This window comes from Plectropomus leopardus, chromosome 5, assembly GCF_008729295.1.
Source record: "Plectropomus leopardus isolate mb chromosome 5, YSFRI_Pleo_2.0, whole genome shotgun sequence".
In the NCBI taxonomy this organism is placed as follows: Eukaryota; Metazoa; Chordata; class Actinopteri; order Perciformes; family Serranidae; genus Plectropomus; species Plectropomus leopardus.
Window position 1 is genome coordinate 28,404,391 of NC_056467.1, and position 144,179 is coordinate 28,548,569.

Here is a 144,179-nt window from a genome sequence, read left to right on the forward strand (position 1 = left end):
CATGTTAGCCACAGTCGTGAGCAGCCCCTCCAGGATGAGCTTAACAGCAATGAAAAAAAACAGCCTCATTCCGAAGACTTCAAATACCACCACTTTGTCAGTTCAGTGTGACATACCAACACCAAAAGTCATCTTTCATGGTGTCATGTCACAGTGCTGGTACCTGGTGCGGCAGTATGATACGCAGATGGGTGGCGTCAGTTGATAACACAGATGAACAGAGCCTGCCGTGGCCCCATGATACGCCACTGGACAGCATCAGGTTAATACGCTGCTGGAAATAACATAATGTAAAGAGCACGAAGGTCCCTATAGGGTGGGAGGGGTCCAACAAACCCTGGACTCTGATTACGTGCTTTAGTTGCCTAGATCTAGCCATCCTTGCCTCTGTTGCAGTATCCCATAACGTCAACAGCAGACCCAGGAGGATACCTAGAGCGTAACATGTAGACTCAAAAGTCCACTAACCAAGTGGTGATATGTGACGAAACACAGGTTTTTAACATCAAACTGTTTTATTCAGTGTTTTTCCAGGTTTTACTCAGCGGGTCTGGTTGTTTTGGTGAGGAAGAGACCTCTGCAGATAATTTGGCTCATGTTAAAAACTGAACATCTGGACTAGAAAAATAGTTCATAGTTAAATTAGCTGGTTCTGGGCTGAAGGCCCATGTGCAACAAGCAGAACAGTGCAGAAGAAGCACTGATTTGTAATGTGAAACTGCTTTATTCAGTTTCTTCAGCTATTTAAGTCACCTGGTCTGATTGTTTTGAAGAAGAAGGAGCTCTGTGGGTATTTCAGCCCCTGGTAAAAACCTCCTGAACAAGGAACACTGGAGGAATCCTAACTGGAAGTTCATGCTTGGTACACGGGAGAAGTTACAGCTGTTTGCAATCTGCACTCTAGACCCCTGCGCGGTACTGTTTTCATAATCCTGCTCCTGCCCGCTCCCGCAGAGTGTTATCTGTTTCAGCCCATTCCCGCAGGGTGTGTGTCAGTTTTCACCCACACCTTGAAACACTCTGACCATACATGCTTGCACAATAGATTGATTATCAATACACTGATAACTCTTCTGTCTCGCACGAAAAACACGTTAAGAAATATATGCATACCTGTCAATAATAAGTAGCACAATTACATTATAGTGGATGATTACACTTATGATTACAGCTATTCTTCTGGTGTCTCTGGAATTCAGTGTTATTATTATCTGTAAAATTACTTAGAAATTCCTTGAAATGTCTAACTGGATTTGATTTTCTTTATAATGTCCTGCCTTTATCTTCTTTTTTGTTGACTTGCTGGCGTCTCTATCCTTCATATTAATTATTTTCAAGGACCCGTACATTTCTTATATAATTGCCTTCTCCCACCTGGGCCAAGGATAAAACCGACTGTTCCCTCAAGATTTGTGTTGGGTCCCACGGGGCCCCAATCCCAATGCAGTCCTCTGCTGCAGTCCTCATGGCTAGATTCCACGAAATCATACACTGCTCCTTTAACCCTTTGAAACCTGATCAAATTAGTTTGACTTCTATTAAAAACATGGGAAGAAGCCAATGAGCAAATTAAAAAGAAATTAATGAAAATTAGCATGAAATTAGTAAAATTACAAAAAATACATGAATATTAGCAACAAAAAAAAACAGAAAAAAGAAAGTAAAACAACAAAACAAAAAGACAAGTAAATGACCTGAGAAAGAGTTCATTAAAAAATCTAATAATTCTGTAACATTATTTATATGTATATATAAATATGCTGTATGTAATTATGTATATATGTATAAATTATATATGTAATTATGTAGCTTTCCTTAGCGTTTTCACCTTTCTTCCATGTTTTTGAAAGAAATAGAATCAAATTGTTCACGGTTCAAAGGTTTATTTACTTGTGAAACTTTTCTAAAAGTAGCACAAGAAAAGTGATGTCAGATCTCAAAGGGTTTAAGTTACATTTTACTTTAACTTATTTCACTTCATTAAAACATGCATCCCATATAGGTCTCTTCAAAGGATTCCTTCAATTGTACAACATTAAACATTTCACAGTCCAGATGTTCCCATTTGCATATTTGTCTTATTGAAGAGCAGAACGTGGCCAGAGGTCAGCTGTGAAATGTATATATGTATATTTAAAATACCACACCATTGTCCACTGCTAGAAACCTCATAAAGCATTCATCGTTGGCCACAGAGGTATTTTCCCTTCAATTTGTCCGCCACCGAGGCACCATAGGTGAGAGGAGTGTGAATGACTTGTCATGTAATGTTTTTCCTGGCTCTCCTCGGGACCCGCTGAGAGTTAAACTCTCTAAGACTTCCTCTTTTCCTCTTCCAGTGATTTTGGAGCACATGCTGCTAATGCCAGAGAGCCAATTTCTGTCCCTTTGATTGGTATTTGAAGAAAAAAGATAATGCTCTGTCAGTGAAAACACTGTAAAAGGTTGATAAGACCTTTCCGTTCCTTCGAAAGCAGATTAGCTGCCTCATACAGTGCGGTGTTGCCTTTTTATCTGTTATGCCGTGTTTGTGTGTTTTGGGAAACATGTTACTAAAGATCTTCATGGTATATCCAGCATATATTAAGTCTCCTACAGTCAGCTGTTTGTTTGGTATGTCTTTCATGTTTAAAGCAGTATTTCACCAGTATAAAAAGACTGCTAATTTAAAACTAAGCTGTCTCCGCAGTAGAAAGATGCATACACTTTTGAAATTGGTGCTACATGACCAGAGAAAAAAGAGAAAAAGGGACTGTGGCATTTACTTTTTCTCAGAAGGTAGAAAACCTTCAACTACCTAAATGAATTATACCAATAAATGCTACCGCTGGTGGGTGACATAGTGCAACCTCGTCCGTTTTACACAATGGTGTGGGACCAGATCTGCTATTAAAGTGGTAAGCTAAAACATGTTTCGGAAAACATTTGAAGCGAGAAATATGTCAGTAACAGAATCTTGGTTTATATATTTGGTCAACACTGGTTAGTTTTACCGTTTGATTACATTTTCACTGTGCAAAAAGCAGCATGGCTCTCACTTCCTGTTCACAAACTTTCACCATTACGGGAAAATGACACATTAGAATACATTTCTGAAAACATTGCAGGCAAGAAATAGGCGCTGCAGTGACGCAGTCTTGATTCATGTTTGATCAGTGCGGCCTGATTTCACCTTTTGATTGGATTTTAGTCTGAGTTTGAGAGATAGAGTGGTGGATTAGTCTCTTGATCAGCTGTGTACTGTTCGTTTCCATGGTGGTGCCGGCAATGGTTGCAGGCAGTACGAAAATGTGGAAGTACAGCCTGGAGTTTGAGCAGCAGCCCCGAGAGCTAGCAATGCTTCGCTGTGGGGGGAGGAGGGATATCAAGTAACTGGTTAAATGTAGGAAAGGTTATTACAGTTATTCTCCACATACTGCCCACGCTGTTTTGATACAAAGCTGGTTGAAAATCTGTGACATATCCCTTTAAGCTCCACATGGCTCTGTTGGTTACCTTTGTCCAGTTAAGGTGGGAGCTGCAGGTTATTACAGTGTTAGTCCCTTAACATAATGTAAGGGACATTTATAATACATTACATTTATATATAAATGGTCCGTAGTCATCTGTGTACACGTTTATCAACTGCTGGGAGATTGAACAGCACTTTGAAAATGAATCATTCAGTAGTTCAAGTTGTTGTTTCTTCAGGACTGAAGACATTGCCAGTCGAAGCAATCACCAGTGAGTGAACATATAATCATAACAGCCCTCCACCCCAGTATCCCAGAGTAAACTGACAAACGTACAAAAAAAGTGTATCATGTTTATATAGATATATACATATACTTACACACAAACATACATACACATACAAAGGCAGCAAACAGATTGTATTATCATGCAGTATGTTCCTAATTACTGGTGTGCCTGTATTCATAAGAATTTATGGACATAAATTGTCAGTCTGTTGTCTGTCTAATTGTTGTAACTGTTGTTTTTCGAGCAAGAAAATAATTGAAAAATTAAGTATTATCATCATTGTTAATATACTATTAAAAAAAACTAGAACTAGGGGTTTACTCTGTTAATTCTTCGGTATTATTATCCCTGTAGTTTCAAAATGGAAGCAAAGTTTCACAATATTGGATTTGTCCAATCCAGTGTCCAAACTACAATAAATGTATGAGCAATAGAATGTCCCAAGCAAGTGTTTTTAACATATTTTGTACTTGACCTTGACCTAAAAGCTTTTTCTTGAATTCTGGTGATCTCAAAAGTGTCACCAAGTGAACAAGCATCCTCAGTTAAATTGATAATTTTGTTTTTCTACAGTGTTTGGTTCCAAAATTAATCATGTTTGAACATCAGATGGTGAGGCCTGCCGACCATCTTGGATTGTACCTTTCACAGTCCCCAGAGGATAATTTACAATAATTGCCTTTTTAAGTTTAAGTTTAATAAATAGAAACTGAATGTCCTGAAAAATATAACCACAATCGTGTTTTTCTAAAGTTAGTCTATCTCAAGGTACGAATTGTGGTAGTTCGTCTAAGAACGGCTTAAAAGTTGGGGGAGATTCATTTTTCTGTAGAGGTAATATGCATTTCTTTGCAAAATATGTTAGAGAACAAATACAGTTTCTATAGGACATAGATTCCTCCATCCCATATTTTTTCATGCCAGGGAAACTAACAGTTTTGGATCAAAAGAGTTGTCTGCTCTCCAGGGAGGCAGACTTGGTTTAGGCCCAATGCAGATTTCATGCTACTCTGGACTGCGACTGCTAAAAACCTGGATCATCATCAGCACTTTGCCAAACTTCTGCCATTATTTTTTTTGTGTGCTCATAATTGCAAGTTGATGATAGCTTAGATTAGGTCACCAATAAGACAGATGCCGTGTTCTATAAATCACTGTTTGCATCAGTGACAGAGGTGATGACAGAGTGTGGGACTGAAACAGAGTAGACTCACAACCCATGTCACAGTTATTGATATATGACATAATGTAACTATTATTGATTGAACTGTGAAGACATAATGATGATTGCATGTTAAATAGAGAACGGCAAGACAACATAATGGCGTAATATTCCCTCCTTGAACAAGCAGTCTAAAAGGAGCTTCAGATTCATGCTTCATGCTTTTTGTAACAATGCCACTGTCTTTTAAAGTTCTAGTGTGTAGAATCTAGGGGCATCTACCAGCCGAACATGATATTCATAACAATGTTTTCATTTGTTTATAATCACCTGAAAATAAGAATCATTGTGTTTCCGCGACCCTAGAAAGAGCCGTTTTTATCTACATATAGAGCAGATCCTCTCCAATCAAGTCTATTGTGTTTTTCTACAGTAACCTAGAATCAACAAATCAAACACTGAGTTAAAGGGGAACACCAGCTAAACTAACAATTCCATTATGTTATTTCCATCTGCCTTGGAAAGTTCAATTAATATTTGTGAATATTTGAATATTTGTGAATATGAGCTACTCTCTCTGAAAGCCAGAAACCAATAAAAGTATGTTTCAAAGTTGATATATCGTAGGGTATGAAGTCTGGAGCTGTGTCATAGACAATAAATGGGAGCCTGATTGTATGGATCCACAAAATGTTTGTTTCCTTTTTTATACACATATGAGCGTTATTCTGTTCTTATGTACTCAGTGCTTAAACAGATGAAACCATATACCCCTGGGTGCTCTCAGTGTCATCCATAACATCTTTCCCAATTCATTGTCTATGGAGCAGCTCCAAGCCTTGTAATATATGACATCACAAATCTAAGTTTTAGCTCTCTGGCTTTTTGGTTTGTTAGGGATTTTTTAATGTTTACTAATATTTACTCATATTTTTGGACTGTCTTAGACCATAGGGGGTCTTTATGAATTTTGAAAATTGGCACAGTTCCCCTTTAGGATAGGGCCATTTGCCTTTTTTTTCGCGTGTGCTCCCATATTTCTTCCCCACGCTTGACTGACAGGAGACGTTTCAGATCTGCAACCTCACCACTAGATGCCACTAAATCCTCTACACTAGACCTTTAAATAAATCAATTAGTAATCTTGTCATCAGCAAAATTTCAGTTACTCTCCCTTTGCAGTGAAATGCGTCATCACGATTCATTTGACAAGGATGTATTAATCAAAAAAAACCTTAGTCTGTTACCTATATTGGGCTTAACCCAAGATTTAGCCATCACTACTTTTTCTCCTGCATCCTCAAATATTTTTTTATGTAGAACAGATCCTATATCTCTACAGTGGCTCAGGCCCAGCCGTGAGCTCTGGCACAAGCTGCAGTTCAGAAAGACTGTATCAGATTTCATCAGCTCGCCTGTAAATCAATCATAACCTCGGCCGCTCAATGAAGGGGGCCTCTGAGTTAATGCCTCAAAGGCAAGGGTCAAACCTGGAGTTTTTTTAGCCACTATATGCCACAGGAAGTTTGGCAGAGCGTAGAAGCTTTTTGCCTGGGTATTTGGACTCCACTTCACACACTCTGTGTTTGAAACCACTGTGAGCTCCTGTCACTGAAGCAGCTATGTTAAGTGCCTTGCTCAAGGGCACATTTAAGATGATTGTCCTTGAAGGAGAACATTTTATGCTTCCATCCCCTCCAAATTTTCCAAGTCTATCGGTTTGAGACTGCTACCCATCTCTCAATACCCCCAGGCTGCTGCTGCACTGACCTTTCAAGGTTTATGGAGTAAAGTGATTATCTTGTGAATGGTAAAACGTAGTGTAAAATTGACATTGTTAATTCATAGTGTATACTTTATTCATAAGGCTGGAAATACTCCTGCTATCTTGCATGGTACCCATGAATTTTCCCTTGCCATGTGTGCCTTGTCAATATACAGTAATACATTTCAGCTGAGAACTACATAGTACATCAGTTGACGTGATTCCATTTAGCTCACTACTTTGGGATAAGCATGCAGAATTTCAAGCAGCAGCTGCTTCGTTTTTCATTGCAGCTTCTATTTGACAAAAACAAAATGTCAGGTCTTACAGAGTTTATCTGTATGTTCCCAGTACCAATGCACTAGTCTGGTTTTATTGCATTTAACAGGACTGTAGACATGTTTATTAACTGCACATCCTTCACTTAGAAAGGATGGTATGTGTCCCACGTGGTTTTCCGCTTTGCACTGCATGATTTATGTTGCCATACCCCAAACACTACACTGACCCCTAACAACCAATTGGCCCGGTGCTGTTTTGTCATGCCAGGTAATTTCTCTTGCTGTTCAGCAGATAATTCTGCAGCGCTGATAGTGACTCATGACCAAAGATGGGATTTTGACCACGTGCAAACTCCAAAAAACACAACAGACTCTGCAATATGAAGTATTAGGTCCATTGTAATTATCTGAAGAACTACTGTCCACAAGAGGGAAGTGTTATCACATTCATCCTCTCATTCATTTACAGGCTGTGCCTCACAGGCCCGATCCTGTTTGGTTGCCTCCAGAGAGAAGGATGAACTGACCTAGGAGTGACGAGGAAGGAAGGAAGGAAAAGGGGGCAGGGTACGGCTAGCAAGCTCTCACAGCTGCATCATGAGGTAATATAGATCCCCCCTCACATGCAGTAAGGAACATCTCTCAGTTGAGTCATTTTTTTTTTACCTCTAAGATCATTATCCAGTGTTGCAGCCCCTATTTTTAATTAAAAAAACACTACCTCATTGTGAGAATATTTGAGGATGACTGTTTGGATCATATTTTAGCTTTCACTGCTCCACCCTGACATGTTTGTCATTAAACTTGTGGTTCGCTTGAGGTCTGGGGTGAAGCAGGGGTCATTGAGGGGATCCCTGGTAGCGCTTGCATATGAAAAACACTACTTTTTCGCTTATTTACCCAAATTGAAGCAATTGTTAAGAGACTATTTTTAATTGATGAGGAGGAAGGTGTGGTGAAAAATGGGGGAGGCATGTCAAGTAATTTTTTAAGCACTTGGGAGGAACCTATGTTTTTTTTTTTAAAAAAAATTGACTTAGGGTAAGGAAATGCAATTTTAAATGGCTGTATTTAGTATTTATTTTATATACCCTTTGTCATGCAATAATTTTCTACTGAATTGCACACACAACTTGTGTAATGACGATGCAATTTGTAAGGAGAATTTGCATTTTATCTAAGAAATGAGCTGTTTTTTTTGGGAGATAACTCTCACTCCTGTGCTGTTTGTTTGTTGCATTGGCTCCCATACATATGTTTGGTGTAAATATACTAAAATATGGTTGTTTATGGTCAAGGAAGGGTCATGCATTTTCCTGCACAGTCACTCATACCGCTTCTCCACCACATTAGCTCTGGTTCTTGAACCAGTTCCGTTCAGGATTCTTGGATGAGGGATGCACATCAACGCTTTGCACAGTGCACAACAGAAGTAAACAGTATAGCAAGACGGAGGATCTGAGTGATAAATATTGAGCTGTTATAGTTATAAATATTTGTTTTTGTCAATACAAAACAAGCATGGACCAACTATTTCTGATAAGAAGATGTAGAGGACTATTATGTGCAAAACTAATGTGCTCTCTTTCCAATTTGTGGAATATGACACCTGCTAATGCTGTCACAGTTCACACTTCAGAACAAGGAAAACCTGTAATTTTACTGGTTCCAGCTTTTTGGCTTCAGAACCAATTTACTTTGGGTCAGAATGCTCCAAATGTTTCAACATTAGGTGTGCATACTGGAATGAAACTTGCTCTTTTTTGGTGGAAAAGGGGAATCAGAGTGACTCAAGGAAAAGTAACTGTAGCGTCAAGATTAAAAAACAAACAAACACAAAAAAAAGAACAAAAATGAAGCAACCCCCCCCCAGCCACCCCCTTCCTTTAATAAATAAAGAACAATCCTTTAATGCAGTTGTTTTATTTTTGGGTTCCTGGACTCATGGTTGTGGTTGCACTTTGTCACTCAGGGAGGTGCAAAGAAAAATTATACATGTATATACAGGCTATATAATATGATCTGCCTATTTGTGTTTGTTTTGGGGGGGTACCAGTGTCAAAATGTGCAATGCTGCTCCTCGGGTCATTAGAGAGATGAGATTAATTTAATTCCGTCATTACTTTATTTTATTCTATTCTATTTTGAGCATTTTTGTTGGGGGAGGGGCGAAAACAATTCAAATATATAAATTATTTGTCCTTCATTTTGCTGACTGCTTCTTCGGTCAGTAACTGTTCAAATGAGGCTTAGGCAGCTTCTTCAAAATACTGGTTTTGAGTATAACCATTTCTTTAAGTTACCGCGATGTCAGTTTTGGTTTTGAGTCTCAGTTCCCCTCACTCTCAAAGGTTTCGGTGGCTCCGTGGGGCCCTGTGAGGTGTATTAGTCTCAACATATGACTGGTATTTCACAATGCAATATCTCACTTCAGCATGACTGAACATGCCGTTATTGTCCTCGTCCCACACCCACACCCTGCCTCTCTGACGGATCTATCTCAATCCTCCAAAAATTGTTTTTCCTTTGCGCGCTGTCTTATCGCCATCTGCTCCAAACGAGTCATTTCAAAGACCCTTGACGTGCTAGAAAAGTTTGAGAGTCACTTCTTTGGGGCTTCCAGGCTGCTGTAGTTTTTTTGTTTCGAGGCGATGCCTTTGCTTTTTGCAGGACAATCCAGGCTCCTCCCTTTGCCAAACGTCACTCGATCCCGATCTCTCCCAAAGCGTCAGCGATAGTCAGCAGCACACTGTGGTGGCAGATCAGCGGGGCGGTGCGCACAGCGGGATACAGCTTCACTGAATTTCATCCACAAAAAAGAGGAACGGGGGACGCATTTCACCATTTTCTAGAGTTAAAACAACTTCACCTGCGTGCCGTGTTGGTCTCCGGCCGCTCGTGGCTGCAGACAGGGAGAACCGGGAACTTATACGGAACTAAAAACCGGGACGGTGCCAGCAACATATCTGTTAGGTGCTGTGTCAATATTTCGGCGACATTTCCCCCGCGGAACTCTCCAAGTGTTGGAAACTTCCCAACGCATCATCGATCGAGGACCTCCCGCCCACTTTACCTCTGCTCCACAATCCTGGAAGAAGGAGGGAGAGAGTTTTTCGGCCGCTGCGGTGGATGGAGCAACAAAAGGCTGAATGGTTCAACTAGAAGCTCTGAGAACGCTCCTTCTCTCCTCGCCTCAGATCAGCTGAAACGGCACATCTGCAGTCGCTTGGATCTCATTTTTTTGGGGGGGGGATCCGGTCAAACTCTCCGCCGTCCAAAGAATCGCCCGCGGACGTGAAATTGATGCTTTGGCACGGAGAAGCGCAACCTCTAGTTTTGCCAAAGTCTCCCACCGCTCAGTGAGGGAGGAAGACTAGTTCTGGCCGAAGTGGGATTTGCAGAAGTTGCATGCTTGGTCTTTGTCGTCGTGAGTGAGCCTCCTGATCATCCACTCTCAGGTTATCAGACGAGATCCGGATAGTTGAGGTGCCATGGCGATGTGCGTGGGGATATGGATACTCCTGCTAGCGCTGCACGTCCGAGGTAAGACCAATCATAGGGGACACATGTGCCTTATTTAACATCACACCCCCATTTTACTGCTTCTCAGTGTGTGTTTGTGTGTGCTGCGTGATGTTTTGCAAGACTTGATTAATGCATGAATGGGTGGATGGATTTGATGCTTTGTGTTTTGCAACAAGATGTGCAAATGAGTGAGAGAAAACTGTAAAGTGTTTTCAGTCTTAGATTCAAGCCCCCTCTCTGCAAACGGCTGCAGAATACTTATTTGGTTGCAAAGTAATGAAGTTACCCGAGCAGCAGGCAGATGGCGATATGTGCGAACCGTGCAGGGCCAGCAGTCTGCTAAGTTTTCCAATATCTCATTGTAATGGCAACTCGGAGCCTCAGAGTGCTCCTGCATGATAATTGAAACCTGTGGCCTGTTCTGCTCAGCTCCTGTGTGTAGATATTGTAAAACTGATGAGAATTTAAGCACTCATGATGTCCAAAGCCTTCATTTTAAGGTGCGTAGTAAATCCAGAGGCCTTTTCTGCTTTTCATCTTCAGTCATTTCTGAGGAAGAGTGACTAAGGATGACATTCGGCTCTGGTTTGAGACACTGTCCTGAATACATAATAGACGATAGACTGAGAGAGATGGGGTGTGTTTTGGGTGGAGGATGAGCTGTTGAGGGAAACACTGGTGGTTTATAAATGGGGTGATAATTTGACATTGATCATCCTGGCATTAAAGCTTCCTCAAGTGGGCCTAATTATTTAAATACATGCTTAATAAGTGTGTTTGACTCTTATCGGAAGCAGCATCATCACTCTGGTTATATTGACAAGCTTCTAATTGGGGAACAAAACAAGCCAGCAGCAAACCATCATGTATAAAGGCTACGCCTGTGTGTGTGTGTGTGTGTGTGTGTGTGTGAGATCCATTATCCAGAATGGGTTTTAAGCTGAAAGTTTACTGGTTTGTTTACATCTCAGAAAAGTAGATTCTGTCTGGCGCCCTATTTTAAGGAAGGAATGGACGAGGGTCAAGTCTGGTTAAGGAATGTCAGATGATGTTTTGAATGATATCCTCGTTTCCTCGGACACACTACAGCTTGTGCACTCTAACCTTGGTGGTCCTTTTCCAGGCGAATATTTTATGTCACGTCTGGGTTGTTTTTTTCACCCACTTAGTTTGATCTCGAGAACAACCGGGATGTTGACCTTGTTCGCGGCGAGGGCTCTTTGTGGCGTCATGTGTTTAAGACTGATTGAATACTTTGATCAAAAGCCCCTGTCTGATTTACATTGAGATGATCCCTTTGCTTGTGGAGAAGATCAGGATTAACTGGTTCCCTTGGGATTCACGGGGGGAAATCTTTTGAAGCTGTTCAATCAAGGGGAGTGGAAAAATGTCTCAAAAATTGCTCTTAAAGCGTCCTGGAAATGTCTTATTTGAGTAAAGCGGGAGGTGTTTTCTAAGCCTAATTAGACATCGTATGAATAACTTTCCTCTCTTTTTTTATTGCAGCAGTTAATTTAAAACCAAAGTGACTGCACAATTCATGCCCTCAGACATCACCGTGAAGGGAAGAGCTTGGAAAATGTCTAATTCCAGCAGTTGTTTGGAGCCATTTCTTTTGACATGCAAAAACAAGAATCTGGTCTTTCACCCCGAGGTTAAAGGGCGTCGCCATAAATGCCCACTGTCTTTTGAAGACTTAATTGATATAGAACATGTTCCAGGCTTTTCCCTCATTACTGAAGCACAAACAAGTGGGGAATGGCCTCTAACAAATGCATGTAGCAGCAAACCCTGTTGCAGTTATCCATCAGGGAAAGCCATTTGTGCTTGTCATGGTAATAACCATTTGTAGAAAACACAAGAGTGCCAAATTCATAAACAGAAAATATTCCGAGCTGCCCGCCAAATAGATTATCAAAGAAAAGGAACATTGAGAATAATGGATCTGTGAATAAAAACAGCAGCTCTGTTCCTGCTTTCTTATGTTAGCACTCAGTCTGATATTTAATTGAGTGTGGATTGAGTTTGCAACCAGGTGGTTGTTAATGGCTCGGCTCCATCCTCGGGTCCTGGTGCTGTTCGAGCCCATATAGATGTCACTCTCAGTGGTGGGATAAAGAGATTTTCTGGCTCTCATTCCTCATCTTAGCTGGATTAAACATCTGGGAAATGAATGCAGAATGGTGGACGAGCATCAACTTTGAATGTAGCATTATTCAGGAAGGAAAATTGTGCAGTTGTGAATTCTAATCTTTGTAATGATTTGGCAGCATGCGGGCGGATCAATCTGCAGGAGACCCCTGTTGTTCACTCCTGTCAATCATATAATGGCATAGGAGTCTCACTTGATGTTAAAGTTTCCCACAGTTGCATTTTTTTGGTGTCACAGCCCTTAAACTGTGTTTATATGCTGTTTGATGATGTGAACCGCGGCTGAATCTTGTTTTCCTTTTGACAGACAGCTCTATTGTCTGACTTTAAGGGTTAATTGCACAGCTAACTGCCTGATTTCTGTGCACAAGCTTGTCACTTACGCCTGACTCGCAGCAGCTCATTTTGACTCATGACAAGTGGTCACATGCTGTGCTGCTGGAGTGTGTATTTATTTTCCAGAGGAAGAATGTTGAAGTCTATCTTTGTGTGTAAAATGTCACGTACTTCAGTTGGATTGATTGATTGAACAGTTGGGGGGTCCGGGGACCATTGCAGGCATGTTCATAAAGTGCGTTGAAGTAGATGTTTGATGTCGAGCATGGAAACAGGCAGGAGAATGTTTCCTCAGATGGGTCATGGAACAAATACTGCTGGAACATTGTAATTAGCACTTTGACTTTCCCTCTTTTGAAGAAAAACGGTAATTGCCAGTCGCTGGCATTTTACATTTCATTTGGATGACAGTTGTGATATAGTGAAATGGAGAGAGCCACTATGGGATTGTTGAGTCTTGATGGTTTGAATGTGAATGCAAATTGCTCTGATCCTCATTCCTTTGGGGAGTCTCCCTTTGGTCCCTGCTGAGGTGATGGATGGGAGAGAGAGCTCTGAGTCCTGGGAGACTAGCTTGAGGGGAGCTGACAGGAGATTAAGCCTCACTTTTGCCATAGAAACTAATGGAGGTACTTGGCCACTTAAACTTCATCTCTTTCAAGCATTTAGCTCATTGTAGTTCTGCTGTCAGCTCTTTAGCAAATCCTTCTCCAAACACTGCGTGAAATGTCTCTCTAAAGCATAGTTTCTCTTTTTGGTCCGCTACATTAATTTCAGTGAGTTCTCTTTTCTTTGGTATAATATTTGAATTAGCTAAGTTTTGTTCCATACACCACAACAGTTAATCTAAGAAGCACACGCTCATTTTTTTTTTATAAGTTCACGATACACATTACCAGCCCCCTTGGTCTCTGCATAAAGGCTGCGTATCACTAAATAGGTTAATAAAACATGACAATAAGCACTGAACGTAAATAATGGAAAGGTTATGGCAAAATGGAGTGTTCTCTGCGTGGAGAAGACTGCACAAATAGTATTAACGTCTGAATGTATTAGGGCTGCAACTAACAGTTATTTTCATAATTGATTAACCTGCCCATTATTGTCTCAGTTAATCATTTTGTCAATAAAATGTCAGAAAAAAACATGCCCTGCATCATTTTCAAGGTGATGTCTTCGAATGGTATACCTTATCTGACCAGCAGCCCCAAAATAAAAACCTTTTCACTTTATTATGAGCCCAGTCATTAGCAGAAAAAAATGCTGTTATTGACGTCTGCATGCCACATTTGTAGTTTTCATTTATATCATATCAGTTTCTAAAGTGATGTAGTTTTGACTACATGTTTATGGGGTGGAGAGGATGCAAAGCTGTGTTTGAGTCCAACAAACAACAGAACGGGTTGTTTTTGCGAGATATTGGCGGCATTTCCAGCAGCAATTGTGCCAAAATATGATATTTTTGAAATTTCATATATTAAGTGTTTTTTGTGCCCAAACAGAAATACATATTTACCAGCCCAATGGAGACGTAAAGAAATTTAGTTAAGTTTCAACATATCTTCTACTTCATGTAGAAATATTACATATCTGTTGTTTGCAGAAATGAACAATGTTGATGTGGGAATTAGTTACTAATAAATTTGTTTGTAAATAATTGTACCAGAGGGAAAAAAGCATCAAATTCTCACACTGAAGTAGCTTGACGCTAGTGAATGTTTGGATTTTTTGTTTAAAAAATTACTGAATTGATTATTCCATTATTAAAGTGGTCACCAGCTGTGGAATGAATGAGTGGTCATTTTCTCATTTTCCCTCTGAATCATGTGCAGAAAATCAGGTCGTCCAGAGTTTACCTTTCACACATGTAGCACACAACGGGAAATCGTCAGTGTCAGAAGTGTTCTCACCTGCTGGAAATACTCTGTTGGGTTTGTGTGAGGGCTAGCGCCTGGGTAGAGCGTGCTGGAGGCAGAACATGACCATAATTGACATGACATGATAACACTAAAACTATTTGATTATAAACAAAAAAGCCTCTTGCTGCTCCTTAAACTTGCCTGTTGATTTTGGCTTCAACTCTTAATGACAGAAATTCCTGAACCTCGTCATGTCTCCAGTTCGACATTTCTGTCTTTGGGAAGTGATCTCTCTTCTTTGCCCTTGGGTGTTTGTTTTTTTCAGTTTTCTTTCATGAGACGCACGCATAGAAACATAATCAACATGCCAACACGGGCAATTAGCTTCTCCAGTGTTCACACATGGGCTCAATGACACATGCACAGGCATCATAAGAGGGAGCTGGCAAGATAAAGTCATTTCAGAGTCTGATCCAACACATTCAAACATTTGGGTTCTCACATACCACTTATTTGAGTGATGTCTAAATAATGTGAGGTTTGCAGTCCATGTGTGAAAGGGGCTTTAAATCAAGTCCACCTCACTGATTGTTCGGAGTCTGTAGTTTACTTGCAGGATTTTAGTCATGATAAGGAATAAATACGTGAGTCAAGGCCCAGAATGAGGCTCTTACAGCTGCATGTCTCTGTGATGATGAAATGTTTGGATCACTGGATGAAGCTATTTTGGGGAATATAAAGGGATAGTCAAATATCACAAGTAATGTTTGTCCCAGACACCGGCTGTCTAAGGTTACCAGACAGCTTGTTTTATCAGAACCTGCAGTTCGGTATCATATGCTGTGTTTTTCTTTGGGTTGTTATTTTGGTGTACAGTGTCTGTTAGGCATCCTCTGCAGCTCCTGTGCTTTCTTCACACCAGACAGTCACCGTGTTGGATCGGGATGGAAAACACGTTTATCAGGAAGCTGCAGCTGCAATTTTCTGCTTTAAATCCTTGAAATTTGTCTCTGTTTCAACTCAAATCGCAGAATCAGCAAAGTAAGGAAAAAGGAAATCAATAAAAGGGATCAAATCTCGCCCTGAGCTTTTCTGATTTGGCATTAATCTGTCGAGTCGTTTTCTTTGTATTTAGCCGATCCTTGTCAAGGGATTAAATGGTTAAATTCCTGTTCTACTCTTGAGAATGAGAATGGCATAGACTGACTACACTTGTTCCATATTTTCTTTGCAGTTTGTCAGATTGCTGTTCCAGCATTGGAGGATAGGCTTATTATGGTTCCTGAGTTGATGTAAATCTTCTCTGAAGAAAAAGTAAATAACCTCCCATGTTGGATGGATTCTGACAGTCTGCACTTTTTATGTGCCTGCGACTTGGCTCACCAATAGCTCGCAGAGTTTCTTTTTGGTTTCTCCCTTCGAGCTCAGTTACTAAAGTTACTACCTGTAATCAGTCCTTCCAGTTAAAGGCAAATTTATTTCTTCACAGGAACTGCATCCATTGCTGTGTTTTTCCAAGCCGCTGTGCAATGGGAGCACTGCCTTTTTACTGCATCATTTAATTTTTTTATGCAGTCGTCTTGTATTTTCTGCTTCACCGATTAAAAAACAACAAATCATAAGGGAATGCCATGCTCTGCTCATTGTGTCCGGGGTTACAACTAGGGCATTTAGTCACAGGCTGATCTGGGATTTAGAGAGTGGATAATTCCTGGTCTTCCCATTAAGGCCTTGTGCCTTTAAAATAAAGCAGATCTGATCAGCCCCCCCCCCCGTGTAACTGACTCAATAAGTCAATTTACAACAGGCAGCTGGGCTGCTGTACCTTCATTAAGGAGCAGAGAAGTCCTGGTAACCAGTAAGTGAACAGCCTGCTGAGTTGGGGAATGATGAAGAACCAGAGACCACCAGTGCTATAAAAAAAACATTAACCCTAGTCACAGTAAAATGCGTTGTATTTTCTGATTGGCTTGATTATCTTCCATTGGCTGTGTGCTCGTCTTCATTCACACTTGTGTTTTTTCACTCGCAGCTCTTCTTTGAATCAGTTGAGGTGGACTGGGATTCATTTTTAAACTTGATAGACTAGTTGTTGCTGTTGCCATGTTTTCTGCTGTTTGACTCAGTTGAATTTTGTGCTGACTTGTGCAGTCTGTTGACAGGAGCTGGCCTGCAGCTCTGCCTCTTACTGTCCTGGGTCAGACTGATGTATCAGCTGGCTGATGTATTGAGCCAATAAAGGCCTTAAATTAGGTATTTAATTGAAGTTTCTCCCTGACAACGGTGTCGATCTGATGTTGTTCTTTGCCACGGATTTACAGTTCCACTGTTAAAATCAAATATTTTAAGGTTAAGTGTGAAAGATCTCAATTGTAGATTGCCATCAGCTAAAAATTATATTAAATAGATTTCCTTCAGTGTTCAGTGTTCAGGAGGTTTTTTACCTGGAGGTGAATTATCAGGGGTCTCCTCCTCTCCAAAACAAACAGACACAATGAAACATGGAGGTGCAATGTGGTGATCTACGTGCATGAGGACCAGCTTCCTATGTAGATATAAAAGGCTCATTCTAAGGTAACAAAAACACAAAGAATTCTGATTTCTGGTCATGACATTCTAAAGAAAATATACTTATTATATTATATTCCATTTGATTAATGGATGGAAGGAGCAGCTGCTGCAAACTTTTAAACCCATCACAATAAACAGTTTCACTTTCACTGCACCTGGCATTCTTCTGCTCCATCTTTGCCCAGAGTATGCTCTGCACTCCGAGAGTGTGGAGAAATCAGTAACCAAAAAGCATATATATTTGTTAGTAGTCAAGGTCAACTTTATTGTCAGTTCTTTTATCTGTATAGGACATAGATGGGATTGAAATGCTGTAGAGCCTTTCCAGATGAATTGCATGTCTATATTTGAAAATGTATTCTTTATGGCTTCATTTGTTGCTTGTTTACCATGAGGAAATAACATCAGCAAGCATTTCTGCAAGGTTACATCGATTTCAGGGTGAATATGCAATTACACAAACAAAAGAAAAGTAAAAGTATAAAAAGTAGTTAAGTACTGAAAAAGGTAATTACATTTCAGTTAAAGGAAGTTAAAGGAAGGGACACATGCACTCTTCAAAAACATCTTGCTTGGAAAATATAAAAAGCATTATGTGGCAGCAGATGTTTCAATTATGGAGGGCCACCACAAATAAATGAATGGTGTGGGGTTAAGCATTTTCGAATGAAAAATCCATTTTCCCACGCTCCTGTCACGGAGCAGCTGCTAACTACAGTAGCTGAAGTGAAAATGCAAAAATCCCTATCTAGAGTCAGTGTTTTGTTTGTACATTCTGGGCTACTGTAAAAACATGGTGGTGGAATCTGTGGATGAGGACCGGCTCCCATATAGATATAAACAGCTTATTCTAAGGTAACGAAAACATGATTCTTTATTTTCAGGTGAAAACATACTTATTATATTATATTCAGTTTCTGCTAATATATCCCCTAAATCAGGGGTCGGCAACTAAGTTTGGCCTCGGGCCAAATTTTTTCTGACTAACTCAATGGTGGGCCAAAATTACATTTTCATCAGGCAAACCTGTCTTTTCCACAAAAAAAAATTCTCTCATTTTTCTACATAAACATGATTTAATAAAGTTATTTATATTAAATCAATTGAATTTGTTATCCAAGCAACAAGTAAAACATTCAATCCATCATTTGTATACTGAGCACACTTCAGTTTTTCACACTATAAAGGCTCTGAGCTGATCTATCTCCTGACCCATAAACTATGTTACAAAATTTTCTTTTTTACTATTTTCTCCTAACCTATTCTTTTTTTTTATTGCCTTTTGCAAAACATTTTTTTTCACCTTCCTTTCCCCCTTCTTTTTCCTCTAAGATACACCCTTTTTTCTTTTCCAAGAAAAAAAATTTTTTCCTTCCTCGGTCGACGATTTTTTTTTTTTTTTTCCCTCCTACTTCTTCCTAAAAAACCTTTTCCCTTCCCTTATCTCTCATCTTCATATCCCCTTTTCTATTTATCTCGCTTTTTTTTTTTTTTCCTCTAATCTTTTCTTTTTTTTCCCCTCCCAATAAACTTCTACCATCATCACTTCTTAACCTTTTTTTTTTTTTTTTTTTTTTTTTATTTTTTATTCTCATTTTTTTTTTTTTTTTAATTTTTTTTTTTTTTTTTTTTTTTTTTTTTTTTTTTTTTTTCACTTTTTTTTTTTTTTTTTTTTTTTTTTCTTTCTTTTTTTTTTTTCTCTTTTTATTTTTTTTCCTTCTTTTTTTTTTTCTTTTTCAATTCCTTTTCTATTTTTAATTTTTTTTTTTTTTTTTTTTTTTCTTTTTTTTTTTTTTTTTCCTTTTTTTTTCTTTTTTTTTTTCTTTTTTTTTTTTTTTTTTCTTTATTTTTCTTTTTCTTTATTTTTTTCTTTTTTTTTACTTTTTTTTCTTTTTTCTTTCTTTTTTTTCTTCTTTTCTTTTTTAATTTTTTCTTTTTTTTTTTTTTTTTCATTTTTTTTTTTTTTTTTTTTTTTTTTTTCTTTTCATCTTTTTTTCTTTTTTATTTTTTTTTCTTTTTTTTTTTTATTTTTCTTTTTTTCTTTTTTTTTTTTTTATCTTTTTTTTTTTTTTTTATTTTTTCTTTTTTTTTATTTTTTTTTTTTTTTTTTTTTTTTTTTTATTTTTTTTTTTTTTTTTTTTAACTTTTTTTTTTTTTTTTTTTTTTTATTATTTCTTTTTTTTTTTTTAATTTTTTTCTTTTTTTTTCTTTTCTTTTTTTTTTATTATTTTTTTTTCTTTTATTTCTTTTTTTTTTTTTTGTCTTTATTTTTTTTTATATATGTGTGTGTGTGTGTGTGTGTGTGTATATATAGATATATATGTATAGTATTTTTTTATCATTGTCATCTGGTGGGCCAGATATTATTGGCGGTGGGCCAAATTTGGCCCGCGGGCCGCCAGTTGCCGACCACTGCCCTAAATCCTACACACTAGTCTTTTAATTGTTAAATAATTTAAAGTATAATACATATTTCACAGTCAATAATGCCTTGTTTGAATTACCTTCTTCCCTAAGTATTTGAAAGAGCCATTTTCTTCTCAGTTTCATTTCATTTCTTGTGCTTTTGACATTAAACTACTGAATAAGTGGCTTACCCAGCCTGCACAAGCAAATTTTGCAGAAAATTCCAACCATTTTTCTGAATTTGTGACCTCAAGAAGGTCAGCTTTATAAGACACTGAATATTTACACAAACTGCCTCCAACTTCTGGCTGCAAACATCTGTACCGCCTTCAAAAACCATATCTGTCAATCCCATTACAAGCCTTCCAGCTCACCCACTGCACATGCCATCCGCTGATAAATACCCTCCAGGGGTGAAGCTGAAATGGAATATTAGCTTGCAGAACACATCCCGAATGAAGATATCGAGCATTTCTGAAAATTTAACAGCGGTTTGAATCTTTTCGTTGCGGAAATGATCTGAATCAAAGCAACATGTAAAAATTCCATCATTGTTACAGAGCACCCAGGGTTTCACAAGGCTCTGAGCTGATCTCCTGCCAGAACTTTACAATTTTTCTTTTACTTTCTACAAACTTGGGTTCACCCCCTCCTCAAAACCCCTCTCTATCTCTCTTCTCTCCTTTTCCCTCTCTCCTGTCTCCTTGCTCTGCCTTTGAGGACGGTGCTTGCTGAGAGTCGGCTTGGTTAGTACTTGATACAAAAGGGGGTTTGTTTCATGAAATGTTTCCCTTTTTAATGAGTGATGGTGTTCGCTCATTTAATATTCCGCACTGATATCTCTCCGGGAGCTGTCTGTGCTTCAAAGCAACTGCATGGTTGTAAATGGGGGTGGGTGGGGGGCTGCATAGAAAACACAAACACAGGTTTATTTATTCTCCCTGACATATAGCTAAGCTTTCCGTGTGCTGCAGCTTGGTGCAAAGCTCCTTAGTGCCCTCGTCCTGTGCAGACAGACGAGCAAAGTATGACTGATAACGGGTCAGCTCCGTGTCTGTCATATATCTCTCATGTGTGCATCTTTCCCTGCTGTGATCGACTCTCAAGATCATTTCTCGATTCAAATTGACTTCAATTGCCTATATGTTTCTGAGAATATTTCAGCTGGTATTCTTCGCTCCACCCTCACCACAGCTGACACAATAAACTTTCCCAGTGCTCGTCATTATACTGGGATTGAGGTCAACCTGCACGAGTGGTAAAAAAATCTTCTTTTTGTAAGTGCACATGGTTCAACTTTGCAGTGCAGGAGATAAAGATAAACACAGAGACGGCCTGCAGTTTGGCATCGATCCTTCCGTTTTGTTAGTAGGGTCTGTTCCAAAGCAACTAATGTAGTCTGTTATTGATTCCCCAGTTTCAAGCCTGGCTGAATTTGACTTCAGTGTTGCATTGTTTTCAGAAACTCAGGTGTGCCAAATGGCCTCCTTCCTGCATTCCAAAAAAACTGTCATTGCATTGGATGTGGCTATCAGTAGATTGCATGTAAATATGTAAAAAAGATATGGGTGAGTGAGTAATGGAACCACTAGTCCTACCTCTAAACAGGGAAAGGGTTTGTGTTTATCCCTTTATCCCGAACTGTAACAGAATCTGTGTCAGCACTGCACCTACTGAAACTATCGACTTGTATGCATCAAAGCAAAGCTGTAGGGTATAGCTTTGTTGTACTTTACCTATATTTCGTCCTCTAAAGGCGCTACACAAGATGTCACAAAAAGAGGACTTCATATGCTGTAAGAGGAAAAAAAGAAGCTGAATATTCATTGGGCCCTATTTAGACGATCTTTTGTGCATGGCGCAAATGCGTTTGGGGCATGCCAAAGTCCAATTTGCCAGTTAAACGGTGGATAATCTGGGTGGCAGGTGCGGCGCACGGCGCAGAGGGGTTGTATTTAGACTCTGAATTAGTCATGGGTGTGTTTGGCCGGAACATGAATTAACCAATCCGTGCGTCAGCTCCCATTCCCAGGTGAGCCAGGAAATGGCGGATTGCGATCTAAACGACGGATTTGGCGATTGACAGATTTGAAGTGTTCTGCTGAAGACACTGATCTGCGTGCGCCCGAGTTGAAGGCGTGCTAGCAGATAGTTAATGGAAGCACCAGATATCCACCAAAAGAAGCAGAGGTGGAGCAGGCATGAGAGGATGTGGCGGTGCAGGTTCAATCATCTTTTGGAGCCTCGAGAACGGCTTTAAAATGCAGAAAAGTGAAAAATGATGTGAGGAGGGGTAAACAAAGCTCGCAGCTCAGCATAAAAAGCAAGCGGAAACGGGAGGAGCTGATCTCTCACTGCACCTGTTGGTGCTGGCATATTTAAGTTAACTGGCATCAGCACGCACAGGTCAGCCTCACGCCTTCCTGCGTCCTGTAAAGTGCCCTCATTTATGTCCAAGAGACATCCATGACATACATACATGCCACAATGAACGCTGGGACCTTGAGGGCTGTATTGTGAGGTTCCACCTGACTTATCTAAACACCCGAACCGTGACTGCCTTGTGCAGAGCGTAAGATAAAGCCCATTATGTTCTTTACATCTGTTAGAGGACAGTTATATAAATTAAAAATGGACAAATGAACAAATAACATCATTAAGACATGTTTTTAAAAAATTACCTGTCTTAGAGATGTCTAAGCCACGAGATTTAGATTTGGAGATTTAGAAAGTAGCTGTGAATAGTTAGCTAACTTCAAGAAGAAGAACAACGCAAATTTCAGCAAATTGGAAAAACAATGAGGTCCAGGTAAAGATTGTGATTGCCATGTTATGCCATTGCTGTCGCCGCGTTACATATCACACTTACTTGAAGCCGACACTGTTGAGCTACATGTCACGCCCATCACTTTCCTTCTGATTGCGCCTTGTTGTGACAGCCTGTGGACTGGAGCAGACTGATGCCACCATTGTTTGGTGTTGTGTAAAAATGCAAAGGAGACATAAAGAAGGTACTTCATAGTGGCCCTTCAGTGCAGGGATACTCAACTAAACCATCCTGAGGATTTTAAGACAATTCTTGTATTTAAAGACATGTCTTTGATTTAAGGACATTACTGGGAAGTTTCTAAGATTTTAGGACATCAATGGTCTAATTAGACCTCTGTCTAGGTTGAGTGTCGCTGCTATATTGTTATCTCTGTGTAAAAAGGGCTAATGTTTTTCGGTTGATATTATTCCTGTTATAGCAGTTCATATCATCTAAAATTTGTTTAGTATTTCTCTGATATTGATATTCTGTCCTCTGTATATTACAGTCTTTGGCAGCTGCTTTGTATCAATTTATCTTGATATTTCAGGAGAGAAAAGTCTCCTGGTCAGAATTGTTCTTTAAAGTATCACATTTTCAATGATTGTATTCAGTTGATATTTCTGTTAGAGCGGCTAATGGCAAATAAAAAACATGGTGAGAAAAAGACTACAATTGCATCCAAAGTGAGGTTCAGCCTGGTTAAATTTAGGGAAGCCTTTGCGTGAGGTTATAGAAACATCCAGATCTGACTGCTAGTCTGCACTGACTTATTGTTATGTTACTTTTCACTATCTCCCCTGAAGGTAATCTTTTCTAATGGAGAACAGTTGCACATAAAAATGCCTGCCGTACCCCCAAAGTGCCTCTCCTCCTCCTGCTCACTTCCTCTTGACTCTTCCAGCTGAATAACTTTGCCAGGGGTTTCCACATGGGAGCCTCCACTCTGGCAGCACACGTCTTGCTTGGCTACAGGTTTGCAAGTGGAATTAACCAGTCAGGAATCTGGAGAGGGCTTTGATACCAGTGAAGGAATCACGCGGGGGCATGTTGTAGTTCGCAGCAATTGTCAGCTGTGGCATGAAGATGCCAAATGTCACTTCGGGCCAGAGAAACAGAAGGTTTGGGGGTCAAGGGTCCCCCACCCGTCTCCCGCCCACGTGCCAAACATATGAGTTATAACATTTATATGATGATAAGTTATGCAGATAGAAGTGGCCACAAGAACACCCACTCTCTGACCCAACACCCACGTTGCTCACAGACTGGCAGAGTGAGAGTGAGCAGTGGCGCTTCCTGCTTTTATTGATGCTAATGAGTTTTTCTCCCACTTTAACCATATGTTGTGTTCACAGTGGTCACGAGCATCATAAATATTTGTCTGAGAGGGGCTTGTAATTGTTCCATTGCACTGTGTAACTTTTTTCGTAAGCATTATGAAACTGAAAATAGACGCTAAAGAGGAGCAAATGTTGCAATGAGAAACTTGATATAGCAATAATAAAGTGTGTGAATGTGGGGCATGGACAGATTGATGATTCAAGGAATTGTTTTCCAGCATTTGTTTCTTCCTGCAGAGGACATTATGGCACATTAGTTGCCTTCTGGTCACTGAAATCTGCAACTCTGCCCCTAAACATGCAGGACGAAAGCCTTTTACACCAGGAAGTGGATGATAAAATCTCTATACAATACTGGTCACATGACAGAAGTTGGCTCTCCAGAATACAAATGGTGCCAAAAAGTTACATGAAAGAAATCTTCAAAACTTATATTAGCTGTCAAAACAACACAAAGCCAGTCGACATTCTTGTATTTAAGAGGCTGTAACAGGCTGAGTTTTAAAGCTAGCTAGCTAGCTTTTCAGGAAGGGGGCGGAATAATGATCCAAAGTTAAGCTAAATTCTGGCAATGGAAAAACGGCATGACCGTTTCACAGGGGTCCCCTGACCAGGTTTACAGGTGTACCGACTCTATGCTAGTCCCATGCAGTTTTTTTTTTTTTATTGCATTTGATTCCTAATCAAGACAAACTAGTTAGAATTGCTTTATATTGTCAATATGGACGACAAAACAGTTTTCTAATGCAAAACTAATGGAATTAAAAAACTGATTCAATTAATCATGAGTTAAAACAATCATTCGACAGCACTGAATTATAGTTTAGATACACGAATTGATGAAATACACTTTAAACTTGACAGAGGCAGCTAAATACTGCAATAAAACCCTGAAAATGCCTCCCCCCTTCTGGCCTGCAGACCTCTAAGGATGCCAGGTTTGAAATTGTTCTGCAGAATGGGTTGAAGGATTGTACCTTTTCCTTCCTAAGTTGTGGAAGAAAATTTGCAAGGGAAAATAGGCCCCAAATGTAAAGAGGAAAAGGGGAAATGGGGATTTACATGTAGAGCCTGCGGGGGATGGGAGTGTGCAGAGGGTCGTGTTGTTCCTGAATGAGGCTACGTTCCAGGGATGATTCTAGTTTGCCTTGAAATAGTGTTCTTGGCTGAGGTTGTATCTGGGCACTTTGGTGGCTGCTCGCTAGAAGAAAAGACTTGTGCAAATAAAAGTTCATTCAATTTTTTCCAGCTCATTAGGCCTTTTTTCTTTCCATATGCGGGAAGCCAATGGACCCCCCCACATCAACTCATATTATGCATTAAAGCTATCTTCAAACAAATGCCTGTTGCATAAATGTAAGAATATTATGACACATAAAACAGTTAATTAAATTAAAAGCCCCATGATGTGCTAAAGATCATATTGTCTGCTAAATTAGTTTAATTAAAGCCTTTCTTAATTTGAGTAATGAGCGATTCAGAAGCTCAACCGGATCTTTGAGAACAAGTGGGTTCAAGTTGAGATTAAATTGAAGTTCTGTGTTTCATTAGACCGCTCTATATGCTATGAAAGTATTCATGGGATGAAACTGATTGTATTTGCCCCACATCACCCAGGGTGTGTTTCATCCCTGCGGTTTGGGAAATTTCATTGCAAAATAACAACTACTTCCTGTCGGAGTGTGTGGCGCTCCAGTGGAAGTAATCCAAATAACAGGCGGCTGATTCTGTGTTTCGTTGTGTGGGATTTATAGGGTTAATCCTATTGATTGGGTTGTAGGATTTGCCTGTGTAATTCTGGTGGAAGTTTTTCTGACTTGTCACCGTTGGAGAGATTCAGTGTGGGAGATTCAGCCCCCCCGGTGCTCTAACCCCTCTTTTCACACCGCCGATGCTTCCTGACTGGCGTGGGGTGGGTATTTGTTTTTCCTGGGAAGACCCGGGAAGGGGTTCACCGAAGCATGAACGCGCGCGTACGTGTGTGCGTTTGTGTGCCGGCCTGCGGCACAGGCAGCTTCACGTTGCCGGCCCTGCTCCCCCCTGATCCTGACCCACTTTCTTTTCCCTGCTCGGCGCTCCCTGTTTAATTGCCGCGCGGCACACTGAGGCCATCTGCTCGACTGAGGCCCGTCGCCATGGAGATGCTGGGAGGCTTTTCGGATTTGCTGTGGACTGACCAACAGGGAAAATAGAGGTCAGGGAATGGGGGTAGGGTGTTGGACTGTCATAGGGGCACCACAACTGTGTTATACTGACACTACAACAGTACACCTGTGTGATACATCTAAAACACGTGTCACATGCTGTCACTGTGCTTTTTTTAAAAAAAAATATGCGTTGTCAAGCAAAATCAGCTTTTCAGGTTGTTTGATCCAGTGGATTCAGTGGCGCCTGAGAGGCTCTCTTAAATCTGAGGGGCATTTTAATCCTTTAATTTAGCCTGAAACATGAAAATAATGACATTTTGAATAAGAGATTTGATCCGACACCAATAGTAAGCCAGAATGTCCCAAACAGAATTTTTTTTTTTAAATTTATCTGGAACTTTTTCACATACATTTGTATTTCTTGAGTCCAGAGGGGGGAAAAAAATCCTGAATATAACAAATTACACATTACACTTTTGCTACGAGGGCATTTTTCCAACAAAGGGCTATTCGTCTGTGTTAAGATTACCGCGTTGCCCCAGTCAGAGGTGTATTTAACGTCGTCTCAGACGCCTGCTCTGATCATATTGAGCTATGTTCCTTCATCCTCATGAGTGTCTTTGTATATTTTGCTGCTCCTGCTTATTTCCTTTCCAATGACACGCCTCAGTGAGGAAGCAGTTGTGCTGTGTTTCCAATTAACAGTCAGGCGTATTTCAGAGCCGTGGTCGGCACGGCTAGCTCGCCTCTCGCTCCTCAGTCTGTCAGCAGCACTTGCATATGCACTTGCCGGCCCCGTCTGTTGTTTAAACATTCAGATATTCCACACCGGTTCCACAGGATCATTTGGCCAAATAGCCGGGCATTTTATTCTATGAGAATGTTTTACTTAAATGGCTCTAATGGAGTCGTGGTATTGACCTCTGGCACATGCACAAGGCTGAGCGTTTGGAGACACTCTTTATATTTACTCCTCTTTTAAAGGTCAATATTGGTAGCTGTCATTTCTGAGGTGCCATTTATAGGTCAATACCTCATTAGTAATCAGGGGGAGTTTGGATCAAATGCAGCTGCTGTCTTGTCTGCAACCAGTTCAGAGCAAAGGGGATTCTGTCGCAATGATGCAGAAACCAACATTTTAAAAATAATTAACTTAAGATATCTGGGATCATTTCACTCTGGAGCTGTCACAATTATTTGGCCTATTTTCCTTATCACTTAATGTGTTGATTATTTTTGGATACATAAAATGAATGAAAGGAATGAGAAAGTGGAAACAAAATCTTTTTTAGTATTTTTTAGTAATGAATTGATTTAATTAGAAATGTACCGATTGGGAAATTCTGGGCCTAAGTATCTGTGTTACAAATAACATTTTGACCAATAACTGATACTGATGTTTTTGTTATTGTTGTTGTTCACTTTGTTTTGTTGTTATTCCTTCCCCCTTTTGTGCCACTGAAACAAAGAAATCTTTATTGTAGGCAAACTGTTTCAGGTAATTCAGCCTTTAATCAGGCCTACACTGTCTCTGAATGAGCACAGATTCAACCATACACATTATTGAAAAAACCTTCAATTAAACCTTATTTCACTCAAAAATGTGTTTTTTAATAACTGTTTCAGAAGCCTTTTTACTAAATAAAATATAATTCTCTCTTTGAAAGCTATTTTACATTGCTGTGAAAAAATAAAATTCTCATTTAAACCACTGTGTTTATTCAAGTTTTGGTGGTGCATTACTAACTTAATAAATCTCAGATGATTTCCAGTATTTTGGATTCACTGACACATTGCTTTTGTGCTATCACATCCATTAGGTTGCAGTAATGCTGGTGCTGCAGGATAGCGCAGCTTCAGTAGGTGTTTATGTGACCAGTACTGTGTCTTCTGTCTGTAGTCAGCATGACATGTCAGACAGACTTTCCTATGGAGGCAAGTGTACACCTCCTCCATGAAATCCTACCACATTGCTGTGTCTGAGCTGCAGTGTGTTTCTTCCAGATTGCTTAACAAGAGTCAGACCTCCTACGAATGCTGTCAGCATCCACCGTCTTTGAAGTCGTCACTATCTGCATAGATGCCTCAGACAGCTTATTTTGCTCCTCCATCACCTGCCAGTGACAGAGTAACACAGGAGGCTGTGACAGCAGAAAAGGTAGCTCTGTCAATTTAAACTCCAGCAAGTACTTGATCTCTGAGCTGCCCAAATGTACAGTCGGAGCTGGAGTTAACAAGACAATGTACCCAGTGCCTGTAATTGGACTGGGGCCCTTTTTCAGAACTGTGAAAAAGACAGAAAGACCGTCAGTCAGCCTGCTCTCAAGTCAAGGTCGAGATGTCGAGCGCTGGATGTGTTGTATTCGCTACCGTGCCCTTCGTCCTATCGCAGCTTATCCAGCTGCTGCTGTGTGGAGGTGGGGTGAGAACTGCTGTGCTCTGCGGGCAGCACCCTAGATTATGTGCTCGGAGAGATTAATCAAATCGTATGATGTTATGCTATGAGAGAGAGACCAAGTAAAGTTCCGTCCAGCCGGTTTTAGACACATTTGCCCCTTAAGCCGCGTCAAATGTTGTTTTGTTTGTCCGTCCTGTCTTTGCCAAAGGGGCCATACATTTATAGCTTGACATGAACCGGTGCAGTGATGAGAAATAAACTGTCTTTCCAAAGGATTATGTCAGGGCCATGCACTGTGGATGGACCTAGTTAGCTGGAGTGATTTTCATAGTCCTTGTTGTGCCAAACTCCTGATTGCAGTTTGAATGGGGGCCACGCTAAAGGAGAACTCTAATTACCCCTCCTCAAGTGTACATGCTGCCTGCGCAGTGGTGCCTTTTTGATTTGTTTAACAAGGGCTGCCTGCCTCCTCTCTCCTCATGTGAACTGAGCTTTATTGCTACTTTTAGTGGCATCCAACTCCGGACTCGGCTCTGCAACCGTGTCCATGGCTGTTTATGCTCAGAAGCTTATACTAAAAAGAATCTTATTCCCTTTTTTTATGGACAGCAGGGGGAAGAAAGGTTGTTCACGATTCAACAGAATGCAATCCACTCCACCACTCAGCAGAATATTTATTTATTTACCCTGCTGATGCCATTTTGGTCGGCAGAATCCCTGGAGAGGAAAATGCATTAAGCCACTCACTGTATTTACTTGTGTTGGATTGATGCTGATGTGTGAGGGCAGGCCAGAGGATGGAGGATGGGAAATTGATCATCGGTGAATGAGTGTCAGGGGAATCTTGACATCCACAACTGCTTTTCACGCTTTGAGCTTGGAGAATCCATCAGGCAGAAACTTTGCGCCATCTGAGAATACATCTACTTACCCGTGTAGATTAAGACATTGGTGTTTGTTGAGGCGTACGCACTTTAGTGATGCGCTTTATTTGATTGTATGAGATAATTGACTTACCCTGCTTGTTTGTACACTCCAGGTTGTTATAGTAAACCCAAATACACACACATACACACGTCATGCTACTGAGTCATGGTACTTTTGTTAATGTGTTTTCCTCTCTCTTGTGAGTACTAATGATTTGCTCATAAAGTGTGAGAATATGGCTATTTCCCCAAGTTACACCTTCTCTCCAAAAGTATGAATAATGAGGCAAATCACAGACTTACAGGTTCCTCTAGGAGTTAATGGCATTGATTTTGAATCACAAATAAAAAAAATCCTGATAATCAGCAATATTTCAGGGTTCGTATAGTGATAAAATACCTGGTTAAGTTATGGAATTTGAGATAGCAATTCCCAAGCCTTGAAAAGTTTTGGAAAACAAAATATAAATTTATTTATATTTTTACAGTTTCTGGCTGTGATAAATGGTATATTTGAAGAAAAAACATCCCTTATGTAGAAAAGAAGACGTTTTCTTTAAAAATCACCAACGTTTTTTGATGAAAAAACAAAACCCCCAGAATCTTTTCTTTAAAAGAAAACGAAAAATATCTGTTGTTGATTTCTTTAAAATTGGCGGTAAAAACAAAAAAAACAACAGCCATTTTAAGTTGGATGTCCCTCCCCTAAGCCAAAATAAAAATGGTAAGAGCCTCCCCTGTGAATGAAAAAAATATTTGGCATGCTTCCCCCTTTTTTGCACAACCCCCTATCCTCTCAAAAAAACAAACAGTCCCTAACTTTTACTTAAATATTCAGTCCTAATCCTGTACAGAATGTATAGTCTTTAGAATATGCATTAAAGTCAAGAGAAATCATGTAAATGTTTTGGGTAAAATGTGTATGAACACTGATATTTGCACCAGCCCTTTAAACATCCCAGTGGTTTGCAGCAGCAGCAGCATTTGCCTGCATCGAGGCTGTCATCTCTGAATCATGAAAATACTGACCTTTGACTTGCTGTCAGTTCCTGCTCTTTTGCTGAGGATAAACGCAGAAAATGTCTTGATAGAACAATCTGCAGCACAATTAATTTCTTCAATCACAATCACCACAAGATCAAAACAGTCTCAGCAGGCAGAGCTGTTTAAGTACAGCCGGCTGTGAAGATGGTCACAGTAGTGGAAAGAGAGTTGTTTGAAGGAGAGTGGGCTGTTAGATAACTAAAGCCTTGTGGCATTACGTTAGAAAAAATAAAATAAAATTGGAGAAGTGATGGGTGGATTAGCAGCTTTTTGCACTCAAATCGAAGAACGCCGCACGAAATACTGTGTAATAGTTTGGGCCTTTTGTGGAGGTATCTCTATTGAGTATGGGAATGACAGTCGTGCATTTGAAAGGTAATCCCTGGAGCAAAGGTCTGGTTTATTTAACATTTACACAAAGAGCGTCTCCAAAACTAAGCGCAGCTAAGAGTCTGTATTCTGCAAATACAGTTTGAATAATGAATGATATCCTTTTAAAATTCCCTGCGAGATAAACAAAAGCCAGGAATGAAAGGCTTATCTATGTGCCTTTGAGGTTTGCCTTCCCACACACCTTGAACAGAGTTCTCATCTGACAAATCTTTTTTTTTTTTTTTTTTTTTAATTTGAAAGGCCTGCAGAAATTTAAGAGGGGGAACCAGTGAAAACTACCATTAAAGGCTGTGTTATATTTTGAATTAAAGGCATTTCAAGGATGGGTAGGAGGATCTCCCAGGCATGAATAAGCCCTTTGTACTGCATGTTAGACTCATTTGTTTAGCTCTTCTCGATGTAGACAGTAGTGATTTTCATGCGGTGGATGAAAAATTAGACTTTATGAATAATGGGAGGATTACAGGCATTACTGTTTCATGATAATGCAAGTTCACTTGAATCCACATAATTGTTGATTATTTCCCGATCTTTGCAGGAGAGCAAAATTTGGTCCCACAGGTTTTTTCACGCCTGAGTATATTCAGATGCCAAAATTACCAAGTCAGTATTGTAAATCAGATTTTGTTCTGAGCTGATTTCCCTGGTTAAACAAAGGTTTAATTAAAAACTCAAAGCTGCACCCTGAATTAATGTACATATTGTGATGCAGTTACTTTCACGCAGCTTTTGAAGTTGGTGCAGAAACATCACTGCACCTGTTTTCTCACTCAGGTGATGCAGGCATGAGAGAACTTCCTGTACTAGTTTATTCAGAGGATTAATTAAATTTAGTCAATTAATATTCTCGACTGGTTATGTCTTTCAGATTATTCACCACCATGACTTGAACCTTAGATTTATGATTAATATTTATAAGGGACTGTCAGGATCTGTAAACCTCTTATGAATCAACAAGGCTTCAAAACTCAAGAGCCAGTTCATGTGCGATAAATCAAAGCATGTGCGCCGCAAAATCCCACCAAGATGAATAAAAAGGATCCATTTAGAAATGTGTAACCTTTCTGCAGTGAGACTTACTCTCTGATTTATTAGTCCAAAGCTGTTTGCTCCTCCTCCTTCTATTATATGTTTTAAGTACTAGAGGAAATGAATATGTCCGAGAGGCTCAATGAGCTCCGGCAGCAGGACTGCAGCTCATGCATTACAATGGGGTATGAGCAGGATTCTCTTAAATGTAGAATCGCCTCACACACAGCGGTGAGGTACTACTATACTATCCAATCCCCCAGAGCGTGCTTGCATGTGTATAAGTATTTTTAGCAGCACACATGCACACGCAGCGGTCTGTGTTTCCAACGCGATGTGTCAGGGCGGCATCATGTTAAGGATTCAGTCAGATGGTCCTTAACGCTTCGCCCAGAGCTCTGCAGAAGGGATGTGTTTGTACCCAGCACTTGAGGGGGGGTCACGTGCTGACCTCATTGTGTGCACGAGTAAGTGCACTCTGCAGCATCAGTGTGCAGCCCCCCTCCACGTAATGAGAAAGCGACTTATTCCAGCACTTATAACAAATAGATTGATTTCCTTGGCACAAATATCCCACACAGAAACATTTTTTACCTTCTCAAGCTGGTGAGAGAGGCAAAGGCAGCAGTGAGGAATAAAAATGGACCCCCTTCTCTGAAAAACGGAAAGATTTAATATTTTTATCCCTAGAAAGGAACTGACACGCTTTATTACTCTTTGCCTGTCCACCCCCCGCCCATCTCTCACAGGGAGCTGTGTGCTACAGTGGTGCTGCACCGCTATGGAAAAGCACTTTGCAATGAAAAAAACACATTGCCCCTTTCGTAAACACAGGGGTTAATGTCTTATTTACAAGCTGCAGCCCCCATGGTTGACGTGTTGGCACAAATGTCTCGGTGTCTCATTGAAACAGTGCAGGCAAAGGTGATCCGAGACAGACAGATCCATCTTCCGCAGTCCTCCTCTTGGTGTCTTGGCCTCTCGGAAGTCTCATATCCCCCTTCCTGGACCTTCAAAGATTGCAGCTGGCCGGCTTTCTTCACCGGTACATTAACTCCTGCAGCCTGCGTTGCTTCACTGGAGCAGATGCAGCCAAAAGAAAACAAAGCGAGCAGGCCAGGGGGTTAATCACACTCATCTAGAGGTCTGTCGCGCTGTTGCCAGGTGTGTCACAGTCAAAGTACTCTTGGCTTCCTTTTGTTGCTGCTCTCTGACCTCTGCCTTTCACACCAAGTGCAGGATGTGTTTGTGAGCACATAAAAAAACAGGATCTATTAAGGATCCTGAGCCCAATGGATTTTGTTACAGCCTATATGTCAAGTTTACATGCAGGAACGGGCGGGAGCTGGGGTAAGAGACAATGCCAGAAGTTCTTAGTGGTGTTGTGTGTTTGTAAAAAAGTGAAAAACTTGCAGTGTGCAGTGTTTAAAAAAAAATAGTAGTACACCTGGTATTTTTTTCTGTGGTTTTCACTGAAGGTCATCAAATGGCTCCTAAATTGTGTGCAGTGCCTTGAGAACCATGTCATGCAAGTTGACAAAATTAGGGTTTGGTACCATTACAATTTGAGCCCATACTCGTTCCAGTAATTGATATTCAGTAGAAACAGTGTTTTTTTTTTAATACTTTACATTCTCTGTAACAACAGAAATGTAGTTTTTGAACAAGCTGCAGGGATGAGGTAGCGACTGCGAAGCTCCATGGCTTCAGGATGCTTCCCTTCCTGATGTTAAACCAGTTGGCTCCTTGGAGCTCTGTGGCTGGCCTCCAGGTTTCAGGGTGATTTGCTGTAATTTAGCTACTTGTCTAATCTTTTTGACACATTGAAATGTGCTATATAAATCCAAGTTATTATTATTATTATTATCATTATTATTGTCATTATTATTTTTTTCATTTTTATTTTTATTTTTATTGATGATGATCTCAGTTTTCGGACCTAGATGTGCTCTCAGGTAACATAATTTCGCACAGATTTAATGCAGGGTCTCCCACACATTCATTTATTTGTGACGGCCTGCCATGATTAAATTGTGCTGCCACTAAAAGATTTTCTATTTCTGGAGCTGGACCGTTAATGTGTTCATGCACTTTTGAAATATTATAATACACTGTCAGAGCACAGAGCACACTCTGGGCACAGATGGAGCAGCAGATCAACTGGTGCAGTAAAGGTGAAACTTAATTGTTCGTTTTGACCTGATCAGCTGAGTGGATGGATAGATCAATTATCTACCCCATGATTTACAAACTGCTGCTGAGGAAAAAAAGAAGTAATGAAGAGCTCCGCCTTTGCTGCATTCATGGACTTACAAAAACCTCCAAATTTATAGAGGGAACACAGAAAGATACAAAGGGACACAAACACACACATTTAAAACAAAATGCCCCCCCAGTCGGCAGCTAACGCCACATACATACTCTGTATGTAGGAAACACTAATTCACTAATGTAAGTTGATACCACTGTAACCATGGAAGAATTACAAAACCCCTTGAATTTTTTTCAGATATCTGCATTATCACTTTATGACATTTGATTTCACATGGTGTTCCTGCACGTCTTCATTCTTTCTTCTGTAGATTGTTATTCAATACACCAGGGTGGCCTGCATAAAATTGTTATTTCTTCTCCTTCACTGATTTGTGACATTCACATTGTAACTCAGACGGCATTGCTTGTGACAGATTGTATTTGAGTAAGGCCAGAGTTGGATATCAATATGCCAGTGAGATTTTCTATTATGTTGGCTCTTGGAAGCACAGTAACTTTGTTTGCAATTGTAACCAGCAGACTTTCTCTTTTCTTAAAACTCTAAAGGTCTGGTTTTGGCAAATTCAACTCGTGAGAATGAGGTTGATACCTAGTAGAACATCAAGGTTGTCTCTTGGCCTTGTATTGTTAGAAAACATAATGTGGAATTTTCCGAGCTGGTGTAGCCACAGTTAAATTCTTGTCAAGTCTGTTACATGCTTATCGTTTCTCTCAGTTCCCAGTGATGCATTTGTGTGGTAAAATGCCAATTCCCTCTTTTGAATGCCTCTCCTAAGACACAGCTGCCTACTTAGATAGCTAATGGCTGTGTTTTGTGCTGCAGCGCTGTGAGCCGAGTGTGGCGTGATGGCATTTGTTCTGTCTGCCTGAGGCCTGGTCTGTCATGGTGTATCAGGCCGGCCAGTGGCCATGACTCACACATGAACCCTCTGGGTGCTGAGGCTCACCAAGAAGACACAGGAGGTTAATGTTCAGCACCTAGAAATACATTTGTCGGTGTTTGGGGAGGGGAGAGGAGAGGGTGTGCTGATGAGGAGGCGTTAGTGAATATTTTATCATCATAACAGCTGTGCCTGCAGAGGTATTTTTACAGCTAAAGGTGTTTCTTTTTTTCTCTGCATCTTGATCTCAACAAAACCATCAGGATTTTGCTCTGCATTTGCCAGAGTTCTCTCTGCAAGCAAGCAGCGTGTCCAGCTCTGTGGCATCTGCCTCCTTGGATTTTCTGTTTTGCTTTAGTTGGTTTGTTTAGGTATTGGCCTTTTCTTTGTCTGCTCAGTCACAGTGCTGCTCATGATAACACCCCCCCCCCCGGCCCCCGGCCCTCCTGTTTATTCTCAACAAACCATTGTTTTCTTTTTTTGCCAGCTTAAACCTCATCACTTTCTGCCTGCGTCCCAGGACTGACGCGGCATTTAGCTCAGCAAATGTGAAATATTTCACAACCTGGAATAGCTTTTTCATGAACTAATGATAGAGAACAGCAAAACAAACATTTAAATAGATGTAAAATGTCACACATAATTACTTTAACCCAAGTTCCTGAGATGTTTGCTGATATCGCCAGGTTTCTGTTTCCCTTCGCCTGCCTCTCTGCTTCCTCTGATGGCTTCATCTCGCACGCTGATGCATTTTCAGAATCATATCCATCAAAGGGTGTCAGCGAGCGGCCCCCCGATCACTAACAAAAACAGTGGCCGTTGTATAACATCATCTATCATCCCGGGGCTTTTGTTCAGCATCCTGTCTCATACGGGGGCTAGCAGCCAGTGCGAGGGTGGCATTCTATTTGACAGGCTGGTGCAGATGCTAAATGACAGTGACACAAAGAGGGGGCCCACCACGCAGGTCCTGACAGGGCTGTTTTCCATAGAGAAGAGGCTTGACTTGACTTAATGGCCCAACCCAGAATCAGATTACAGCACCGCTCTTGACACCTCTTTGGCCCGGTTTTTGATGTTTGTAATTTTCCTCGATAGGAAACACTTTTCATGTGACTGCTGCACGTTAGATTAAAATTTACTTTGAAGCTCTCGGCTGTTCCTTTGCCTTTGTGCCACTTAAAAATTATATTCATCAAGTGTCTTTTGTGTACACTTAAGATTGAAATGGGTCAATAGAAATGTCATCTCAGATCTGAAGAATTAACTTTTGTTTCAAAATTTGGAGTTTCTTTGCAGTGTACTTTCAGGACGTTTTGTTCCCCAGATTTTACTGCGGAGCAAGTGCTCTTGACTTACATGTTACTCTTTGCAGCTGCAGACATGCTGCAGTGGCACGGAGGTGTAGAGAGACTGCACTGTCATGAAGAAAGGGTGAATTTACAACTGTATGGTTCACTGTATGGTGAATACCATACAGTCTCCGTCTTTTTTTATATTTAGTGTCGGCCAGTGTTGCACATTTTTGATCTGTTTTTAGTCCAGTTAGCTTGTATATATGATGTGAATGCCGCTGTCATACTGAACGTCCCACTGAGCCTGTTCAAACATTAAACGTTTATTTGGGGAAGAAAAATAAATTATTGAAAATATAAATTGAGCAGCCTAATCCAATTTTACTGGCATAATTTTGAGTCTGGTACAGCCCTAGATTGGAACCATTAAATTGACACAATACTACTGCAGCTTATCCAATGTATAACATCAACTGTGTGTCCTGTTGAAGTGTCCTAAAGCAAGAAACTGAACCATTGTCAATTCTCTTATTGTAGTGGATTAGAGCATTTGGCAAATGCCTCAAGAGGAAATGTAATGATAATATTCATTATGGTGTTTCAGTTTACCTTGTATCAATTTTCTCAGATGCCCTGCAGGAGAACTGCTTTTGTTCAAATGCAGAATAAAAAGTGCATCTGTATCTGCAGTCATATCTTTTGCAGGGATATGGATACAGACAACTGTTGTCAGATTACACAGTCCTGTCATTTGCAAAGTTGTCTTTCTTGCTTAGGTGTGTCGAGGCCAGTCTTGAATTTGCATCAGTTTTGTTACTGTATCATCTGAAGGCTGTATTCTTCGAGGATTAGTGTCTTGTAAAAGATTTATTGTCTCCTAAAATGCCATTTTCACTGTCATTTGATGCTGGTTCCCATATGTAGAAAATGTCTTAAAAAATAAACCAAGTTTACTTCTTGTACATGAAAGGTACATATCTGCAGAGCGCTAATGAAGGACAGGTTCTTTTGGATAATCGAAAATGTACAAATTTACCATCAGAATGTGTTGCAAATATATACCCAGCACCAGAAAGAGCATAATTATATCAACGGCTTCATTTTCAAAGCACTCTCTATGCAACTTTGATGTCCAGTCAGTCTCATTGTGCAGGGTCCATTAGAGAGAAGGAAAGATTGCCTTGATTTGCCTTTAGTGAAATAAATGAAATATAAATGCAGGGTATTTATAGATCTGAGGTGGCTCAGCGAGGATGTGCCTCTTTGAACCCCACGGTGATGAGAATGCAGATAAAAGCAAAGGACAGGCTGTGCTACATGCTCGCAGGTGACTGATTGTCCACCTGGAACCAACACTTTGATACACGCATTAAGACTCACAGTCAGCTGTTCCTTATGTTTGTGATCTGCGGTTGTTCTCGGCATTCGGCAGAGCTGAAGTCACCGTGTTTGTCAGCAGGACACATTTCAAATGTAGCTTTTAGTTAGGTCATAGGCTAAGAACTAATTGTTAGTTTTGGGTGCTGATCTGAATCCTTTGAATACAAGGATTTAAAAAAAAGATGTTTAAAGAGGACCTATTATGCTTGTTTTTAGGTTCAAGCTTGTATTTCAGGTTTCTGCTAAAACATGTTTAAATGCTTTAATGTAAACCCCCCCCCACACACCTGTTTTCACCCCTTTCTGAGACACGACCTTTCGAGGGGAAACTAAATACATTAGATTGCAGTTTTCACGGATGTGAGCAATATAAAGAATTTGTGACAGTCTGATGTCGGCTTGTAGCCAAAGTACAAAAAAAATGTTGGAAACAGTCTTAAGTCTGCGGTTTTGGCTCAAAAGAGGTTCCTTTAAGATATGTTTACCTCATTATTTGTAACATTGACCACATCTAATATAAACATGCATCATTGTGGCCAGCGGCCTCAGGTTCGACTCCCGCCTGAGGCCCTTTGCTGCATGTCGTCCCCACTCTCTCTCCCCCTTTCACACTGTTGGTCTGTTGATAGCTCTTGAAAGGCATCTGAATGCAGCACAAGAAAACTGAAAGTTTTAAAGTGTTAAACATGACAAGATGGTCTATTTTTAACATTTGTGCTATTTTCTCAAGAACTTTGAAAGAACCTGTCCTCGCTTGAATGGAGATACTGTATCAGTAAAGAACTGTGCAGCCTTAGAGGAGGTATGCACTCTGTGATTGCTCTTAAAGCATAAGGTAATCTGCACTTTAATCAAGTTCCAAAGACATGTGTTACATCTGACCTTGTGTTTTCTGTAAGTATCTTAAGCAGGTAACCTGATGAAGGTCTAACAACCTAAACGTTGTTTCTTAAATTGAGTTTATTGCGAGTAAAAAGACACAGTGAGGACTTGTTTCTTCTCTTGACTATGAATATTTCCTCCTACACGACTGCCTGTAAGAAACTAAAGGTATGCATGAGCCGTTGAAGTAAAAAATTCTGGAATTGTAACTGCACCTTGATTTTTTTCAAAAACTTGAGAAGAAGGCAATGCGCAACAAAAGAAGAAATGATCTAAAAATTTTAAGTACAGTGTACAATGTACAATAAAATTACATATAAATTAGTTTAGTTTTTAAAGCAATAGTAATTTAAAGAAAGAAAGAAAAAAATGACTTGTAATTGTACATTTTTTCCCTTGCTTTTTCAAGAAAAGAAAAAGAAAAAAATAATAATTTTCTAAACCTGCTATTTTAAGAACATTTTGGCCTTCAAGTAACACAAGTGTTGTTCTGCTCTACCAAAAAATTGACCTAGCTTTGAATTAAGGGGGGTTAAAATGATTTAAATGGATTGTCCACCTTTTTAGACTGTAAGTGACCAATTCTATAACGCACAGTTCCCAAAAACCATTTGCAGGAGAGTGGCACTGAGCTTTTGAAGCAGGCACCATAGAGACACTGATGGCTTGTAAAGCTGGGGGTTAAAGGGTTAAAGGGACACCATGAGAAGGGGAGGGGGCAGCCTTCACAAAACATTTTGTTTTAACTCTAGCACTGATAGGACGACGCCTACTAGCAGTTTTGAATGGTTGTCCATGTCTTGAAAGGCAGACTCAGTCGTGGGTTCGTGGAATATCAGACAGCATTGTCTGACTGTCTTCTTTCCATTAAAAAAAAGCAGCTTTCCAGCCTATTTAACTGCAGCATTTCAGACACCATCTTTGGTATGATACAGCTACATTTCTTTTCAAAAGGGTACTTCACACTTGCCATTAGAAAAAGATATGGATTTAGTGTGCAGCCTAGCGATTCACTATCTAGTAAAATGCCTGGGTATCTCCAGAGAAGTGCAGGAATGCAAGTGTCAGCTTTAGCTTTTAGTAGCCTAAATGCCTGACATTTGCTCCAGCATTAGCCCCTTCTGTGTAGCTGTATGGACTATAGGGATGAAGCACCGGAGAGTTGAATGCTACAGGTCCTGCCATGATGTGAACTTGCTATAGAAATGCTGAGAAACCAAACACCATTCATATCCTGCTCACCACGGGGGGAAGGCTGACTCATCGAAAGAGGGCTCAGTTTTCTCCTTGGGGTAGAAGTTTACAATTTTGTTCGTCCGGCCTTCTGTCGTTTATTTATAGTAATAACCTGGGGAGACTTTGTAGTCTAGCTTTTTGTCAGTGTGCATCACCTGATCCGAAAGCTGTAACAGCATCCCTTTCTACAGCTTGCCATTCTCTGCTGCAGAGCTGAAATTCCACCCTGCTTTCTTCCAGAGAGCTCTCTGCTGCGACCGGTTCTTTATACGTCACTGCATGCTTCTGCTTTTGCATAAATAACACATTGAGGAAGAGCAAAACCATAGGTGATCACTAGGTTAGGGTGGTATCTTGTTTTTCATACCTTCATACCTTCCGAAATTTCACTTGGGTATACGATATGTGATTGTATTAGTGTGTGGCACTAACACACACACCCTGTACCACCGACCAGCAAGTTTGCCACACAGAGAAGAGATGTCAGCAAAAGGTGATATTCTTACACCCAATTTTCCTATTAAAAGAAAAAAAAGATAAACATACACTGTCTGAATTCATGTTTCTCTCTTTTACTGAAACTAAGACTTCCACATCACAGAGCCTGTTGTTGTTTCGTTTTTTTTCTAGTGAAACAGAGTCTCGCTGGTTTTATTCTGCATGATTTGCACAGTGGCAGTTGGCGTAGTCGTTAGCACTGACGCTTCACAGCAAGAGGATCCCTGGTTCGAATCGGGGGTGGGGTGAGGTTTGAGCCTTGGGCCTTGGGTGGGAGGACCCTTGTGTGTGGACTTCCACGGTGTCAGCATGGGTTTTCTCTGAGTTTTCCAGCTTTCTCCCACAATCCGGAGACATGCAGGTTATTTGGTGATTCTAAATTGCCCATAGGTGTGCATGTTAATGGTATGGTTGCCTGTCTTTATGTGACAGGTGACCTGTCCAGGGTGCACCCTGCTGCTCGCTCACTGACAGATGGGTTATGCTCCAGCCGCAACTTGACCCTTGAGAAGATAAGCAGTTAGGGCCAATGAATGAATGAATGAATGATGCGTGTTTTTTTTTTTTTTTTGCAAAAATAGACAGTGAAAATGGCCTTTTGGTTATTATATTGACTCTATACCACCACTACAGTTTCAATGTCTGCCACAGATATGAGTAAATGCAAATTTATCTGTTTTACTCAACCTTTTTCTGTTTCTCTTTCAAATTAAAGCCCTCTGACAGCATTTCTGTTGACAGGGAATTTTACTGTGACACATTTGCTGGACCGTGTTGTTGGTAATGCAGTAGCTTGCATGGCGTCGTAAATTAGTGCAGTATGTGCTTTCAATTATGGAAATACAGTAGTTATAACAGTAGGTAGCTCTGCAGCAGCACTGCAACAACAAATGCTACCATTGTGGACACACACTGCTCATGCATATAGTGTGGTCCAGGTATAACCTCCAGGTCAGGTGATGCACATTGCATCCTTAATACAGCCTCTCCTGTATGAAGTTAATAGAAATTTAAGGGTCCATATTTTGACAGGATTTAAAATCACACAGTTGGGATCTCTAAATACCCTGTAATAGTAAATCATTTTTTATACGTCACCACACACTTCTTCTTTGGCATAAATAAGACACTGAGCAAGAGCAGAAATATAGGTGGTTCCCCCGGCATCTTTAGATATAACGCTAACAAGCTAGCCTTTTTTATTTCAGGAAATGAGGATTTTGCAAAATCCTGTCACAAAGCTCTAATAGGCGACAGGCGAGAAGCGTCTGAAAAGCCTGCTGCCGAATGCAAGCTGTTTCCTGTGACAGCTTCATCTGTGAAACCATATTCTCCAAGGGCTCAAAGCCTGCCCAGGGATCACTGCGACCGTTTAAGATTACATGTCTGCTGGCAGAGAGCAGCAGATAGGTGAAAATAATTGGCTTTGTCACCACCCGGCCCTCCACCTCCCCTCCCCTTTTACTCCTGGCGATGACGGCAAACAGAGTGACACGGCGAGGTAAGATGAGCCCAGCCTCACCAACACCCACCTGAGATGCTCTTCTACTGTGCACTGATGCTGTTACCCGCTTCCTGTGGCATATAATCAAGAGAGGGAACCCTCCTGCCCCGCACTGATTGGGTGTAAAAGAGGTTGCAGACCTACTTTCATGCAATTAGTGGAGGAATGCCAGACACTAATGGAACACAGAAGTGTTGGCAAAGCATTATGATGGGATTGTTGGGGCCACGGGAAGTAAAAAAAAGAGGACATTTGCCCAGAGGAAGAGTAGTACAGTATGTGAAACAATAAACTGGAAGGGACGGGGGGGGGGGGGATTATCCACACACAGCATGCTTTTGGTTCCAGGCTTATTAAGGAGGGGCATTGTGGGATAGCGAGGCTCCTCAGTATAACATGATAAATATTATTGAAGTAATGCAGATGGTTAGGCGCAGGGGAGCGCTCTTGAGGGAAACAATAGTGAATGGGTATTTCTGTAGTAATTAAGCTCTAATTTGTGTTGACGGCGGATGTTGATTCTTTCGCAAGACTCTCGGCCAAATCTGATTGGTGACAGCGGAGGGGAGGAGACCTTTTGTGTTGACACAAAGCACCAACGGAGGGGAAAGACGAGGAGCATCACAACTTGGGGATTTATTATGGTCGCTTTAAATGTCACGTTTTGTATGTGCATCATAAAAATAGTAATGCTTAGGATAGTATGCAAATGCTCTGCTTCAGAGTCTTAACAAGCCTGGGCAGGTTTCCACATTGTGCAAAATTAGTGCACAGGAAATATTCAGGTGCAAGTAATTTGGCTTGTTTATGTACTTTAGCATTAACGAGGCACCCTATTGAGTCAGCCAGGCAATCATTTTGTTCTATGTTAGAGGTAACTTTTTGGTTGAATTTGAAAAGGATAAAAACAAGGGCTGCAATAAAGAGTCATTTTTATTATTGATTAATCTGTCAGGCATTTTTACGATGAGTGGAGTAATCTTTTAGTCCATAAAATGTCAGACAAAAGTGAAAATAACCATTACAGAGCATTTAAAATGGCTAGTTTTGTACAACCAACAGTCCAAAACCCAAATAAATTCATTTTACAGTGATATAAAACATGAAAAGCAGTAGAACCTGTCTGAAACTGTCACTACATTCTTACAGCAATATAATCTGTGGGGGAAAAAAAATCATATTCCTCTGCCTGCTCAATGGGCTTCAGATGGCCTTTCAACACCTGAAGGAAATCAACCAGTCAGAGCGGAGGAGTCTCTAATGCAGCTGTCAATCATGTCAATCACTGATCGTGAACCGCGGTCAAACCACTGACATAAGGTAGTTACAACAGGCCCCAGTGCACACTATTATGATGGACGCTTGTGCACGCTACACACTAGTTATGTGCCCAAACTTCCTACTGTATAATCTTATCATGTTATTGGATAACACCAACGTTACCTAGAATTCATCACTCTATTTTTAAATGACAAAAATAACAAAGAAAATAAGGAATCATTCATTTAATTGAATCATTTTGTATAGTTTACTTGAAGTTTACTTAGAAAGAGCATATATTTTTCAATGTTTCCCAACTGGTCCAGTCATAGGGTCCAAATTTCTCCTTAGTCATTAGCTTTAGGTCTACACATTGTAAATTACCACATATTCAATTTTATTTCACAAAATGTAAACAAGTTGGCAAAAAAACACAAAGAAATAAAACAAATTGTGAGAATAAACATAAACAGCACTTCAAAATAAATAACTAGGTGTGTGTGTATTTCAAATCAAAGTGCGTTGTTTTAGGGTTTTTTTGTTTGTTTTGTTTTTTTTACATATTTGACACATTAACAAGTCACCTGCAGTCCATTCAGATTGGACCCACAAGTCACTTTTAGACCATGACCCACCAGTTGGGAACCACTATTTTACAATATATTTTGTTACAAATTGATATTATTTAAATAACAAAGGAAAAGAAAACCATGATGAAGATGGGTTTGCTTTTTCAATGGCATGTATAGCAAGTGGAGACATTGTCATTCTAATGTGAGTTCTATTTCGAACACAAGCCTAAGGTGGTAATCGTGAAATACTCACAAGGGACAATTGTCTGCCCAACATATTATTCGAGGGCACACTCTCTCAGTGGGCCACCTCATCCCAGGGGCCCCACTGTAATCGCCCTGTCTGCACTGAATATATATTTATGGCCCTAGGTCGAACTATCAAACAAGGCAATGCTGATTAAATATTTTTTAAAGATTCTGTTACTGCATTACCCATTTCCTGCCTTAAATGTTTTTTAAATGTATTTTAGTGTACTGTTTAGCTGTAAAATGAGAAAGTTGTTCCAGCCTAAAATATGTTTCTGAAAACATTTTAGGCGAGGAATAATCAATGCAGAATCTTGATTCAAATTTGGAATTTTGCTACCGAGTTTGACCATCAGTTCATTGATGAACAGTGATTGACAGTGGCATAACAGTCTCCTCTGCTCTGATTGGTTGTTTTTGGTGCACTGCGGTTGATTCTAGAGAATACCGTTTGTAGCAGTAGAAGGAGAATGAGGGACAGGATTTTTTCTCCACAGACTAGCTGTCTCATACCTTTCAGAATATGGTTCAGGTTTTTTATAAAAGGTACCATCTGTAGTTTTAGATGCTAAATTGATTATCAGAAATGTTGGTGATACATTTTCTCATAAATGACCAATATAAACCAGATACAGGGTGGGGATTTCAGATAAGAACAGATAGCATACGGAGAACCACATTTTAGTTTGATTGTGCGAAGTGTTTCTCATGTATAAGGTTGATACATTCTTAAACCTCCAAATGTTTTATTCAGGTCATGTCTATCAACACGAAGTCATGCAATGAGCAGGCGTTGCAGAAATAAAGATGCACCCTGGGACAAAAGTGGAGCAGTGCTAGTTCAGCAGTAGTCGGGTCGAGGAATGCATCTCGGTTGGCTCGATGGCATCCCTGTTAGCGAACCAATTAGAAGACACAAACCATGACGGATCACATGAAAGCAGCACAGATAAATTGGGAGATTTCTGTAAGTGCAGCAGATGCTCTGAGTTAGAGGGGATTGTAATGTCACCACCCTTGAGTCAGTTTGCAGCTATGGGGAGATCTGTACAATTTCTACGGCAGTCTCTCAGGTTTTCTTCCACTTTTTTTTCTTTGTTTGCCCTTCCCCCTTTAAGAAATGCTGCGCTGCCAAAGTGTCACTGGGGGTTTTTAAATAAATAATCACAATATGCACTTATCAGATGACAGCTCTGCATTCTGTGCACCAGCCGTACTCATCTCCTGGAAGTTCAGGTTTGAGCTGTGACAGGAAGGACAAGTCCCTGCCTGCACCTACAATGCCAAACCAACTGTCTCTGTTGAAACAATTACTCATAATACCAGGGGCTCAGCCCACTGAATAGGGCTGTTGTTTAGCTGTTGCCATGTGAACATTCCTCACATGAATCATTCTTGATATGCAAAAACCTGAACAGTTTACACAGACATTGACATTGTGTCAGCTTGTGGGTACATGAGTAAAAAGGTTGGATCCAAAAAAGCTGTCACCTCATGGCGGCTCTAAGAAAAACCAACAATAAAACCATTTGCGTGAAAGAAAAGGAGCAAACAGATGGGCGAGTGAGAAAGGAGGAAGGTGCTTCCCCCCCACTCTGTTATTGCTCACACTGGTTTCCTCAAGAGGCTCAGTGTCCTTGGTACAGATGTTGGGGATTTCATGTGTGGTTAGATCGTTTTCATAGCCTTTCAGACACACTGCTCCGTATGGACAATGGCACGGGACGGGCATAGAGTGGCTGTCAAACCTTGAAGCCTGTTTGCACAAAGCACAGAGTGAGGCGTGTTTTGGCTGGCAGCGGCGATCGCTGGGGTTTCAAGCGTCTCATATTGGCCATGTCGTGGTTGGTAAAATGTGTAGAAATTATATGTGACTCTGGCCAGAGAGTAAGCTGCGGCGGCAGAGGCGGCCACACCCGACTCGCCCACACGTCTGAGCCTAACCGAAAAAAAAGAAAAAAAAAGAAGCAGGAGACTGGGTGACATCAGCTGTGGACTGAGCTGTTTAACCGGTCTCTGGATGGGAGTCATAACCCAGAAAAGCCGTTAAACTCACCCTCAGGTGGTTTGGGCTGGGGTGCGTATGTGTACGTTTGCTAAAGAGGGAGTGTTTGTATAGTGTGTATTTCCATTAGGGATTTGTTTGAGTTCGGGAGAAGTGTATTGAGTGTGTTATTTAGACACTGTGAAAGCTGCGGATTAGTATGGTCGAGTTTGCACAAGTGGACCCTGCCATTGCTAAATAGGGTCACATACATACAGAGGGGAGGTGTTATCTGTGTTTATGATTCACCGTCATGCATGCAAGCAGGAGATGCTCTGAATAGTAATTCCACTCTTTGTTGTTGAGATCATCCCAGGTGCAGAATATTTAAGAGGAAAAGGAGATATTAGTACACAGCTACCCACAAGTGTGGGCTTGAGTCACATGACTGAGTCACAAATTTGATGACTGTAGACTCCACTTGACAAAAGTTAAAAAAGAACGCAACTTGACTTGGACTTTATTGAAACCTTTATTTAATCTGCTTCAGTCAAGTCCCAATCTCATTTTTTATTCAAAAGTAAAAGAAACAATTTAAAATGTATAATAGAAAATGTGATAAATAATATAAAATATATTATAAATCATAAAAATGATTCAGCAGTTTAATACAAAAATGCATCAATTAAAACAAGTCAAAAACATTTACAGTTCAAATCAGTCAGGTTTTTAATTTCTAATTTAAGTATTATGTGTATCAAGTGTACAGTGCAAAGACTGTAGAAGCAGTCTTTCCCAAGTCGGCGTTCGTTTGAGGAACTTGCAGCACTAACCAGTCTTTTGAGCCTGTGTTCTGTTTTCAAACTCTCCTGCCAATAAGTGACGCCAAATATGAGGACATTTTTTTAAAGTCTTTTATATATCAAGACTTCAATTGGATTTGAGCCTTTTTATTTCAAAATTCTTGATCCCTACCCCCAAGCTCAAAGTTTAAAAATTAAGATATCTTAAAAGTTTGTCACCAATTAATTTCTTTCCTGAGTCAACGAACATTAATGGTATTCATTCCCAGCAAGTTGACACTAAATGATCACGCTATGCAACCAATATGAAGTCCTTTCTTTATGCCTCCTTTGCATTTTTACACAGAACCAAACAACAGCGGTATCACGCCATCCCATGTGTGATTTTAGACAGCATGCTGACATCAATGAAGCAAAAAAGGTGTGACAAGCGTTATGTGTGCATGGCAGTAACAATCATTTTCATCTCTGCTATGTGGTGGCTAATCTCGTCCTCTGCTTGGAGGGTAAGGAGCTCCGGAATTTAATTACTTTCCCAGTTTTTGGACATTTATGGCTTCCTTTTTGAGTTAGCTGCCAACTGCTGCTAGATGCTTTGTAAATCTCCCGTGGTACATATCTTGCACACATAACACACTGTCAAAACATCACAACCGTCCTGCTGGCTGTCCCTTTTACACATAGTTACACACAGACACCGTTTGAGCGCTGTGACTCCCTTCAGTGCAGGTGTAAAGGCAAAACAAGTTTATTTATATAGCACCCTTCAGACACAAGGCAATTCAAAGTGCTTTACAGGGGCACAGAAATTCATGAAATACAATAATAAAAAGAGACAAAAATTACATTCAAACATTTAAAGACAATCAAGGAGCAATAGAGAGAGAGGGAAAAAAACAAAAAAGGTAGTGTGCATCATGACTTGTTTACGATTCTAAACTCCAAGTATAAAATTTGGGGATTGTCAGTCTTGACTTGGGACTTCAGCACAAAGACTTGATAGTTACTTGTGACTTGCAAAACAATGACTTGGTCCCACCTCTGTAACTGCTTGAATGAGCCAATCTTTCTTAAAGATTTGACTGACAAGTGCAAATTTAAGTGCCTACATTCTGCGTGGTTAAAATCTGCCTCACATTGCATATAGGCAGTGAAATGCTGTAGAAGTGACAGTTATATGTACCCCAGAGGTCTAAAAATCACTCACTTTCATCCAAATTTAGCCCAGTTTTAACCTAGACACCCAGACATCTTTTGACCTGCCAATCATCCCGGATTTCTGGGTTTCCTCTGACTCCCATTTGAATCCTGCCGACTTACAAAGCTGCGTTGTGAGGCTTTGATTATACAAGAAACATTACCCATTTACCCCCATTTAAGAAGAAGTAAAATTATTATTTTATACGTCTTACATGCTGTGTGACACCAATAATGATCTTTCTTTTTTTCTTGAGCTTGCAGCACTGTTTCAGAGCCAGACTGACTGCTGTGAACAAATATGTCTTAATATGGGAGCAAGAGGATCAGGGACGAAAGACTGAATTTTAATAGAACCGTTGAAGTAGAGCCAAAGGCAGCATGGACACATTCATTCACTTCATTATTTCCAGTCATACTGCAGATATGTTTACCAGCAAAAAATGATTTGGTAAACATGAGAAGAAAACACAATGAATTTCAGCTTTTAAGGATATTCATGTCATTTATTTTTTTTCTGAGTAATATTTCTGTTATTATTAATCATATCACCTGCTTTAAACCTGAGAGACACAGATGCTTCCTCTTCAAAGATCTGAAATACTCACAAAACTCAAATTTTGTGCTTAATGGCAATTTCACTACAAAATTGCGCGGCTTTTGAAAGTGAGATCAGTTCCGACACAATTACCTTCCCGTTCTGAAATATCAGAATTTCACACTACAGACCATGAAACAGCCTTATCACACAAGCCAGCTCTCTCGTCTGCTGCTGTTAGGTGTGCGCCACTCTCCTGTCTCATCCATAGTCCAAGTGTTTTTTTTTCTCCTTCAAATTTATTGATCTTAATAGAATCTATTTACATTTGATGTATTAAGCTTTCTATATTGTATGTTCTGAGTGCTTGCTCTAAAGCGTCTTTGTCAGGAAGCCCTCAGTGTATTGCTTTATTGACCTACACTGAACCAAAGGCGGCCTCGTCTCTGAGTTATTGAACAAGTAGGGACGCGGGACAGGAAAGGAGTGGACGTGCCTCCTTGTTGTTTTTGCATCGACACTGCTTGTTCACACATTTTATTGGACAAAACCATTAAGCAGCCTGTCTGCAATTTAATAAACTTGTTTTATGTTGGTGAATGTTGTAATCTTGTGGGCTTCTTTTTACACCCACATTACAGAGCGCTATTCCTTTTCAATGGCACATCTGCTAACTGCATCTGTGAAGTGGGCGCCAAGGCTGGAAACCAGGTGTGCTGCTGAACGAGACCCGAGTATTACACAGAGACTCCTCATTTCTCAAGCAGAGCACTTATCCCTCCCTCACTGTAGTCTCTGTCAGACGTGTGCTGCAATCTGGAAATGCTCTGCCAGGTTAACATGTTGGCCTTGTTTTTGAAAAGGACTCTGATGCATATATTTTGTAGGATCCATGTTTCAATGCTTTTTTTTTCTGACAAGGCTCTCTTTATCAAACTGTGGCAAAGACAGCAAACACTGACAAAAGCTTGTCAATTGTCAGTTTAGCCTTCTACCTATTTGTTTTTTTTCAGATATGTTACGAGTGTGCTCCTTTCACCAGGTACATTTTTGCATTGCTCGTTTTTTTCCCCCCAATTTGAAAAGGACAATTTCTACATACCTCAAGTGTTAATAAACACATCCACAATGCCAGGAAAAGTAGGCTAACAAGGTTGTTGGTAGATATGACTCAGAAGAAAGCCTTTTGTGAAAACCAAACAAGCTGCACTGCAATTCTAAAAGAGACTGAAGCTTATCTCACCTTGCATTACACAGAACATGATGTTTCCCAGTGTGCGATGACTTAATACCATGCGAGCATCGTGGCTCAATCTGTAGCAGTGACCCGTGTGTGAAAAGCAAAAGCTATTCTTATTGAAGTTAAAGAGGTGTGTTTCCACCATACTTATCTGTCATGAACATTAGAGCTGCAACAATTAATCAATTAGTTGTCATTTATTAAAGAAATTGCCAGTTAGTTTAATATTTAATGGATTGATTTAGTGGTTTGAGTATTTTTTTAAGAAAAAAAGTGCAAATTTTCTGAGTCCAGCTTCTAAATGCTCCATTCCCACAGTGTTTTTGTACACAGGACTTTTTCATTTATTTATTAATTCATTTGTGTGTGCTTTTGTCCTGTTTTTATCATTCTGTGTCCCCTCTCTGAATTGAGGCGTTTTTGCGGGTCTGTGAACACAGCTTAGGTGGAGTCCTTCATGAGGTCTTTTTAACCTCAGCAGTGAGGAGTTTGAGTCAGGTCAGATCAATGGATGATAGGAGCAGCTGAAACAGAGGTGAGGAAATGCAAACTTTAAGACCCAGCGCAATCAGTGATTAAGTTTCACTTTCACTGCTTCTGGCATTCTGCTGCTCCGTCTGTGCCCAGAGTATGCTCAATGCTAGGGAGGTGATAAATTGGATATGTTACTGGTGGAGGGCAGGACGGTGAAAACGGCTGTTCAGAGTTAAAGTATTTTAACTTTTTGCCATTCTCCACAACATTGCAGCCGTATGTCCCACAGGGATCAAAATGGTTAACTAAATAATAATAATAATAATGATAATGATAATAATAGTAATAATAATAATAATAATACTATCCTCCTCAACAGAATTTACAACATCATGATGTATAGCTTCTTCACTCAGGGCACAAATTGGGGTGATCTGGACAATTGGACATTGCTAGAACATTTAATAAAATAGTTTTGTGTTTGTTATTTTATTTGTTGTTTTCTTACATTCTTTTTGTAAAAAACTCAGCATCAGCATCGCAACTTATCATCATGCATTTTCGTTTTTTTGTCCTGTCATTCCGTCGAGGGTGTTGTCCACCTGCCATCTACTGTCTGCCTTATCCCATGTGATCGTAGCATAAAAGCGAAGATTTTCTGATGTCTTCACTCGTATACAACAGTAAAATGGAAATCATTTGGTTTTGGATGAGTAAGATATTTTAGGACATCATCTTAGACTTTTAAATAATTTTCTAACATTTTATTGACCAAACAAATAATCTATTGATTTGGAAAAATAATTCATGGATTAACTGTATTATTGACTATGAAAATAGTTGTTGTCCTGATAAGCACTGAAAACACCCTCAGAATTTTTTTTTCTGAGCATATTCAGGACCACACATACACGGCTGTGAATACAGGCCTTGTTTACAGTCAACACCTCCAGTCCTGACATGTTGGTTTGTGTGAGCATTTTGGCAATGATTTCCGTGGAGAAATTCTAGCACATGTTTACTCAATGAAGAAGTATAAACAACACATAACACTGGAATAACACTCACTAAAGTGAGCTTGGGCATATTGATTTGTCCTTCACTCAGTAATTGTTAATATGGTATATATAATCTATATAGGTATAGATTGAAATGTAATGTGGCACATTCCAGAATAATTGCATGCATATTACTACATAAATACATATTTTGCTTGATGGCCCTTCGCTGTCCTTTAATTAGCTGAATTAAATCATTCAACTGTGTTCTCATCATGGTCTATAAATAAGCCACATTTTTATTCAGCTGTTCCTCAAGGATATTTTCTGCTGCTTTGGTTCCATAATGCAGTTCTAAGCTGTGCACTGATGCTCGTATGAAAATTTGATGCACTACACGCTTGGTTCTCCCTCATCGCTGCACAGGGGCAAAACAAGCCTCTCCCTCTCACATCCCCATTTGATCTGGCACCCCAGCTGTTTCTCTGCTCTCTGTCCTCTCCATCCACCTCCTGGTTTTCCTTCCTTTTTCATTCTCCTCGTCTCTTCAAATGTGCAAAAATCGGAAATTTCAGGCTCTTTTGTGACGGTGCAGTACTGCCGGATTTCAAAAAGGAACTGGTGAGAAGCTTCTGTGTCCTCTTCATGAAAAATTCACCCTTGGCTGACCTTTTAGGTGTCAGGAATCATAGAAGCCCAGGAACATGGCTGCTGGGTGCTTTTAAGAAACTACCCAGGGAAAACTGCAGCGCTGTCCTGGAATGCACTTAGTGTGGTCATGTCGGTCACTTTGTTTGGGTATTTTTAACATGAATAGTTGATTTCAGAAGCAGAATTGAAATAAAAATAGAATGAGATAAATGCATTGCTTTCTAAAAGTTTTTTTTGTTTGTTTTTTTTTAAGTGGGCTTGTATGAGATACTTACCTATTGTCAGTGTATTACTTGCATTAGATGTCAGTTGGCACACTCCCAGTTTGGAGAAGCAGGCAGTTCAACAGGGAAGCTAAGCAATGTAGTGTTGTGGATGGGGGTCAACAATAAAATATATTTTAGCTACCTCAAGTCCCACCTAAAGTAAAATCAGTATCAGTTCAAGTGTATGCTCAATCAAGAGTATTTTCACTGCTTTACCTATTAGTCAGGCAGCCTGTTGCAATGAAGAAGCTGTTGCAGCTTCAGTTCTCCATCTATGCTCTCGTCAAAGCCATTAGAGTTCATCGACAAAAACAGTAATTTTGGCTCGCTGATTATGAGAACTGCTGGTCTTCCGCTGCTTCTATCAGTTAATTAGTTTGTGTTTTTGTGTAACTCTGGTGGATTCAGCTGTGTAAAATCTCTGTTTTTCTCAGTGGAGTCTGGCTGTGAAGAGAGCGACATAACAACTCCATTTTCCCTTTGGAAATCACTGTCTAACGTTAAGGTGAAGCAGTAAAAATGCTTTCAATACAGCCTACACTTAAACTAATATTGATTTTTTTTTTTTTTAAGCGGCTAAAATACGTTTTGTTGCTGACCCCTCCTCAGCAGATTTCTGTCATGTTGGACTCAAGCCTACCTCTCTGAACAGGGGGTGCACCAACTGACACCTACTCTTAGTAAAACCTCGTTCCCACTGCATAAAAAAAAACGACCCAGGTCAAATGCCTCTGCAGTAGTCACGGGTATTTATCGCTGCTGGCTCCGATCGGCATTGATGGAAACACATGCTAATTTCATCTCCTGCCAGATGCAATTATGCGCCATCACAAAACACCATTCACCTCTGTCCAAGAAGGGTTCAAACATTGATCTAAAATAATTTGCACTGAGTTTGAAAGAGAGACTGAATGAGTAAGAGATCTATAAAAGAAAAGTAACCACCATAAAGTTTTTACAGACCTCTGTCCATGCTGCTTTCTTCTGTTCACACATTCTCTGCTCTGTCTGTGACGTCAAATGGACCACCAAAAAACCCACATACGCACAGAGAAAGGCATACTCGTCTGCTGAAGCTCTGTGGACACAGCTCTGCTCTACTGGCTATGGAAAAGCAGTCCATAGCCTATTTTTAGACAGCTAGACACACTAAAATTTGGGTGGAAAAGGGGTATAATAAACTGTCTATGGATAACTATCCAACGCAACCCCATTTCAAAAAAATTGAACTAGTCCTTTAATGATGTAAAACACACTCCTAATTTCGCAATTTAAATGTCAGTGAAGTGTCTTGTTCCTGCAATACTCCCTCCTCCTTTCCCCTTTCCAAACACCAATGCCTCATCAGGAACTTCACTGTTTGCAGTGTGGGCGTTGCACGTTCTCAAGGTGGAGTGCAGAATCTCGCTAAACACATAAAAGGAGACAAAGGAGCAAATGGAAGCGCTGTCTGATAAATTGAATCTCTGAGGAATGAAAGCGCTCATCTCCTTTTTCCCTCTCTCATCCCGCTGTTTGTCTATTTTTGTGTCTTCCCCTGCCTTTCTTATAACGCTTTCCTGCCTTCTTTCATTGGAACAGCACTCTAATAGTTGTAGGTTACTCTTACTCTTGGATGTGACAGTGTCTTGGACGTGCGAATGAAAATTAAAACAAAGATCTTCTCTGTCAGTTATTTGGAAAGAAAACAGGAGGGCTTTCTCTGCTTTTTTGTTTCTATTTTTCTGCTTCTGGGTTCTCTCGCTCTCCTGTCAGCGGCCCCTCTGAGGAGCTGCTATGACTCCGTGAGCCATACAAAGCGGGCCATATAGTCAGTGTAAACATGTCAGAGACGAGTCTCAGGGTGATCGCCTCAACAAGGTCAGTCAAGGGCGCTGCTGTCTCAAGGAGAGGACACACGAACACACAGCGCGATAATGCTGAAGTGCTATTTTATTCATGCTCTCACAGGGTTGAACATATTGAATATTTAGACAAGTGATATTTAAATGTGTCCCCGCCATTGCTTTTATTCATTAGGGGCTCAAGGTTTAGAAGCAGGCCATTTCAGGTCAATGAATTCTAAATAGAGTAGAGCCTTATTTTCCCGACTCTAATCCTGACTGTAGGTGTTTGAATCTAAATGACTCTTTCACTGAATCATGAACTGCATGTCAAAAATTCAACTAATTTCTGAATTTAGTGCAGTTAATCTGCAACAGCGCTGAGTGAGTGTTCCTCCTGAAATCTGAGCACTCTGTTCTTGAAAAGTCAGGATTAATGTGTTTTTTTTTTTAGATAGCGGCTTCTTCAAGGGCATCTCTGTTAGATCTTCAAAGACGTATTGCAACAACTCTCCAAGAAAGAATAGAAATGATAATCACTTCTCAGTTTGTGGCATACTCTCATGATAAAGCAAGAGTTAACGTGTCAAGCAAGTGACAGCAACATGTCTGATTACTTTAACCGTCAGCGTGGCTAAAATAGAAATGTCAGCTCAGTCTGTGTCAAATTGTTGCCTCAGATGCGGGGTGAGTGCCGAACACTGCTTTATACAATTCATGTCACAGTTTTAGAATTGTTATCACCTATAGTGACATGTATTGAGCTAAACAGAGCTCATTGCTGCAACTACATGTCCAGCATTTCGCTTGTTAAACCGCCCTTGTTCACGTACTAGAAAACTCTTCAGACATGGCTCACTAACTCAGGATTCCCAGCACTTAAGGACAGACAAAGGCCAATTTTGGCTTTGTAATCATTAGTGCAGCATTCAATATGGAGAACTTTCATATTTTATGAGGTAGAAATTATATTCTTTGTGATTTAATTTATCTCTCTGGCATTTGGAGACTGTAGAAAACTTAGATCCCATACATTGCAGTAATAGGTGTTTTTTCAAAAAAGACGCAGCCACTTTTTTATTTTCAAATTATTTTCATGCACCTGTATCCTCAAAAACATCATCGTTTCTATGTGTATTTTAATTTTGTACTGATGCATTTGAATTTTTAGTTGGTGGTGCTCCCTTTGTAATTGTAGCTACACAGTTCTAGTGTTCATCAGGGGTTTAAATCACACCATGATGCAGTATGCAGGCTGTTCTCATGCACTGTTCATACGTATACCTATGAAAAGTAATGCGCCACATTTCATATATAGCCCAGTTAATCATGAGGCAGTCATTTGTGTATAACCAGTGTAATTGGCAAGGCTGCAATCATATATCTAATGTGTTGACTGGAGCAAAGAAGAAAGTAGTATACAGAGCAAAGGTTCACATAAGGAGGCAGGTTGGTGGTTTCCGGCTGAAGATTGGTGATCAGGACCACGTGAAACCTAGTAAACTTTGAGGTATTTTAGGGTGTGTTGTCTCTGTGTTTCTTTTCCTAAACCGACAAAACTTTACGTTAAATTCATCATGACAATACCCAACCGTCTTTCTTTTCCTGAACCTAATCTATGTAACTTTACATTAACGACGTAATATTACTTTAAGTATGTAATGTGATTATGCCATTTGTGGGGCACTAATTTGTAAGATATCACACAAACTGTAGTATAACGATACATTGCAAGTTTATATCAGTTGTTTGGATAATTCAAAGACATTTGCTGATTCCACGATGTCATGATACAATTTTAATTACAATTCAGGGGGTTGTGATCAATATGAGTCGAAATTAGTAACCTCCTTGTCTTTTTCTTAGCTGCTTGCCATTGTCTGAGGCTAGACTGCTAGCATTGTTTGAATGTTTCGGAAGGAGTTATACCTGGACGAAAATGGTGACACAGACACGCCTTTGGAATTTCAAAATAAAGGCAGATTTTAAAAAAGACAATATGCATTGACATTTTCACTTTGCATTAATAACATTGGATTGTTGATCACTCATCCAGATGGATGTCCCAACACCCTTACTGTTTGCAAATTTGCAAATCTAAAGCAGAATAGGATGAGTCAAATCGACACTATCCTAGGATTCTCAAAGTTTCCTTTTGTTTATCACACCCATTTGCAGCCAAAACTCTGCAAACTCCAAGTCAAAGCTTTCACATTGACTTTCACCTGATGTCCTTAGACGACCTGCCACTCTGTCACAGTCTGGACTGTATTTGGCAAGTCACATCAGCGCAGTGCAACACTCACGAAAAAGGAAAAAGAGGACACAGTTGTGTTTTCCAGCCACAAGCAACTCAGAGCAGCTGAGATTTACAGGGCGGCATGGAAAGTGTGATATTTTTAGATTTCAAATGAAGTCAAATAGAGTTAGTGTTTTCCCTTACGCTTAGTAAGGCTTTCCAGCCACAGACATGTGCACCTACATTTGATACAAACTGCGTGTGCAAGTCCTGGTTATAAAATATGTTGACGCCTATGTACTTCAGGAGTTTTGTCCAGGAAGGTACTATTCAATGCACAGTGTAAAACTATGTAACTCTAGCTGAGTCATGGACACTGCCACCATGAGTGACAATTACAATTGTAATTGATAATGGTAAAAAGTAAAATGGAATATACCAGTAGTACAAGTAGAAAAGGAGTGATAAAGTCAATGAACTGACTCAAAAACATCAGCTGCACAGCAGTATAAAGATTGCCCACATTAGCTGTCATAAAGCACCGGTCATAGCAGACCAAATGAGACTGTAGCACCTTTCTATCATTAGACAATTCCACTTTAACCTGCTCAAGAGCAGTTTTCTTAGATGGGCTTAAAGGTTATTGATTTTTATTTTCATCTTACCAGTCAGTCAAAAAATAATCTGAATGTATTTATCTCAACATTTCACAGATTTACTTGAATCACAGCCTCTTTACCACTGTCAAACACTTGTACAGTTGCACAGATGAATAGGCTCCTTTCTGTACACAGATAGCAGCCGTCCAACTGTTATCCGATCCAATTATACCGCTATCCACCCTACGGCTAATCAAACTTTTAATTCTCTCATGGTGCCTCATTCTGTAATTGGTTTACGTAGTGAAACCAACAAACAGTGCACATCTCGACTAGTAATCCCCTGACAGCCACACATGCTGAGTCCGCTAAATGAGCTTTTAACAAATAAACAACAACAAAAAAACTTCAGAAAAGTTTAAGGAAATCCGACCCTTGTTCATTGGGTGTGGAGGGCCAGCGGAGACCTGTCATGGAATATTTGGAGAGGGGTTAACGGTAACTCCGAGGGATGAAGTACTAAGCCCAAAGAACGATTATACAGTAAAATTGTAGATTGCAGCATAATTACTCGACTTGGTGCTTTTCTTACAGTCTGTCTGCCTGGTTTGATTTTAACAACCTACCATCACAGAGGAATTAGTCATTTTCTGTGTTTTGAAGTGAAGAAGCGGCCTTGTGCAGTTTACCTGTTAGATTGCAGTAATAACACAGTGGGTGTGAACAAATTCTTGGATGTAACTGCTAGGTCTGCTATTCATATAAAAAGTTAAAAGCAAGCACAACAAGGGATTTGTTTGCATGAATTTCACTCTTCAAGAGACAGCTCCTGAAAAAAAATGTTGAACATAGACAGAAATATGTTCTCCGTGCTGCAACATGAGCAAGAAGTCATCTTGTGGGAATTCATCTCCCCCGTTTTCAGAGGGCTCTTTGTATAATAAGCATGCAGAGGTTTTGACTGCCTCTCCCACTTTGGGATTTTGTCAAGCTCCCCTGCAGAAATGTACAATGGCCTCGCCGATTGCTTTTGGAGCAGCCCCCTTCATGACCCCCGGCATGCTGTGCTTAGCGCTTATGGAGCTGCTGGATTCTGTTTCAGCGAACGTGAAGGAGATGTTGAAGTTTAGTGACAGGAGGTACTGTATATTTTGGATTTTCAGAGTTGAAAGAACTGAACAAAATAACAACCTCCCAGCACACGGGGTCCTTTTGTAACACCTTTTTAGTTGTGAGGGGAGAATTATCACAGAAGTAGCAGCGTAAAGCTCCACAGTGCGCTTTGAGACCCCTAAATTATGGTGATAGGCTCTTGAGCTGAGGTAGAAATGGCCTGTAGAGCTGATCCGAATAATAATTTTTAAAGAATCACTTCACAGTCACTCCGCTGTTTAGACTTGTGAAGAAAGTTTCCTGGAGTCTGAGTGTGTGATCACAGGACTGACTCATTTGAAGGTGTGCAAGGTAAATCATGTCTGGGCAGGTTTGTGCCGTTGTTTATGCTCTTCTTCACGTATCGAAACATAAGCAGCTGGTTGTACAGCCCGCAACTCTTACATCCTGACGGTGGGGATCCTTCAGGTGTTCACTGGAGTGTGTCACGGGTGCAGCCGAGCCAGCTGATACGAAGGTTGAGAGCCATCAGCAGAGTTCAACAATGCTTCACACTCTTGCTCTGGCTGGCGAAAAAAAAAAGCAGCACAAACAACCTTGGAGTTGTGTCCTGTCACAGTTCATCAGCCAAGCAAAGTCAAGCTGGCTGAGCTGTGGGAAAGAAGGAGCGTCACCTCAGCCTGTCCAGGCCTGCTCACCCTGCAGGGGAGTGGCAGCACATTAACAAAGCACCTCAGCCTCCTGCAACGAGGAGCCGGAGCAGCCGGAGTCTGTCCTTCACCCACCTAATCAGCCAAGGAGTAGGACACAGACCTGACTGCCCCACGTCCCGCTAACAAACCGTTGATAAGGATTCCCGTGCAAAATATCATGCTCAATGTGGCCATTTCTGCATGGCTAGTCTCACGGATAGAGGGCGAGCACGGCTTTGTCATGTGGCGTTCTTCTAACTAGGTCACAACAAGTTTCATTTTAGTGCAGCCAAGCGAGATCTGCTCGTAGCTAGAAAATGGATATATAAATATTAAACAGTTTTTTTTATTCATGTTTTTTTTCTCTCCCCACAATAACAGGATTAAAAAAAGGGGGACGAGACATTTGTATTCATAAAGTAAATTCCATTTCAAAACTATAGCAAAAATTATGGTGTGCATGATAATTGCTAAATAACTAACTGTTAGGGGAATAGGAATACAATGCAGTTAATTGCTTCGCACCATCGCCATTCCCACCTCCCTGGAAACTAATGTCTTTGATCACTGCTGAAATAAAAAAAAGATATGCAGTTAAATGTAAATGCATCTGCTATTAATGCTGGTTTGTTGGTTAATCCACTTTCATTAGGAACAATAAGCTGACATATTAATTAGCTGCTACTGTTCTGAAGACTCACAGTGGCTCAAATGGGAAGTCAAGCTGTATAGATATGCATTTTTGGGATATTTTTTTCCATTTTTCTTGCATCAGTTGTTCAGAAATTAAAGCTTTCCATCAGTTAAAATGGTTTTTTTTTTTTTTTTTTTTTCATAAATTTACATTATTAAATGAGATCATTAAAACCAGTCAGATACAGCATCAGTAATCACTTCAAATGTTAGCCGATGCAAAATGGCGTGGTCCGACACCACACTAGCATGATAAATGTAAAAAGCGTCACAGAAGAAGCTGCTGATTAGTAGAAAACATTCAGGCCTGATAGAACACTTGGAAAAAAAAACCTCTCATTGTCTCTGCCATGCATCAACCCTTAGCCTCTAGCTTCTGCAGCTCCATGGACACCAGAGCATCTATTATGTATGAAGGGTGGACTGTGTCACTGTACAGCATGTGAGCACACATTGCAGCCAAGCTGGAGCAGATAAAAGCAGCTTTAAGAGCTGTAGGAATCCTTCAGCCTACCACTAGCCTTCATCAGTCAGCGATTTATTGGATTTTATTCCAAGACAGTGACAGTGTGTGACGGGTTAGCATACATTTTGCGGCTGTAAAAGGTTTTTTATTGCAATCCTCTGTGTAAAATCTAGCTGTATTTGTATTAACAGTGTTCCATTGCTATTTTAGCTTGGATTAGCAGAGCTACACCTCAGCTGTTTTATTGTCTCCTAGTAGCCTCTGCAGCTGTTATATTGTATCTGCATAGCTGTCATAAATAGCTCAAAGATGAAATGATTAATGTGATTATTTGCCCTGTTTTCTTTTCTTATCCTAAACATATCCATCATTCTGAAATTAATACCAGCTGTAATTACCACCCTAGTATGCATGACAGATTAATGCACAACACAATCTAAAATTATAAATAACTTTAAACAAGATTAAACACAAGATTATGCCCACAAGGAATACCCCTGTCACAGCTCACTGCCCTTTATTTCACTCTGGCCCACATTAGCCCATATGTCGAGTCTTGTTCCAGCATCCATTTTCAACACTTAGGTGTGTGTTACAGTTTGAGCATCTCCGACTTTTTATGCACAAATGCAGCTTTGTAAATTGTCAAGACACTCGGCTCATTTCTGCTCAAATATTTTGTACCGTCTCTGCGGGGCTGGGGTAGCAGGTGAGTGAGTGTGGGAGCGGAGGGTACACATGCAATCTGTGAAGGGCACAGAGAAGATGAGACATTTTCACCCGAGACACTGTCATTTGTAGGCAACTGATATGTGCACTATCTAATGCACTGTGGCTGAAAACAGTGGCATCTGTAATCCAGGTAGCAGCAAGTTTTTCCAAAGTGTCTATAAAAATACCTAAAATACCTAAGCTGCAAAGCAAAGTGTAATCCATAACTAATGACAAACTACATCAAGCTCATTCTTCTAATTATCACCTGAGTCAATAAATAGACTGAATGCTGCAAGAAACAGTAAAAAGAAGATGCATCGCTACACAGTGTGATTAGTCAAAAATAACAGAGCAAAAATTATTTTACATCTGCAGTGTGTTCTTGTAAACATTCCCTTTTTTTCTTCATGCATTATGGGCAATGTCAAAATTGCAGGACAGCAAATCACTATCTTTGGTGGCAAAATGATTGTGAAAAATGTTGCTTTAAGTCCAAAGTTGTATATAATTTGAATGTCAATGCATGTGAATTCGATATCTGCATCCCATTACTAACAAATGTATATTTTGTTTTTAGGACTACAAATGTGTTTTTCTTCAAAAGCTTTTCATTTGGCAAAAAAGTAGATCAAATTGTGATTTGAATCCATACCAGGCATTCAGTGCCATTTCTCAATCATAGATGCTACACATCCAGGACCAAAAAGAAGTAAGGCTCAATGCCCAGTCGTAAATAAACCAGCTTTTCCTACAATGTCTTTAAATCCACATAAGTCCATAAGGTAACCTGATCTCAATTCAGTGATACTACATTTCTTTAGTCTACATAATTTGATCCCTTTGAAACCTGAGCAAATAGGCTTGATTTTTTTCAAAAACATGGGAGATGGTGGCAATGAGCAACAAAAGAAAAAATGACCCCCCAAAATTAGCAAGAAATTAGTGAAAAGTACAAGACCATTACCTGCAAATTAGTTTTAAAAAATGAAAAGAAAAAAACAAGTTCAAAAAGGCAAACAAGACTTTTTAAAAAATATTTTAATAATTCTACAGCATGAATTTAAATATGGTTGAAAGGGTTAAATATTTGTATAAGGGATCTGAACGCAGAACAAGAAAAGTGATATGGCTTGAGGTTGTCAGAGGCTTAACTCAGTTTTACTTGAATTTCTTAGTTATGTAAACTAAGGATTTCAGTAAAACTACTGAGATCAAGTTTATTTGACCAGAAATGTTTTTTTCGAATCATAACAACTTTACCTCAATTTGTCCTCTAACGTGCATTAAACTTAAATTTTTAAGGCAGCATGGAAACTAAGTTTTTAAGTTAAAACAACTAGTTTCATTTCACAGTGTAGATTTTACAAGTCTGTCTTCCCATTGTAGCTTCTGGACATTGCACATCTCGCCTCCTGTCTGTCTGACCTTGTCTAAAACCAGCTCCTAAAAATAAAAGTAAAATTGCATACATGAGAAAGGGCCAAAGTGCAGCTGCAAATGGTGATGTGACCTCACACTTCACCAACACCTTCGCCCTCTCCTCCTGTAAACCCAGTTTCACACCTACTTGGAAACACCACCGAAGTAGTGTGAACTCTTTCACCTTGTGCTACATCTTCATTAAATATCTAAATGCAGAAACACAGAGTGGTGAAGTGTGTTTCCCAAGATTAATGGTCTATTGTAACTGCTAATGTGGTGTAAAACGTCATTTGGCAATTGATAAGTAACTCCCAAAAAAGAGCGTCGTCTTTGTAGTCCACCTTTGTGCGCTAACGTTGGAGTATTTGCATTTAATCTATTTTAATCAAGTTAAGCGTTTCTTATCTTTTGCACTCATTAGTGAAATGATAAAGATGAAATTATGACATTAAAGGCTGAAGTAATGATTCCCAACAGAGGGACAGATGAGAAAATGAGCACGCTTTGATAATGCTTGTTTGGTGGTGTCTTAAAACTTCTCTTTGTTATGCAAGTCAGCTGCTTTATTTTCTCACGGCAAACAGGAACACAATTACAAACCGTATTAATGCAATTAAAAAAAAAAAAAAAAAGATGCAGCTCAATGCACCTCTGTGTTCAGCCAGTGAATCATATCAAGAAAGACCAGCTCAGTCAGTATGTGGGGGGAGGGATCCAGAAACCTGGGAAACTAGAAGTACTCTGGAGATGAATGCAGTGATGAGTGGAGTGTGGGGCACGCTTAGAGATGTCTTTTGGTGAAAGTCACCCATCCCTTGAAGTCTTATCCTATGGCTAAAGCTATGGTATTAGGTTTCATTTCATAGATTATTGTGAGATACAATGTCAAAAGAAGAACATTTTCTCTTCTGTGGGTGGAAAGCCTACCAGAGGGGATGAAACCGCTCAGGTATCCGCAGGAGCAGGTATCTTAATTCACTATCATCCAAACTCAGGCTCAAGTAAATTGAAATGTCCATTTCTGGATTATGACTCCAGAGAGCATGACCACGCTGTTGCAGTGTGTGAAATACTTTTTTTTTTTTAAAAAAAACGGTTACAGCGAGAGAATGAAAACGTGGCTAAGACACAATAAACTGTGTGATTCGAGTAACTTATTTGGAGGGACTTCAAGCGAACTTCAAACATCTCTTTAATGATCTATAATCCTTTGGCAAATCTTCAGTGGGCAGCCGTGCCTTCAGAGTTATTTTTACCAGGATGTGGAAATCCATGATGAAATTAAGTCTGAAGCTGGGAAAAGTAAATACATTAAAGTGTGTGCTTGTCGCTCTCCATTTTATTCTGGTTCTTTTTAAGCTAAGGCAAAGGCTAGCTGATCTCCTTGGTTGTACAAAAATATCATTTCCTAATGAAACAAAAAAATCCTTTCCTTTTTCTTTTTTTTTCTTAATGTTTTATTGTGGTTTTTCAATCATAACGGATGTTTCATATCTTGACAGGGTCCCCTTTGCTGCATGTCATTCCCTCTCTCTCCCCTGTGGCACTCTAGTGCTGTCCTGTCAAATAAAGTGAAAAGCTCCTCCAAAGATTCTTTAAAAAGGTCTTAGCAGCAAATATGCTATAACATAAAATGAAAAAAAAGAAAGAAAACCAAACAAAAATGGATGGATAAACAGATGTTAACATAATTCTAATGCACAGAAATCTTGAAAATGTCATGGGCTACAACACTTTATATTATTTTTCCGAATGCCCTCACCCCACTCCCACCTTTGGTTTTATTGATCTTTATCAACATGTTCATGAAGCTCCCCCAGATATTTTCAAAATCTGACAGCTTTCCTTTTGTATTATATGTCATTTTTTTCCAAAGCAACACATGTTGATAAATATTTAATATATTGCTTTAAACTTGGTTTGATCACATCTTTCCATCCTATAGCTACTCCTCTCTTAGTTTGTAAAAGACTCAAGTCTATTAGCGCATGGTCACTCTTCCTGGTAATAAAATCACATGGATAAATACCCAAGATGCTCAACTTTGACCAACAAGGGATTTTCAGTGTTGTTATCTGGCTAACCATTTCAAGAACTCCCTCCGAAAACTTTTGACCATATTTCATTCCCACAAGCACTCAAAAAGTGTGCCTTTGTTGCATTTGATGCATGTGTCTGGTATATTGGCATTAAAGTGTTGAGGTTTTGATGGTGTTATATATGTTGTTTAAAATGAATTGTATTGAAGCAATTAAAACCATGCGCTAACGTGTTCAGATCCCCGTCTATTCCAGTGGACATTACTGTTCTAGGGTTAGAGTTAAGTGCATAGACATATTTGACTGGATGTCTATAAGCCAATCACAGTGTTCCAGATCATCCAAAGTGGACTTCAGCTGAGCCGCCCGCCCTTTATAACAAGCATAGCTAACAGTAAGGATAGCACAAGATATGTTATAGTCTATTAATCATATTGTTAAAGAACATATTTTGTGTTAAAACAGCTTTTAAAATAAACACGAGATGTTAAATTACTGATACATATTAAAAAATCACAGGAAAGGTTTACAGCTCTAACTTTAACTTTTTAACTTTAGTTTAATATCTATCCACTGGAATGAACATCATCGGAAAATGAATAGAGGAAATACAGTTTATATAAGAAAATACTGTTCATATTGGATTTTCTAATGACACAATCAGCCCCTTATGCATCTAACTGATAATGTTCACAGAACATTCATCTGTGGAGGTTTTACACATGCTATTTTTGGGAAATACTCGTTCAAACAAGTCCCGATGACAAAAACAATTAAAAAAAAAAAATACATGTATTGTGTTTTAAAACATCACTTTATATATTGATATGAGTTAATAATTCATTAAATCTTACATGTAAAACAAAAAAAAATGTCTTTTCAAACAATAAGATTCTCTGTCCATTGGAATGGACAGAAAGAAATTACATAAATAAGTATCCTAATTTTTAAAAAATGCTAATGATTTATTACTGCATGTAGAGTAGAAATCTATATTTGCCATATTTTTTGTGTTTTGAAAATAATTGGGTTCTGCACGGGTGAATTGTTTGTGTGGGAAACACTTTCCCTTTTGATACAAAGCAGAGGGAAGTAAAAGGAGGAAGAGCAGGTGAAAGGTTCTTTGCAAGCCAAAGTAGCGCTGTCAGAAAAAAACAGAAATCTTAATGGAGTCATTGATCCTGCGCCAACGGAGGACACACCCAGCAGGGGACTGGCTCACAGCGAGCAGACAGGTGTTCGCTCGATATCTGTCCCACTTCTCTGACCTTAAAGCTTTTAATCAGCTCTGCCAGGGAGCTTGTCAATCCTGTCAAACAATGAGCAGCCCACAGTATAGACACAGTAAGGGGAGGGCAACGCGGAGGTAAGAGCTCCAAATAATACTCCTGCCGCCCAGAGGAAAAAGCCTGTGCATGCAGTGTATAGCTATTTCATCCGGGCTCCCACTGGACGGGCCCCGGTGTCTTTGAGCCAGCTACAGCGGCAGTCTAAACGGTGTCAGCACATTTCAAAGGCTGTTAATGTCAAAGCAGGCGTTCATGTGAGTGATTTCATCTGGGATGAAGTTTGTTTGTGGCTACAAAAAGCTTTATGTTCTGAACCGTCGATGAGAGAGAAACTGGCATCACGGGAGACGGCTCATGAGCCTACACTCTCCGAAATAAATGCTCCGTTTCGAATCGCATACTTTTTCTTTTTACTTTTAGTACGCACTACAGCTGCCCATACAATGTACATACTATTTCATGCAGTATGCATGCAATTGGGACATACTAAGCCATTCTGAGGTAACGTTTGTTCAAATATTTGTTGACGTTTCTTCACTTATTTATCCATTTAGCTTTGTGCAGCGATAGTATATTACAAAATTACTTGAGTACACATGAGTCACAAAACATTATTAGTACTTACACTTGAATGCACTGTCATCTGCCATTGAGGTGTCTGTCATTCTGCAAACCAACTCTCATCTGTCAGTGAGCTGCCAAATGTTTGTGCTCTCTTGGCTTTGTTTATATTTGCGCGACACACCGTGACGTATGTGACGTACATCTACTGCGCAGGGGATCGTGGGTCAGAATAGCCAGAAAAGCACGCTGGCTTCCATACTGCAAAATGCAGCTAGATGTAGTTGGACAGCCTCATATTTTTGGCATACTACATTTCGCATACTTCGTATTGGGACATACTAAATCTTTTTCTGGCATACTAAATAGTATTTTATTATGGGTATTTGAACGCAAGGATAGGTGCTAATTAGAACCATAGGGTTCTTTTTCCTGCAAGAGAATCCTTCGTGGTTTCCACTTAGATTCTGTTATTAGGATTCCAACTGGAACACTTTGAGAGGGATTTAGCCAGAACCCAACATAAAGGGTAATACCCAGAAGCAGCAGGCAGTACATGATGTTAGAAAAAGTCGAATTATTGTGTTAGTCTGCCTAAAACTGGACTTTTGAAATGCATGTATACATGTTAGTCTAACTGAAATCAGACTAAACTGAATTTCCTGAAGCTGGACTAACACACCCATATAATGTGATTTGAATTTGATTTCCTCCGTCATGTACTCACCTTAGTTGGACTGTAACTGGACTTGTTGTTCTGCGCATGCTCCTAGTTGCCGCGCTGGGCTCCCTTTGGTGGTCAGAGATAGGGACTGTTTGTTATTTATAAGGGAGGGTGGGATGGTGCAAAATCTTTTTTTTTAAAAATGAAGACTTAGAAGGGACTTCAATTTTGGCTTAGGTGAAGGACATAAAACTTAAAAAGGTGATATTTTATAGTTATTTTACAATAAAATAGTCACACCCCATCCATCACCCTCAAAATAAAGTATAAATAAAGTACAATCTCACAACATTGGAAGCTTAGCGATGTACTGCTGTGGACGGGGTCGCTGCAAAACATATTTTAGCCACCTATAAAACATCAATATCAGTTAAAGTCTATGTTATACTTATTGTTTGGTCCTTTTTACCTTGTACAACAGCTGATGTAAGCAGCAGTAGACCAACAACTCTGCTGTTAGGTGTAAAAGGTACCAGCAAGGTAAAGTGGTAAAAATATTCTTAATATAGCATAGGCTACACTTAAACTTATATCAATTATTAGGTGGCTTAAAAGTAATCAGTAAAGGCAGAGTTTGCTATTAAATTAAGGTTCAATTGAGAACACATCTGGTGCACTTTGGTCAATATTTGTTGTCTTTAAATGTGCTCTGTAAATAAATGTGACTTGACTTAGAACCCACAGAGTGGGGCTTTTTCTAAAAAAGGTTCTGGGTAGAACCTCAGCCCTTCAGGATTAACCCATTTAGAACCTTTATTTCTAAGAGTGTAGCATGCTAACCAGGCTTATTTCATTCCTCGCAGAAAACATTTGGTTGCTCCATTGGTTGAGTGAGTGACAGCGATTTCAATTGGGCCTAATTGAGTTGTTGAATCTCCCCGTGGCTGCCTGCTTCACTTTCCCTGCTTCTGATCAATAGTAATACACTATCAGGATTTGTCAGCGATACTTTTTTCTTCGTTTCATCAACGAGCCAGAAGCCGTTCCGTTCTCCCGGGCTCATTTCACTGCATCCCTCTGCATTTCGAGTTCGAATTGGCACGCTGTGAAGTTTAACTACAGAATATTTTTTAACACAGAGGGTAATTATTGTGCCAGTTTGATTGCAGTTAATAGCACAAGCTGTCAGCAGAGCAGTCACACAGCAGTCACACAGTTACAATTTGGCCACACTGAAATTGCATTGAACCGCGCAATTATCTGCAGTCACCGTCAGCTCTCTTCACAATTGTTCATTTTATCTGGATGCTTCTTAGTATCAGGTTTTAAATGTTGAGATCAGTAGCGAGTGATTGTTGAACCCAGTATACGTTCAGTTTTATTCAACGCTCTCTGGGGTGTCGGAATCCAACTCCTTCACTGTAAAATCTGAAATCTAGGAAAAACGTTTGCCTTGAAAATGTAGGTATATATAAAGGTTTACTTAAATCAATCTTTCTAAGTTTTAGTAACTTTAGTAAGCCAAGTTTACTGAGCTATATATCTGTATTCTGCTGACTGCAAATTAGTCAGACATATTTGTATTTTCTTGAACATGTAAACAAAACAGAACTGGCAGATCTCCTAACTTTATCATCAGCAAAATCCTCTTTGTGATGATCAGGTTAAGTCAGACTAACTTGACTTCACAAAAATAAGTAACTAGAGCTAAAATTTTAAGTTAGCTCAACAATTAGATATAAAGTAAACATAAGTTAAGATTAACAGTTATGTTTACTTTCCTTTTTCAAGGCAATCGATTTCCAAGATTATTTAAAGTGAGATCAAATCGTCAGATTTTACAGTGTTCATTTTCAACAGCAGCAGTCACACTTAAAAAAAAAAAGCTCATTTCCTGTCTTTTTTTTAAATGCCCACAGCCCACCCACTGCGGCGTTTTCAGAGTGTCATTGTGTGATTTTTTTGATTCCTTAGATTGATTACTGCTCCTTTCTCTTTCCAGTCACATTTTAAAAGTGCCTATTCTCTTTTTCAAACTGTGTACTTCTTTGAGACTACACCAAATGTTTTTTTTGTGTACCCCAGGTCTCTATGTCAATACACATTGTTAGACATCCAACGACCAGTGGAGACTGGAGTAACTCATACCACCCGACTCAGCTTTCAGGCTGTTCCTTTCCCCTTGCTGTGGCTTTGTGGTTCCTTGCTTATGTCTCCGAGCCAGTTGCTTTTCTCTTGAAAGGCCAGTTGCGAAATGTGCAGACATTTAAGCGTTGTTATTTCATGTGTTCTTTAAAAGCGCTCCATCAAAAATACTGTCACAGTTATGTAGAATGAAATAAAAATAAAGGTCCAGAAAATTGCATGTCCTGATATTATAAGTCTTGAAAAGTAGCTCAATTTACCAATATTGTGTTTTCTGTCCTTGTTGACAAGGTCAGAGAAATGGCTACAGTGTCAGAATGATGTATAAGCAGAGATATTTCACAGCAGTGTAGAGCCTGATGTAGTGAAAGACGGCGTATGGAAACATACGGAGCTGTGAGGGAGTAATGTATATGGTGAGGCGGGGGCACGGGTGGGAAAGACAATACTCGATCACAGCTGGAAAGCACATGCAGCAGAATATGAACATGGTCCTGCGATGTGGCGAGCATTCCAACCGTTGTATGTATGTGGAACATGGGGCCTTTACTCGCCTTGGAAAGATAGCCTGTGGTCGTGGTTTAGGAAATGGTTCAGTCCCGGTCTCGGAGTTCTGCCGAGAACCGCTGGATTTCGACGAGGTTTTATGATCAAAACACACATGAAAAAAGGGGAATTTGGCGACGGCTGGGAGCCAACATTTATGCTGAAACACTGTGTGTTCCCATGTAGCCATCTCTGCCACATGTTAGCATCAATCTTGTCACTTTGTTTACATGTCATACTTGCTGTTGATGCTTCTACTGTAATTTTTTGTGTCAGTTTTCTCACAAGGAGTCAAGGTTACAGAGGATTCAGGCCAGAAAGATGCTGAACAGAAAGCCCGGCGACCGTGCTGCGAAACTAGAGCATGAATGCCTGATAAAAATGTAGATGCATTGTGAAAAATTTGGAAAAGTCACTTTTGCTTCAATGCCCTCTGTAAGGATATAATAGCCTTTCTAGCCTTTCTGAACTTTTCTTTCACATAAGGTCAGTGGATAAAATATGAGAATAAACCTGCTTTTCACTGAAAATTGCAGAGGATAATCCTATAATAAATGACTGCAACTTGCTGAGGGAAGGTGAGATGTAGATCAAAATTCATTTGGAAGTCCGAAACATCTAACAATAACTTTCTAAAAGAAAAAAAAGAAAACTTCATGAAGTTCTCTCTGTTTTTATAGTAAAAATTAAAAGAAAACACCAAATTTTACTGGTGTTTCTTAAAATTTCTGTTGAATTCATCAAGTATCAGACAAAGCAAGTGTGAAATTGTGACTCCAAATGAGCCAGTTTGGGATTTTTGAAGTGAGGCTTTATAAGATAATAATGTAAAGTCAGTGTATAACAGTAGCTGGAGTTCGGGGCCCTCCCAGGTTGCACACCCCGCAGCTCAGCATTATCATGCTGTATGGAGGGGCTGATATCAAATTATGTTTTTTTAGGTAGGCTTTTATCAAAGTGGCTAAAATATGTTTTAATATCAACTTTGGGGCTGATAAACAAACAAACAATTCAGACACATACTAAGTGTGTTTATGCAAAGCTGGCCAACTGCCAGCTACTGTATGTAATACTTGAATGTACATAAGTATCTCATACAGTTTTACTTCAATCCCAAACTATCACTTTGAGATTGTCCTAAATCCAATGATACACATGATGCCGACTGCTAGAATGGGGGAGATAATAAAAACAAATACAGGAGAGTCAGGCGCCCCCCCAAGCTGCTCTAGGTCTTTAAGGGTTAAATAACAAGATAAGATAACATGTTCAGGGGTGGAATAAGTGTAGCATATCTAAATTTATCAGCTTAAGTGTGCACATTCATTCCTCCAGTGGTGAAAACAGGATACTAATCCATGCCTAAATGATGTGACTGCAGGGCAAAATTCATAATCGTGTTTATTTGTACTTAATTCCTTCTACACGTGTACAGAGACGGCTGGCTCGTTACAGTATTAGGTCGATGCTACTGGTGATTTTATTGCTTTCAGTTTGCATGAGATGTTGCTGTGATGGCTGATAATCAGCTAAAGATTTGCTATTGTGAAAACACTTGTTTAGAGCAAATGCAGGGCATTCGTCAGCATCCCATAGTGATTGTGACTCAGACACATACTAAGTGTGCTTGTTAATTGATAGCAGACTGGGGCTCCAGCCCACTGCCCACTCCAGCTGGAGTGTGAATTCCCTCTCCTATATGTTAATGGATCTGCTGTATAAATGGCCTGCGCCAGCAATGCAGGAGAAAAATAGCTCTGTGCGACACACCAACAAGCTGTGTGCACATTGCCCCTGCTGTCCTGTTTATGTCCCTACGACAATTAGAGATGCACTTTGATGACAGCCGCTTCTTCTGTGTTTTTCCACATGTCTTTAAAAATGTATGATATGCACCACATTAATTAATTTCAAGAAATCTTTGGAGGCTGCTCTGATGTTACAAAGAGTGAAAATGTCTGGGGAAAAAAAAAAAGAAAACCTCTAATCAAATATTGATTGTATGTTCTCTTTTCTTGGCTTAATAAGCTACTGGTCACGCAACAGTGAATCTGGCTGTTTACCCCCTGCAGGCTTCCTCCCTCCTGCATGCCTGTAAGATATCAGCTGGCCTTTCTCAAAAAAGCCGGCAAAAACTCCACTTATAAAGGTCGACACAGGTCAGATGCCAAAAATGATATTCCATGAGTATTTCTAAAGGTCACCCATCTCATGTGTTTTTTTCCCAGCAGAGGGTCTCCACATCATTAGCTTTTTGCGTGTACAACAATTGATCATCCAGTTTCAGCTGAATAGCTGTTTGATTTTTTTTGAAATCTTAATGTTTTGTAATGTATCCAACACAAGTGCTTGGCATTATCACATGGAAGTCTTCAGTGTTTGTGCTCTGTGCAAGACTTATCTTTACTTGTGGACAATGGAGCAGATGGTGTGAGAGAAGGATTTGTCATGCATGGTTGTCCAGGGCCAGACTCTTTCTCAGCACTTTTTGGCAAGACTTTGTATGCGTTTCATGCTGTATTTGCTGAGTACTTAACAGAGGTATAGGGTACTGCTTTGACGTTGGCTCACACTGAGCCACCCCCATCCTATACGTCCCACTCCGAAACCATTCTTATACATAATCCTGAGCGCTTTATTGTCCAACGCATATTCAGTGAAGATGTTTGTGGTTCATAGTTTGATAAACAGCATTAACACAGACTCATGCCAGCAAAAAGAGCAGCAGGGATTAGAGCTGCAAAATATTCAATACCAATTATTCTGTCATATATTCTTTTCAAATTTGTGGTCTATTGTCATTAAATAGTAAAAAAAAAAAAAAAAAAAAAAATCCAGTACACAGGCCCATTAGGATGTCTTCAAACTGCTTGTTTTATCCAACCAGCAGTCCAAAACCCAAAGACATCACATGATATAGAAAAGCAACAAACAGGATCACAGGGGGGGTAGACTGGCAAATGTTTGGCATTTTTGCTTCATGAGTGTCTTAAACACACTGATGTGTTTTTGTTTTGAAACACACAACTTTTGTCACGTTAAGCCTTGTATTCACATGACTGTGGCGTTTCCGAGACCCTAAAATGGAGACCTTTGAAAGCACTGCTGACCCCGTTTTAGTTTCTAAAGTCTGAGTTTGCATTTTAGTCTGGACTGGCGGAAACAGAGACTTTTGAAAATAAAGACACAGACGCCCATGTTCATTTCAACTGGAAATTTAATCTTAGATTAGTCGACCAGAAAGACTAATCTAAGAAAGACAGAGATTGTGCACAATTGATTCTACAAGGTTAAACATTGTCCAAAAAATACATGTATTATAAGACTCATTTAAATATGTTAATCACATTTTTCAAAATCTTAAATGAAATTGAAATGTGTGACACTTTGCACTGTGCATTATGAACATTGCACACGATCCTGTAAAACATGACAACAACTCAGTGAATTAAAGTTAACAAATAACTATTAACTAAAAAAAAATTATTTAGGAAAATAAATCTTTAGGGAAACATGCCTGATAATAACAACAGTATTTTCAGGAAAAATATTTGCATATAATAATGATAATAATAAATTTTAACTCACTTTTTTCTGGTGCTGACAAGGGTACAAATGTTTAATCAAGTAGTCGACTAATCAGGCACATCCCTGATAGCTTGGTCTACATACCTTTTGTTAAAACCATTTTTTGATTTATTTTGACTGAGTAGGCATAAACAGCCAGAGTGTCTGTAGGTCCTTAAAAAGTCTAAAAAAGTCTTAATTTTGAATTTATGAGGCCCTAATTGCCTCAAAGAATTTTATCCTACTTCATTCGCCCATCTTTCTTTAGTTCCTCTTTGTCAAAATAAGTCAAGCTCTTCTGCATGAAAGTCCAAATTTATGATGTAACAAATCTGCCACTGAACTTAATATTTCACTTCAGACTTGCACTTACCTGTTGGCAAAATGTAGTTTAACCTTAATCACTCTCGTAACCAGATTCCCACAGAAAACCTGCCTTTGCGTGGGTGCATATATACTTACTTTATACATGCCTGCAATGCTTTAATTAAAAAACATTATTTATCCAAAAATCAGTCTTAAATTTGAGTAGGAAATATCTCAAAAAGGTCTGAGTGTAGCTGCTAGAAAAGCAATTACAAGGAAATGGCTTCAGCCAGACGCCCCAAATAGTATCATAGCCGCTCTCCACAGATGGGGAGAGCTGCTATGATACCATTTATGAAATCTTTGTAATGGAAAGAATAGCTTTTTCAGTCAGGCTTTAAGAAACTAAATTTGAAGAAGTCTGGAAGAAATGGAAAATGTATATTTCTCCGAAACGCCCGTCTTTTGTTTAAATATGTTTATTCAACTCTATTTTTTTATTTTTATTTATTCACCTTAAATGCTGAACGTCCCATGCTTTAAATTTGGATTTTTTGTTTGTTTTTGTTTTCTTTGTTATTGTTTCTATAGTATAAAAAAAAACAACTTAAAAAAGGTAAAAGTACTGAATTAAAGATGACTGTATGGCTGCTGCAAAGAAGTGAAACCAAATACACAAAAGGAAAGAAAGAAAAGGTCTTAAAAAGCATTAAATGTAAGCGTCTGATACCTGAGTGCAGCAGACTCATAGGTTTGACTGTATATGTTAAATAAGGGACCCTAAATCCACCTTTAAGTCAAATTACTGTAGATCTAAATTAATCTTCCACGCGATATTCCATTAAGAAGAATTTCAGTCTAATCCTCTCCGACCTTTCCCACAAGGGTTGCATCCTGACCTCAGGCTACGAGGAGCAGCGTGCTCCTGCAGCAGTTGTGTTGTTGTAGCTTTATGTCGACTGTGTCAAAAGAAATGTGCACACAGCCCCCGTGTCACCCCGTGCTAATACTGAGATTTCCACAGGAGGTGTGTAGCCTGCAGCATCGTCTCTCCGCCACTTTAATATCCTGAGTGCTATAATCTGCTCACCGAGTCTGACCCACTGCGTGTCACTCTCACTGCTCACCCTCCCCCATAACTCCCCAAAATCCTCTACATCACATTTACGTAACCCACCCCCCCCGTCACTCTTCTGTGCTTTGAGCCCATACCTGGGCCCCGTCCTGTCTCAGACCATAATGCATCACTCTACAGCATGGCCCCCTTTTTATTTATTGATCAGCTTTTTCCTATTACGGCGTGCAACAGCTGCACCCTGTTTGAAAGCCCAGGAAAACTTTTGCATTATTGAAAAACAACCATCATGCGCGCTGAGCCCATTCTGTGGATGTGATGCTTTGTTGACTAATTGTCTGGTCCGTGTAAAGTGCTCCGCAGTGTCTCGGCGTGAGATCCGTCTCATAAAGCATATTATTATCTCGCTGTTATTGCTCTCACACCACAGCGTTTCATTTCTGAGCCCCGCACTCGCAGCACCTGGATCTGTGCCCTGCTTTCCCCCCTGAGTTTCACTCAGACAAGCTCAACTGTAACATGTACAGTCATTCATTTACCAGGTGGGGGGGGTGTACCCGGCCTTTTGTTTACTGACAGTTGCTTGTTATCTGGTATCAGTAGGTGATGTCATCATGCCATTTGGTCAGGTAACATCAGGGTTGTTTATTTTGTGTCGTGGAACCGAAACCGTGGTGGCCTTGTTTAGTTAAGCTGCAGGGGGAAGGGAGGAGGGTCAGAGCTCCCTGATGCTGTGTTTACACTCAATATGTGCTATACTCTACATTTTCTCTCCCTCTCTCTCTCTCTCTCTAGGGTAAAAGCCTTATTTTATTTTTGGCCCAGCTTTATTTGTCATTGCCGCGGTCAAAGACAACTAAAATCCCAGATTACTTCCAGCATATTCCTATTAGACCAGACTTAAAAAAGGCATTAATTACAGGAAATCCACTGGTACTCGCTGTATATATTAAAGTCAGAGATCATAGTAAGAGGTCCCCAAAAAAGGCATTATACACTCCAGTGTGTCATCTGTGTTTGCTTCTTTGAAACGTAACAAAATGGAGTAGCAGCGTTTTCCAGTGTTTCATTCATGGATGAATCATCATCGCTAAGATGAGAAGCTCCGTTGCAGGCAAACTGATGCATCCCCTTGACATTTAAACGCCTTAAAGCTGCTCGAGGGGCGTGTGTGTGTGTGTGTGTGTGTGTGTGTGTGTGTGTGTGTGTGTGTGTGTGTGTGTGTGTGTGTGTCTGTGTGTCTGTGTGTGTCTGTATGTGTGTGTGTGCATGCGTGGGCTCATGCTCTGAACCGTGTATTGCCTCTGAAACGACAGATACAGCTGCATTAGGTGAGAATCGGTGCGTACAGTTGACCGGCCGATGCAGCGCGCCGTCAACCTGAAAGTTGTAATTTTACAACCCATGTGGAAAACACACGACTACTGTGCTGCGGCGCTTGGTCATTACGCCTCTCTCTCTTTCTCGCCCAAACAAACGACTGTTGGGAATAGTTCAAATGAAATGCACAGCGCCTTTCATGGAGCAATCCCAGATTGGGAAGTTGCCTAACATAATAAATATTTCCGATAATCATTAACATTTACAGCGCAGCAGATGTTATATTGTCCTCAATGAACGAGTGTGTTGTACAAAAGACTATTTCAAATTTGAAGCAGATAGTGGAAAATTAGGAACAGGTCTGCTAACCATCTGCTCCAGCGAGGTTTCGCTTGCCTCTGCAGTCGAATGTTTGCTTGGGGAGACAGAGGGTAAAGAGAGCTGGTTTGGCAGGTACACCAGTGTTTACCCAGGAGGCCCAGCTGATGCACCATCAAATAATGTCTGAATGAAGATTAAAACAAATTGTCTGACAGATACTGCTCCATCTGAAAACGCTGAACGGCCACGCTCGACAAAAAGCAACATTAAATATGGGATATGACTGCTCCTGCTAAATGAAGTGCTCTATCTGGATGTATTAAAGCCTCCATGAGTGGGGAAGCTCCCAGTGATCCATCAGACTAATGTGGTAATTTATTCCATAAAGCATTTTGAAAGCACTTGTATGTGTTTATAGCAAAATGCTCCAAAACACTGACTGAAAAATGTTCCACAAAGGGAATAAACAAGCAGCTAATGGGTGGCTGTTGTTTTGTGTGTGAGAGACAGAAGATTTGGACTCCCCCCTTTGAACACCCCCTGTGTGGTCATGAATAGGGGAGCGCAGAGGCCTGTGCCATTGCCGTGGGAACTGGGACTACATTAAACAGTCATTATCCCGAGTGGCTCAAGCCGTGTTTTATCTAGCAGCATCCCACTCAAGGAACAATAGAGCAACCAAAGCTTATCAAGCATGAGGAGATGATGTGTCATAAAGCTGCATTTGGCCAAAAGTCTACCAAAATATGCTGCTTGAATCAGCTGAAGCTGACATTACATCTCTACAAGGATTGCAACGATATGAGAGTTTAACGTCAGAAAATCTCACAGTTTAACATTTTAACTGTATCACAGCTGTTCTTAAGCAAATTTTGTTGATTTCTTTTAAAAACATGAGAAGAAGGCGATGAGCAATGAAAGAAGAAATGACCTAAAAATTAGCAAGGCATTTGTGAAAAATACAAGAAAATTACGGAAAAGTTATAAAAAGTCAAAGGGTGAAAAGAACCAAAAAGAGGATGACAAGAAGTGCTTAAAAAGTTACAATATTTCTACAATATAAAAGTAATATATATTTTTGATAAGTATAAATGTGCTTTTCCCCAAGCTTTTTTTCCTTTTTAAAATAATTTTCTAAATCTACAAATTTCTTGCAATTTGTGTAACATTTGTTAACTTAACAAGAAATGGCCCCAAAATAGCAAGGAATCATTAAAAAGACACAAATGATTACCTGACATTACGCACAAGAAAGGCAAATTTAGAGAAAATGCCCTAAAGAAAGTGCTAAATGTTTTTATTATATATTTTTTCTTTTTTTGTAACCTAATTTTAAATATATAATTTAATCATATCTAATAATCTTCCCAGCAAATTTTCAGATAATTTTTTCATTTTTCCTGCCAAGTTGTTCATTATAGTTTTTCCTGTGTTTTCTTTTTTTTTTTTTTAATTAGAAATCATGTCAATTTGCTTAGGTTTTTTTTTTTTGTTGAACTACTGTTTTTTTTACTATAATTGAAACTTTAAACCATTTTTATGGAAGTTACTGCAAAAAGTATCCTTTTAAAAATGAGATTCTCTGTCCAGTTGCATTTTTTTCAGTACCCTGTAAATGTATGTGGTTTGATAACCATCAGCTTTCATACCAAAGTATACCTAGTTACTGGTATGCTGCTGTAGACCTCACCTCTATAAACTGAGATGTCACAGATTTCATGTATTTGCCCACATTAGATTTCAGTGTCAGTGTTAGGCAGAAGCAGAAGCTCTCCTTTTTTTACCGGAAGAACCAAGAAAGCGTTCGGCCCAGTAAAAACGCAACGCTTCATTTTCTCCTCCCCTAAAAGCCGCCAAGAGGACGACATTAAGGTCCAAGAAAGGGTGCCGTTTAATGACATCACATTACACATTTTTCTGGGTTTTGAAGTTTTTGAACTTCAAACGGCGACATATCAGTGCCGTTTGGGACTGACAGTGTGCCAAGTTGCCTTGTGCAGCTTTAAATAGAAGACATTAATGAGCGCCTCTTCTAAAATATGCATTGAGTCCTATTTAATCTTTGCCTTCCTCACTTTGCAGCAGCGAGAGGTGAATTATTCTGAACTTTATTTGACTCAGGCACAAATGGATTTCTCTTGGATGAGCTTGGCCCAAGCGGTGGTGAATAAGCCAATAATTGTCTTTTGAAATATTGTTGGTTGTGGGCCAGTTCAGCTAAGAAAAAAAAGACAATAGTGTTACATATCCATTGTGATATTTGCTGCCAAGTAACCGTTGTTTTATGGAAAAGAAGCTTCCTTGGCTTTTAGGGAGGCGCCCTGGTTTTCAATTTAGGGTTTATAGTGTTGTTATTGTTTTATATGTGGAGCAAGGTCTGGTTTTAGATTGTACTCTAGAATATCTGGGATTAAACAGAGGGAAGAGTGAAGTATATCTGGTGTCAAAACTTTAAGTTTATTTTTTTTTATCTCTCTCCAGCAGAGACAAAAAGCAAATATTAAATGTTAATGTCATGTTTCTCATTCATTTTTGATTTGGCATAGAAAGGAATCGAGCTTGTTCTTTTTATTCCTATTTGTGCTTGCTTTGCCACGTGTGTAATAAAACGTCTAAACACATTCAACCCTCCGCTTTTGTGATCTTTGCAGGGAAGATTGCCTTGCAGGTTTTTGTATTTTCTTGGATATTGTCCACACACACCAGAGAAAGCCCATTTGACTGACGGCTGTTATTTGTTGCAGCGTGCCCTGTGCATTGTCCAAAGCGCCATATGCAAACAGCACAAAGCACATGCTTTTCCTTGCTGCCTGACGGACCAGATCTTATTACAGTTGAATGTTGTGTGCACAGCTCTGCGCCGCGGTCTTGGGAGTCTCTTGCTATCAGCGCGGGGCCAGACGGTACAGCAGCTGTTTTAATAGAGCCCCTTATGTCCCCCTTGATCCAAGTCAGCTCACCTGGTGTGAATCTAACCACTCTTTTTTCATATTTTGCCAGCTTGGACATACTTTGTTTGTTTGTCCTATTGCTTTTCTGTCCAGAAATAGGACTCTTCTCTCTGCTCTGGCAGCTCTCAAGGCACAGTGTCTAGCCTCAGGTGTATTAGAGCATGACCCCCCCCAACTCACCCTCTTGTCAGTGAGAACAAAGCAGCAGGAAGTGACGGCCAGCTTCAAACCTTCAGCTCACCTACAAATCTCTCCAAAGCTCCGCCTTCCTCTTTGTCTCCCTTACCACTTCTGCATCTCCACTACTTTGCCGATTTTTCTCCCTCCTCTTGTTTCTGCACCACCAGCTCTCACAACCCTTACAAAATCCACCTTCTTAATGCCTCTTGCATGTATGTGCTTCTGCTCTTCTATGGCTTTGCCACTCCGTGGTGTAGTCTGTAATTACAGCTCGACTGTGAGCTCAGCCAAGGACTCCTCTAGTCCTTGAGTGAAAGGGGTCCCCGTGGGCGCCCCCGGTCCTTCACGGAGGGGATTTGGGCTCTGTGGCTGTGTAATTATGCCTATTCCTCTGGTTTCCATTTGCGTGAGCTGCTGTTTATTTGGTTCAATGTGAGCATCGGGCTCAAAAGAGGAAGGGCATAGTGGGGGAGGGAGGGGCTGCAGTTTTGCACGCAGCCCGCCCCTGCCACTATTGTTTAAGCATTCATGTTGGTGAGGTCTGGCCAGGTTCATATTTATGAGATTTTACAGTCCTCCTGCACACACACAACCCTTCCCCCCGCCCCCCCCCGCCTTCCCCCCAACTTAAGATTAAACTTTAACTAATGTTGTCACACAGTAAATTGTGTTTGCCATTTGAAAAAATATCATACTATAGCTGCCACGACTGGTAATCTAAGCTGTGATAAAATGGAGTTAAGCATTGCCCCGAGGTGCACAAGGACACAGGTGTTTCTCAAGGTACAGATGACAAGGTTGCCAGTCCTCCCTGTCAAACTGTATTAGTAAATCAATCTGTCATCGTCAAATCCCCCAAGTTTAAATCTCTATAGAGAGGGTCTTGCTGATGTGGTCCGGAGGAAATGAAAGATGATGTGCACTCAGTAACTTCAAAAGGTTGTCACTTTGTTTTTTTATATGATTTGATGTAGGCGGCAGGGGGCTGTACCGGAGTGAAAGTATATAACAATGGGTAGAAATTGCCTTTCTCTAGTAATGCACTGCTTTCCAGCATAAGGCATTCAACCTGAGAGTTGTGCGGCCACTGTGAAAAATGGAAAGGAATACATTGTACAGCTTAATGGTTTTCTAGGCCGCGTGCGCCAAAAATTTTATCTGTCTTTGTGCTTGATTTTATGCTTCGGTGTCCATCGGCTAACTACCTACATGTTTTAAAAGAAAAATCTAAATAACGGTGGCTGTCGCTGCTTAGACAGTTTGACAGTCTTGAGGCCCCAGCTCCCCCTCCTCTCTGCTTCACATTCATGTACAGTTGAAGATAGACTGCATCAGATATATTCTATTCAGTGGGTGTATACATAAATGGATCTCTCTCCCATATTCTTACACATTTTAAAGCCCCCTGTGGAAACTTTATCTCTGAGCACGGCGATTATCCATCATTTTCATGCAGTTACTCAGCGCTAAAGAGCTGCTCTGTTTGTGGGGCATGCGTGTAGGCCCCAGTCCTCCACTTGAGGCCACAACATATTTTCTCTTTGTTTATGACTTTATTCACTAGTGGCTTTATGAGTCCAGCGTGATTAACGGAGGAATTTCACTCTTTCTTCCTGTGGGTCCTTATCTATCCATAGGAGATAATTATAGCCGTGGCTGGTTGTAAATACAAGCCCCAGCCAGGGGTTGCCGGTCCAGGAAATGGGACATCATCAGACATCACCTGGAAAGGAACATAAATCAGAGCAGGAGATAACAAAGATGTGTCGAAGACAACAGGGTGCTGGATCCCTGCGGCACTTCAATGACACATCTGTTCAGTCTGCAGTTATTTTCCGAGCTCAGATCAGATGTAATGAAAGTTGTTTTTCTGCACCTAAGACAAGGGCTGCACTATTATGGCCAAAATCACAAAAACAACTATTTTGAGCAATATGAAGAACAAGTTTGTGTACCAGATTATCAATTGATTTCTAGGGGCAAAATATTTGTATTTGCACTTCACATTTAGATAAACAGAGCAATTTTTTCACTTCCATGTTGTGCTTCATTCCTGCTAATGCACAAATCGTACAGTTCTTCCAGGATTACTCAGGCTGCTTTTGTGATTGTTGCAGCCTGAAAGCTTTTCTGAAAAAAAGCGTTTTAAGATGCCATATTTTGAGGCTTTTTTTTTTTTTTTATCATAAGATGCTTTTTTTATCATGAGAGATGCAGTATTTTTAGGCATTTTCAGGAGTTTGTATTTTTTGTTAAGTTACATTTACGTATGATGCGTATTATGATATAATGTATTTTCAGAGCCAATACTGGTGTAAAACAAAACAAATGTAGCAAAATTGTAGCTGCTATTGTCCAGAAACTTCAAGTTCACAGCAAAAATACAAATACCTTAGGCCCAAGACGAGCGATGTGCTTCAAAATAAAAGCACCAGTGGTTCTACTTTGATTTATTTAATTAAAACTACACTTTATTATGACAGTTGCTACCTTATTTGATTTTATTTAACTGTAGCTAATATGATAACCTTGTTTTTTTAGTAGTTGACGGTAGTTTAGATGAGATTCTAAACTTTCAGGATATATATTGTAAATTGCAATATATATCCTGATAGATCTATATTATTTTTAAGCCATGTCACCCAGTCATAACTGGTTATTTCAGTCTGTCTTTGGGAGCTGGATTGATATGGTATCATGCTGGCCTTCATGCATTCATTTGTGCTGCAGATTTTGGTGGGTTTTGTTTTGGTTTAACAAGTTAAAGTTTGGTGTTGCCTTACGCTGCAGTCACAAGTATCATGAACTCTTTGCATATGATTTGTTCTTGCTTACATCCCTCGTCCTGAATGAGAAACACTTCCAAACAATGGATGATCATCTGTTTCAAGGGACTAGCTCTTTGCCCCTCTTCTCCACACATTTGATTTTCATTTTGCCTGTCTCCAGCCGCAACTCTTTTGGAAGTTTTTCACAGGCTGCCACTGCTGGGTGCACATACAGCAGCATGACGGCTCCCCAAAGGCGGAGCTTGCATTTTATTATTGCAGTCGATCATTTTTATTTAACTGTGGGAAGCCAAACTCCTGACTGTGATAAATATTTGACTTATTGTGCAGCTCCACATTAGGACTCGGATTGAAGCAACAGTGAAGGTTCAGAGCCAAAAGAGGAGCTACAACAATATTTTTCAATAATGAGTCATACACTGATCTGTTTTAGATTAATCAATTAATTAATTAACATGTCATAAAATAGACAAATTTCAGTTTTCAGTGATAAAAAGGAAGCAAATTCTCTCTTTTGAGAGGCTACAACCAGCAAATGTTTGGCATATTTGCTTAATAAAAGACTTCATTAAGTAATCAGTAAAATTGTTAGTTGATTTTGTGTCAGTTAATTGTTCCTGCACGAGTGCCAGGTTGTACACATATGATGCATGTAGTAAAAAGCTGGTGGGCATTAGAAAGAGGGGAGTTTAGTAAGAGCACAACATATGCATGAAAGATTAAACCACAGGCAAGTTTACACAAGGTCCGTCCTTGCTAATTGACCTTTTTTTTCTGCTACCAAATTCCCCACAGGCTCAGATAGTAGGGGAAGGGACATAATTGCTGGGTTTTTATATAGCTTATGTGTGTGTTTTCATTGTTTTAAGTGCTTAAACAGGACACCACATTGTTCCTTTTAATAGGAGCTACAGGCAGTCATTGAAGTATTTGTGAGTAAAAAGTAATTAAAATTACAATGGGCTAGCCAGTATGTTGCCGAGGAGGTGGACGGGGAGCGCAGCAGACGATGACTTGGCTCCAACTCGCTGCCCTTGTACTCATTCATTAGTGATGCATTGGTTCTCGCTCGGCCTTTCCATCTCATCAGAAACAGTACCCTTGTGCACAAAGACAGGGGTGTATAGATCTGCCCATTATGTTAATAACTCTCCTGGCTTTTCCACACAACCACCATGTACCAACTCTTTGCACGGATGTACACGGAGCTTCTGTAACATGAGGGAAGTGCACGGCTGAATCCGTGAGTTTGACTGCGAGTGTTGTGCGTGCGTGTACTACCTAGGAGCTGAATGAACTCCTTGACTTTCAGTGCATGTACTTGCTATTGACTAGAGTGCTTTGCTTGGCCTTGGACACTTGTTAATCGTAATTAAATGTTTGTTTTTTTCCTCTCTCTCTTTCTCTCTGTTACTTCTAGCTGGCAATGGGCAGATGGTGCAGATGGACTCCAGTAAGTCTGGCTATGTGGGTTCACAGGTGGAACTGCGCTGCATTTTCATCAACAGTAACCCACCAGTCAAGATCTCTCAGGTCACCTGGCAGAAGCTCCTCAACGGCACCAAACAGAATGTGGCCATAGCCAACCCGGCCCTTGGTGTGTCCGTCCTGCCGCCATTTAAAGAGCGCGTCAGCTTCAAGCAGGCAGCAGTTCGTCATCGTACGCCCTCGCTGGAGGACACCACCATCGTGTTCTCCAATCTGCAGCTGTCTGATGAAGCTGCCTACATCTGCGAGTATACAACATTTCCAGCAGGAAACCGGGAGAACATGGTCAACCTCACTGTATTTGGTAAGAACGTGTACAGAACAGATGTTACATTTTTGGAGATTATTACTAAACACTTGTGTCTCAGCATAAACAAAGGCCCCACTTTATTGATGTAAATCTTAATAATCTCGGCTTTGTTCTGCTTAGTAGTCATGTCATTTGTTTCCTTCTTTATCTTCATCTGATTTACCTCAGTTGAAACAGTAGTTGCACATACAGCAGGGGGTTTGAATGTTTAAACACACATTTCTGCCATGCCACTTCTGGAGGTTACAAACTTTAAGGGCTTGACCCTTTACACGTTGCATCAGCATTTTTAATAATTTGACTGATATATTGCTTAAATTTTGCTTATCTGTAAAAAGCTCCAAAACGTCAACTGTTAATGAACTAAGAAACGGCCCAACACCCTAATTTAGCTTTGTGAATTTTTCATAATTAAATTGTTTCTTAAGCTTAAGAAGTGGGAGAAGTTTCTCAATCCATTGGTTAATCATTGATCCTTCAGTTTGTTTTAAAATTCAAAGTCACTGAATTTGGAGATGGCGTATGGTAAATTTGAAAATGCAATAACATTCAATTCCACAAACTTATTACTTTAGCCCTTTTTACACATAGATTGCACTATAGGGCCACTATGAAGTCCCTTCTTAATGTCTGCTTTGCATTTTTATATAAAACCAAACAGCTGCATCACTCTGCTCCAGTGTGAGATTTTAGACAGCATCCCGGCATCGTGGAAGCAAAAGAGGATCAATGTGACATTTAACACAACAGCATTTAGTATCACATATAACATACAGGTTTGCAGCGCTTTACAACAATAATAGCTTTGAATAGGCAGTGTAAAAAGGGTTGTTGATGACCAGGTTTGCATGTGCAATAGAGCCAGTTATTACATTTTCTAAGCGTTGGCCTCTTTTTTCAGTTATTCCCAATGGGGAGAAAACATATGTGTTCACCTAAAGAAAAAGCATTGTGCCCAACATCTTTTTTCAGAGCCCTCTGGCTTTTTGTGAGAACACTCCAAGTGTTTCTAGCTGAGCTTTTCAGAAAGGTGCTGGTGATGTCATTTTCACTTCTGTCTATCCTTAGCTGCACGATGTGTGTCAGAAACTGTTATTACAAAGACAGAAAAGCCCATTTGTGGAAGCCAATCTGCAAGATACTGAATGTTGCCAATGAGTAATGGTAACTGTGTAGTGTTAAGTTAGGTTCCTAGCTAATGATAATGTCAAGATACAGTTTCCATAGAAACAAAACTCCCACACAGTGCTTCATTTAAAAAAAAAAGAAAAAAGTCAGTGCACACACAGCCTTAGTCAGCAACTAATAATTTTCAAGCTTCAACATGTAGCAGAACAAAGATGGATTGTACCATATAATCATATCATTGTTCCAGTGAGTTAAATACAGTATATATCAAAATGTTTTGAGCCAAAAAAAGCAGAACAAAACTCAGGTTGTAAACTTAAGCCTCAGCTGAGGAGTCATTTCCTGGAACATGTTATTACTGGCCTGAAGAGAAGTCAAAGGGATCTAATACCTGTCACCTAAATTTGGTTTCTCTTCCACTTCAGGCAGATATAGAACATCTTTCTAAATCAGATAACACACAGGGTCAAACTGACACCTCCTGTTTAGAAAAAGGCTAAAAGAAAACACTTTTACAGCTCGGCTCCTCACTGTTACATTGCCACAGGCTTTGTTGTAAAGTAAAGTATCTTTGGAACACCTCAAACCAGATGCTGTTTCTCTGTTTGCTGCGATAATCGCATTGTTTACAGTTAATCTCCCAGTCTGTGATGGTGAGTGCCAAACTGGGTTGAGTCTATGAAGCTCTCATTCCATTTAGGACATTGTCGCTCATACATATTTTTCTTTTCATTTTCAGGGTGTTGCATACAATGAAATGAAATGGCCTTTTCTTTTGCTGTTGATCACAGAAAGTAATAGTACACTCTTGGTACGACTGAAAATGTTTTAAACCAGCATTACATCCTTTTTTTGTTGTTGTTTTTCTCTTTAAAAACCAGAAAATATATTTGAAAAAGTAAATAAAATAATATAAAGTCATATAGAATAAATAAATAAATATTTATTTGTGTGTGTGTGTGTGTGTGTGTGTGTGTGTGTGTGTGTTCAGTGTTAAAGTAGAAATACATTTTGACAAACTCATGATGTGATGATTGGGGTGACTTGTTTAACTCTCAGATCAGACCATGTGGCCTTTTCAAAAATAGGAAACGGCTGCAGAGCAGTCAATAAAAATGGCAGGTGAGACGTAAATCAATAAGGCCACTTCAGAGTGTGTAATTTGGCTTGAATAATCTCATTTTGTGGAAAAAAGGAGCTCTTGAGACGCAGTTTATTTTGGCAAGAGGCAGCATTGAAGAGGTTGTGTGCAGACTCTGATTAGATATCTAATTAGAAATTAAGTGTTGGTGTGTTTTCCATTAAGTCCCAGTAAAAGAAAAAAAAGCACTTGGCTTAAGTACTCCCTGGTGCCAGAGCTTCTTGTCAGCTCAGAGTCCCCATTTTGTGTCACTGAGCCTCCCAGGTCTTTTTAGGCTTCTGGGGCTCAGTGAGCGTCAGGAACCTGTGCGCAGATAACCAACCGGCGGCGTTCAAAGGCGCCTCTTCATGGCCCATCTCTTTCAGCTGCGCATTCGCTCAAGCTCAAGCTTTTGATGTACTAAGAGTAGATTGCTAATTGGCAACTCACAAAGGATTCAAATTGGATGACTGTGCATTTGGGTAAGCAAGTGGGTTCTACATCTGTGAGAGCTTTGACAACTGCTTTGGGTTTGAGGAGGGAGAGAAGCAAAACTTCGCCTGATTTGAGTTGCAACGCTGTTTTCATCTCTTGTCCCTTTTAGTTTAATGTACTCCGAATAGCTGATTGTAGGGGAAGTCGACAGAATTAGACTCTGTAATGAGATGGAAACTGAAAGAAAAACACAAAATCTCAGTTTAATGAGCATTAATTCCATTTGCTTTATCCTCTCTTCTCCACAGCTCGGCCTATGACACGTATGACCTTGACAACACCCACGATCGTGGCCAGGGCTCAGAAACGCAAGATGACTGTTGCTACTTGTGTGTCAGCCAATGGGAAGCCCCCAAGTGTAATCAAATGGGACACCAGGTTGAAGGGCGAAGCCACTTTCCAGGAGACTCGCAACCAAAACGGAACAGTGACGGTACGGAGCAACTACGTGGTGGTGCCGAGCCGCGAGACCCACAAACAGAAGCTCACATGTATCGTGACATACCGGAATGAAAACATCAAGGACAGCGTGGTGCTCAATGTTCAATGTAAGAATCTCTTAAAGCTCCTGTATTAAGGCTTTTCTTTTTTTTAAAGTACTGTAGTATCTCTGCAGAAAAATAGTTGATCGTTGAGTCTCATTACCAGGTCGTCAAATACTAAGACTTTAGGTTTTGGGTTCAATCCAACTACATTGTAAAATCTGACTAGTTGATCTTACTTTAAAAAGAAAATGGAAACAAATTATTCTAAAAACGGAATATTGATATGGCTATTAATCTTAATTCGTAATGTTTCTTTATATCTAATTTGTAGTGATTACTTTATGTCTAATTTGTAATGTTTACTTTATATCTATGATAAAGTTACTTAAAATTCAGCTGCATTTACTTAATTTTGTGGACTTGCTACAATTTAAAAATGAAAAGTGGAATTATGTTGTTTTAACAACTTCAGTAAACTAAATTAGTCTGACTAAACTTGATCATGAAAAAGAGGATTTTGCTGAAGTTAGGAGATCTGTGAGTTCTGTTTTGTTTACATGTTTAGGGATATTCAAATATGACTGACTTGTTTGCAACCTACAGAATACAGATAAACAGCACAGAAAAATTGGTTTACTGAAGTTAGAAAGATTGATTTAAGTAAGTTTGTCATTTTTAATTTGCGACAACAAAAGTGAGTAAAAATTTTAAATTTTAAAAGTGAACTTTACAATTAGATATTAGAAATTAATAACACTTTTTAGAATAATACAAAAATTGTTGGAACAACTTATTTTTATATATATATATTAAGTCAATTTAAAACGTGTATCTAAGTACATTACACCTCAGAATTGCTTTTAGAGAATTTGGAACTTTTTGAACAAATTCAAAGTTCATTAATATGGTAAGTAAGCTTTTAACAACCATATTTAAGAACAGACATTTGAAGTTGATTCCTCATAAAAATTAAGTTTTTCACATCATTTAAAGGGAATTTCAAAGTGTTAAGCACTGTTACTAGAATTATTAACACATGCTTTTAAGTTGATTACTAGCAAAATTAAATTGGTCCAACAAATTTTGCCATATTTTAAGAGAATTTTAATGTGTTGATAGCTCAGTTTCCTTGTTGATTTTATGTAAAATCAACTTTTCCAGTGTACTAACCCCAAGCCTCTGTATTTGACTACCTAGGAATGAGACAATCAACTATGCTTTTCCAGAGATACCTACAGTATTTCAGAAACTCTTTTTAAATGAGCAGTTGGTTTAAACTTAATTGTACCAGGATTTCATGTTCTCATGCACCAGCATGTTGTTTATTGCTGCCAGAGTAAACTGATCACCATCGTTTACAGTCAACATGATCCTCCTGCAAACACAGCTCAGAAACTTTCCCAGTTGCACAAAATCAAGAGATAAAGAGGCAAATGAGCTGCTGAGTGTGCACCAGACTCCCACTGAGAAAATGATATTTTAACAAAATGTTAAAAAAAATTTCCTGATTTGTTTATTTTTTTTATTTATAAAAAAGATTCATTTGGAAAAAAAGTAACCATTGCCTCGTTAATCACTTACGTGTTCAGAATATGAAGCAGTTTGCTGCCTTTTTCTTCTACTCCCTACACACCCATCTTACAGCTGTGTTATCATTCTGTTAGGGCATGGTCACACATGAACAAAATTAACACCAGCAAATATTTGCCCCCACATTCAATTTCATTCAGTTCGCTTCTGACTGGCAGTCTAAACTCAAAGTTGCACCCTCAGCGTATAGCACAGGAGTATGCGTGAAGGAGACCAGCTGACATCGTTTGATGTTGATCATGAAAAATATAAACTGATCCATATGTAAGATGCTGCCTGGCTGGCAGTGAGTTGGGAGCATAGACTGTAAATAAAAATGGACAACGCATCTCCACTAACCCCAACTGTACAAAAAAATGGCCAAAATGTTCCAGGAACAGCCCCTGCTATCAAGTTCCCGCCCATACACCCATCCAGCCAATCATGAGCAGCACCATAGATAGCAAGCACACCGATTGGCACACACAGCTGTCAATCATGTTGTCAAATCTCCTTTTTTTAAGCATCAAATAACTAATTAAACCAAATTTTATCAGAGAAAGGAACACTGAAACATATTTCAAGGTGATGAGAACTACCTAAAATGACAGAAAATGTATTTCATGTGTACTTTGAGTTTTTTAGTTTGGCCCATGTCCCTTTCACTAACATGTAGGGGGCGGGATTTATGACCTATAGTGCAGCCAGCCACCATAGGGCAACTAAGAGGTTTTGGCTTTGCTTTTGGGGAGCTGTCATGTAGTCCGGAAATGAGTCAGCATTTCAGCGCATCCGGTTTCCCCATTTTAAAGTCAGTGGGATTTTTGACAGGGTTTTTGGTTTGATGTATAAAATCAGGCCTGTGGTTAACACAAAACTGAGAGACTTTTACATTTTGTTCTATGACATAAAATACACCAGCAACCCCACTTGTGAACTTTGAAGCTTTTATGTGTCTTTGGAAAAGCAGTGTTAACAAGTAACTAAATGGAACTACAGAAAGTCATCCCCAAGCCATGCTGCAAGTGGCTTTACAGTCTGGTTTGTCATGGCAACGTCAAGTCATGAGACTGTGATGTAGTGCATGTATAGTCTTTAACTTTAGCTTTTTACCTCTGGTGATTGCATTTAGGCTTCAAAAATCCGAAAAGTGGTGCTCATTTGTGAAGATTATCTTACTGAACAAAATGTGTCAGTATCATAAATGTTTGTATGCCACAGAGCTTATTTTTGGGAATAATCCAAAATCCAAAGGAAAAATCCTATAGGCTTTTTGACGAGGGAACCAGGTCATTTCCATGTAAACCCACAAAAAAGCGTCATCCCTGGGGAACTCTATATACATCTATGGTCAGGAGACAGGCATGAAATATAGGAAAATGTAACCATAACATCATATTTTCTTGGTATTTATTAACAAGCTAGCTTTCCATGTTCGTCACATGTGGCACTGCACACATTCAGCACGAATATCAGGCAGGCGATTGTAGCTCGCATGCATTCGCTCATGTGTGACCGTGCCCTTATACTTTCCCTTTTTCTTCACATGCAAACAGTATTAACCTCTAACAACTGTAATGTCAACAGTGTTAAGAGTGTGAATAAATGTTCAGCAGTTTTTAGCAATAGTGAAGTTGCCTCGGCAGAGCTCCAGAAATACAACAGAGTTTCTGGATAATGTTGTGACAGGATGGACTGACTTCAGTGTGCCTTCCTTGCAGACGAACCTGAGGTGAAGATCGAGGGCTTTGATGGGAACTGGTACCTGAAACGTCCAAATGTTCAGCTGACCTGCAGGGCCGATGCTAACCCCCCTGTCACGATCTACCAGTGGAAACTGTGAGTCTGACTAAACCCTTACAAAAACCCCTTAAGGTTCTTAAGACAGCATTGCTATGTGTTATTTCTCTCACGTTAGGTTTCTGAGTATGGGGAAAAAAAAAAAAGAATTGTCTTTGTGGAGGGCTTACTAAAGAAAGCAATATTACAGAATGGCTCAGTCGAACGGAGTTTGCTCTTTTCCAAAATGTGTTTCAAGGCATATACGCTATATATATATATTTATATACTAGAAAGTAATCTTCAAAGATAAAAAACACACCAATCCCCTTCATCCTTTCCAGAAATGTGTCTCCGCTTATTTGTCTGTTTATAAAACGTGTAATGAAGATAAGGTTTGGACCTGAGGCGCAGCACAATGGTCCTATTACGGCTGCAAACACACACCCCTATCTGCCTGATGGTCGCAGATACTGCCAGATAAATGCAAACAGAAACATGCTTTGCTTTGCTTCTGGGGGTTTCGCTTTGAAGTCTGAGGACCTGCATACAGGTAGTGGGGGGAAGAAAGCGTCATTGTTAGTGCTGTTGTGTTGTGCAGAGGGCAGCAGTTCGTCTCTAACACACGAGGCTGAGACTGAAAGCTGGAGTAGGAGCTGTGGATTAGGGACCAACATACCGCTGGGCTGACATCAGTGTTTTTGCAGATGATCACTCCAAATACATGAGCAAGACGAGATACAAACATGTTTCGAGCTCCCGGGAGGAATCACCAAATAACCTTGGGTTTGATGTGCTTGCATGAAAGTTGGTCATGCGTAAATTATGTTGTTTTAATATAAGACATGGAAGGAATACAGCTCGAGTGTTTGCTGTGATTTGCACTGATCGAGCTCTGATACAAAAAAAAATAATGGTGCAGCTGTTTGAAATATAAATCAACTTTTCTGAGCATATTACGCTGTTAAATGAAAGTATTATATGTAAAATTGAGAGATAAATGTAGCAATTTGTCGCGCAATTGCCCAGTGAAGGCTGGGTTGAGAAATATGTCATTGGATTTGAGTGGATGTGGATTAATAGACCATTGTGCCCTCATTGTATCTACTTACGGGCCACTGTTGGATTTTAATGAGACATGGGAAGTTTTTTCCCTTTTTTTTTCCTCCTCTTACACATAGATTTCGTTCTCGAGGCAGAAACACTGATACACACACAGCAGCAAAAAAAGACGACAAGATAGAGAAGATTTGACCTGCTTGGTTTTTTTTATTTATTTCAGGGGCAAAGAGAGATTTAGGGAGATAGGGGAAGATAGCGAGAGAAGAGGAGGAGGGTGAGGAGATGTGATCTAGAAAGACGAGGGCACTGTGCTGACAGATAGGAGGGGACGGCCATTGCTGCACTGAAAATGAGATGCCAAATCTGTTGTGAAGGTTCCCCTGGGCTCCACTGTGGAGGTCAGCACAAGGCTGTGACGGAAGGATCCGGAACAGGCCGGCAGGATTGCATCACTACAAACACACACGTGCGCACACACACACACACACACACAAACACACACAAGAGGTGTAGCCAAATCTGTTAAATATTAATGTCTTTGATACAGATCAAAATATTTTCCACTGACAATCAGTTGTATTTATCTAATTTAATGAAATCAGGAGTTTGTATTACATGTTCTTTCTATATTTATATATATATATATATATATATATATATATATATATATATATATATATATATATATATATATATATATATTATATCATTTGCTTTGTAATTTTTGAGAAATATAAAAAATGTGTGTATTGGCATAAATAATAATAATAATAAGGTATACACAGATATATGTCAACCTGCACAATAATGCTTTTACACATTAACCGATGAAACATAAAATGAGATACGTCCTAGGGTAGAGAAAAAAAAGACAGTATTGTGACCTAGAACAAACCTAACTTCACCTAACTTAAATCCCAGAAGTGGAGTTTCAGCCCCCTAATGCTCATCATTTTTTCCAGATCTTTTAAGGTCACTGGGACAACATGTACAAACTCAGAGAACCAAAAAAGAAATCGAGCAGAAAATCTAAATTAATAAAGATAAATTACATTTGGGCTCAAAATTGTTTGCCATAATATCCCAGTCCATAGGGATACATGCAGTGCAACTCTGCAGGCTTCAGGGCATGTGCGTGCCACCACCTTGTGGTAGTAGGCAAGGCTAATACTCACCACTTGTCCTTATTGTTTTTGGAATTGAAAGCATCTGATGTTGTAATGTTACAATCTGCTGTACTGCAGCTCAGCCAATAGCAGCCGTAATGTAAGTTGCGAAGAGATAAACATCTGGGGAGCATTAACGATGTGCACTGTTTTGCTATATGACAACAACATAGGTTTTTAATGACAGTGAAAGTATGAAAAATTAGTGCTTGAATTCTGTTATTCAAGCTGCAAATCCACCTTGCAACCGCAGAGTGGCGTTGTCCGTGTTTTCACTTTTTGACTCCATGGACAGAAGATGAAGCAAGTATTTTTATATGAAACTGGCATGGGCAGTGGGTGAATGAGACAAAGTTCTCAGTCAGTCTATGTATGGCAGATCTCCATGCCAATGTGCAGTTTCAGACTGATGGGGCAACTCATCGAGGAGAAAACTGGATGCAGACAGACAGACAGACAGATGGACGGATGGAGTTTTCTGCATTTTATAGTAGGATTTATGTACTTTCAATTCTACATTCTGCATTGTGTGGAATGTGCAGGAAGCCTTGGCATACACACAATCATCAAAGAAAGCATCCGAGCATCTTTGATTTTTTATTTATTTATTTATTTTATTTTTTTTTTTCCTCTTGGAGCACAATGCCAGAGCTATTTCTCAAAATGGGTTAATGGGGAGCTGTAGCAAAATAACAGAGAGTCTACTTAAAAAAGGGACACACCCTATTTGAACTTTATTGTTTGCTTTTGAAATGTTTGTTTGTAGGGCATTCTTCACTCGCCATGCTCATTTGTTGAGTCTGTTTTAAGTGCATAATGGAGTTTTTCAGTGAGCACAAGAACTCTAAGAGGGGTAAGGGAGGGCTGAGGAGTTGTTTATGATCACAAAGAACTCAATTACTTGTGTGCTACGACTTCAGACTTTTCTTTTTTCTTATTTTCCCTGAAAAGCAATATTCCAACACATATCCTCTCCCTCTGCAGTGCATTGTCAGTTCCTCAAAGATATGGGATTCTGTAAATAAGAAAGCAGTATTATTGTTATCGCTTCATGTTGCAGGGTGATGCCTCTAATTAGCCAACTTACTTATCGCTATTGTGGAAATGTGATCCTATTATTTGTGTCCATTAAAGGCCACTGTAAAGGAAGTGTCAGTTCAATTCCATGGTCACTAATACTGTGTTGCCCACAGCATATTAAATGTGTGTCAATTTATATCATGTCTCTTCTCTAAAACCCCTTTTCCACTGAACAAAAAAAACCCTGCTTACAGCCACTAACATCTGGCTTTTTCATGCAATGGGAAAGGTTACAATCAACATTCACACCCAAGTCAAATGACTCTGCAATAGTCACAGGTATATATCGCCTCCTGCGCTGATTAGCATTAAAGTAAATAAACTTAACTGGCGAGATGCAATGACATATGGACACTAAATACTGTCTGTCAACCATAAAGTTTTCACAGACCTCTGTCCATGCTGCTGTCTGCTGTTCACCTCCAGCTTGTCTGTGACGTTGGAATCAGATCAGATCAGATAGACAGACGAGAGGAGCAGCTGTCACAAGTGAATGCAAACTTTTAGATCCAGCAGAATAAAGTTACGTTTCACTTTCAATGCGCCTGACATTCTGCTGCTCCATTTATGCCTAGAATACACTTTGTGCTCCGAGAGTTTGGAATATATACTTCAAAGGTGCTCCTAATGAATGGTCCAGCTCCAAAAATAGAAAATCTGTTTGTGTCGGCAGATGTTTTTATCATGGCAGGCTGATGAATAAAATAAATGAATGTGTGGGAAACCCTGCAATAGCTTGGGATAAAATTCGCTGAAAACCTAATGCTCTTTTAAATTAAATTTAAGTTGGGATTATTGCCCATTTTATTTAACGAAAGCAGATAGTAAGTATTGCTTATGTTGTCTGTGGCTCCTCAAAGACTCACATTAAATATTACACATGAATGTATGAACACTTTTAGTCCACCTAAGCAGATGGATGTTTGATTAAAGACACTGTCTTTTAATGCTACCTATTTGTTAGTTTGAAGTCCAGAAATAGGTCTTTTTTTTTCTTATTTTAATGAATATTTTAATCTCTTTTAATCAGCTGCCTGTTGCCAATGTGAATTGTTGTATTTTTAGACTTGATTATGAACAACAACATTTAGCTCTTTAAGCACATACAGTCTGTTTTCCTGCATTCACGTTTAAAGCCGCCTCCACACAATCATACAGTTTAATGTGGCAGATAGATGGAAAGAGTGTCCTTGAGTCCCCTCACCCAACTCTCCGCGTACACTCATCTGTACTCACACACATCACATACATGCATGCACACGAGCAGGCCAGTCATCAAAGAATCTGCATCACTCTCAAGCTGTTTGTTAGCCTTTCATTTCGCTGCCCCTCAGGCTCTACACACACATTCAGATGTCTCATACAAATGCAGACATCTCTGGTCACCGCAGAATCTGTGGTGAATCGCAGTTTGCCAGCCTTTCATTTCTGCAGCAAATCAATTGGGGCTTTGCAGAACTCAGCATTTGATAGAGGCTCACAAGGCAACTGATTACTGAATCGTGACACACTGTGTTGAAGGGTTTTTGCAGCTCCATTATGGATGCGTCGCCAGGGTGGCCAATGAAAAACAACTGGACCATAAGCTGTTTTTGTCACTTTTATTCTGAACTATAGACACTGGTCTTTTTATACGGACTTGTACTCTATATCCACTCCACAATAGGCATGTAACCACATATGGATCATCTGTTTGTAATTGACATTTCATGATAGATTAACAAGCAAATAGCTCGTCACCGTGTCTCCTCCGCCCGTCACTCGAGAGCGTTGTTGAAAGCCTTTTTAGTGCAGCTGAAGTGCCTGATGTGTGGCCATTGTTAACACGAGACCTAATTTTGTTCCCTCTGTAATGTCATTTTGTTTTTCTCTGGCTGTAATAAATGGAGCATAGCATTGTTTTTAATGTCCTCACACTCCAGCAGATCTCAAAGTGTCTCTCAGGCAGAGAACAAACCCAGGAGTGAAGGAGGGAAGTCATTACTTATTGTTTAAAGAAACCAGTGTCCCCCACATCCAGCAGCTCGCCACAGTCTGACCAGAGAACTATTTCATATTATCACAGTTGCATTTTTAGCTCCGCTTAAAACAGAAAGTCATCAGTTTTCAACTTTCTAATTCTACAGCCACCTATTGTCTCCAATAGGTATTATTGTTGACGCCACTGTCATGAAGCCTTGTGGGATCGCTTTCCGCTTTGCTCGGAGCTGTGCTATGGACTCCGTTATGACAACTGCAAAATCAAGTGTTCACTGTAAAATGTACTCCTTTGCTGTGGACAGCTAGGACCGAATCTGGGAAAATAAACAGCACAAGTCTTTTCCTGCAAGAGATGTTATGGTACGAAATGTTCATCTCACAATATTGGAACCAAAATTATCACCGTTATTGATATTGTCCTGGTACTGTTGATATGTGCTAGAAAATGTTCAAAAAGTATTGATACACACACTGAAATCATTTCACCACGTTTTGTATTAAACACAAACATAATAAGCAGCAGCACTGTGCACTTTGCATAAACATTAAAATAATAACAGTTATGAAAAAATCAATATGAAAACCATATTAAATGTACAACTATGGCACTGTGTGTCCATGAGTGGTAGCTGCACTTTGTGCACATTGCATGCAGGAAAATTGCAAACAAAATGACATTTCTTCACATATGCTCAATCAGACTTGTACAGATTTTGCAGCTGCATTGGCCATGCTTGACCAGAAGACCTTGTAAAGGCTTTGAAAAGTTTCCCTAGCACAGGTCTTAATCAACACAACCTTAACTAAGCAAACGTGCATATAAGCAACACAAAACCCATATAAACAAAGCAATGTGCATGTAAGAACATTACTCCTATTAGTGCTGCCTTCAGCCAAGCTCTCAGGTTCATGTTAGGATGTTTTCAGAATGGGGAGGGACAGACCTCATGTTCGGTGTTGCTGCGTCTGTAGGAGATTGTTGCTGCTAACTTTAATTGATGCATTACGTTCTGACAGTATTTACCGTGATTTCAAAGCATGGTAATCACATATGGTTATCGTGCAAATTAAATTTGAATGGTATTACTAACCAGCGTGGAATTTTACTGTGATTATCATAATAACCGGTAACTGTTCCTGCTTTTGCTGCGCAATGGTTACCGCACTTCCTTTTGTGCCGTAAATTGATCCTTCATTTTTCCCAGGAGATCATACCCAGAGGCATGCAGAATTGCACAGTGAAAGCTAGGCCAATAGCAAACCAGTTTTAATGCTTTTTTTTAATTGTTTTATAGCCATTACATCGTGCAGTCAACTAAATGTTTAAACAGAAAAAGTTATCTCTGGAGGCTTTAAGCTTCGACCAATTCAGAGCAGCTGATGATCTGATGGCCGAGCGAAAGGCAACAGGAAGCGGCTAATTGTCACGAAATTTGATCCCTTTTTTTGCAGCCTCCAGGCGCCATACAAGGGGTCCAGATAATAGAATGGAGACTTGGTGTGCTCATGATCCGTGACCTCAAAGTGTGCTGACCTGATCAAAGGACACGAGCATGTCTGAGCGCGGTAGAGATAGTGAACCATGAAGACAAACACCTCAGGCAGGAGAAACGGGCTCCAGTTCTCATTGACAGCCCGGTATTTGGTAGATTCTGCATTTATCGCTTGATCAGCTGCCTCTCTTGACAGCTCCCCTGAGTTTTCAGTCCAGCCGTGTGAGCGTAGTTGAGGGAAGAAGCGGCCCCCTTTTTTCACCACCCCCACCCTCCACCTACCACTGTCTTTTTTGTATTCCACATGCCAGCAAAGCCTGTGTCCTCAGGCATCAGCTATGTCTCACCTGTTTGGACCTGCTGGGATTCCCTGTCCTCATAATTTTGTTTGGACTTGATGGATGATGGCTGAAATATAGCGCTGTCAAATATTTCTGGTATTTATCTCACCCTCACACACACACATCCAGGTTTGTTTGGCACTAGAGACTGTATTTTTCATGTGCCTTGAATTGCTTTGCTGCTCCAGGGAGATTTTTGTTTTTTTTCTGCTGTGGTCTGTTGCAATTCTGCCTTTTTATGGTGTCTGTATTATTCCCCCCTCTTTCTCTCTCTTTCACCACAGCTTGAACGGCTCCCTGCCCAGTAATGTGGAGATCAAAAACAACACCCTGTTCTTTAAGGGACCAGTGACCTACGATTTGGCCGGCACGTACGTCTGTGACGCGACCAATGGCATCGGGACTCGCACTGGCATCGTGGACGTCAACATCACAGGTAGGTTGAAAAAGGCGGTCGCTTCCGTTCTCCGTCTCTTCAGTAACTCTGGCATGGCTTGCATCAATACAGTACCCTGCTAATTTTAGACAGGGAACCACCAGACCCCCGTTAGGTTTAGGGTTAGCCCCAATCCAGGGCCACTTTTGACAAATGACAGGAGGCCATGGGCCAGTCACAGCTACCCCATACATGTTTCTAGGATTTTATCACATTTATCGGATTTTAGGACATTTATAAGATTTTAGGACGTTCCTCGGATTTTAGGAAATTTATAGATTTTAGGATGTCTCTAGGATTTAGGACTTTTCTAGAATTTAAGGACCTTACTAGGATTTCAGGACATCTCTAGGATTTAAGGGCATTTCAGGGATTTCAGTACTTTTCTAGGATTTTAGCATATTACTAGGAAGTTAGGACATTTGTACAATTTTAGGACATTTTCTAGGATTTTAGGACATTTTCTAGGATTTTTGGACATTTGGAGCTTAGCTGGGACCTCTATCAGGAGGTGACAGGCTCCTCCATTGGAACTTTTTTTTTTATAGACAAGCCCTATTTTGATGCTGTTTTATGCACTCTGGAACCTTATGTAAATTAAAAGTACAAAAAACAATTCTCAGTGTGAATCACTGTATTGTGAAATAGAAAATGGGTTGGGGGCCATCGGGCATGCCAGATTTGGCCCTTGGGCCGTAAGTTGAGTATCACTGCCATAACACATCCGCATAAAAAAGCCCAAGCCTCCACACACGTGCACAGACCAGCTGATTAAAGCAGATTGCCTGTTCTCAATACTGTTCCCACCTGCCTGGTCTGGTCCCTGCTGCACATTGTTGCAGGTTAGACGTGAAAAAAAGCCTCTGTGTTTGTGTATCTGAGCTCCACACACGCTGTGAGAAAACAACAGCCGCCCCCTTCCACCTTGCCCTGCTACGTACCCCGGCACATGTGTGGGAGCGATATAAAGCAGGTCTATTAACAGCGCCTAAAATAACATCAAGGAAAACGGGGGTTTGAGGTGAGGGTACTGTATTGATCATAGTTTGCTCGCATCACGCTTGCATTTCCCCGAACAGCCTCTTTTATAGTCAAGCTCTGCGTTCGTTCCTTTTGTCTCTTCTGGGGAAAACAAAATGCTGAACAAAACTGATTCAGTTTCCTTTCCTTCCACATAATCGTTGGCACACACGCACTGTGGTTCTTCTGGGTTTCTATCCATAGGAGACGGTATTTTGTGCTCAAAGCTGCTGCTACAATATAGACCAGATTTGCTATAGGCACTAATGTGGCGATCTTGTATTGGTCCCAGCTGTGTGTGTGGTATTGGGAGACTGTCACAGTTTTGCTCTGATCGGACTAGAAAGATTTTTTTTCTCTACTCTTTGTGCTACTTGGTTTCTGGGAAGCGGGGGTGTTCTAACTTGCATTGCTTTGCATGTTGACTCATGTTGTGACTCTGGGAACGCTACGCTTGGTGTGAAGTGAACAGCTGTGCCTTACAGTATCATCACATACCTTTTTTTTTCCATTTCCTGTCTCTCAGTGTGTTATTCTCAGCTGGTGAGGGTACGGCTAGGACAAAGCAGCTTTGTAGGACATGATGTCACTACCTGCATTGTGAGTTGCCCCATCCAAAGTAGGCGGGCTAGTAGTGCGATAATAAAAATCTCTAAGGAGCATGAGCAGCCCGTACTTATCAAGCAGGAAAGTGAGGAAGTAATCTAGTGTCAGGAAATCACCCTGCACCAGCTTGTATTGAGTAATTGTGTTCCAGAGAGATTGTACTGTTTGGCATAAAGTACTGTATCCCTTTTGGAAAGGCAAAACAAAGGCACCAAAGTCATTTTCTATTTCTGCTTTTTCATTGATTGCTTAAATTAACAAACCGCATTGCTATTGTCCCTGTAGTCTCTCTGTTTATTCTCATCATTTGTCCGTATAATTTTATTGAGTGAGTGAGTGAGGTGAACAATGCGTGGGTACATAATTTGTGCGATTCAATTTGTCTGCATATAAAATTTGAATCCGAACCTGTTTTTTTTTAATATTTAAAACCATGTAAAGGTATATAGCTGGTTAAAGAAAACATAATGATTAAATTTAAAGTTATGAAAACACTCTTGGCCCTCGGCAGGAGTTAAACATTTCCTCCAATTGCTCTGCATGTTTACAGTAATTATTACACTTAGTTATTTCATGTCATTCACACACCTGAAATTATGCATTTAAGAAAATTTTATTCACATTTGCTACATGATAACTTGATAGTCACTTTTCCCTCAGCTGAAAGAAATCCATCTTTGAGGTATACTAAGAGCCGTGATGCCGACACATATCCTGAATTTTATGTGACAAGGCACTCAGTGGTCTGTTTGTATCCTCTGTGGTAATAAGCCTGCCTGGATGCTAGCTGCAAGTCCTGTTCTATATTGCTGGATGGCAAAAGGCCTGAATTTCTGTTTAGGGTACATTCCCAAAGGGTCCCGTACAAGCCTTAAAAGCATGTTGCCAGTTCCCATAGTAACAGTAACAAGTTAAAGGGAGAAGAGCCAGCATCCCCTCCTGAAGCACAGTTTGGAGCTCCAGCATCCACCCAGTCAAATTGAAGATGCTCACAAACAGCTACTCAGGATCCGTACGGTTATGAAAAAGCTGATAAAGTCATGGAATTTTCAAATAGCAATGTCCAGGCCTGGGAAAGTTTTGGAAAGCTAAATATAGCCTCAACGTTTTGGAAAAGTCATGGAATTTTGTTTCATAAACTTGCATAATAACACGTGATGTTTTCAAGGACTGTCAGAGATCTGAAAATCCAATGATAATTTCTGTTTTGAGCAATTTTTGGCTGTGATAAATGGTGTAATTTTTGGTGATTTTTGGTAATATGCCTTCCAAACTAATGGGACATCAGGTATTGAAGGCATGTTTTATTTAAAAATATCCCAAAATTTTAAGGGAAAAAAAAGGCCAATGCGTTTTCTTTAAAAATCAACATTTTTTTTAAAGACTATATATATTATACACATACATATTTAAGAGCAATTATATGGTAATTTAAAAAACAAAAAGGAGTATCAGTGGTCGTCTCAGAGAATGTGTGGACTTGAAAATTAGCCTAAAAGTCATGGGATTTTATTGGTAAAACGGTGTATGAACTACTACTGTCAAGCATTAGCATGGTTTGGTGCTTTAGGTTGCAGAGAGGATGTACAAATAGGGACAGAGATGTCCTGCCCTTGTGTCTCATGCAGGTCTAACATGGATATGTTACAGCGGGATTATACAACTCTTTGCTGATGATGTGAAATGCTAGCCTGTTCCTGTTTTATGCAGGCTGGTCAGCATAATCTCCACAACCACGGAGCAACATTAAGCTTTGAGGACGCGCGTAGAAGAAATGTTCCTCTTTAGAAGACATTTCTGTGAATGTAGATCAGCTCATGGTGGACTTTGTCTCAGTTACTTGAATGAAAAGACTGTTAGAGGTGAACTTGAGGGTGTGCATGGCATGTTTCCCTCTAATTCTTTGAAGTGCTCCGTGCAGCCTTGACATTAGGTCTGTGCATAATGACCCAGTGGCGGAGGTAAAGAAGGATGCTGATGCTTCATTAACTTCAAAGAGCATCTTTGTGCCTCCCAACAGCCGGAGACAGGCCCGGCTAAGACATGGCAGGTGAGAGAACCCGCTGCTGGCTGCTGTTCAAGGCTGCAGCATCGGGCCTCGGTAATGTTAGCTAAGTGTTCTCTGCAGAAAAAGGAAGGTGACCAAGCTAATAACTGCAGTACATTTGTTCAGCTGCTCTCAGAGCCAGCAAGGCTGACAGTTTCTAGACTAGTGCTTAACATGAAATTATTATCTCTCTTCCCTGTTAACCCCTTGAAACCTGAGCAAACTGGCTTTATCTCAAATCAAAAACATGTAAGGCACTGAGCAACTTCATGTGAAGTTACCCAAAATTAACAAGGTGCTGGTAAAGAATTACAGGAAAATTACCTGGAAATAAGCACACAAAAAAGAAAAATGGTAACATTAAATAAGTAAATAAATAACATAAAGAAAAGGAAATGGCTTGAAAGAAAAGTGCTAAAAACGGAAATGTATTTTATAATTACAATAATTATATAATAATTATGGGGGTTTTTCATTCTCTATCTCTTGTCTTTCTGTCTTTTTTAATAACATAATTTTCAGTTCATTTTCTTGTCAGCTTTTCATTTATTGCAATTTCCGGGACATCTTTTGCCAAGTTGCCCTTTGCCTTTTTAGTCATGCATTCAAAAGAAATTACATCAATTTCCTCAGGTTTCAAAGGTTTCACGATGCTTGTGAAAGGCTTTCAAGCAAAACACAAGACACTGATGTTGATCCAGGTTTCAAAGGGTTAAAGGGCACATTTTAACAGTTTTGGATTTAGAGGCACTCCTGAGTCAATAACTGAGGCCTTTTTTAAGCCTGCAGTAAACTGTACCCGAGCAATGACAAATATGACACTTAAAGAATCTATCAAGCACTTCATACCACCATCGTTCACACTGTTGTCACCATCAAGACCCAGATTTATCCAAATGCAGTACCACGAGCTGCATTATGCATGGGTTTGGCAGAAGTCCTTTTTGTTTTCATTTTGATTTTTAGATTGACACTGCAATATACACCTGCCAGGGAGACAACCCTGCTTCCAGTGTCGGGAAGATAAAATATCTGTGACAACTTGTTTGTATCACAGAAAAGCTATTTTCTCACACTGGGAAACAACACTGATGGAGCACTTAAGGAAGGCGCATTTTAATCAAGCTGCTCAGTTTTCATGGGCGGATTTGTGGGAGCTGCACAACTGTCACCTCGGCAGATAGCAAGGCCACAGAGCACCTTGTTTCAATTAGTTTGGGGATAGTGTTTGCTGTGGAGATGGCATCGACTACGGTAAGTCACATGGGCCCAGACGGCTTTCTCCAAGGACATGTGTTCTGCAGATATGGTGTCACTTGTCAGAATCTAATGAACCACTCTCCTGTTTTAATCAATCCTCCCTTTCCAAAAAAAAGGTGAAAAAGGGAAAAAGGAGAGCGAGAGGATCTGTGGCGAGAGAGAGATGAGCTTTATGTAATGGGCCTTCTCTTAGCAAACACCTCTCTCATTTACATTCAATTCAGAAATCTCCTGAGGCAAAGTTGACAAGGCGTCAGATCTGATTAATCAGCGGATTACTACAGGGCATCAGAGGCCATGTTAAAAAATAGAGACAATTAAACAGCCGCACAATGAAAGTTACTTTTGACGATTTCCGTCTCGCAGCTTTTAACCGTCTAATCGGAGTGGCAGTCAACCAGCGACTCCTGAGAAATATTGCAGCTGAGTAAGCCGCAGGAAGAGTGCTGAATAATGTGGTTAAACCTCAAAGATCCTCCCCAACTTAAGAGAGCAAAATCAGTCTTTCATTAAGATAATCAGCTTTTCCAACATCACACTCGAAACAAATCGATGCTGCCATCTTAAATTTCCTTCCCGGCGCATAATAAGACGTGATGAATGGCCGTTTTGTCAGGATGGCCTTACAATTATGTCATTATCACCCCTGAGAAAGTAGATGTTTTTTTTTCTTCTCGGCGGTACACAGTTATGTGACTTGTGGGAACATTTCTGTCAGTGAAGCAGCACAGTCACTACAGATTTAATTTGTTTACTCACTTGAATAATCTTTTAAACTTGATTGGATATTTTTTAACCTTGACTCTCCCACACGACCGCACTTATCTTTGTGAGACGGGGGCCGGACTGAGTCAAAGACAATGCATAATTCCCGCCACATTAGCAGGATCAGCTGTGAAGGATAATATCAGATCAGCCTTGGGTCAGCCAGTATGTGAACCTTTCGATGACTCAACTTACGGCCCAACTTTCTTCACCCTCCTTTTGACGAGTTGCTTTAGAGAGCAGAGGTACGGTTGAATTTGCTACAGGGGCTTTACCACTCAGGTTAAACTGGATGGAGTGAGAGCGTTTTCATCAATTTAGCAAGAAAGAGTGAGGATGGATCCTTCTGTAAGCACAGGCAACCGGTGCAGACATCTGTTCACGCTCGCCTGAACAAGCAATAGTTCGCTCCCGTGTGAGAAAATGAAGTTGAGAGAGAAAAGGTGGGGGGAAAATATCTTACCCACGTGGAGAAAATGAGATGAATAAAACATAGACTGTCTTATGGAAATATAAATAAATAAAGGTATCCATGTGACCAAAGGAGACGCTTCAGTGGGTCTGATTTTTTTGGAATTTAGTTGAAGATGTAAAGTGGATTCCAGAAATTGGGTTCCCAGGAAAACTGGAAGCAGTACTGAGGCGGAGGTGGGAGAGAGGGCAGGATGCTGCAGGATGTAACAGCCTGTGTCAGCTCCTGGTATTCACCGCTTGTCAATTCCTCTATCCCACGATACGATGACGACAAAGACAGTGGAGGCAGAGAAGGGGGCTGGCATTCTTAAGAAACTACAGACGTGGACTTTTTCACTATTTACCAATCTCATTTAATTTTTTTTTTTGGCTCCGCATTACCAGTGCGAGCAAATGAGGCCATTGCCGAGAACATTAGCTGTGTCTATATAATGATTCCAAATGCTTGCCACCAGGTTGGCAGGAAAGCAGCAGCGGGTTGTTGGCAGCGGCGAAGGGAGCTTTCTCAGCATAAATTTAAATTACTGAGCAGGAGATGTTACGCCAAGCTGGCATTAGATGTTTTAATTGTCCAAAAAAACGTATAACCACCTGAACTGGATGACATTTATTAGACCTGTAGTCTTTATGTGACAGAGATTGGTCTCATTAGTGTACGTGTTACGTGATGATTTTCTAAAAATGGCTCTCTGGTTCCCTCTCTTTTCCAAAAAAATTAACACCTGGGACATGGAGGGTTTGAATATCCCATGAAATGGACACTTTCTGGAAAACACTGAAAAACAGTCTCGCCTTTCTCCCTGCCTTGTTGAATTAAATTTCCTCTTTCGGTAACTGATTCCTCACTGTCTTGTTAAAACAAAAAATACATCACTTTCAAGGTCAAGAGTGTAGGTTTTAAGGGGATATATTGGCAGAAATTGAATAATAAGTAGGATTTCTTGAGTGTATAATCACCTGAAAATTAAAAAAAAAATTGGTGCTTTTGTTACCGAAGAATGAGCCATTTATATCTACAAAGGGAGCAGGTCCTTGTCCATGTAGTCCACCATGTTGCACTGCCATGTTTCTACAGAAGCCCAAAACAGACAAACCAAACACTGGCTCTAGACAGGGCCATTTTTGTTTAATGTCAGCCACTATAGTTAGCAGCCCCACTGCGACAAGTATCTTCAGTAAAACACCTATTGTTTTTAACGTGAAACTGTTTTATTCAGTGTTTTTACAGGTTTAAATCAAAGTGACCATCCGTTTCGGAGAGGATGAGACCTTTGCTGATAATTCGGCTTCTGGTCAAAATCTCCTGATTGTCTGGATCTTAAGTTATCAGAGAATAAAAGTGACCACATAGTTGGAGATGCTTGGGTCAGTGCCCATCTCCAGCGAACAAAAATCATTGGAATAACATTGATTTTAACATGAAACTTCTTTATTCAGTGTTTTTAATTATTTAAATTCCCGGTTTGTTTTTTTCGGAGAGGAGTAGACCTCTGGATAAATCAGCTTATGGTAAAAACATCCCAAATGTCTGGATCTGAAGTTATCAGAGAAAAAAGATGAGCACACAGTAGATGGTGCTGTGGTAGCTGCCCATCTCCTACAAGCCAAACATCTTAGATTTTTAACATGAAACTGCTTTATTCAGTGTTTTTATTGTTTTAAAAAATTCTCAATAATCAAATAAAAAAGTTGTGCCCATATTAACGGGTGCAGGGGGAGCCAAAGGGCATAGGAGAAACACTGATTTTTAATGTGAAACTGTTTAATTCAGTGTTTTTACCTGTGTTAATCACCTGGTCTGTCTGTTTTGGTGAGGAAGATACTGTACCTCTGTGGATAATTCAGCTCCCGCTTTAAACCTCAACAATGAACACTAAAGGCATTCCAACACAAAGTACTTTTAGCTGGTTGCAGTCTGCAGTCCTCACCACTAGATGCCACTAAATCCCCCTAAATCTTACACACTGCTCCTTTAAAGACATGATGGTACCGTTTCATGGGACTTGGAGGGAGACTTTGTGCAGAGGCGTGTGTGGTGGTTCTCATGGCAAACACTTAAACTATTGTTCACAGGGTGGCCCAATCCAAAACAGTTCATTGTGGCTTTAAAAAGAGACACTGCTGGTCTCAACAAGCACCTGCAACCTATAAATAAAAGCAGGTGTTGTTGGTAAAGTCTGTTTTTATCAGCTAGGAAACAGACATGTTGCTCTCTCCGTCACTGCTAGGTCTGTCGGTTTTTCTCAACGTGATCGCTCGGTGTGATAAAACTTGCAGGAGTGCGGCGAGAATATCCTTGAATAAAACAAGTATCGCACCATATATTACTGACATCTAACAGCAGTGCCGCTCCATGCAGCCATTTGTCTCTTTTCTTTTCTCTGACAGAGACAAGAGACATTATGATGTCAGCTTTGCAGAGGCTCCCCCAGCAATGTGAAATTTGTTTGTCTTCGCTTGTCATGGTGGAGTCTGTCTCAATCTGCGCGCTATAGCACATTGCAGTGTCGCCTTCTCACATCGCCGCCTGCATTATTCATAGATTCAAAGGCCACACGCGCATATCTTGTATATCATTGCACCCTCACTTCGAGTAGACACATGCTGTCAGGCAGGTTGAGGAGCGTACTCAGTGTCTCGGTCTCCTGCTCTTCCCGCTAGCTTCTCATCACCTTTGAACTTCCTGATCAGGCGTCACTACAAACTTGGATGGATTTGGGTCTGCAGGCTGATAGAGTGACTGACTCGTCCCCACGTCCTCACTACAGGAGGGGCTGCTCGCTGCTCACTTCCTGCCAAGAATACACCTCATTATCCAAATGAGACATTAGCATGAGCCGCTGCCTTGCTTGCACACCATAGGCCGCCCCATAAAGCCTCTGCTGTGCTGCGCTGTGCCAGGGAGAGCACTGAGGGGGAAGACATTGTGGCTGCAGATCATTTTGCATAAAATGGAGGAGAGGGACGCTCGACAAGTAAAGGGGTCTTTTTTTATTTGGAGAAGAAGAGATAGCCCGGCTGTGGGAGTGAAATGGAAATGTCACCAGGGGAGAGCATGTGAGAGCAGAGCAGCTGAGATCGGAGTGATTTATCTCAACATTTGTTTCTGCATGGCTTGCTGTTTCGGCTCTCCGGAGGATATGCAGAGGAGAGGGATGTGGCAGACAGATGGAGCAGGGGGATTGGCTGAGCCCCTTCAGCCCAGCTCTGCTCCTCTGTCCTCCTCCTCCTCACTGTCCACCCGTGTGGTGTTGGATCTGTCACGCCTCCCTGAGAGCCTGATGAAGTAGGTCAGACGCTGTCCCAGGGTCTGACCACTGGCTCCAGAGCCGCTGCTGCTGCTGCTGATGTTGTGTAGTGATTCACTCATTACACACACAGCTTCGAAATAACAACAAGGAGTCGAAAAAAACAACAAGAAAAAAGCCAGCAAAGGAAAAGTTGAGGGTAGGGCTGTGCAGTGAACAAACATTGCACTGACCTCAATTGGCTTAACGCCTACTAACATGCAGATTTGTTTGCTGCATGTGTGCTGACCCAATAACTCGTCCTCAGCGCCGAAGCCACATGCAACCAAGCAGGGAAATGTAGAGATGCATTAATAATAGCACCTTATGAGTAAACATGATTCGTAAAAGAGCATTTGTGTTTAGATCCCAGTGTAAATATTCATTGCTCATTAAAGGCGTATTAGGGATGTTTATTACAACCTTCGTAGCACAAAATGCCCACATTATATCAACAAGGGCACGAAAGGTGCTTTCTGAAATCTAAAGTATTTTCCAGTACTTTACTTTCTGCTTTCATAAAAGTCATACTTCTTGTTGATATCACTTTATTGTTTATTTCACCTATAAACCACTACAAATATAATTCAGCCATGGCCGTAGTCAACATTATCAGGGACCAAGTCTTCCTGGGTGAGGAGTCAACAAATTATTGTTTAAGATTTTTTTTTTAAAGATTTTTTTCAAAAATTAAAATATGTTTTAAAGTTTTATCTAAGAAAAGATGTAAAAAAAAAATTTAAAAAAAAAGAGCAGATTAGGCTACTCTGTTATCTATAAGTATTCCTGCAGTCCTGCCATGGTTTTGCGGACCCATGAATACAGCACAGGCAGACTTCTATATGAGATCTTCTTTTCCTCAGCAGCAGTTTGTGGAGTTTGAGTTGCAGGTTGGATAACTGTCACTTGATCCAGCCAAAGCTGATCAGGTAAGATCAGTTGGTGAGAGGAGCAGCTGCTGCAGAGGAAAGTAAATGCAAACTTTAAGACACAACTCAATCAACGGTTAAGTTTCACTTTCACTGCACCTGTCGTTCTGCTGCTCCATCTGTGCCTAGAGTGCACTGTGTGCTCTGAGAGTGTGGTTCAATGAATAACTGAATGAGATATATATTCCAATAGCTGTCCAAATAAGTCTGTTAAGTTTATTTATGATTATGATGACAAATAATTGGACGGATGGTTGCCTCTCCTAGCAAAAATTAATATATTGGGATGTGAGCATTTTATGTATATTTTTATTATGCAAGCGATTTGTGCCCCTCTGCCTTGATCAGTAGAGGCCGCAAGAAGCCTTTACATGCTGCTTCTGCTCTAGAGAGATGAAAACATGAAGCAGTCTCTGCTCCTCTGACAGGACAGTCCCGCAAGTCATTGCATGTTCACAACACGCCACAGATGATGTCACCGGCATTTTGATGCCAGTATTTCACAGCGTTATCTCCTCCAGCACATCCCATGCCTCTTATCCATCCGCTTTTTAACAGGAAACTGAATTTGCATTAGTAGTCTGAAGGTTTTAATGGTGTGTGTGGCATTTACCTACATATGTGGGGAGCTTATGCTCCTGTGAAATCAGTGATAGCCAAACAGAAATTGTTGACAAACAGAAAGAAATGGTAGATATTGGAAGGCGAGTGTGTGATAGCAGGGGGGAAAGAGCTTTGCCTCGGTGTCGCCTCCCTGGGCAGCATGCTCAATTCCTGTCAGTGATGAGCTTTTATTCGTTGTGGCAGCATTACATTTCCATGACTTCACAACCACTGGCAAATTCAGACAGGGGAGTAATGAGGATCATTGAAATCAGCAAATGAATGCGTCTCCCCCGATTGTCCCCATCTTCACTCACTCATGATGCCATTCTTTATTTGACGTTGTCACTCCCCGGCCTCTCAAAGGCACTCACTCCATCTTCTTTTTCTCCCCTTGTTGCCACTCCTCAGACTCTCAGAGTAGCCCTCTATTTTCTTTTCATCTTCTGTTGTCTGCAGCTTGTTCCTCATTTAGTCATATTAAAACACCACTCCCTGCACCGCTCTTTGAAATCCTCTCTCATTTTCCCAGCCTCTGTCATAACACCTTGTCCGAGTGATTGCGCTAAGACTCAGGAATGTTTGTACCTGTCTCTGTCCTTCTTTTACTTCGTGTGCAGACATGACTGGAGCACACCCAGAAACTGTACCTGCAGGACAGAGTTGTGATACACTTTCTTTTACTTTAAAGCCCCCTCTGCTTCACACATTCCTCTACTTGGATACCTTTGAACATTTGCTGCTGGTTGTTTTGTACAAAACCATGATCCAAATGTATTTTCTGAAGCCACAAATCTGACAAGGACATGATGTGTCATTCCCACAAGATGTCAGGCTTTTTTTTTTTTTTGTGAATGTGCCACATTTGTTAACCATTTCTCTTAAAGGCTCTTCTGTTTAACACAAATGACTCAGAAGAGGGAACACTCATCTGAAGGAAACAGATTTCGCCACTAAAATGTTTGGAGGTTATAAATCATCCACTCGATCAAGTCAGATTTGAGTGTTCAGAATACTATGATAAATGCAGCACAAAACAGCATGGTTGCAGCGTTTAAATAGCTGCAGTATTTCATGTTGTTCATTACCTGTATAAATCTATCATGCCTTTGGATTGAATTATAGCCTTTCATAGCACATCTTGGCACCTATTAATCTCAATAGTACATTTGAGTTGTCGCAACTCAAGGTTACCACGCTATCTGCATATTTCCAGCGCGGTGTTAATAGACACTGCCTGTTGTTGCCTGGAACAGTGTCAGGGGCTGTTGTGTTTTTTTTATCTATCTGTTGGCAGGTGTTGCCGGTAGCGACGGCGTGCTGGTGGAACGCCTCCTCCCTCCTCCGTGCTGTCAAACACCCCAACGTAGCACGACCATTTCAAATGTGTTTTATTATTAGTATTTCTGTAATGTGATTAGTTTGCACCATAGCCACTCTCATTCCTCACATTCACAGAGAACATGGACAAGAAAAAGCCGCCGCGCTGGAGAAAAAAAAAGAGAAATCTTTTTGCTGTTTTTGTTATCTTCATGCATGCGCAAGGCTGAATGGGAGGTGGTGTTGTGATGTGACCCTGTGGAGGGATGAGTGCAGAGCAGAAGTGTGCCGGATAAAGTAATAAGAAAAGGCACTCCTCTTTGCAAACACGCCTCTTTGAGTTGAAAAACAAAAGCAGTGTGTTCTTCCACTGCGCTGAAGTGATCTGCTGAACATTTCCTGGTGTTTCTGGGTGTCTTTCTCTGCTTTTAAGGTATCCCCATTATAAAGGCAGAACCAACTGAACATTTCAATATACCTTTATTCCAGTGTGCTGGTAAAAATAACTTTAAGGGATACTTTTAACCAGATTTTTATCAAAACAATGTAGGTAGTATTTGCAGATGAATTGTGGTAAACTTCCCTCCATCTAACCAGTGCCAAGATACCCCTCCCCCATTGGTAAAACTCAGCTGGATGATGCAAATTAATGCAAAAGACATCATCCAGCAGAATTGCTCGCTGGCTCTCGGGCTGTTGCTCTAACTACAGGCTGAACTGTATACTGCGGTGCAGTATACAAGCAGATCAAGAGACTTACCTGCCTCTCTCTCGCTCTCTCTCTCTCGCTCTCTCTCAGATTTTATTTTATTTTTTTTTTTTTTAAGATTATTTTTTGGGGCTTTTATTGTCTTTAACTGACAGGACAGTGAGAGTGTGAAAGGGGGAGAGAGAGAGAGAGGGAGACATGCAGCAAAGGGCCGGGGCCGGATTTGAACCCGCCGCCACTGCAACGAGGATACAGCCTCTGTACATGGGGCGCCGCTCTATCCACTGAGCCATCAGGCACCCCTCTCTCTCAGATTTAAATTCAAATCAGCTTTAGTGGAAAAATAACAGATTATTATAGAACAAATTATTACATACATTACAGAAATATATTTTAGAAACACATTATATACAGTACATACTGTTTTAGTTATATAGAAACGTGTAGTGTAGAGCTTCTTTCTCTTCGTTTATGACAATATTCCACATATTTTTTTAGCTGGCTCTTCTGCCAGTACATCCACTTTTTGATGAAGCCTCAGAAGTTGCTGTACTTTCTCTCTCTCTCTCTCAAACTCTGCTCAAACAGAAAAACGAGGCAGCACTGATCTAATATACATCAAGATTATGTTACTTCACTGCATATTTGGCTGCTAAAATGTTTTCAGAAACACATTTTTTGCCATGTTTAGCTGTAATAGCCGGGGTTTGGGAACAGGAAGTGGGGACCATACTGCTTCCTGCACAGTGAAGACAGAAGATGAAAAAAGCTAAGCTCAATAGGTAGAACTAAAGCCTCTTTACCACTTCACAAAAAAACTGCCCACAACTGCATATATCTGGCTTTTTAATGCAGTATGAAAATGTACAGTCTGCATTCACACCCAGTTCAAATGACTCTGCAGAAGGTATTTATCACCTCCGGTTCCGATTTGCATTAATGTGATAATTTGCATCAATGTAAATACATTATGAAACACACACACACAGATGCTTGTCTGCTGCAGAGCCATGTTCAAGCTCTGCTCTACTGGCAGTAGGACACCAGTCTGAAGTTTATTTTTAGCGAGTTTTACCCGTGTTTAAAAAACCCTCATGTACACGCTAATTTTGGTGGAAATAATAATAATAGATTGTATTTAGGGTTTACATTTGAAACAAATCTCAAAATGCTACATTTTAAATTGATCAGCATAAAAATACGGATAAAAAGCAACCAAGATAATAGATTTAAAAAAACAACCAAAATAAAAGCATATTTGAAAGTCATGAATAAAAGCAAGAAGGGCAACCAGTAAGAAGTCAGTTAAAGGTCATAAGTTCTGCTGGAAAGGAACTTTTTGAGCTCCTTTTTAAAACACTTGATAGCAAAAAAGCAGTAAAAGTAGTGCTGATCAAATATAAACTAAGATTCTGTTACAGCATAGCAAATGTCTCTAAGGTTTTAAGAAACACATTTTAGCTTACCATTTAACTGTTATTTGAGATTGTATCTTGCCAGCTGCCATTGGTTTTGGTGCGATGCAGTACTTTCTGGTAGGCGTAGGTTTTCTTGAGCAAGAGCATCCTTTTTCTTTGTTTTCTCAGGTCACATAGCATCAATTTCAAAAGGATATATGTCCTTCTACTGCACAGACAGACCAGTTTTATTAAAAGGCCATTTCTTCAGTAAGAACCTCTTTAATAACTCCTTTGGAAATTCTTCTTTTCAGCACGACAACTTCCGAGGCTTCCTCGAATGGTGCCATCCAAACAACCACAAAAATACTGCAATGTTTACAACTGCTTTCATGTAGTTTGTATTGACTATAAGACATTCTTCAGTCATTAGTGTCAACATTCTTCAAATACAGATGTCAAGGGGTGATGCCACTTGATCCTCTATAGAAATGGAGGTGATGAAGAGCGCCTTTGAGGCGCGCCGTGTCTTCTTTTACTGCCACCATTTCTGTAGTTTTAACGGTCTTGCCTTGTGTCTCTCACCTCTGTAAGTGGTAAATATCGAGTCTTGGCAACTTTAGAGATGCAAAGCAAAGGGCTGCCTAATTAAGACTGAATAAGGGGACAGATGAGAGGGAAGACATATCTGAGCAGAAGAAGGCAGTTAATGGCAGAGGAGAGGATTACAGGAGGACGTTTTCCCTTTTCTCTCCACTCCCTCAATCCTCGGGATTTTCAGCCCCTCTTTGGGCTTGGTGGGAGGATGTGTTCTCGTACAGGGGTGACCTGGCTCTGCTCTCTCATTCATGTGTGTAATGAAGGCCTGTGTCTGAATAATCCCATTAGGTGGTCAGATAAAACCTGAGCTGATATTTGAGACTGTGCCCGGCAACGCTTTAGAAATTGGAGAGCTTTGCTGTCGTCCCTGGGAGAGAGGGTGCAGAGGAAGAGCAGCTGAGGAGAGCGACTGTGTTTGGGAGGTCGCTCTGTTGGACTGATAGGGTGCCATTGTAATTAAAGGAGAAAGGAAGGCTTCAGCAGCTTCTTTACTCTGCCCAGTACCATCCTTTTCTAGCAGAGTTATGCAGGGGTTTATCTTTTCCACTAAAAAGCCGTTCTAATCGAGTGTAATGGATTTGATTCAACAGTTTAGGGCAATACTTTAAAAAATCATTTTCTGCGTATGTGGGAAATGTATCTTTTTTGTTCTGCATGATGACGATGGCAGAGGTTGTTAGATTGGTGGGTTTTTGCAGTGTTCTGATTTGACTCTGTTGGACTCCCTGCAAGGCAGCAAAGAGAGAATTTCATATCTCTAAGGAACTTATAGGTTTACTTAACATAGACTTTCATTATGACTCAATTATGATCAGTTTCCTGTTTCAGATATGTATTGAATATAATAATTTTCTGCTCAGGGTGACACTGATGCAAGCATGTTGTCAGCCAGTTGTCGCCTGTACACTGTAACAGCTGATACGTCTCCATAAATCATTTGTGCATGTACAGAATGTGTTGATGTTGTTGCATTGAAGGTGTGACATGATGACTCTTGTTGATGAAAATTGATGTGACAGTACATCAATAAAGAATATAAAAGAATAAGAAGAATAATAAAGACATATATGTTTCAGTCAGGGAAAATTCTGAGCCCATACAGACACCCATGTTTAAAATAACAACTTTGCCATTACACACTACACTATAAAAAATTACTGAACTCTTTGAAAGTAATTCAGCCCTACATAACACTATTTGAACGAGCACAAATTCAATCATACACATTTATGAAACAACCTTAAATATACATTTTCACATAAAAACACATTTTAAAAAATGTCTTCAAAAGCCTTTTTATAATATGATGAAAATATTATAAATACCTCTCTAATATCTATTTGATATTGTTCCGAAAAACGTCAACAAATGTCTCCTTCAGACAGCAGTATTTAATCAAGTTTCTTGCCAAATACATCATGATAATGTTATAATTACCACCACCCAATAATCATGATTACCGAACAGAGCTTGAATGCATTATAATGTAACTCAGTGCAGCCTCTGTAAGCTGTTAGTTTCCTGCCTTCAGCTGCTAACAGCAAACGTTAACTAGCTCTCTCTAGTGCGTTTACTGCGTCCTTTCATACTAAAGGTGTCCGTGCAAAAATCTCTGACCATCCCAAACATATTTTCTATTGTTGCAGGGAAGACAGGTTTGCAGATTTGCGAATCCTATGATCAGCTTGTACTTGTTGCCTTTGTTTGTTGGTTGGGCTTAGGCAAGAGGAGTGGGATTGGTTCAGGTTAGGGTAAGACAAATAAAGGCAAAGTAAGACGGGCCATTCCTTCGCTATCCTAGGATTTGCCAAAAAAAAAAAAAAACATCAGCCACTGCTATTAGTGAATTCCATCTAATTTGCCTAAAGGCTGCTGACATGCAACAACATCACACACAGATGTCGGCAGATAAATTGGTACATCCCGAGTTTCAGTAGAATAAATCTAACTTGTTTGCTTCAGAACTTGTCAGAACCAGATATTTTCTTTGGAAAGACAGCTGCTGAACAGTGTTCAGATCTTTGTTTCTTACATTAAGATGTGTCATAATAGGATTATAATGACTCAGAGGACAGTAGGCAGAGATAGTATCAAAAGCAGTAAATCTTTTCTGACTCGTTCCCTTGTCTGTGGTTTGCCCTGCATGAACAGAAAGCTCCCTGCTTTCTTCGCTGTTTTACTCTTTTTTTTTTTTTTCCAGTCCCCTCCCACACCATTTGTGCAGTGGATGGTTTAACTCTTTGTTGTTTCCCCACTCCACCTCTCTCCGTTGAGGATTCAGCGTTTGCCATTGAAGTTAAATGTGCCTCTGCTGTGCAGGTTTAGACAAGCACTACCTGTGCGCCTTCAGGCTTTGATCATGTTTCAGATAGACGTCTCTTCTGTCTCCACACACTTCAAGGAGCATTGCAGTTTTTGTTTTAGTGAAGACATGGATGTAAGGGACATAGTTTCCAACGCTCAGATTTACAGTAAGCAGCAACTGTGCTTGTCATTGTTATCTCCATGCGAGGAGGCTCTCTGAAATGCTGGAATGAACGTGATGTTTCAGTTTAGCTCCAGATATGGTGGCGGCTTTGAATTTAAAACAAGGTATCTTTTCTTGCACTTGCAAGGCAAAGTCCCAGGATTCACACTCTGGCATCTTAGTTATTGTTTGTCTGAGGCGCGCCATTAGTCATTGTCACTCTGTTCTCAAGATTAGAGCACATCTTTGACTCATTTGATACTTTTCTCTTCACTGAATAATATAGATTTTTCTCTGGAAGCATATTCTTTTTTTTTCTTCTTTTTTTTTTTGCAGTCTGCTCCGCCGCCTGAATGTTTATCAGCTCTCTTGATGCATTGTGGCTGTGTATGCTTGGGCTGCTGATAATCATCTCTAGCAGTGCTCTTTCATTTCATTACCGCTACACTGATGATGAAGATGGTTATATGTCATGTTGTACTCTTTGACGCAGGAGACTGTGCGACAGTATATCATTGGATACTCTGACTTGTGTGAAACCTAAAGAGTTGAATATATTAACTGAAAGGCCGTGTGAATTAATTCTCCCACCGTTTGTTTATTAAATTGTGTCATTTTCTTCCGAACTGAGAAGAAATGTCAATGCATGCTGACAAACTTCATTCACTTTATCTCTCTCAGTCTTTTTACTTGGTACTGATGATATTGTGCGCCTGACTGGCTTTTTATTTCATAATTCTGTCTGACACTGCATGTGACTGTAACGATGGAGCCCACGCTCGATAAAGGCTCCTCCGGGTGGGGTGGGGGGTTGTCATGGGGCTGGGGTTCCTTCCTTTTTCCCTTTGCTTTTCCGTCCTTGTCTCCCTTACTTCATCTGTCCTTAAAAAAAAAAATCTGCACCTGCACAATTGCACCTCCTCCCACCAGAGCACTGACACACTCCCTTCCATCTGTCTTTTCCTACCCAGAATTCCCTAACAACCCGACACCCAGCCATGAGATCCCGCAGGAGCAGCACAATGCAGGTGCCGCCATCGGGGGCGCGCTGTGGGGGGAGTTGTCCTGTTGGGCGTGGCGGCCGTACTGCTCTTCGTATTCCTGCGCCGCCGCCAGCGCACCTTCAAAGGAGAGACACAGCACCAAGAAACACGTGTTCGGTAACGGGTACAGTAAGGCTGGCGGCCTGCCCACGCACCCTCCCATCCCCAAGAACCTTCAGTACCCGGACGATTCGGACGACGAGAAGAAAACCCTCCCAGATCAGCGGCCCCGGAGGGTTTGAGGCAAGCGAGCGCGATTTTGATGCAGAGCAAGAGGACCTGAAGAGGCCCTATTTCACTGTGGATGAAGGAGAAGAGCCGAGATTATGACGAGCGGACTCTGGCTTTCCAGTATGACCCCGAACCTGAGATAGCCGATGATATGATCTCTCAAACCGACGGCTCTGTCATTTCTAAGAAAGAGTGGTATGTGTAGTGGCATGCGTAAACCAAACCAAACCCTTCGTCCTCCACCTGCTTTCCACTGCACCCTTCACCTCCATCACGACCCCACCCTCCCATTCGTCACACTGCACCCTTCACTCCTCTTTTGGTCAACCTAGTACCCCTCCCCCCGATTCCCCGATTTCCCCCCACATCAGACCCCATCCAACTAATCTCAACTAGAAAATCAAGCGTCTATTTAAAGTGCTAGCAACGTCAACTTCTCAACATGACAGCATTGGCATCAGTTCCATCAGGTGACTGGGCAAAGAATGCAAACTAAGGTATGTAAACAGGCTCGTCGTCGAGTCCAGGGAGGTGATTGGTTGATTAATACTGGTGTAATATTCTTTTTTTTTGTGTATTTTTTCATGTTCTAAATGTATTAAATGTATAAAAAAAGACTGCAGGTTGAGGTTTTGCTGAGCACACTTGTGAAAGTCCTACACTGGATGTGCATTTTTGTTTGTTTTTTCGTATTTTAATACCATTGCCGTTTTGTTGTTTTTAATAATGTCTTTTTGTATGATTTTTTAAGTGACCAGAGAATTGAGAGTTAAATGTTTGACATAAATACAGGTGGAGCTCTAAGTGTTTGTAGTTCTGTGGTCAAATGTTTTAGAGAAAGGAAAAAAAAAAAAAAAAAAATGCCATACAGCGCCTGTATCATTTCTTACTGGTGTTAGTGTCCATGAAATTTACTCATTTTTCTATATTTAGAGCATTTAAAAGCAATGTGTTTTTGCTGTTTTCCAAAGACATGCTTAGTATGTCTTGACCCCTCTTTGTGTTTATAGATTTGGTTGAGAGGAGTCAGTCTACTGAGCCATGTGGCAGAGATATATTTTCCATTTTTTTCCCTAAATTTCAATCAATTAGTTTCCACATCAGTGAATCAGAATAACAGGGGAGAGAAGGGCTGCAACACTTTTCACTTTTCAGTGGTGCATCACAATCACGTCAGAAGAGGTTTGGTGAGTCTCCACAGAAACCTTCGATAATGCTCTGAAATGTCATGTTTGTCACTCGACTTGAACAGGTCGACGTGTGTATGCGAGCTCTCAATCTTACCACTATAATGAAACGTGCTGTTTATGTTGACTTGTCATCATTATGTTTTTGTTTCTAACCCATTTTTTTATCAAATGGATGTCAGAGAAAAGTGTCAGGGGAGTTTCCCAATAATGACTCTGTCTCTCCTTATAATTATGTGACTGTGTACTAAAGAATTGGCCTAAGCCTCCCCCGCTTACACCAACAGCATTTTCTATGAGGAATCTTCTGTGGACACAAAGAACACTGATAGGAGCAAAATGTCAACAGATTCTTTTAGAAAACATTTTAACATGTAAAGGGAAAATATGATGGTGGCCATGCTGGAGTATATAAAAAGTCACCTGCTGCTTTCATGATGTGTATTTTTTTTTCATTTTTTCTTTCTGAAATGAATTTCAGTAGTTGTTTGAGGGATTTTAAAGTAATGAATGGTTGTCCTTCTCTTAACGTTGGTATCTGAATATGCCAGTAAGGCCGTCAGAGGGCATTATATGTGGCTGGCTTTTTGAATCACTGTTAACAGTGCCAGTGGATGCTAGCATAGCAAAGAGACGTGTTTCTCTCCTCAGCGTTGAGGTCCATTACACAATCAGCAAAATGCATTTGCTTAGAACAAAAAAAAAAGTTTTAATGTGACATATCGGACAAAACAAAAACAAAGGAGCAAATCCGTGGATATAACCAATACATTTGACTGGCTCTGAACAATATAAATACTATATTAACCCTTATTTTATGCATGTTTTTTGTGTTGGGAGTGAATGTGCGTGCGTTGCTTTTTTTTCTGTATCAATTCCAGTGCTTATGTCCTCATTTTGCAGCTCGAAAGGCGACACTTTGCCAGTGTTGTCAGTATTGACAGAAGTATGAGTTTATGGGCGCACAGTGCCCAGGAACAACATTGCAGTTAACACACAAAAAAGTATATAAATATATATAAATATATAAATAAATAACAATGAAAAAATAGCATCTCTCTGAGAGCAGATCTCTCTGTCGGCTGAGATGTGAATGTTTTACAGTCCATGCTTGTCTACTGTATTTTTTAGATGAGCATGTTAATCATGAGCCTCAAGTTCTATTATATTTTCAACACAAATTGACATCACAAAGTGGGAAATATCATGTTCTTATTAAAAGTCTGTCGAGTTCAGTTTCATTTTCTGTTGATTTCAGTTCAGTGGAGTTTCATTTCCTACAGCCTTGTTCCTGTTTTTGTCCGGTTTTATCCACTACGGTTTGAAACCATACATGAGGTTTGCAACAGAGAGTGAAAATGAAACGACAGTCGTGGGGCTGCCACTTTGAAATTGTAAAAGCAAATCACAATATTATTGCCTTTAGGTTGTTGTTCACCTGCAGGTGAGCTGCTTTGCTGTGTCTTCTTAACTCCACACTTTGCATCACAGCATAACCAAGATGTTTTATCTTTCCTTTTGCATTCAGTGCCTATCAAAGTCAGAAGACATTAGGTAGTCTGAACAGTTGCTGCTCCAGTGTTTAAAGGGATAGTTTGGATTTTTTGCAGTTGGTGTTGTATGAGGTTCTTATCCATAGTCAGTGTATTAAATACAGTGGATGTCACTCAGCATGCCTCCAGTTTTGTGAAGCAGGTTGGGAGTCTGACATGGAGGCTAAGCAATGTGCTGCTGTGGACAAGGTAAGAAACAAGATGTATTTTTAACCACCTAAAAAAAATCAATATCATTTTTTAAGTGCACACTATATTGAGAGTATATTCACTGCATTACCTTTCCGTCAGACTGCCCATTGTGAGGGGAAAGTGTGTAACAGCTTTTCCATGTATGTCGTCAACAAAGCCACCAGACCCCATTGAGAAAACAGACATTTTTGCTTGCTGCAAGCTGCTGCAAACTGCACACAATAACACAAACAAAATAACTGTTCAAGGTAGCAGTAGACCAGCAGCTCCTGTATTCAGCTTTGTGAAATCACTGTTTTTCTCAGTGGAGTCTGGCTTTGAAGGGAGCTATATAATGGCTACATTTTCTTGGTGAAAATCGGTTGAAAAGGTTTGACTTTTTAGGTGGCTAAAATATGTTTTGTTGCCTCCATTCACAGCAGTAGATCGCTTAGCATCCGCGTTGGACTCCAGCCTGCTTCTTCAAACTATGGGGGCGTGGTGACTGACATCTACTGTATGTAGTATGCTGACTATGGATAAGTACCACATACAGCCCCCCTTAAAAAGAACCTTCCCTTTGAGTTATTTATGCCATAGAATAACGTAATGAGTAATATTGAATTATGACATGGACTGCAAACCTCTTTAAAATCAGACAAATGCTCATTCTTCACTCGCAGTGAGTGGTAGTTAGTATAGTGGACATGTTATTCATCTGAGCTCCAGCACAATACCAACAATGTGTCTGTACTTGATCTTTAAATCAATTGATCTCTAAGAAAGCTGCATTCATTATCATTTTAAACTTTAATGATGGCATAATAGTGGACACAGCACTTTTTTTGTCTCCAGTCAATACTGGATAGTTAAAGTCCTAAAGAGATCAAACTTTTGCTACTTAGTCGCACATGGCCGACTTCTCTAAGCACAACAATTGAAACACTAATCTAGTGAGAAGAGATTAAATTTAAATTAAAAAATGCAACTTTGGCCCAAAGCAAAGATCAACCCTACCCCCCTTTTTAAAGCACAACTTTAAGGTTTCATTTCACTTTATTTCTGCATACATTTTGAAACCACTGCCACACTTGCTTTTTAGATGTGTTGGAGAAAGAAAAACCTATCAGATCGGAGTCGGCATTCTGTGTACTGGTAGATGTAACATTGTCTTCATGTTGTCGGGTGTTATGAGTTTCTATTTTGTAATACTGACTGTAACTTCATTCCATCCTAATCTACTTTTTGTATTCAGTATGTTCAACATTCCACTGTAAATACTGTACATACGGTTGAGATTATAGTTGGGATTTATTTAGGGACAACTGCGTAGGACATGTTTATGTAAAATATGCCTATTTTGATCGCAAACATAGAGACTGGATGATGGATAGTTGAAGTTGATGCATAGCTTATTTCCAAAGTCCCACATAGAAATGCTCCTCCGGTACGTTTTTTTGATATGCCACTAGCGGCTTCACTGTCATACAAAGGGGTGACGCATACAGTCTGTCAATTTAATGTTAATGAAAGAAAATCAAAAGAGAGAAATTGTCTGTATGCCGCCATGTGAATGTATATTTCTGAGGGTGTTACAAATATGAAAAAAAAAAAAATCTCTTGTTCAATTGTGATGACCCAGTGAAGTAACTTGTATTTGTTTTAAGCATTAAATGAGTTCAATAGTCAACAATGTTCTGTCCCAGTTCACTGATTGGATAGATGGGTGTGTTATCTGAATATGGTTCTAGTCTGCAGCACATTTCTTATCACTGTGTATTGATTTTGGTAGATGCAGCCAATTCCCAATAGCTTCGATCAGCAATGTATCCCTGTCACCTAATTCAGGTGATTATTTCATTTTTTTTTATCACTTCCTGTGAGCATGAAGTGTAAAACACGAATTTTTTCTTCAAATAAACTTTTAATAATTATAGATTATGTTTTAGATCAATATTTAAATGTTAAATGTGGCCCTCTTTTTCACCCAGCCATTACACAGAGCCAGTTTTAAAGAATCCAAAATTCAGCTCTTCATTGCAGTTCCAGTTTTCAGTTTTTGCAGTGCCTGTGCCTCATGAGACGAATCTCATGAGCAAAATTAATGCAGTACAATGAAACAGCATTAGAAAAGGTATTATAATTCAGATGCAGTATCTATTTTATAGGCACCACAATACGATATTATTGTGATACTTGAGTTACAATACAATATTGTAGTGATTTAAAACATTTTGCGATATGCATAGTGTTACGCAAACATATACTGCAATTTTATTACAGTGTTTTCAACTTTATCAAAAACTTTGTTTTATCTATTAACCCACGATAAATATCACGATAGAAAGGTATTTTATAGGCCCCACAATACAATATTGTCATGATTCTTAAACCAAGATACAATATCATAGTTATTTTAAATTATTATTATATTATTATTTTTGCAATATACCGAGTATTGCAATAACATATATTGTGACATATTACAATTTATCACATTTTTTTCAGTTGCAAATTATGTCCCCAAAGGAAACTTTGGTCAACATTGTTTTGTCTAATACCACAGGATAAATATGTTTGGATGCATCAGCGCTTCCCTTTATTGTTAACTCCAGTCTGAATGTGATGAGCAAAATTAATGCGATACATTCAGACACTGTTTGGAAATGTCTTATAATTCAGATGCAGTGTATATCTTTTAGGTTTTAAAGGTGTTTTATGGGGTAGGAATCACTCAAGGCCCCACATAATGATATTATCACAATACATCATTTGTGATGCAATATTATAGCAATTTTATTGCTATATATTGCATTGTGATAACATACATTGCCTTATTATGGCCATTTATTGTCTTTTTTTACAGCAAATTATTTCCCCACAGAAAAACTTTGTCAACATCTGTTTCTTCTAATGCAGGTTTTTAGTATGTTTATCATAATTAAGTCATTTTAATTGCAAAAAAAAAAACAATGGATTTTATTATTCCTGTCTGGCCACTAATAGTTTCATTTCTATTTGAAATACCAATTAGCTATATGATTTGAAAAATCAATACTTGACATCCCTGTATCCATACAATATTGCCAGAGATTATTGTATATTGTATCAATTTTTCTCCCCGCATTTACTTTTTTCAGTGTTTACTTTTTTTTTTTTTTTTTGCCAAAGCAGCCTCTAACACTGAGAAACGTCATTTAAAAAGCCAAAGGGTCACAGTGTGGTAATTATTTCACGAGGCAAACACAAGATAGATCAAGGTTACATACAACAATGGCTGTTACTGTACCTTTTAGTGTTTTTTATTCCTGTCATTGGAGAGCAAAAACTGTCAGGCAGATGTTAGTACTGAGTTCAGTGCTTAATGAACCTACAGTGATATGATGAGAGAGGCCCAGTGTAGAGGCAGACAGATCTGTCTCAGACTGTGGGACTCAAGTGCAGACATCTGCACCATGCACATTAAGAACAGCCCAGAGTTTGCAGCTGTTGCCATCTATTTGCTAAAAGAGCCCTTTGTAGCCCAAGGGGCTTTGATGGCACATAGGCTTTTAAACATGCATGGCCATCAGTTTTTTTTCCCCCTCCTAACAGAACCGCGAGTTGAATTCTTCAACATTTCCTCTATCAGAGTACTCTTAGGATGAAATATGGCTGGATTTTTTTTGTTTGTTTTAAAAAATGTTCCTCAATGGGCCGTAAATTAAAAAGCGAGTCTGTGAAAGCACCTCTTATGTGACACCACTCCATTCAACACAGTCTAAAATCAGAGAATATAAATTACAGCTGTGCAGTATTAAAGACAACAATCACTGTCACAACACTGTGCCTGCCGTGATACTTTTTAGATAGCTATGTTTTTCAGGCTTAAAATGCTTATATTTTTTGATGCTAATAAGTTCAGACGCGCATTGTATTGAATACAATTCCAATAATCGCAATACTGCACCATGAGTTGATGAGTTCCTTAACACTTTTCTTTTGAATCACATAACTATTCAAATGTGAGAGTTTATTTGGCAGTCTTTTAGCTTGATTTTATAGACCACAATTGCTCCATAATCTCTGGATTGGTAGCTTGCGTTCGAGGAAACTCTTTGCTGCTGTGAACTGTTGAGCTGTTGATAAGCTAAGAATTGGAAAAATATATCAATCTGAATTGCTTCAGCAAAGCACACAGACAGCCAATACCACGAGTCATTAAACTCCAGTGATTAAATGGTTTAATGACATGCTGTATGCATAAGCAATTCACTGGCTGGATACAAGAGGAGAGTTTTAGTCATTGATCAGTGAGGTTTAGCTGCATTAGTTTGTAGCTTTGAGGCCAGTTTGCATACACACACACTGCTATAAAAGAGGGGGAAAACATCAGATTTCTTCAAATGACTGTTGTTTCAGTTTAAGATCTATATTCAGTGAACTCTCCTGTGTACGTTACATTATGAAATGTTCTCCTTGTAAGTGTTGTTGTTGTCAAAAGAGACCCAGCAGCCTAACATGTGTCACAGCCTGCATAAAACTAAAAAAAGTGCTTTGTTTTGTTGCCATGGTATGTAGATGCATATTTATTTTTCTAATAACCTTCTCTTGGGTAAACAGATTGTTCATGGCTTTAAATGGCTAACTATGTATTCTTTTGCTCTTGTTTTCTATCTGTTTACAGTGTGTACAGTTTGAGGTGACATGGAGTTGTCCAAAATAAAAAATGTGTTACTGTAAATGATGCTCTCACTCTTATGTTAAATATTCTTAAAGGTAAACAGCAACCACTTTAATTGTATACTTCACAGAGGCGACGATAATACAGTCACATCCAGTCTTTCGGCCTAGCAAAGTATTCGGATGCATTTTATCACCTCAGATTAACCAACTACACCATCAGGAAAATATTTGAAAGCCTATTAGATTTTTTACAAGTGGTCTCAAAAGTTAATGCACTGCAGAGATGTTAAAAGATAAATTCTGCTTTTTTTTGGCAATAAGTTAAAAGATAATGGACCCAGAAATGTCTCGTTATTTAAAAAGACTAATGCTGGGTCTCAAATTGGACACTTCTGTTAGTACATTTACATGTAGTACTCTGTGTAGTTGCGTAGTGTGCAAAATTTTGACAGGTTAGTGTTTCAATTCAAACATGCCCCTGCTCACTTCATGGAAACAGTGAGCCGTTTTCTTGTGCTGCATTCAGATGCTTTCACAAACATTTGAAACCTTTGAAATATGAGCACATTGGTTTGATATCTTTTAAAGAACAAGAGGGAAAAAAAGACGATCAGCAATTTGGCATGACATGTCCTGCAAATTGCAAAAAGCACAGTAACAGGTGACAAGAAAATTACATGGAAATTAGCTTTAACAAATGAGAGAGAGAGAATAATTAGAATATTATCGAACATATATAAAACTATATTTATAATAATTATTTTTTATTCATTTATATAATGCTTTAGTGTTCACATCACTGCCCAGCTAGTAGGGAACATTCCCTAAACAATGGCTAACCTTACATACAAGTTGCAATAATGTTTTAAAGAAAACATTGTAATCTAATATTCAAAGAACATTTTAAGGATATTTATATTTTCAAATAAAAGGCCCTTATAGCGTTAAATGCTTAACAGGACGTAATCTTTTAACGGCAACATTCTGGATGTTTTGGTGATGTTGACAAATGACAAATCATAGTATGTTCTTTTTTTATAAAAACGTTCCCACAATGTTACATAAGAACAAGGGAAGAACATTTTCAAAGCAAGATTCAGAACACGTTATTGAGGCCTGAGATTACAGACTTTTTTTAAAATCAAAATGGAATTTAATGTGATATTTTCCCAAAAGCAAACAAACAAAAGCATTTTAAACAGTTTTTGATGTTTGTAGAGAATCCTACTCTAACTTTAAGAAGAACATTTTGGGCACTGGAAGAAAATTTGCCACTGAAAACCAAAAATGTCTAACAGGGGATCCATCAGTCTGGATCGATATATTGATTTAATGATCAAAGATGCAAAGTGAATTCACAGATCCATATTATAATTTTTAGGATGCGCTTTTATTTCGAAATTCTCTGTCACGGTGAAACAGCAACAGGAAGATGATGGAAACCTGCCTAGGAAAAGACGATGAGGATATTTACACTCGGAAATAAATCAGCTGTGTGGAAATATTTGGGATTTCGGAGAAAATAAGGGCCAGCAGACACAGCACGCGCCACATGTGAACAATGGCGTTATGGGATTAATGAAGATGTAGCTGCAACATTAGCTGCTCTGTTTCGACGACATTAGACTGAAAAAAACGTGGATTCAGGCTGAAACTGAATCGTGCTGCCCTGTCGGGAGATGCAGGGAGATCACCGGTGAGTAAGAAAGAGTATAAATAAGACTTGTGAATTGTTAAGCTAAACTCGCTAGCTGCTAGGCTAATTTGTGCTTTGTAGAAGTGTTTAAGGTAACACCGCGCGACCAGCCAAAATAATTGTTTTCTGTGGGACTCTGACAGTAATTACTGAGCTGAAATTCATGCTTTTGTTAGGCAGTCATGTTGTCAATCCATGTTTTATGGCTGTGTTACGGGAAAAAAAACATAATTTAGGTTCACATGTAAAAAGTTTCTTCCAAAAAAAAGGCTTTCTAACAAATAGCCAGTGGTTAATTTACCGCATGTCCTGTTTGATTTGTGTCGGTGGAGTCAATTTGAGTTCAGTTTTACTGAATTTATCTGGTTAGAATTATTACCATTACTTATCTGTTTGTTTTTTTCTATATTTTGTGGTCAATAGCAGAAAAAAAGGGGCAGCACGAGTCTGCCTTTTTCTCCGCTTTTATGTGTGTGCGTGTGTGAGGGGGTTGTTTTGTTTATATATCACTTGCTTATCACAATGCAGATGTATTTGGGTTGGTGTTTTAGCACTGCTCAGGATGAGATGGAGGGCATTTAGTGATGGAGTGTCATTGCATCTCGTTTGTTAAGGAGCTGAAATTAGTGCTTTCACCTGAGTGTTGTGTCCTGGCATTTGACCCAGGTGTGAATGTCGATTATACGCATTGTTATTGCATTAGAAAGCCAGATGTTAGCAGGTGTGAGCGGGGTTTTTGTGCAGTGGGAATGAGGCTTATGTCTCTGTTAGGCTGCACAACTTCATAAACTTTATTTCTACTGCAAGTTCATTTTAAGAGTTTTAATGGACTAACAACAAACCTATTATTTCCTAGCCAAGTTGTAATACAGAACCTTTAAGTATTTGTATTGTCTGGTGTCCATCTCTTGCTGGAACACAATTGTCTATTTGTGGCCTACCTGTCACTGAGGTCAAATTAAGCTTTATTTCTAAGGAGCAACTGTGAGTGCAACACATGAACAGTTTAACCATTTATGGTAAACACATTATCGTCCTTTGATTTAGAAAATGTAATGTCAGCCATTCCATACTGCTACTTTGTCCTGAGTCTTGATGCAACTCCAAATAAAACTGCAGCTCCATGATAATGATCAGGAAAATGGCTGCACATACTTTCCCCCTCACTTGTGGTATTTTCATTGGTCATCTGATCAAAGATGTCCTGAAACTCCACATGCTGCATTTTCACTCTCCATATTTTATTCATGTCTTCCTGGATTATGTCTCTCAGGCAACGAGTGGCGCGACTAAAGTTGACACATGTTTCACTTGGAGCGCCATCTGAAATGCAAGGCACATAATTTGGAGAAATCGTCCTGCCATGACCAAACCGGTGAAATGAGCTAAGAAAAAGGCACATTTACAACACAGACCAAAATCTGTTCTTTTCATCCCCCTGACACTGCTCTCAACAGCAAGCTGTTTTTGCTCCATAGTGCTGCAGCGGACTGAATGTTCACAATAAAACAATCGCTTTTGTAAATAAATAGATCACAAGTATTGTTGAAACACTGACGCCAACACCTGGCTGAGGGTTGTTGCCATGTTTAGAGCTAATCAGGTATTTGTCCCTCATTTAGGCATTTTTCACTGTCTGTGTGTGCTTTACATACAGTTTGTGAATACAGCTGCGTACACCTGACACCTGAGCCTATAGACTGCAAAATGAATAAAATTTACAAACACAATACGTTTAGCATTATAACAGAATATCACATTGTTGTTGTTGTTTGGTTTTTTTTGCATTTGTCTCTCTTGCAAACTCTGCTCTAAGGATACAGTTCACCCCAAAATCAAAAATACATATTTTTCCTCCTACCTGTAGTGCTATTTATCAATCAGGATTATTTGGTGTGAGTTGCTGAGTGTTGGAGATATCGGCTGTAGGGATGTCTGCCTACACTCTGATATAATGGAACTAGATGGCACTCTTCTTATGGTGCTCAAAGTGCCAAAAATGTACATTTGAAAAACTCAACAGCCATGTCTCTTTCCAGAAATCATAGCCTGGTTACTGAAGATAATCCACAGACCTCGTTGAGAGCAGTTTCATGGAACTATTTTCTTTCTACTGAACTAAACCAACACGCTGTATCACCTTACAGAAGGAAGCGTGCATCTACAGCCGAGGAGGACGCCATTAATGTTTACATCTCATGCTGCCAAAAGCATGAGCCTCTCGTCTATAGGTGCTCGCCTCCTTCTGCTTATTGGTATCAAGCTGCTACCTCTAGGGCTTCAACGTCTGGGACTTCTAAAGCAAGGTAATCCCCATAGACCCCCATGTTAAAATGCCCAACTTTTCAGTAGAAATTAATGTTTTCAGCCTGGTACAAACAATGATTTTGGTCTCTTGTAGCTTCTAACCCCCCTCTTGACAACTGTATGGAGGTTGAATTTTATATAAAACTCACCTTTTAATTAAGACTTGAAATTATTCATATTTAAGGGAGGCAACTTACAACCTGAGTGCCATCTAGTTCCTTCATATGAAAGAGAAGGCAAACATTTCTACGGCCAATATCTCCAACACTCAGCAACTCACACCAAAACGATCTAAACTGATGAACAGCGCTACAGGTAGGAAGAAAAATATGTATTTTTGGTGGTGGACCGTCCCTTTAACTACCCCATACCTCTGATGCTCAAGAGGTCTCTGTGGCAGCTTACAAAGTATATTCACAGGAGAAAATGATATACTTGGAAGTTCATGCTGTCTGAACTGTCCTGACAGCGGGCTTACTCCGCAACAAGGACATCGTTCCACTCCTCCTCCTTTTCCTCATAAACTAAAGACACTTCTGCTGGGACTTAACCCGAGTCCCAGGGGTGTTTTACCTCTGTGGTCTCCACTGTGACGCACCATCCCTGCAAGCTTTAAGGTGGAGGCAGCTTTTATTAAACCACTCTAGACTTAAAACAAAAACTGAATCAAAGGCGGTTAAATATATCTTCTGTGTTTGGATAAGAATCCAGTGGGCGTTCACCTTTTTCAGACAGTAATATCTCTCTCTCTATCTCTCTTTGGTTCGCAGTCAGTAACCAACACCATTAGCACAATACTAACCTGAAACAAAACACTGATTTCAAAACCATGCACAGCTCTTTTTGTCAACACAACCAAAATGTTTATTTCTGTGCCTGGTGTGAACCAAATATTCATTGTTTTTATGGAAATATCTTCAACAGTAGGGCAATGAAAATACAGAAAAATTCTAGAGTTTGAGTGTTTTTCTTGTTTGGTTTCCAGTGAAAATGGACCTTAACTACAGACTGGCTTTCATCACAAATCATGTATGTGAGTAATTTCAAACTGTGTCTATGACTCATATTCTGAGTATTTCACAACATTTTTTGCAATAATAGAATAAAAAGAGTGTGTATAAAAAGTCTCATAACATTAACATAGATCAATGAATTGCTGCTCTCCTCCATGAATCTGTGCAAACGAATCTCTATCTGGTCATAAAACAAAAAATTTCATTAGACTCAATGGATCATCTACATACTGAAAGATGGCTGTTCATAGAAACAACTTGAAATAATTTGTCCCCAGACAAAGCTTGATGCTGTACATTGACTCATCCTGACGCACTGTTATTTATACCATTTTAATTCTTTTGAAGCCTCGCAGCATATAAACATGACACAATCATGCATTGAGGTAGTTACACGTTTTCCAATTTGTTTTCCATTGTGCCGAATATTTTCCGACATTGTTTCGCAGTTTTGCATTTGTTTGATAAAACATGTTTCGCATACAACCTGATCGATTGGGCATGCAGTTTACATCCTGCTGATAGACAGAACAAGTCAATTCTATTTCCAGAAAATGTGAAATTATAATGAATTGGCAATTATTTGGATTAACCTCAGATCAATCTGCTGAAATTATTATTGCCTATTATTTTGTAAATGAGACGGCTCATAAACAAACTGCTCAGATCCCATGAATAAATTTGTTGGCATCTTGAGGGATGCCTGCAGTAGCTGATGTAGACACACACACACACACACACACACACACACACACAGCCCATGCTTTCACGCCCTCCCATTTTCAGAGCCAGTCATGGCATGAGCGACTCTGCTATCCAGCTGCGCATTAGCGTTCTCCAATTAAACTCAGCCATCCCAGAGCAGAACGAAAGGCCTAAACCCTCTGGTGAGAAAAGTGCTGACAACCCTCATCTACAAAGTCCTGCTGGGAATACTCTGTCCCTGTGACCATTTACCCAGCGTCAAAGAAGTTGTGTGTGTGTGTGTGTGTGTCTGTGTGAGGGTTTAAGAGGGACAGAGAGAGAGTTACTGTGCATACCCTTCATCTCTTTGTTGACCAATGCTTTTTCTGCACTGAGCCGAGGTCACCGAGTGACCTTAGACACACAATAACTCTTGAATTATAGTCCGGCCGCTCACTTTTGATTTCAGTGAGAATGTGTGAAGGAATTTGCAGTATTTGCTGTGCAGTTTTGTGGTAAAAAGGTTGCTGAAAATTGTCAGTCGAAGGCAAAGTTCTGTTTCATCTCAGGCTAAAATTAAAATCTCTTTGAATATTAATTCCTGTAGGAGCAGGATGATAAAACAGATTGGGACTGACAGTCTCCCTGAAATCCTCAATTACACAGGGACTGGGCGTGGCCGCAGGAACAGAAAGATAGATTTCAAGGACGTGATTTAACCTTCTAAGTGTAGTCCACATGATGTAAATGCACAGAAGCATATTATACTGTACAGCATGAGCTCAGTCATGATACACTAAAGGCACAGATTGTTCCTTTTTAGTAATTTGAAATAATCTTTTTTATATTTTGGTACAAATTTAGACCACCCAATCATTCATTGCATAAACATACAGTGATATTCTGAGGGCATAGTACATGGATTTATTTATTTTAATTTTACTTGATTTAAACAGCTTGTAAGATTTAGCAGCATGTTCTCATTCTGAAGTCGTAAAATATCTCTGCTTTTGCAGTGGGTACAAGATCCCGAAACTAAAAGCCACTTTTTGCATCCTCATGATATGCTGCTGGATGGTGTCAGCTGAGAACGCAGCTGAACAGAACCATCTGTGGTGTTATTATACGCTACAGGACGGCATCTGCCCTGGCAGCATGATACGGGACCGTTGACGTTAGTTGAGAACGTGGCCCAACAGAATCTGCCGTGTCGGCATGATACACTGCTGGATGGGGTCAGGTTGAAACACTGCAACATAATAAAAGGAGCATGAAGGTCCATACAGGGCAGGTGCGAGGGACGGTGGAAGGATCGAACAAACCCTGGACTTACATGCAGAAGTCCAGTGTTTGCTTACCCTCTGAATGTAATGTTTTTTTGTTTTTTCCCAACATCTAACCATGTGCCCTTTTGCCTAATCCTAACCCTCCGTGGTAGCATGTACTTTTGTTGCCAAAACATATCCACATGCAGTGTCATCCCACCATGTGTATTTATTTACATCACAGTGACGCAATCACAAGTAGAAGGATACCAAGAGTGTAATATGTATGTGGAAGTCCATTGCAAAGCGGCAATATGTGACCACTTGGGATGAGAACGTGTTGTATTTAGAGGGATTTAGTGGCATCTAATGTTAAAGATTGCAGATTGCAACCAGCTGAAACTTTTCCTGTTTTAAATTCCTTGAGTGTTCGTTGTTCAGGAGGTTTAAACTGGGAGCCAAATTATCTGCAGAGGTCTCTTTCTCTCCAAATCAAATGGACCTGGTGATATAAACTGGTAAAATCATTAAGTAAAACAGTTTAAGTTAAAAAACAAACAAACCACAATGTCAGGTGATAAAACACAAAAGAAAACATACTTATTTTAGTTTTTTTCTGTTTGTTTGTTTCTGCAAATATGGCCCCCTAAATCCTACACACTGGACTTATAAAAAATAATTGGGGGTGAAACGATGTTCCACCTACTGATTAGCTATTGGCATTATTATTCCCAAACAGACATATTCACAGTTAATGGGTTCCAGTGTGATGGAAAAATGATGTTGAGCAATATTATCAACATGCTGTTCATCACCAGGACACTGAACGCACTTGGTTATTTATTTAAGCAATGTATAAATTGACAACATCACTTTTTTTTCTCTTCAACTGAAGGACTAATTAGGTTCTTAGCAGTCTGTATTGACACTTTTCTATAAGAAATACTCACCTCGGGCTAAACCCACATCTTAGCCAGTGTCCCTGCTCGGTGATCATCATGCATGAATCCTGCCATTCTCACTGGGAGAGAAAATGTATCACAGGGTGAGTCAATTCTCACTCAGCATCATTATGTCAGATAAAATTAAAGTTTCCCTGGCCCCCAGACATTACGCTTGCCATGAAATGAACCTTCACCTGTTAAAAATCACTGACTGTAAGGAGAGCTTTGCAGTCCACATTTACAATGTGAGTTCCAGCGCCTGACAAATGGGACAAATGGGGTAAATTAGGAATCCACTGTCTCCCGCCCCCACACTCTCCTCCCTGACTATTGACTCTCACAGCTTTATCAGTGTACATTAGTGTCAGTGCCAGTCTACATTTAGACTTACGGTGCCAGAGGAGGCAGCCCATCAGCGCATACAGGCATGTCAGTCGTCATGCAGAGCCAATGACCCTTTGTCAAAAACAATCCTCATCAGCAGAGCCACCAGGCCGTGGCTGCACTGTCCAGTCGTTACAGCCACAACTCAGAATAAATTATGTTGGAGCCGGAGTATAGAAATTCAAACTGTTAACCCTTTGAAATCAGGAGCGGCATCACTTTACTTGTGCTGCTTTCAGATGAATTATTTAAAACCTTTGAACCCCTGGCAAATTGGTGTGATTTCCTCAAAAAACATGGGAAGAAAAGTAATGAGCAACTTAGTAAGAGAGGTCCCACAAATTGCAAAAATAAGTTGACTTAATAAAATGTGTCTAAAAAAGGAAGAAGAATAAAGCTGGGGAAGAACTATATTTATAATTTTATAATTATTGTAATTAGTTATTGAAAATTATCTTATGAAATCATTATAAGTTTTAAAAAGGAATTACACATTGTTCAGTTGTGGAGTAACTGGAGTTAATTGACTAATTACAGAGGCACTAGCATACTTACATATAAAATTAGGCACAACAGATTGAGGTTGCATGATATTTTTTTTCAAGCAAGTTCTCTCTTTTCTTTTTAACTAATTTTCAGGTAATTTTCTTGTACTTTTTACTTATTTCTGGCATATTGTTGGGTCATTTCTTCTTTACTACTTTACTACTACTCTTTTACTACAGAAAAAGTTATAAGAAGATTACCTGAAAATAAGCAAAAAATAAAATAAAAGTAAAAATAACATCTAATAATCCCTCCCAGCTAGTTTTCAAATATCACCCTGTCACCTTTTTCAATTTTTTTTGCAGTTTGAGGTCAAGTTACTTATTATATTTTTTCTGTATTTCTGAAAGAATTCAAACCTAATTTTCTCAGGTTTCAGAGGTTTAACAGTTTGTGAAAGGCATCTGAATGCAGTACAAAAGAACAGATATTGATACAGGTGTTAAGGGGTTAAACTGCACTACCCAGGATTTTTTCATCTAAACACACCTACGTTATTGTTCCAATCCATGGAAAAGTGATCTTAATTTCCAGATTAATTTGAAGAGAAATATTGAACGATAGGGTGAAATTAATCAAAACAAAAAAAGTCAAAACTAATGAATATAAATGATCTACTGAATGGCAGAGATGGAAAAAAGTGGAAACATCAGTGTGAGATCTTTTGCCTTGCTGCTTTTGGTATTCTTTGTTACTTCACAATGCTGTGAGCACTTCGCACGGTTCCTCACTTTTGATGTTTGCAAAATTCACAGTCAACTCAGGCTGTCAGTGTTTCACACTGCAGGCTACATCCCCACCCCCCCAAAAAAATGTGAACTGTGCCAATTAAAATTTAAATGTGATTAGTTGTTAAAAGAACAGTGGTTTTTAGACTGGGTCATTTTTTTTTTCAACACAGCTGAAAATGAGGCAGACAGAGATGTGGAGGCTATGGAGAAAAAGAAGCAGTGGGATCTGATTATACACCAGGAGGGACACACACAGGTAGCTGCAGCAGCGGCTGACTTAACCACTCAATTATCTTTGGGCTCCAGAGGTCATCAGAGAATATTTAATTGAGTCCAAAGTTCCACATCTTACACTGCTTCATGTCTCAGGGAATCTGTAGTTGTGGACTTCAGGGCTTTGACCCTTAAACTCTGCTCTTTGAAGGTGCGGCATAACTGTTAACAAAAATAAATCTCCTAATTGGCTACAAATGCATATGCAGAGCCAGCCATTGATTAGATTACAGTGCTATTTGCAACTCCATCCTCGAAAAGCTGATCTATGCAAAAATGCAAACAAACTAACTGATCCTTACAACACAGCCAGTCGGGACTAATTCCCATGAAGTCTCGTGGCCGGTCGCCATGACGAGTCGCAACCAATTAGTTGCCTCAGGAGGACTGGCTTTCTCCAGCAGTAGGTTTTCAATACCCAAACCTGAGGTCAGTCACTGAGCCCACATCAACAGAGCTGGTACTGCTTTGTTCTGTGGATGTGAGAAAAGTCAGCCTGTGGACTGAATCTATTTTAGATGTTGGAAATGTAAAAGGGACGCTTTTATACTACATAAAACATCATCTTAATAATAAAACCTAGATATTGTATAACACACAAAGGTGTGGCACAGTGAACTGACACGTCCCTCTTAGTGAAACAAGTCCTCATGATTAATTGACAAAATAGCTCGCCTGCCTTTATCTTTTATCAATATGACCTTTACAGAAACAAGTCATATCACCATTTTCTGATCTGCCATTTATATAGTTAAGGTCTGGTTTGGTGTAGGCAACAAAAATTACAGGGTTAAGGTTGGCAGAGAATCTTTGTTATAGTTATGGTTAGCAATACATCCTGATTGTGGAAACCAACACTGAACTGACACTGAAGGCATGAACTGTGTTAAAGGATCTATATATAATATTCAGAAAATTAATAGAGTAGCAAACTAGGGGTGTTGAAATGATTCTTTTCTAAGATGCATCACAGTAGTAGTGCTCTGTGTGCATGTCAGTGCATGTGAGTCCTTGTGTGTGTATCCTACTGGCTAGTTTTTCACCACCACTTTACAATGTGCTCATATGGTTGTACTACTTATATCGGGGTAGTGTCGCAGAAGCGTAGTGCTGGCTGCCCACCCTCCGGTTCACCACTAGCTCTGTTAGCACTGTTGTGTTTGGACTGTTTATGCTGTTAGCATTGCTAGCTTCAAGCTCACCCACCCTAATGTTGAGAGTCATGTGCTGACGCAGACTGTTCTCATACACTGCCATATACTTATGAAAAGTATGCACCAGAATTTGTTTATAACCTAGGTTATCATCTGCCAGCCATATGTTTATAACCCACATAATTGTAAAAGCTATGATGTTGTGACAAATGAACTGATAGTTGTAAAGAAAGAGGAAGAATAAACAGTGAAATTCCATGTAAGGAGTTTGGTTTGAGTTGCTGGATGGGTCAAACGAACACAGGATTTAACAGCAGGAGACCAGTGTTCGTGTACCAAGCAAAACCAAGTGAACTTGCGTACATAACTGTATGTACGTAACATGACAATGCCAACCATGTTCCCATTATTAAACCTAACCTACGTAACTTTACTTTCCTAAATCTAACCTTCAAACTTTATGGTGAATACGTAACAAGATGGCACCCAAACAGTCTTTCTTTTTCTGAACCTAACCCATTTTACTTTCCTAAACCTAACCTTCATAACTTTGCCTCAAGCACATAGGCCTACGTGACATGATGATACATATGTTGGCAGACAGCCTCTGAATCATAGATGCGTTCTGTATATTGTGTCAAGCTCCTTTAAGGTCATAAGCTTTGTTAAAATGTGTCAGATAAAAGTGGAGCCCTGCACTGTTATTGAACTGCTTTACAAGTGATGAACCACCATTGTAATGGAGACTTGTTGGCATCCGCATACAAGAGACACAACTTGGTACACAAAAGGCAGAGATGATTGGTACAAAACCGGAACCTGTCCGAAGTTCAGTATTGTATATGAAATACATGTTGCAAGCTAACTAGCTATTGAGCAGCTGGTTTTCAGACTCGATTTGTCGATAGAAAGCAGGTCACAATCAACTTCTTCTTAACATCGGAGACTGGTGTGTGTTGCCCTCAGCAGTTCCCAAGGCCATGTCTGTAATGAAACTGAAAAACCAGCACAGTCTGTGGGAATATTGGATTTAAATATTGGTTTTCACCCTGGGCAACATTTTATCATTTTGAGCAGACTGCTGAATCTTTGCGATAATGAAAGCACATTTTTACAATAAAAGGTTAAAATAATAAGATTTAAATTTTTCTGCTTATGTTGTAGTTGGGAATACAACCAAATCAAGGAGTATCGTAAAGTGCAATCACACATGGATCCAGCAGCTTCTGCTGAACTTCATCATCCAAGTTGCAGGAGTTGTGCTACTGATCAGTAACCAGCTTGGCTTAAGGAGGAAGCAATATTAGAAACTATGAATAATTAGCAGGCACATACTGTACTTAAGTAAATTTATGTTTTCTGGTTGATGTGCCATGAGATTTTCACATATTTTTAAGCTTTAATTTGCTAATCAAAGTTGTAAATATATTAGCATAATTTAATGCTCGCTATAACTGATGACATGTTTATTTATGTCTGTCTCTTGCTGGAGATGATGAAGGCGTACAAGCTGATAATCACCCAGGCCCTTTTTGTAAAGAGCTTTGTCATCTTGTTTTGGTGAGAAGTTGGCAGAAGCTGTGGCCTTCGGAGGCATTTCTGATTACTTTTACTACTTGTTGATCTTTATTCATTACTTGGAATGTGCATATTGTGGTGTGTTTGCTTTGCATTAGCCTCCCTCTGTGTACTCAATCATCAAATCACTTTTATTGCTGTTGTGCTTCGCCATGACATGAACATTTTCAGACAATCAGGATGCTTAACGGTTTGAATTTGTTGCCATAAAGTCGACTCATTTAAATCTGTGACTGGTTTATCAAACACTTGGCGAGACTTGTTTAACACCAGTATGATTGTTTACATCTGTGACATGACATAGATGATACCCAGCAGCTTGAATGATTACAGTAGTACAGTCGATTCTCAGTAGAATAATGTTTGGGGACATGTTATGTGTTCACTTACACATCCATCTTGGGTCCCTCATGGCTCTGTTAGCAGGACAGAAAGAGAGGAATGACTCACTACATGTGCAGGTATCAACAGAGAGACTTCCTGCCATGAGGCTTTTTGTCAAAGGGAAACATGATACACAAGTGTTGATTTAACAGGTTTCCTTTCTTCTAATGAATAGCCTTATGGGGTAGAAACTCCTTGTTTGAAGAGAAGGTATTCAGCAGTGGCAAGTGGATGTGTGGGTGACTGCTTCATGAGTAACTCGACATAATGTAGTTCTTGACAAGAAAAAACATGAGAACACAAAGCTTCACAAAGCTCCACTTTAAACCTCAAATTATACAGCACCACCACAAAGCATAACACACATTCAGGATCCGATTGCTTCTGCCAACTGTGTCAGATCTGCTTCTTATAATAAATATGATATTCTTCAGAGTAAAAGAATGTAGTCGGCTATTGTAAAACCTTACAGTAAATATTTGTACGTCTATTTAGGAGTATTAGTGACCTTTAGTGATTCATTAGTGTACACAGTGCATAGCTGCATGCTGTTTCTACTATTTTAGTGACAGAGTTAAAGAATGTTTTCTTGCGAGTGACCCTGGGGCATCAAACTGCAGCACTACATGTGCTTATGCCATTGACATAAAAAAAAAATCTAAAGTACAGCCCCAACAAAACCCATCTATCAGCCGGTTGCAGTGCAAGGGAAGTGTGTTGAAACACAATTCACGTGGCCTTGGTTTTTTTTTTTTTTTCTTTATGTCAGAATCACGGTTGAATGATGACCAGGGCACCGGCTCATGGAGTGCTGTCATCAGACATCTCTGTAAACGCAGGGTTTTATCTTGAGGGACTGAGGGATTTTGCACGTTGTGACCGGCGGGCTATTAAAGAATATGTACCATCAAAGTGTTTGGATGAAACATCAGCTAAGGAGATGGAAGTAAAACTGCAGTTTAGTTAAAAGTATTGCTCACTTCTTTATGGTTACTGATGACTTGATAAATCTTGAGTTTTTATTTTTTATTACAGGAAAAAAGAGTAGATTTTCACTGAAATGAAAGTATTCACTGTATAATATTATTACTGTATCTCACACCACATTAAAGGAATAGTTCAGCAGTTAGGCTAAATATGCTTATTTGCTACTAAAATTTACATTTATATATGTTTATCAAAACAGCCATACGCTACGGTACATTTTTGAGAGAAATGTAATGCAGAGCAAATTATGTTTTTTCTCCGCCCTTCTGTGCGGAGTTTGCATGTTCTCTCCGGGGTCTCTGGCTTCCTCCAGCTCCGGTTGATTGGTGACTCTAAATTGCCCTTAGGTGTGACTGTGAGCGTGTATGGTTTTCAGCCCTGCGATAGTGTGGTGGTGTACCCCACCTTCCACCCGATGACAGCTGGGATTGGCTCCAGCCCCCCCGTGACCCTTACGAGGTTGCAGAAAATGACTGACTGACTACTAACATAAAGAGGAAATGTTGCTAATGAATACCTGGCAAACTGCAAAAATGTTAATACTGAATGCATCAGCAAAACTGTGTATTTTATTTGTTTTCCACCAAAATATGCAATATTGCAATACACTATCCACTCATAGTGACTACTGCATTTTTAACAATTATTTTATGTCATTTTTAATAACCTGTAATCAAAATCACAATGTTACTGTGGTGAGAAGGCAAGCCAAGCCGAGTCCCTGCTATAAGTCAAGCAAGGCACGTCAAGTCATTTCTTTGGAAAAGCAAATCACAAGTTAGGTCATGGAATTTGGGTCAGGTTACTTTATTTATACCTGTAGGCAGATTTGGTTTGCAGCATAAAATGCAAGGCATCCATGTAACACAGTTTACACCACAGACGACATGCAGGATTAAATATGACAAGAACATAAAAGATAAACAATCAAAGTGCCTCGGTGCTAATGAAAATGTTCAATATGTAATAAATACCAATAAAAACACTATACTTGTTACATTTGGACTAGCCTCCAGATGTTTTGACTTCACTTTTAGAGAGCTGTCATGTCATCCATCTGTGGTCTCAAATCTAAGTTAAGTGTCACAAGTCATGAATATCAAAGTCTGGCACATCATAATTGTATACAAATGTAATTTAATAGAGACAGGGCTGGACATGAGAGAGGGTCCATTTTCTTATCTCACTTTCAGCAAGTAAGTAAATGAATGTATTTCCCACAATGCCAAACAGTTCCATTAAACCTACTATTTATTCATTCCACTGCTGAGACATCCACATATGTTGAAGGTATAAGATCCCATAATCATATAGAATATTAGATATACAGAAAAAAACGGGCTGATGTGGTCTAAATTGCAACTCCCAGCTAATAGAGAAAACAGCAATCCAATAAACTTTATTCATCCCCACAGGCACAAAAACAACAAACACATGCTATACAGTATACAATGCTGCATCAGCTGTACACTATCCACAGACACTGATACATAAAACTATACCCTCCAGAGCGGAAATATACACCGTGTTGCAGGATGTTAAGAAACAGAGTTCAGTTACATTTATTGTTGTTAAATGGAGTTTCAGCACTTGGGAGTGATGTTATATTACAATACATGAGGCAATGTTTTTTCAGCATCTGTTAGACTGCCAAATGTGATTAAATGCTGCTGTGTTATATGTTGTAGTGCAGAAAAGCTGGGGAAGTGGTATTGGTTTTTTACTTTTTTATTGGACGGCAAATTTCTAGTCCAGTTGTCATAGTGAAGGTGCTTGTTTGTATCTTGTGTGTGTGTGTGTGTGCCTTGAAGAATGGGCAAGTGCTATTAATAAGTTGTTTAATTAAAAAGCTCCTTTCCCCTCCTTATTAACAACTTTTTCCTCAAACTGATTGGTGTTGGCTTTATTGAGTCGGCAAATTACATTTTTTAAGACTGCCCAGACAGCAGCAGACAGGCCTGTGACCACTGGGCTTATCCTAAAATTCCTGCTGTTTTGACACATCATCACCGTCCCTCACCTGTCATGATTGACATGAAGTTAAACCCATCCTCAGACCTGCGTACTAAGCCTTGTTTTTTAAAATACTTCACAGGCTTTTAACTGTCTCAAAGGTCAAACAAGTTAACCAAGCAGCTTCACTGCAGAGTGGCTAACCCTTGAGCAATCAGAAGGTCAATTAACAAACGTAAAGAGCAGTCAAATAACCAGCGGGATGAGGAACATGACAGCAGTATTAGTGGCTGCAGACACAGTTTTGGTAATATTCAGCAGAAAGTCAAGTCAAATAGAATCAAATTTGGAATGAGATAAAACCCAAAGTTATGGATCAATTATATTGTGCCACTTGTATCATATCGCCCGACTCTTCCAAAATGTGTTTGTTGGCTACCTGACCACAGAGCAGCTAATTTAGTCCTCAACACTTGTCTGTGACAGGAGCTTGTGAAACATATTTACTTAAGCATGGGTGACACTCTTTAATTAAAATAAAAATCATGCTGCTTTATTCAGTGTATAAAATAGTGACAACGCAAGCTACAGTGACAGCTCATGAATAGAGCTGCAGGGCAGGATGAAAATACCTGCAGGGCTCACAAAGAAAAGCTCCACAAGAGAGATGAACAAAAAAAACAACTGGATGGAATGAAATGAAAGACAGGAACAACAGCATTTACACACACACACACACACACACAGAGAGAGAGAGACAGAGACAGAGGCAAATTTCCTCTCAGATCTGGTAGACCATTCCAGTTTTTGGTAATAAAATGAATTCTGGTCTTGGCATCTTCACAGGAGAGTGACATCAGCCTCAGAAGTGGCTCTTGTGTCCGAGCTGTGAATGTGATCACAGGGAGTGAACAGTTCTGTGAAAATTGGCAGACAATGTCATGACTTTACGGGGGGAACAGTGCAGTCAAAAGAAAAATACTTTAAATAATTCTCGTAATGAATGTGTTGGCTGCTTTTGCCTAAAAACAGTCGTCTTACATAACATTACAAAACAAAAATTGATTTTGTTAAAAACTGACGATATACACAAAGCCTAATTATCTACCTAATTATTTACCATCTGTTGGCAGAAATGGTATATAATATTCATAGCTGTATTTTCATTAGTTTGTAATCACCTGCAAATACGTGTTTTTGTTGTATTTTTTGTAGAATGAGTTGTTTATATCAACATCATGGATGTAAAGAAAACTGAATACAGTTGGAAATGGGGTCTAGTTCATTCCCAGCTTAATCATCAATATGATGACAGAAAAACACTGGTGGTGGTTTTGGTATGATATGAAAATCTTGAAGATATTTTAAATGCCTAATGACGTTAGAATTTCATGTTGTATGGACATTAACGTGGTGTTTTACAGATGCTGGGTTTTGTTCCTCATATTTTATGTGTAAATATTGTTATTGTACGTTAAGATGACATTGGCATGAGACATTTGGAAGACAGGATTTTCGTCACTTAACACTTAACTTGAAACCTATGAAATAACATCATCTGTCGTCAGTCCATATATCAAATTGATGTTGGCATTAGACATCCTGTCATTGCATTTTGGTCACCAAACATCACAACCTAAATTTAACCAAGTATCAGTGTCTAATTATGTTGCTGGAAAGCTGGGTTGCTCATGAAGCTACAAAAACTAGACTGACAGGTATAAAATTACCTGGACAGTGGCACTTTGGGGGTTGATGGGGGTTGTGATGCTCAAACAATGTATCCACTGATTTGGAGATGTCTCTTTCCCTAAATACTTAAATGTGAAATGCATTTTTGAGCCACAGAGCATTGGCCAAAAAGTAGATGTGATGGTGTAATTACACTATTTGGCCACTATGAAAATTGGCTTCAAAGCCTGGTGCACTTGCTGGGGGGTTTATCTACATACAGAGCAGGTCTACAGAGTCCACCATGTTGTAATACAGCTGTCTAAACAGACAGACCAAACACTGGCTGTAGATTGGACTATTCTTGGCTGTTTTTACTGTTGTAGCAGTATGATATGCAAATGGGCGGCATCAGCTTTACAGCGTCAGGTGGAAACGCTGCCGGTAACAACATAATACCAGGAGCACAAGGGCCCACATAGGGTTGGCGGGAGGGATGGTGTATAGATCCAACAAACCCCATACTTTCATGTGGGAGTCTGGTGTGCCTCTTTTGCCTATCCCTAACCATCCATGATAGCATGTGCTTTTGTTGATGTCCCAGCATTGGTTGCCATGTGCTTGTGTTGTGTAAATATAAAAATGTGCAGCATAATCCCACTATGTGCATATGTTTACATCAGGGTAGTGGCATATTGGAACGTCAACATCAAATGCAGAAGGATGCCTAGAACATGGTATATAGATGCGGAAGTCCACTGCAGAGTGGCACTATGTGGTGACTTGGGATGAGGATGTGTAAGTGGCAACAAGAACTAAATACAGTTAAATCAACACAACTCTGACAATGAAAATGGAACCTGTTGTGTTTTGTATACTATATGTAGTATTTCTTGCAGCACAGTTGTATTAGATTGCCTGCTTTTGCACATTTGCCTATGTCATTGTGTCCACCCACTTTAATCAGAAGCGTTTATTAATCTAAATGAAAAAGATTTATACTAGTGCAGATGTGCCTTTTTATACGACAACCCTCAGAATGTTTTTAAGCAACTAAAAGAGCTTGATATGATTTTGCGTACCTCATAATTGAGTGCTTGTTCATCCATCAGGTGATGTCTCTTCATGTTTGCGGGGCTGAGCCACAGTTCGTGTTGTAGCAGCCCTCTCCCATCATCTATTTTCAGGCCCAACTGAATCAGCCTCTTCTCTCTTTTTTGTTCATTTTGACACCCGACAAAACTCATCGCCTCTAAGGGAATTGGAGGAGAGGGTCTTGTTTTGTTCTGGCAGTTCTTTCAGGAATGGCCATCAATCAGGTGATCTATTGTGTTAGTGAGGGACCTTTCTCTATTGAATTCATCACTTGCTGCAAAAAGCAGATGCTACAAAGGTATTGAAAGTTTGCAGGGTACATTACAATCTGACGTGAAAGAGCCACAGTGAAAGACGAGAGGCAGTGCTTCATAATGATTTCACTGCCAGTTTATATGTCAGGACGAGGTGACCCCATTGGACGGCGCCTCAGCTCTGCCAGAATTTGTATTACATTGATATTCTCTCATGATTATCCTCGGCGGACCATGTTCTGGTACAGTGATTCAGAAAGGCACTAAACAAAAGGGGCAGCTTAGATTATTTGGCATTTTACAGTAATTGAAAATATAGCCAAGATTTTGATGAAGCACCTCAATACAAAATGGACTTGAACCCCTTTTATAATTGGCTTTTTCATTGAAAAAACAACACAATAATCTTTTTGATTGCAGCTGTTTAATCAGCCTGACATTGAGGTTTTTGAATATGTTTTTTTAGTCAAGACAGATTGTTGAAAAATGAGCAATCTTTTTCCATGCAGCGACCAAATGTTGACAGATTTGGTGGGATGTCAGCAGGCTGGAAGACAGAGAGAAAACAGAGAACAGGAGTTGGTTTGGATTTGTCCATGTTGCTCGACGCTCCAGCTGATCAATGAGAGAGTCTGTGGCAAGCTATCGTGAACACATTTACTTGGTGTTTCAAAGAGTGCAGAGTAACTGGGGAGGGAGTACTTTGTAAGTCTTAATTTGCTGGCATTGTCAGTCAATGCCTGTGTTCTTCAGGCTGGAACTGCCAAGACGAAGGATAAACAAAGTTTAGGCTCTGTTTAGAGAGCCATGGATGGAGTGGAACCAGAAACAAAACAAGGATTCATGGTGAAATTCTGCATTTCTGCGGATGAGGACTTTGGGAACAATGCATGTTTGTTTTGGGTTAAGAAAAAATATGAGATTATTCTGACAGGCCTCTAGGTTCATGATTCCCCAAATCATTTCTCTGAGTACCACACTGGTGTCAGAGCTTGTTTCGCAGCATTTGCAACACCATTTCAGGACCCAGCAGAGCTAATGCTGCCTTTTCAGACACTCATACAGAATATTTTATCTCTAAAACTTGCAAATGCCCATAGCAACAACTTCTTTTTTTACTATTATGGATCTAAGCAGAAAATTAACTTTGTGAATTCTCTTATCTCAACAATCTGCCTTTTCAGTAGTCTTTGAACAGCTGGTTTTGTTGCATCTTGATGCGCATTCTAATAATGAGAGTGGCTTGTCTTTTTTTGCAGATTTGATAATAGTTATACAATGTCTTCATTTGCAAGAGTGCCTTTAAAAAAGATGTTTCAGTATCATGTGGCCCTTGGGATGCCAGTGGCAAACACTGTGGCACTTTACAGAATGGATTTTGAACAGCTTTTATACTTGGTGAATTAATCATCTTT

General features: G+C 39.8%; 1 protein-coding gene across 1 annotated transcript; it reads left to right on the forward strand.

Moving 5' to 3' along the window:
• The first annotated feature begins 9,634 nt into the window (after positions 1-9,634).
• Positions 9,635-116,616, forward strand: nectin1b (nectin cell adhesion molecule 1b). Its single transcript, XM_042487388.1, is given in 10 exon segments — positions 9,635-10,492; positions 83,000-83,371; positions 86,369-86,668; positions 89,896-90,013; positions 97,360-97,511; positions 115,967-116,040; positions 116,043-116,129; positions 116,131-116,244; positions 116,246-116,353; positions 116,355-116,616. Coding segments are annotated over 10 exon segments (1,497 nt in total). The 5' UTR covers positions 9,635-10,440; the 3' UTR covers positions 116,475-116,616.
• Positions 116,617-144,179: the final 27,563 nt, after the last annotated feature.